The 119,190-nt window shown below is 41.6% G+C and overlaps 1 protein-coding gene across 1 annotated transcript; it reads left to right on the top strand.

The window, feature by feature from the left end:
* The first annotated feature begins 33,598 nt into the window (after positions 1-33,598).
* Positions 33,599-117,759, top strand: UNC119 (unc-119 lipid binding chaperone). The gene is made up of 5 exons (XM_089693615.1): positions 33,599-34,179; positions 96,321-96,434; positions 107,668-107,770; positions 111,473-111,645; positions 113,806-117,759. The coding sequence occupies exons 1-5, from the start codon at positions 33,999-34,001 to the stop codon at positions 113,916-113,918; spliced, it is 684 nt and encodes a 227-aa protein (XP_089549741.1). The 5' UTR covers positions 33,599-33,998; the 3' UTR covers positions 113,919-117,759.
* Positions 117,760-119,190: the final 1,431 nt, after the last annotated feature.

Below are 119,190 nucleotides of genomic sequence, written 5' to 3'. Positions count from 1 at the left end.
CAAGCATCTTGCAGTGTGTGCCTCTCCATTCTTCCGCCATACTCTGGGTCCTTGGTTTCCAAATGAGATGCAAAAGTTGCTCTCATCAGAAAAGAGGACTTTGGACCACTGAGCAACAGACCAGGTCTGTTTTTCTTTAGCCCAGGTAAGACGCTTCTGACGTTGTTTGTTGTTCAGGAACGGCTTCACAAGAGGAATACAACATTTGAAGCCCATGTCCAGGATCCGTCTATGTGTGGTGGCTCTTGATGCACTAACTCCAGCCTCAGTCCACTCCTTGTGAAAGTCCTCAACACTTTTGAATGGCCTTTTCCTGACAATCCTCTCCAGGCTGCGGTCATCCCTGCTGCTTGTGCACCTTTTTCTTCCACACTTTTTTCCCTTCCACATAACTTTCTATTAATGTGCTTTGATACAGCACTTTGGGAACATCCAACTTCTTTTGCAATTACCTTTTGAGGCTTTCCCTCCTTATGGAGGGTGTCGATGGTTTTCTGCACAACTCTCAGGTCAGCAGTCTTTCCCATGATTGTGATTCCTACTGAACCAGACTGAGAGACCATTTAAAGGCTCAGGAACCCTTTGCAGGTGTTATGGCTTAATTAGCTGATTAGAGCGGGACACTTTGAGCCTAGAATATTGCACCTTTTCACAATATTCTAATTTTCTGAGATTGTGGATTTGGGGTTTTCATGAGCTGTAAGCCATAATCATCACAATTATGACAAATCACGGCTTGAACTATCTTGCTTTGCATGTAATGAGTCTCGTATATTAGTTTCACCTTTTAAATTGCATTACTGAAATAAATGAACTTTTGCACGATATTCTAATTTTTCGAGTTTCACCTGTACATCAGCCTGAATACAGAGGTACTGTCTCTCTCCTTTCTGTCAGTGCACTACAGCCAATTCAAATTGCAGTCACAGTCTGCCATCCTAGATACCACCTTCTTTGCGTGTTACCAAGCTCAACCCTGATGTGTTTCATCACAGAAGACTTTGTCAAGGGTGAGTGCAGTTTCAGTTGGTGATTGAGGCATCCATGTGTCTTGGGTGAAAAAGGGACTTTTTTAGGTAACAAAAAATGAACAACATGTGAAATACTTATTGTGGTGGAAGATAAGTGATTCGCATTAATTGTGCGACTGTTGGATTGAAGTTGCGGCACAATTATTTATTTTTGTTATACATGGTTTACTGATAACCTTATGTTAGGGAAGTGGGTGTAATCTAGCACTGCATAATTGATATATTGTTATTTTCACAGTGCAGTTTTAATTTATGTAGCAGCTGATTGGAGGGTCTATGGTTGTTGGGATAGTGTGGAGTGGGATTTGTGTCAGGATGCCATAAAAAAACTGCTGGTTGTGTCCAGGATGGGAGATATTTTTGTCCCAGATTCAGGCAGTATGCAGACTTTTTCTGCTGTGTAGTGAACTTGCTGGGCTGGCTAAGAGGTTTAACGAGCCCAGCTAAAGGAGGTCTTGTCACTCTGGGCTGTATAAAACTCCCAGGGGTCAATTCACTAACTGATAAATTTCGCATGAATTTTTGAGTTAATATAACTCTATCTCAGAAACAAGTAATTCACTAAAAACACGTTTATTACCGCATGTGTTAAGCTTTATATTTAGCTGAGTTTAACGCGTTTTTTTTACACCTTATTTTACTGTAGACAGGACCTCCGGCTGCTGTGGGAAGTGAAACATTTAGCAGCAGTATTCCTGCTGCTGCTAAATGTGACTGTTCCAGCTCATGATGCTGGTTGTCAGGGAGCTGACACCTGCTGGCATCCTAACAACCAGTGACTGGACCCTGCCCTGCTCATTTAAGCTGCCAGCTAGGGATTCCTGGCTGACAGGTGAATGAACACAAAGGATCAAGGACAATGTTTATAAATAATGGCATGGGGTTCCCCCGTAATACAAAGTTGGCCCCTAGGTCTGATGTGCATTTTAAGGGGGACTTAATGCCAAGGAAAAAAAAAATGGTGTGAAATCCCCCAAATGTCATACCAAACCCTTATCCGAGCATGCAGGGGGGGACTAGCGGGTGTCCATCCCTCCCCCTTCATGAACCATGTTGATGAGGAAAGAGCCCTATCCCACAACCCTGGTCTAGTGGCTGTATTGGTCTGCAGGCAGGAGACTTATTGGAATCTGGGGCCCCTTATTGGAATACTGGTCACCCCTGTGTGAATGAAGAAGGGGTACTTAATACCCCTACTCATTGACAAAAAAAATGTACGCTAGAAATAAAAGCACCCTAAAACTCCTTAAAGTAAAAAATGTCCCGTGATGTACATCCAACGTCAAATGTTGTCCAGCAGTGCAGGTCTACGTCAATCCCAATGAACAACAGCAGCCAAGTCACCCAAAGAAAAAAAATGCTCCGTTAGACATGTCTGATTCGGTTGTGCTGAATGACATTTCAGAGTCTCCTCTCCTAAAGTAAAGAAAGGAGTAGGGGCACTTGGGTTACGTCAAATGCAAAATGAGAAGAAAGAAACTGGCTGCTGCATCTTTCTATTTAGCCCAGGGAGGATTTGGGACCGTGCTGGGTTATGAATTATGGATCCGAAAGTAACAGTAATGGTTTCGATAGTTGTTAGGCTCTGCATAGAGTCAAAACAATGATGCCTTACACCTACAGTATCAACACTGGTTCCAACATTGAAAGACCTAAATATAAATAGCCTTCCCAGATTTTACAATAAACCTGCCATATTTGGAATCTAACCTCAATTTCTCTCTGTGCAACCATACTTTTGCCAAAAGTCTTATGATTTGCACTGCATGGGATGGGAAATGAGTTTTTACATTTTCCTGAACTTCAAAGATTTAAATACACACTTTTTTCTAAGAGAATATTACACTTTGCTTGTGCAATATGGGATGCAGCTGCATAGTCTGGTGTCCAGTGTGAACACACTTTGAAAGTATACAAATTAAACATTTGGCCTCCCTTTGACACTGTACTGTTAAAACGCCATGCCTATTCTGAGTTTAGTTCTGACTGGATCATGACAGACTGAGTGAAAAAAAATTATTCAGAATAGCTTTTGGCTGGATCATGACAGTAACATTTATATTTTTATATATTTAAGATTTCTCAACGGAAGCTTTGAACGTCCTTTACAATCATCTGTTTCATGTTTATCACTGGAGATTCTGGCAATTTGTTTGACAACATTATACTTTGTTGCTTTGCTTCAGTGATCGCTGTGTAGACCCAAACTATGTCTCCTATAATTAGGAATAATAGCAAAAAGTGCCTCCAGCCACGATTGTCGCAGGTAATATCTGGCTGTGCAGTCACAAATAACTGCAGCCGACAACAGCCTGTCTTCGCAGTGTATGGGCTCGCTGGCCGCAGCTATCTGCACGCAGTTGTCAATCCCAGCCACAGGAATCTGGATTCTTGCCGCTAGGATATACATCGTGGAGAAACGCATGTGCAAATAGAGCCTTAAACTTAGATGAATATCATTCTCTGAGCTTCTGAAGAGTCCATGAGGGCTGCCTTTTTGCAGGTTTGAGAAGATGTGCAGCCTTTGGGTGGACTTTTTTCTTCAGGCTTGAAAAAATGTAAACTTTTTTTTTTAATTTAGTTTTTGATAATGAAAAAAAACCTTTAATGGGCCATTTGCATTTGCAATATCCGGCGGGTTAATGCACTTGCATTATGATGCTCTATGACTTGTTATATTGTGCATGAACATGCATTCTGTTAAAGCATTAAGGCAGCATATTAAAAACAGCTGCCACTGCACCAAAACACCTCAAATAGCACATTCTGTGGCACAGCAATATGGTGCATGCCAGCAGTGCTTCGGGGTGCTATTCAAAATGGCACTGCAACACCTCATCGCACGTAACATGCATTGTATTAACCCTCGCCTGGCTGCAGGCTGAAGGAAACCAGAAAAAAAAAAAAAATTCCCCCATCCATAGTATACAGTGTGGATGGACAAATCTCTTACTGTGGCTATTGTGTTCTGACAACCAATGGCTGCCCTTATTCAAGATGGCCACATCCAGAAATGCTAGGGGTGTCTTTTCAAAGTTATTTCTCACTAAAATAAAGCATGAAGACATGAATGGATGGGGGGTTTGTGCTGAATATTAAATATGAATTAGAGTTTTTAGTTTGTGGAACTTTGTGGATGCAGCATAGCTCTGCTTTAATTATGCACCTTTAAAGTGGTTGTAAAAGCTCAAGGTTTTTTTACCTTCAGGCATTTTATGCCTGATGGTAAAATACCTTCTGTGGGCAGCAGCCTCCCCTAATATTTACCTGAGCCCCTTCGCGATCCAGCGGTGTGCATGAGAACTTCAGCTGTCCTGGGTCTCTGCCTCTTCCTTGGTTCCCACTGTTGTGAATCATAGCCAGTGAGCCAATGAGGAGACAGAGGGGGAGGAGGCAAACTGCAGCTCTGTGTGTGAATGGACACACGGAACAGTAGCTTGGTAGCTGCTTTCTGTGGGAGAACACAATAGGAAGGAGGAGCCAGGAGCGCTGGCTGAGGAACTGAGAAGAGGAGGATCCAGGCTGCTCTGTGCAAAACTACTGCACACAGCAGGTAAATATGATATGTTTGTTAATAAAAAAAAATACAAAAAAAAACAACTGCATTTGATATATTGGGTGAAATAAAAAAATAACTACCACCATTTTATTCTCCAGGGTCTCTGCTTTTAGAAAATATATAGTGCTTGGGGTGTAGCTTTCATTTCCATCCATATGATATTACCAGTGGCTGTTCCCAAACTGTAACCAGAGCCATGTATTTAAAAGATGTTCCAATGTGCCGCTTGTTTTTAATAGTATTGGATACATGAAACTGGGTGTCACAATAGTGACAACACTATATGATGTTTCCTGCTAAGCAGGTGTCTGTTCATTTTAATCATTACTACGTTTTCTGTATTGATTAATATTTCTGAATTTACTTCTTAATTATTAGAAACATGTAAGAAGTCCATAATTACCCTAAAGACCTTGCTTACACTTGCAGATGGGGACCAGTAAAAATATGTGGTTAAGCCACCTATTTACCACCCCCTAACCACTCCCCCTTAAGCTTCAAATGCAGCAGACAGGAGTGTACACATTTTGGCTACATTTACACCTATTCAATAATATGGCTTGCTTCAACTCTGTTGCGTTTTCCAGCAAAGCAATTCTTTGATCGGAATGAACAATTCATGTAGAACATGCCACAAACTTCCATTTCGATGCTCAGGTAGCTGTACTGTGCATAAAGAGCAGCTTTGATTATACAACACGCTAGCCCAAATGTGCACAGGGCAAGTCTTGCCTAGAAAAATGGTTAAATATTACAAAATTGTTACTAAAGAGCCCACAAGTGGGTTTTATTTAATTTGGAAGGACAGAATTAAAATCCATGACTCACTGGCTCTCTGAGAAACACTTTCTCTTCTTGCAAATGATGAAATTGTTATATTGTCAGCCTAACAGTGGTAGCTATAGTGCTGCACTGTAAGAAGCCAATATATACTGTATGCATAGCCTCATCTAGGACTGTCACCTCCCAGCTACACATGAGATGTTATTGCTTCAGTAACCTGATTGTGTTTAATCAGCAACACATATAAGCTGTGAATGAATTATTAATGATCATTTTAATCCAGTTGATTAATGATCAGCTAATCCCAAATACTGCTATGTGTTAGGGCTTGTTCGCTTTAAGCTTGTGATTTCCTCTTTAATGAGTTTACTTTGCAAAAGACTTTACATTCATCTGTACAGCTGCAGTAAAGGGCTGCCATATGAAAGCTGAAGCAAGATAATAACACAGCTGTTGTATCATGTGGCTCTACTTGTTCTTGCTTATGCAAAACGAAATGTAACATTTTACCTGTGATAACAGCTCCACTTTACCTTGCTGAAGGTTTCATAAAGCTGGCCATACACCGATCACAGTTTGGCTGGTTTCTGATTAACTGGCAGGCATTCGAGCAGTGGGTGGCCATGATGGCACCTACCCGTTTGACATCTTTTGATCCATAATTCTTGGCCGAACGGTGACTGCCAATCAGCTGTAGTCACTGGTTTTCAGCGCTTACTGTATTGTGACAGCCACCAGCACTGACTGTCGAAATACAATAGCTTCAGTGAGCTGTTAGCTTGGATGGAGGAATTTGTTAGTTAAAAAAAAACCTTAAAAACCTACTAGTGTTAGGGCTTTTTTTTTTAGAAAATAGGTGCAGAAACCCATCCGTGACCCCCCAACCCCCCCCCCCCCCCCATACACACCATTCAAACCACATCAACTAGTGGGTGTGGTCAAATTTCACTAACAGTGGGAGGGCCTTAAAGGGGCATTAAATACCAAGAGTACATTACATTACCTACAGAGTACAGAATTCAGGGTTGTGCTACGTACATAGTGCAGAGTTCAGCCTTCTTCCACAACTGCTTACCTCTGCATCCGCCATCCACATTTCACTTTTACCCCTCTTCTCTATTACCTCCCAGCACAATGTAGGTGGCTCCACCTCTCTCACTTGCAGGGAGATCATCCAGGTGGGGGTGTCAGCATCCGCATTGCTCCCCAGGCACCTGCATCTCCCTTGTCCCCAATCTGCACTCACTGAGATCTGCTCAGGAGATTAGATCTGTAGGAGCTTTTGGGAGACAAGCTGTCACTTGTAAACTTAGAAGCCGGATATATGTGTTTACAAGTGATATTGGTGATCAGGGAGTAGTGGGTCTGAGCCAGAGGGGGTAAAACAGAGTTCCACTAGTCCCAGCTGAAAAAATGCCCTAGTGTTAAGCCAGCAGTTTACATGGTTTTTGGTCAGGAAAATGTATTCATTCCTAAATTGAATGTTAAAAGCTAATGGAAATTTTAAGTACTTTCAGACATTTGTCAAGTCATCGAATGTACTGCGAATTTTTGTACAAATGTTCATAATGCAACTATACCACAGCAAACAATACAACTGTTGTTCGACAAAAATTTATGTGGACAGAGGTATAATACATAATCAAGAAAGCAAAATAATTAGCAAAAAACTTAGAATTAAAATTTCTATATAGATTTCCCATTTTAACAGGATGTTGTATGATGTTAATTGTGTCAGTAAGCTAGAGGGTCTAATAAATCAGCTAGTAGAGAACCCTTACCATATTCATGGTCAGAATTGTGCATAGCCAACATGGGACATAGCCTCAGGTAGGTTTGCCAGGGGAGGCACAAATCCTTTTGAGGACAGTAACATTTTCTCAAGCGTAATAAAAATCTCAACACCACCACCCTGCCATTTAGCCAGTGCTGTGCAGCCATATTGTTATTGTTGCTGTATGTGCAATTGTGTTGGTGGAATAGCATACTGTGTAACTTCATCTCTCCCACTCGCACGTTAACTTACTAGCCAGATAACTTTTTAAAAGCAGTATTAAATCCAACAGCAAACATTTATTATATTGCAGCTTGCCAATTGTTAGATGTGGTGGCTGCATTAGTTTTCTTTCTTTTATTTTCACCTGTTTATCTAGCCAATAAGTCGTATTTCAGCTTCCAGACCAATCTGTCCACTAAAAGTGACAGTGTGTTGATACAAACCATTTACCACTGACAAGTGTGCTTAAAATTGCTTTGATTAAGCAAAACTGACAATTGTTTAATTGGGAGGGGGGTCCTGGAAGACAGGCAGTTAGATTGAACGTGCTACACATGTCCTGTGTACAATGATGACCTTTTTTTTGGGTGTGTGTAGCAGACAGGCTAGTCAGGTCCCATAAATATGCTTACATGAGGTGAGTCAGGAATACAAAAAATTGTTTCCTTATACCTAACATAATTTTCCTTTCCTGACTCTTCTTACGTTTGCATATGTATGAGTCAGCTCCACCTTCTAAGCCCATAGGACAACCCCTCAGTAGCCAATAAACCCTCCCATGTGTTACTCAAGATGGATACCAGAGAAGGAAAAATATGCTGACATGAGGGAGAGCCAGGAAAGGAGAATTCTGGTAAGTATAAGAAATTTTGGTATTACTGGCTCACCTCATGTCAGCATAGGTATGGGCCCTTAAGAGCAATGTCAAAGAAAAAAGATGGGAAGTAAAAACAACATATCAAAGGAACATGTTGCAAAACAAGTTTATGGTGGGAAAGAGCAGAAGACAGAACATTGGCCCAAAATGAACATTCTGAACCCAAGGCCACATCTAACTTGTCGAATAAAGGTGTTTGGGGTTCCCCAATTCAGGTTTCCCATATTGCCTCTGCTGACAACTTTGTGAATGCTGTTCAACAGTTGCCACTCCTGTGGTGGAATGCTCCTGGTTTCCTCTGTTGGGGGAAGATCCACTGAGATATGGGCCAAAAGCATTGTTCTGTTGATCCAAGCCATGACTCTGGTGGAAACTGCCATACCCTTTCTCGGATACTAGGTAGAACAAAAAGCCTGTCTTGCCTTTCTGATAGATTTGGTCCTACTCAGCTAAGTTGAGAAAAGGTGTACTAAGTCCAGATTTCCAAATGCACTTTTGCCAAGCATGAAGTAGAGGAATCAAAAGATGGCAGAATAGTCTCCATATTGAAATAAAATTCAGAGATTCCAAAGATGGTCTTAGCACCACTTTATATGAGAAAAACTGAAAGAATGGCTCCTGGCAGGGAAGACTTGGAGTTCAGAACTCCTGCAGGCTGAGGTAATGGCCCTGAGAAATGTCATCAGCAGACAGAAGCCAAAAAGAACAAGAAGTGGCCAGATAATATAGTTCTGCAACAAGGTTTTTCAGCTCCAGGAAGATCCCATTTTTGAAAAACCGGTATGGTAGGAGGCCTACGCTTCATGGCTGTTTGGAGAAATTTCACTAGCTCCGTGGTTGCCTGCCAAAGCTGAAACCTGAACTTTGATGGTGTTCTAGCTCAAATCTACATGCAGGGCTGACTGGAGGAAGACTAAGACATTGGTCTTCAATGCTATCTTTTCTGCTAGGAATAATTATTATATTTATTCCAGATTCTGTGATAGGCTCGGTTTGAGGAGCTGTTCAACTTTCAAACCATCAAACTCAGATGGTTGACACTGGGGTGTTCCTGCCCCTCCTGGCATAGAAGGTCCCTTTCACATGGCAGCAGTATTGATGGATACTCTAACATCTCATGGAGACAAGGAAACCAAGGCCTCTGTGGCCAAAAGCAAAGTATCGCAATTGTTTAAACACATCCCTGCTGAATCTCTGCTGGTGATTAACTGGATCAGTGGAAACTTGTATACTAAGCTGAACTTCAAAGGAAATAAGAGGGCATCCTGGACCAGGACTTTGTGGCAGTATTACCAGGTAAAGAAATTCAACAGGCAGGCATTGGTGGGAGACACTATGTGATCCATATAGGGAGTACCCCTTTGCTGGAAAACCCTCTGGACGTACTTGTTGTTCAATGAGCACTTGCTGTTTTGGGAAAACTGGCAACTCAAGGCATCAATCAAAGTGTTCTCCAGACCTGGAAGTTAGGCAGCTGTTATATGGTCCAAATGGACCTGAGCCTAGGAAGACATTTCTTTTGCAACCTGCATACGTAAACTTCTGGCATCTTCTTGGCAAGACACGTAGGCTACTACCATTCGGTTGTCCATTTGAAGCCTCACACAGCATCTGCTGATGACTGCAGAGAAGTGTTTGAGAGTCTGCAGGGCTGCCTTAAGCTACAGTAGGTTTGATGATAGCCTAGCTCCACCTACCCTGGGTTTAAAAGCCCTGGAAATTGCCATCTGACATAACAGTAATCCATTCTCCAGAGCTAATGGAGGGCATACCCTAGTCCAGGTTGTCCAGAACTGTCCACCAGACCAGACTTTGCCAGATAGGGGTAAGGAAGAAGATCTGCGAAAGAGAAAATCTGTTTTATTGTCAGATAAAGAAGATCTGAAAACTGCACAAGTTCCAGTACACCCCCATAAAAGCTGGGATCAAGAAAGAAAATAGACAGATTAGGCTCATACAATCGTTGTCCAAGAGACTTGACTTTTCATTCTGCCAGTCCTGAACATCACCTCAAACGCCTTGTGGGGGGAGACTGTGGAGAAATATCTTGAATTGCAGAGGGTCGAATAAGATACATAGATACTCCAGTGCTTGGACTTGCTGTAATTGGCTTTTCTGTAAGTTTATGAGCCATCCAAAGAGTCTGAAGTTCTATTTCCCTATGTGATAAATAGGCAGTCTGCTAGGAGCAGTATGTTGTCAAGATGAATAAAACACTCTTATTTCTTTTAAGTGAATGCATGCTATACAGATAGAATTTTGGAGAATATATTTGGGGCTGAGCAGAGGCTGACAGGAAAAACACCTGAACTGGTAATGCTGGTGGAAGACCGCAAACCTCATATACTGCTGATGGATGTACAGTTGTGTTCAAAATAATAGCAGTCAGACATCACTAACCTGATCAATCACTGTTTTAGGTAGAAATGATATTTCTACATGGCAAATAATTTACTAGCAGGTGTAGTAGAGTAATAGAAATCCAACAGACCCAACAGTCATGACATGCATGCTGCTGATTCTGTGTAATTGAATCACTAATTGAAAGGGGCATGTTCAAAATAATAGCAGTGTGGAGTTCTATTAGTGAGGTCATTCATTGTTTGAAAAACAGGTGGCAATTATTGCCCTTATTAAAGGGAGGAAGACAGCAAATGTTGTACATGCTGGTTACAGTGCATTTCTCTCTGAAATTCTGAGGAAAATGGGTAGTTCCAGACATTGTTCAGATGAACAGCGTACCTTGATTAAAAAGTTTATTGGAGAAGAGAAAACATATAAAGAAGTGCAGAAAATGATAGGCTGCTCAGCTAAAATGATCGCAAATGCTTTAAAATGGCAACCAAAACTTGAAAGACATGGAAGAAAGCGAAAAACTATCATTCAAATGGATAGAAGAATAGCCAAAATGGCAAGGACTCAGCCAACAATCAGCTCCAGGAAGATCAAAGAAGGTCTAAAGTTACCTGTGAGTGCTGTTACAATTAGAAGACACCTATGTGAAGCCAAGCTATCTGTAAGAAGCCCCCGCAAAGTCCCACTGTTGAAAAAAAGACATGTGCTGAAGAGGTTACAATTTGCCAAAGAGCACATTGACTGGCCTAAAGAGAAATGGTGCAACATTTCGTGGACTGATGAAAGTAAGATTGTTCTTTTTGGGTCTAGTGGCTGGAGACAGTTTGCCAGACGACCCCCAAACACTGAATTCAAGCCACAGTACACTGTGAAGACAGTGAAGCATGGTTGCGCAAGTATCATGATATGGGGATGTTTCTCATACTATGGTGTTGGGCTTATTTATCGCATACCAGGGATCACGGATCAGTTTTGAATACATCAGAATACTTGAAGAGGTCATGCTGCCTTATGCTGAAGAGCAAATGCCCTTGAAATGGGTGTTCCAACAAGACAACGACCCCAAACACACCAGTAAACGTGCAACATCTTGGTTCCAGACCAACAAGATTGACGTTATGGAGTGGCCAGCCCAATCCCCGGATCTTAATCCAATAGAAAACTTGTGGGGTGACATAAAAAATGCAGTTTCTGAGGCAAAACCAAGAAATAGAGAAGAACTGTGGAATGTAGTCCAATCATCCTGGACTGGAATACCTGTTCACAAGTGCCAGAAGTTGGTTGACTCCATGCAACACAGATGTACAGCAGTTCTCAGAAACAGTGCTTATACAACTAAATATTAATTAAGTGATTCAAAGGAAAGCAAAATCTTCAAACATTTTTCAGTTTATATAGTGAATGTTTGAGTTTGTAAAGAAGAATACACACACTGCTATTTTTTTGAACAGTCTAATATTCACTTTTCTTCAATTTTGTTAGAGGAACAACACAAATTTGATATATTTTTCTTCATGTTTTGATTTGGAATAGAATGTGTAGTGTTCCCAATGCATTTGTGTGTATGGAAATAAAAGCTATTAGAAGGATTTTGAGCTTTATTCGCTTTTTTCAACACACTGCTATTATTTTGAACACAACTGTACATGATGAATACATGAAGATAGGCATCTGCAAGGCCCACAGTCGCCATCCATTCTTGTGGATGTAATACGGAAGCTATAGTGGCCAAAAAATCTATTTTGAAATTACCTTCATGAAAGTATTCAATTTAGTACAATTTAGGACTGGCCTGAGCCTCCCTGAAGACTTGTGAATGAGAAAAATAGGAGAATAAAAACCTTTGCATCTCCCCTCAAAATGAATCAGCACGTTAGCCTCAGCCTGAAGTAATTTTCTGACGTGAGATTCAAGACATTTGCACTTCTCTCCGCGAATAGTTTCCACTACCCAACGATCTGGAATCTTGTCCACCTAATAAAGAGTGCCAACCTGGCCCCCACAAGCCCAGGACAGGGCTACGTTCCCAGTATTTGCCACTCTCTGATGTATTTTTTGATGGATTTAACTTGCTGTGAAGCTTTTGCTCTGCAGACCTTGGAGAAGGTGCTCTGTGATCCCTTCTCTGGACTGATAATGCCCTCTCCTCTGCTGGGGTATTAATCCTGATTTTCCTCCCTCCTGTTACCCTCTTGATAAACTCATCAAGGGTCTTTCCAAATACTGTCTTCCCAGGAAAATGAACTGAGCACAAGTCTTATTTAGATTCCGCATCAGCTGCCCAATGCTGACAGGAAGCTTCACAGTGCCATGGTAATTCATTGAAAACTAAAAGCCAACAGCCGCTAAGGCTGTTGGTGCTTGTAGGCACTCATTCACAGAGCTCTGTGAATGAGTAATGTGGCCATGTGGGTTGCGGCCCATGTGGCCGCACTTTTTTCAAATCTGACAGTACGGGGAGAAGTTTCCTATCTGTCAGAGGAAGGGGGACGGCAGGTGTGGCTGCAGCTATGGGAACATGCTACATGTTCCACCCTAAAAACTGGTGGAACATGTAACATGTTCCAAAGGCGAACTTATCCTTTAAGGAAGCCTATTCATTGGAATGGGCTGCCTAATGCATCACAATGGACCATAAATTGTGCATGCAGCATTTTTGGTAGTGCAGCACATGGTAGTGTGATGGAAAGGAGTGTTGAATTTAATTTCGAATGAATGCTACCATATTATTTGTCTTGCACATCTCTACCTTAGGCATGAAACATGCACATAAGATGTATTTAGCTGATAACCTCCATGCCTGGTGAACTCCATGCCTAAGAGGTTTAAGGCAGTACTGGAAAATAATGGTGGGCACACAAAATATTGACACTTTGGGCCCAATTTGGACATTTTCACTTAGGGGTGTACTCACTTTTGTTGCCAGCGGTTTAGACATCAATGGCTGTGTGTTGAGTTATTTTGAGGGTGCAGCAAATTTACACTCTTTTACAAGTTGTACACTCACTACTTTACATTGTAGAAAAGTGTCATTTCTTCAGTGTTGTCACATGAAAAGATATGATAAAATATTTACAAAAATATGAGGGGTGTACTCACTTCTGTGAGATACTGTATATACACTTCCACCCCTTTGCCAGCTCTTCTGGGAAATGTAGTTGGTTTGCTCCTTGTCTGAGTGCAGAAGTCCTGCTACCAGCATGCAAGTTCAACAAGGCTGTGCTTCAAAAGAATCTGGATATCTAAACTACAGAACACTGCCATCTTGTGTTTAATTAACATCCTGCAACCAGTATTAATACAGTGTGTTACATGTACATTTTATGTTTACACTTATGTCTGGTGTGATTGGTTGATCGTGATCCTAAGGCACAGAGCCACTCTGATTGGCTCTGTGAATTCTGCCTGTGAATTTCACTGTCCAATGACAGCTCAGCCACAGGCATGCAAAGGGCAACTATTTTTTTTTTCTGCATTGCATGTTTTAAACAATGATCCAGATATTTTAGTCCATCTACCTGCCATTTTTTTCACAATGGGTCAGTAGTATGGTGGTTAAAGCTGAACTCGAAGTAAGATCCTAAGGCAGAACTATATTCTCTCAATCAACATTAACCATTTTTAATTCTTATGCTATCAACCTTAATAAAAAAAGGAATGTATATTATATTTACTTGTTTTAAACTTTTTTTTTTTTTTTAATTTTTCAGTTGCTTCTTGTTTTCTGGCCTAGACCAAAGTTATGTCATAAATCTCATGGGTTTCATGGGCATTTTTTTATCATCTGGAGGAGGAGAAGAGGGTCTTTCTCAGCTAAACACACCCTCCTGCCCGTATGGTTGAGCTAAGGGCAGAAGGATTCCAGGAAGTAAATGCTACATGAATAATCTGCTTTTACTCAAGATGTCCAAAATGCTAGGGGAATGTTTTTCAAAGTAATTTTACAAGAAAACAAAGCATGGAAACCTGGATGGATAGGCGAGTTTGCTTTGACGCTTAACCTCCCTAGCGGTTTTCCCAAGTCTGGCTCGGGGTTAAATCTAGCTGCCAAAAGCGGTAACCCAGAGCCATACTCAGGCTCACCACAAACTAATTACCTGGTGCTGATCCGTGTCCCAGGCCCTGCGCTGCCAGCAGCCATCTGCTCCGTCCGTCCCCAGTCTTTTTCCCTGCTTCCCTGGTATCTCACGCTGATCAGTGTGATCAACGTGAGTCTGCCGCGCTGTGCCGTCGGGGGCGGGGCTTGCGGGAGGCGGGAATTATAAAAATAGATCACTGTCAAAATAAAGTGTTACTCTAGTGCATACAGCGAGGAACAGAAGTATTTGAACACGCTGCGATTTTGCAAATTCTCCCACTTAGAAATTATGAAGGGGTCTGAAATTCACATTGTAGGTGCATTCCCACTCTGAGAGACAGAATTAAAAAAAAAATTCAGGAAATCACATTGTATGATTTTTAAAGAATTTATTTGTCTTGCACTGCTGAACATAAGTATTTGAACACCTGAGAAAATCAGTAGTAATATTTGGTACAGAATCCTTTGTTTGCAATTACAGAGGTCAAACGTTTCCTGTAGTTCTTGATCAGGTTTGCACACACTGCAACAGGGATTTTGGCCCACTCCTCCACACAGATCTCCTCTAGATCTGTCAGGTTTTGGGGCTGTCGCTGAGCAACACAGAGTTTCAGCTCCCTCCAAAGATGTTCTATTGGATTTAGGTCTGGAGACTGGCTAGGCCACTCCAGAACCATGATATGCTTCTTACGGAGCCACTCCTTGGTTATCCTGGCTGTGTGCTTCGGGTCGTTGTCATGTTGGAAGACCCAGCCACGACCCATCTTCAATGCTCTGACTGAGGGAAGGAGGTTGTTGCTCAAAATCTCACAATAAAGGCCCCATTCATCCTCTCCTTAATACAGTGCAGTCATCCTGTCCCCTTTACAGAAAAGCACCCCCAAAGCATGATGTTACCACCCCCATGCTTCACAGTAGGGATGGTGTCCTGGGATGCAACTCATCCTTCTTTTTCCTCCAAACACGACGAGTGAAGTTAGACCAAAAAGTTCTACTTTGGTCTCATCTGACCACATGACTTTCTCCCATGCCTCCTCTGGATCATCCAGATGGTCATTGGCAAACTTCAGACGGGCCTGGACATGTGATGACTTGAGCAGGGGAACCTTCCGTTCAATGCATGATTTGAAACCATGACGGCGTAGTGTTCTACCAACAGTGACCTTTGAAACTGTGGTCCCAGCTCTCTTCATGTCATTGACCAGCTCCTCCCTTGTAGTTCTGGGCTGATTCCTCACCTTTCTTATCATCAGTGATACCCCACGAGGTGAGATCTTGCATGGAGTCCCAGTCCAAGGGAGACTGACAGTCGTCTTTAGCCTTTTCCATTTTCTAACAATTGCTCCAACAGTTGATCTATTTTCACCAAACTGCTTGGCAATTGCCCCGTACCCCTTTCTAGCCTTGTGGAGGTCCACAATTTTGTCTCTGGTGTCTTTTGACAGCTCTTTGGTCTTGCCCATGGTTGTAGTTGGCGTCTGACTGACTGTGGAGTGGACAGGTGTCTTTAAAGAGCTCAGACAGGTGCTACTAAGATAGATTAATGAGTGGAGTAGAGGTGGACTTTTTAAAGTCACAGTAACAGGTCTTTGAGAGCCAGAATTCTTGCTGTTTCTTAGGTGTTCAAATACTTATGTTCAGCAGTGCAAGACAAATACATTCTTTAAAAATCATAATATGTGATTTCCTGATTTTTTTTTTTTTAATTCTGTCTCTGAGTGGGAATGCACCTACAATGTGAATTTCAGACCCCTCCATGATTTCTAAGTGGGGAAACTTGCAAAATTGCAGGATGTTCAAATACTTCTGTTCCTCACTGTACATTATAACTTTACCTCAGATATATCCATAGTGCACTTTTTCAGTTTCTGTGACTAAAAACGGTTTTGTGCTCATGGCTTTCAAAAAGCGCCTCACTAGAGCTAAAGTGATTTATGATGAGCTAGCGTACAGCGACAGTGAGGCGCTACTTGAATTGAGCGATAGCGACTCATGTAGTGATTTGTCTTCAGACACCGAAAATGAAGACAGCGGAGAATCTGAGATTGACGTGAGTGATCTGCGCACGTGGTGCACTATTGATTGAGATATGCCAGCGCCGCCAAGATTTCCGTTTACCAGCACACCTGGTATGAAAATCCACGTTGAAGGTGACAACTCCTTGGCGTACTTGGAATTGTTTCTGACTGGTGAGGTTATTGAAATTATCATGACGGAGACAAATAGGTACGCAGCACAACAACTAGCTGCTCCACACAGCCGGTTTTCACAAAGCAGAAAGTGGGAGCTTGTCACCAAAAAGGATATTTGGCTGTTTCCCGGCCTAATTATTCTGCAAGGAGTGGTGGGGAAACCGCTGCAGAAGTGGTACTGGACCACAAACAAAATGCTCTCCATGCCATTCTTTGGCACCGTCATGTCGGAGTATAGGTTTTCCCTCATGAAATTTTTGCACTTTGCAAATAATGAGGATTTTGATGAATCAACTCATCCGACTCCCAAGCTAAAAAAAATTTGGGAAGTCTCCCAAATAACTGTCAGAAATTTCCAGCAGAGCTATGTGCCAGAGAGAGACATCAGCATAGACGAAAGTCTAATGGCCTACAAGGGAAGGCTCAGCTGGATACAGTATATCACATCCAAGAGAGCACGATTTGGCGTCAGATCCTACCTGCTGTGCGAATCCTCTACCGGCTACATCTGGAACAGTCATATACACCGGCAAAGGCACAAAATTTGATCCCAAGTACAGCAACTACGGAATGGCAACATCATCCATCCTGTGACTCATAGAGCCTCTGCTAAACCAAGGCTTCTGTGTAATGATGGACAATTTTTACACCTCTCCAGAACTTTACGAGGTTCTTCTTCAGCACAAAACAGATGCCTATGGAACCGTTCAGGCTAACCAGCGCAACCTGCCATCCATGTTTGCAAAAAACAAACTGAAGTCGGGAGAATTAGTTGCCTGGCAGAAAGGCAAAATGATTGCACTTAGATGGCGGGACAAGAAGGATGTGTCCCTAATGAGTACCATTCACAATGCCTCCACAGTGATGGTACAAACAAAAGGTGGAAAAATCATCCTGAAGCCGCAGGTTGTCATTGACTACAACAGCACCATGGGAGGTGTTGACAGAGCTGACCAAGCTATGACTTTCTAACCGGTGATGAGAAAGCAGCAGAGAAAATACTAAAAGATTTTCCGGCATCTTCTGGAACAGTGTTTGTGGAATGCCTATATTCCGCAAAAACAGTGACAAGCCTGTGGTTCATGCGGACTTTATCTGCAAAGTGGCGGAATCGATTTGCCTCAAGCATCAAACACCATCAGTGTCTGTGGGTAGATCTGGATGACGTGCTGTGGGAGTTGTCAACCCAGAACATCTGACTGGACGTCATTTTATGGACCACATCCCACCAACCCAAAAAAAAGGCAGCACCTACATGGATGTGAGAGGTATGTTGCTCTCGGCGAGATGAGAGTGGAAAAAATATCCGCAAGGAAATGAAATTCCACTGTCCTGATTGTGATGTCGGACTTTGTGCAGTCCTGAATTTCAAAATTTACCACACCTGTGATGTTTTCTAAAACAAAATGCAGTGTCTATATAATATTGTTTGGACAGAGTTCCGTGTGTTTGATTTGATTACAATGTCTAATTTATTAATATATTACTATTTTTTATTATATTATAATTTATGATTTAATTTATTAAACTTTATTGCACCAAGGATGTCTACTAGACTCTTGTTTAAACAGATTTCAGTGAGTTATTCCTAAGAATGACAGGCCTACAATAAAAAAAAAACATATTTCCATTGAAAACCGCTTTTAGCACAGTAAATACTGATATAATCATACCGCTAGGGAGGTTAAAAATGAATGAAATAACGTTTTCAGTTTACGGTTCTCTGATACAGTTAAGTTCTGCTTTAATTGCATAGTTTCATTGGTTCAGCTTGGCACAATGTAAGCATGCATATCTCATATCTGAAGGACTGCTGGGGAAACTAACAATCAGTGCATAGCGGGCACTACTACAATCTTGCTATTTTGCAATCTTGCTATCTTCCAAGTCCTGTGCTGAGCGTCTTACCTTCTGCATATTGACCACAGGGGGTCGCTCTGTACTGCCACCATTGACATTGTACTGTCACCATTGACAGGTATTATTTAACTTTGGTCAAAGCTGCACAGCCTGTTTTTATCTAAAGATGTCCCTAATCTACATAGCCAATTTTTCGGTAAAGGTGAACTATGCCTTGAAAATTTAAAGGCTTTTTTTAAAATTGCAAACAAGTTATACTTAACTGCTCTGTGCAGTTGTTTTGCATAGAGCAGTCCTGATCCTCCTCTGCTCGGGTCTGGCTCCTGTCCTCCAGGCCCTTCCTCCTGTCTAGTGCCCTCATAGCAAGCAACTTGCTATGGGGGAATCGGACCAGGCTCGATCTCGAGCCGCTCCTCTGTATGTCCTTTTTAGACAGAGTGCGCTCAGTTGGCTTAGCCCCCGCCCTCTCCTCACTGGCTGTGACTGACAGTAGCGGGAGCCAATGGCTCCTGCTGCTGTCTCAGCCAATGAGGAGGAAAAGACCCAGAGAGCTCCTGCTCTTGTGCACATCAATGAATCGAGTGGGAGCTCAGGTGAATATTAGGGGGAGGGGGGGCTTGTGCACACTGGTTTTTTACCTTCATGCATAGAATGTCATTGTCAAAGGGTAGCCTGCCGCCATCGCCGTCTGTCTTTGCACGGGAAAGACGCCATTTTGGGACGTCCGGCGCATGCTCAAATCTGGCGCCATAGTCCAGAGGATCACTATCACTGCTTAGATGAAGATCATCATAAGTCTGATCTGACTTACCAAGATGGGAATGTTAATGAATGTTTTAGTGATAAACGAGCGAAGATAGACCCGTTAGAGTTGTACAACATAAAATTTAATAACGGGTACCAATGCAATCTGAATAAGCTTATGTTATAAAGATGGCCGCCATATTATTGTAGCCTCAATCGGTTCTAATATAGACGCCATTTTTCTGTAGCTAAAATAGATTAAAATAAATATATTAATATCAAGATAGGATTACATCTATTATAATACCCAGGATATAGCTACATCATAATAAATGTATCTCTAGCAATCTGTTAGTAATGAAAAATGTGTATGTTCAATAAAAGTAAGCTGGGGAACTACAAATACTCCATTAGAAAGATTAAATGATAAATAAACTTTATTAAATACCAAAAATAAATAAAGATAAAAATAAGGACAGGGTCTGATAAAAATAGGATAGATGTAAACCTATAATAAGACAATAAATCCATAACAAATAAATGATAAAAATAAATAAATACCAAATATTAAAAAAATAATTAATTTTATTGCTAAGATAAAAATTGATTGAATTGAATGACTAAAATCGCCTAAAAAAACGTGATAGTAAAAATCTCAGAGTATTTTCCAAAAAAAGATGTCTATGAAATGATGAATGATCCTCTGTTTACATCATAACCAATTTACTATAAATTAATCAAACAGAGTAAAAACAAATAATACCGAACCATATTATTATGAAAAAGTTTGCAAGACTCGTAAGGAACTAATAAAACCCAGTTGAGCAGATAAAAAGCATGTTGGGGTAAAAAAAGGTCTTAACTATTATCTATAAAGCAATTAATATCAAGCTCAACATTATGTCCCAGTGAGAATAAAGATTTGAGCTCATAAATCCATCTTGTTTCAAGCATCGAAACAGCTCTTCTTTTATTACTTCCTCTCCAACTGTGCTTAATAAGGTCAATACCCACAAATTTAAGGCCTATCGGGTCCCTGTGATGATGATATCTGAAATGTTTAGACAGCGCATGGTCTTTAAATCCTTTCTTGATGTTATACACATGCTCGCGCAATCTTCTTGTTGTTCTGCCAACATATTGCTTTTTACAGGGGCATTCTAACAAGTACACTACATTTGTACTGTTACAAGTAATTAGCTTATCAATCTCATAGTGTTTGGAAGTCACATTGGACTTAAAATGACAAATTTTCTTTTTTCTGGAACTACTACAAGAGCATATCATGCACCTGTTACAAGGATAAAAACCTTTTAATATTCCTGAGAATGAAATCCTAGCCGGTAAATTGACTATATTGGGAGCTATGTGATTCTCCGGAAGGCTATTTCAGGATAATCGGGGAGAATATTGACCAAAATTGGGTCATTTTTAAGGATGTTCCAATTTTCTTCATGATTTTTGAAACATCCTTATATTGTAGTGAAAAATTGGTCACAAAAGGGCAGAACCGCGCTAGCTTGTTATTCCTCGAAATGAGAAGATCATCTCTGTTCATATTCGCCACCTCAGTAATATTTTTATTCAGAGCTACGGTGTTATATCCCTTTTCAATGAATCTATTCTTAAGGAGCTCTGTTTGGGTAAAGTAATCATCCAGATTATTACAATTTCTCCTTATGCGTAGAAACTGTCCCTTAGGGATGTTATTAAGCCAAGAGGGATGGTGGCAACTGTCTGTAGGAATATAGCTATTGTGATCTGTACATTTAAAAAAGCTCTTAGTAATTATTTTGTTACCGGTATTAATAAGAGATAAATCTAAAAAGTTAATGTCAGTGTGACTATACTGGTAGGTGAGATTAATATTGTGACTGTTAAAATTCAAGGTTAAAAAAATTTAAGTAAACTCACTACCCCTCCATAGTAAGAAGATATCATCTATATATCTCCTATAGAACATTAACTCAGGCCAGTCTCTAGCATAGATTATATCTTTCTTCCAATATGACATGAAAAGATTAGCAAGGCTGGGTGCAAATTTTGGCCCATAGCCACTCCAGTGATTTGCAGGTAATAATTGTTGTTGAACCGGAAATAGTTGTGGCGCATTGCAAAGTCTAATAGTTCCAGTATAAAAGACCTTTGTCTCTGTGTAATGTCATCTGCTTTATCTAAATAGAAATCTGCAGTTAACCCATCGCCATGCTTAATGTTACTGTACAGTACAGCGAGGTGACATCCGCCGTTACTAAGTATGTGCAGGTATCAATATTAATATCCTTCAAATCATTTAACAGTTGTTTTGTGTCTTTAAGGTTAGCCGGAGTGTAACAGCGTATACCCAGAGATGGACGCGGTTCAACCATTTTGGCTTCAACCTCCATCTTGGCTTTCTCCCCCTTCCTCTCTGTTCAGCCACAGTGACATCTGGTTGTGAGTCACTGGCAGGCTAGAGCCAGCAGGGAGCCCAGAGCTATAAAACACCACTCTGAGCCTGGGCCTAGCTGTCCAAAGAACCTGTGCAATTTAACACCTTGTATAAGATAAGGCAAGCTTTCCCCAGAGTTCAAAGAACATTCCCAGGAAACACGACCAGATAACCTTTGTTAAAATCCATTTTTCCCCCTACGTCTCATATCTTGGAATATGAGAGACTTACATAAAAACTGGACATATCGTCAGATTGGCCACGAGAAGGCGAACAGTTTGGTAGGTCACTCGCCTTGTCTCGAATACATAGGAAAACCGAAAAATAGATCTCGTGAACCGTTCAGTGTATAATTTCATAATTCATATCTAATCAATCCTCAGACGTGTCTGCTTAACCACTTGCCTACCAGGCACTTATACCCCCTTATTTACCAGGCCAATTTTCAGCTTTCAGCGCTGCCGCACTTTGATTGACAATTGCACGGTCATGCAACATTGTACCCAAATGAAATTTTGATCATTTTTTTCTCACAAATAGAGCTTTCTTTTGGTGGTATTTAATCGCCACTGGGCGCTTTACTTTTTGCGCTATAAATAAAAAAGTGCAAAAAATTTGAAAGAAAAAAAAAAGTTTTTGTTTCTATTATAAAATTTTTCAAACAGTCATTTTTTCTCCTTCACTGATGTGCGTTGATGAGGCAGCACTGATGGGCACTGATAGGCGGCACTGATAGGCAGCACTAAAGGGCACTGATAGGCAGTACTAATGAGGTGGCACGGATAGGCGGCACTGATAGACAGCACTAATGAGGTGTCACGGATAGGCGGCACTAATATGCAGCACTGATAGGCGGCACTGATAGGTGACACTGATGATGGGTACTGATAGACGGCACTGACTGGCATCACTGCTGGGCACTGACTGGCACAACCCCTGGGCACTGACTGGTGGCACTGACTTGCAGCACTGCTGGGCTGCACTGGTGGGTGGCACTGGTGGGCAGCACTGGTGGGTGGGCACAGGTGGGTGGCATAGGTGGGTGGGCACAGGTGGGTGGCACTGCTGGGCACATGTAGGTGGCACTTCTGGGCACAGGTAGGTGGCACTGCAGAGTGGCACAGGTGGGTGCACTGCTGGGCACAGGTGGGTGATCTGCTGGGCACAGGTGGGCGGAGCTAGTGGGCGCACTGCTGGGCACAGGTGGGCGGAACTTGCGGGTGGCACTGCTGGGCACCGATCATCAGGGCACTGATCATCAGTGCCCTGATGATCGGTGCCGATCCCCGCTCTGACAACTGCCGGTTCTCGGCAGTACTTTCCTCACGATCTGACAGCGTGAGGAAAGTGCAGCCGAGAACCGGCACTTGCATTTCCCTCTGATCAGCGTGTCATTGGACACCGCTGATCAGGTGGTAAAAGGCCGCTGTGATTGGCCTTTTACCACATCACGTGATCAGCTGTGTCCGTAGGACACAGCGATCACGGCGATCGCCGGGTGCGCGCCACCTGGGGCGCGCAGGAGAGCGCGTTCTGGGGGGACGTCATATGACGTCCACTCAGAACTGGCCGGCCGCAGTGAAGCCGCCATTCGGCTATCTGCGGTTGGCAGGTAGTTAATAATCTACCCACGGGTGGAATGTCACTTGTGCAGATGGAAAGTTATGGGCCAAAATATGAGTTAGGGGAGATTTTGGCTCTAGTTGAGGTATCTGCCCATACCTACACGCCCTAAACGGGGTATTGGTCCTTGACTTCAGAGACACCCCCTGCTTAGTAAATACAAAATAGGCTGTCAGGCCTAAGAAGAGTAAGTTGAAGACGTCTCCCATTTTAACAGCAGTACCACCTGGGGAGACCTGTGCCCTTTCGCTCTGAAACTTGGATCTGCTAACCCAAGACTTTGGCAAGTACCTTAACCCTTTCACCTCTCTCTGATATCTCTTTGCTGTGCTATTGGTCTCTATATATTTATATATATATCTTAGTTACATCTTTTTCTGTAAATATTTTTATTGCACCCATTTGACCTTTTAGTAATAAATCTTTCCTTCTGAAAGTGTTGAACTGTTTCTATAGTGCTTTATTGCAATTTACGAATTCCTGCCTCTAAAGAGAACGCTACTGTATTTCTTTAACCCTCTGCATAATCGGCCTGCGGTGACCGTATTATGCAGACGATTATCTCAACTATTATAGTGTTTTAGCTGATATCGCTGAGTTTCCTCTTTCTCTGTACAAAAAGGAGGTGGTGGCAGTGTGAAGGCTTAATTGTGTAATTAACCTGACCCAGTAACAATCACTCAGGCTGCCGGTACATCGATTGTGGTCCAATTAGCTGGAAAATTGTTGTGCAGGGTGCAGCTGGGTGTGGCATTGTTACGCACGTGACATCACGGTTTTAGGTCGGCTAGTTCTTCAGTCACGAGTTTGGTGAGAAGGTCTGGGGTCTGACGCCACCATCGTGACATGGAGTACCGATTACCAAAGGTTGAAAAAAGAAATCAATAAATTCACCTACCCGTGAACACAGAGATCTGATTCCACTTACTATAGGCCTACCAGGAGGGTATACAGGATCCTTGTGCACTTTTGGAAGGCAATAAAACACTGGAAGTTTGGGGACATAAAAATTCTCTCTTTTTGGTTAATTAGCCCATTATCATATCCTTTCTTGATTAAGACCTTTTAGAGCCTTTTTTAATTGGTCTAAAGAGTTTTTGGGCAAAATGTTATATGTAGTTTTATCCTCTAGAATGCCCTGTACTTGTTTCATATACATAGACTTATGTAATACGACTACCCCTCCTCCCTTGTCTGCAGGACATATGACAAGGTCCTTGTTTTCTAGTAACGATTTCATACCGTCAGTAATATTATTTTGTCTATGTCAATTTCTCATTCTCAAATTCTCCAAATCTTTAATCACCATATTCTAAAAAATATTAATGTGAGAGTGGGGAGGGGGGTTAACAAGGGATGCATTTTTTAATTACTGTAGCTGCTGACTTTTAATAAACGAACATTTACCTGTCCAGGGATTCAGCGCCGTCCTCACCTGGGCCGCTTCTTTGTCTGTCTTCGGGTCCTTGGTGCCGGCATGTTTACTGTGGGAAGCTGGCTGTGACTCCTTGTGGCTTCACATTGCATGTGCGCAAGTCGCTCTGTGCCTTGTGAATGGTCCAGTAGCCTTCTGGGACCTGTAACGTGTCCCCAGAGGTTATGAAAATGAACGTTTGGAGGGATTGCCTATGGGCAAGCAGGTACCTGCCAAAACTAGGTACCCACTCACCCACTCCAAAAAAAATAAAATGCCAATAATGTTAAAGAAAGGGGGGGGGGGATTCTTTAACCAGTCCGGACACTTTTACCCCCTTCCTGTCTAGGCCAATTTTCAGCTTTCAGTGCTATCACACTTTGAATGACAATTGCGTGGTCATGCAACACTGTGAATGAATTTTTTAGCATTTTTTTGAGACAGATAAAGCTTTATTTTGGTGATATTTATTCACCACTGGGATTTTTATTTTTTTTGCTATGTAAATGAAAAAGTCCAAAAATTTAGAAAAAAGTGTTTTTCTTATAAAATTTTGCAAATAAATAGTATTTCATCATAAATCTTGGCCAAAATTTATTCTGTTATCATTTTAGTAAAAAAAAATAACCCAAATTAGTTTATAACCAAAAATTATAATTTTTAAACATTTTAAAAAAATTTTTTTTTATTAGTTTATATTGTTTTTTTTTGTTTTTTTTACATACTGTCACCCTAGCAGTACAGTGTCACCAGATTTTTTTTTTTTTTTACACTGATTGCTTTTACACCCATAAAGGCTGTAAAAGCAATAATTTCTCCTTTTCTCTAGCTGCATTCTTGCAGCCATTGAGAACTACTGTGTGAGCTGTGATTGGTCACAGCTTGTCACATGGTACAAGGCTGTTGTGAATAGCCTTGTACCATGTGACCTCTGTGATCATTCACAGATTTCACACGTATTAAGCAATGATGTCAGAAGTGACATCTTGCTTACTGCTCTGCATGTGATCACTGATTGGCCACATGGATTGGATCACATGATCGGGACCTCGCACAGATCGGTATTCCACTGTGTCCGGAGGAAACAGCGGGCACTGGATCGCGTTCACCCGACTTGCACTGCCACCGTCCGCCCGTTATATACATGGGCCAGACAGGAAGTGGTTAAAGCAGAACTTTATATTTAGGGTGACTCTCCGCTTTAACGTGGAACTAAACCCATCGGTGTAACGGTTTCAAAAAACAGTTACATTCCTGAATGCCTGGAATGCTAATACCCCATATACATGATGAGAATATTGGACAAATTAAAAATAAATAAGTGATGTAGCGCTGCTAAATAATAGCTACAACAAATAAAAGAGTGAGATAGCTGAATTAAACGTCCATAATGAGTCCATATATGTAAAATCAATCAATTTGTAATAAAGATTCTTCCACAATTCATGTGTTCTTCTTGTGCTGATATCCCAAACACCATCAAGTAAAATAGTGCGCATAACATATAGTGCCACCTCAGTGCTTACAGAACTCTCACCTCATAGCACATGGAAATGCACTTTATGATATCAACTAGACAAAAGGATTCTTCACTTTTTCAATCCACAGCCTTGTGATAGTAATCAAACACCTTTGAGCTTTCAATAGATTGTCAAACCAGAGCCAGGGATTGGTCCCTTTAACCGTTTCAATACCGTGTGATTTTACACCTTCCTGCCCAGGCCATTTTTCAGGTTTCAGCACTCTCACACTTTGAATGACAATTGCGCGGTCATACAACACTGTACCCAAACTAAAATTTTATCATTTTCTTCACACAACTAGAGCTTTCTTTTGGTGGTATTTAATCACCGCTGGGGTTTTTATTTTTTGCTAAATTAACAAAAAAAGACCAAAAATTTTGAAAAAAAACCACATTTTTCTTTGTTTCTGTTATAAAAGTTTACAAATAAATAATTGTTCTTCATAAATTTAGGCCGAGATGTATTCTGCTACATGTCTTTGGTGAAAATAACCCAAATTAGGATGTATTTTTTAGTTTGTAGGAAAGTTATAGAGTTCACAAACTATGGTATAGATCTGAATATTGATCAATCCTGAAGTACTGACAGCCAATCTAATTTCTTGAGGTCCAAGAATGTCAGAATAGTACAGATATCCCCCAAATGACCCCTTTTTGCAGAGTAGACAGTCCGACGTACTTCATAAGAGGCATGGCGAGTTTTTTGAAGTTGTATTTTTTTGTCATAATTTTTCGGAAAATTAAAAAAAATATTTTCACTATTTTTTTTTTTTTACATACTGTCACCAGTGCAGTACAGCGTCTTCATATAACTGGCATGGCGGTGAACAGGGACACTGACTGGTGACAGTATGAAAAAAAATATATATATTTTTTTTATTATATTTAATTATTTATTACATTTTTTTTTATTTTTTTTTTTATTTTTTTTCATATTTTACTATGACCAAAGTAGTACAAACGTTACCATAGTAACATTGTACTACTTTGGGGAAGTGATCAGTATTTTTTTTTTTTTTACACAATTTGCTTATAGCAAAGAATTACTTTGCTATAAGCAAGCATTTAGCTGAATGAAATCGATTCATGTCCTAATCGTGTCCGAGGTGCACGGCCGGTGACAGATCGCGCTGCTGCGCCGCTCTGCATTAGCGCAAACTGCGCATGTGCGGGAGCACGCCAAATGGCGTGCACCCGGAATACAGGAGCGCAGGGAACAAAGGACACTCCCATGGTGCAGTATGTACTATTATAAAAACATTTTTAAGAAGCAGTAATACACTCACATGTAGTAAATGAATAAAATGCCATAAAATCATCAGATGCAGGATTCACTTGTCATCTGAACTCACTATTCATGTCTGCTCATTATTCATGTCTGCTACATCACACCCACGTGACATCATCACACTATTTTTTATTTTCCTTTCTGCTTGTGTGTTTTTTTTTCCCTCTCTCTCATTATTGAGGTAGCGCAGGGGTTTCACTCCTATATCCAATATTGGACGAATGATCATCCGTTTTTTTCCTCTTTTTTACTAGTCTCGTAGCAAAAGTGAAGAGGCTACTACCGGTAACGTTTTGAAAATTCTTGTACGACAGAAAGAAAATTCGGAAGTGATGTATTGTATTTGTGTTCTTTTTCAGACAAAAACTGCACTGACTAAACGAAAATCGTATGATCTGGTATTGTACGAAAAAAATGTTCGTGCTTGTCCCTTCAAATAATTCCAGATGAAAGTTGTGTACTAATGATCAGATTATTGTACAATCGCTTTAAAAGTGTCATTTTCCGTATGATTTTCTGATCATGTGTACAGTATGGGGCATAACTGTCACATTTGCTTGTGCTTTCTACTGAACTGTCAAGCCATCAATTGGCTGGTGTCATAACCGATCACATGTGCAACACCATGGCAGTTGCAGATCAAACAGGAGCTAAGATGGCAGCTTCCTTGGCTGAAAAGGATAGGGAGGTTTGTTTCTTCACACCATGGTGCAGATACTGTACATCAGGTTTTGTGCATGCGTTCTGCAAGGGCACAATAAAATCAACTGTTCTCTGTGAGCCCTGTTTACAGCACACTAGTATCGCATGCAGATTTCCTCTGCTAAAGAATCTGCAATGTGTATAAAACTCATTGAAACATACGTGAAAAGAGATGTCTCTGCAAGTGAAATCTGCCCATCAGTTTTTCTGCATGTATGGTGTGTCTCCCCCCCCCCCCCCCCCCCAAAAAAAAAAGAAAAGTCAGCAAACACTGTAGCTGCCGACTTTTAGAGCTTTTTCACACCATATGTGCATGAAAACTGATGGAACTGACGTACAGATTTCACTTGCAGAGACATCTGTTTACATGTGAGCCTCAATGAGTTATATACAGGTGAAACTCAAAAAAATAGAATATTGTGCAAAAGTTCATTTATTTCAGTAATGCAACTTAAAAGGTGAAACTAATATATGAGATAGACTCATTACATGCAAAGCAATCACTGACAGAGCAGGGCTGCAGTAGCTCTGCTTTCTGTCAGTTCCCTGTCAGCTCCTGACATGCTGAGCCGGAGAGAAGGGTTTCTCTCTCTCCCAATCAGCTGTCCCCCGTGCAGTACACCCCAACCCCCTAGTAAAACACTCCCCTCACACAGTTAACCCTTTCAGTAAATAAAGTTAACCCCTTCCTCCCCAGTGCCATTAGTACAGTGTCAGTGTTTTTTTTTTTTTTTTTGCACTGATCACTGTATTGGTGTCACTGGAGATGTCAGTGACCCCAAGTCAGTTCCCCCCAGTGTCAGAATGTCCGCTGCAGTCGCGCCATAAGTCGCTGATTGCCGCCATAAGTCGCTGTCTGTTAAACTAGCACAGCGCTGTATAGCAAAAAAATGGCGTAAATTGCAGTATCTATACCATAGTTTGTAGACGCTATAACTTTCACACAAACCAATCAATATACACTTATTGGGATTTTTTTTTACCAAAAACATGGAGCAGAATACATTTTGGCCTAAATTTATAACTAACTTTGAGTTTACTATATATTTTTTATAGCTGAAAGTAAAAAATATCGTTTTTCTTCAAAATTTTTGGTCTTTTTTTGTTTATAGCGTGAAAAATAAAAAGCACACAGGTGATCAAATACCACCAAAAGAAAGCTCTATTTGTGTGAAAAAAGGACGTAAATTTCGTTTGGGTGCAGCATTGCATGACCGCGTAATTATCAGTTGAATTAGTGCAGTGCTGAGTAGCAAAAAGAGGCCTGGTCATTAAGGGGGGTAAATGCTCAGGAGGGCAAGTGGTTAAATGTGCAAATAATTCAAAAACATAAAAACAATATGTTGCGCTCCTTCTTTGAATATTAAATCAATACATATTTCCAATAAATATATCAAAAAATCAATATTAATAAACTTTTGAAAAACAGAAAATCATGTGAAATCAAAATGTCATCCCATGCCATTTAAATGTGAGTGCAACTGATACTTAAATAAAGCACTGTTTTTAAAAAAGATAAAGCACTATTTTTGGCAGTTTTCTTTCCACTTAGGGCACCTGCCAAGGAAAGGAAAGCAGGAGATAAGCAGTATAAGAGTAAGATTTCAGCAGGAGTAGGAGACGGGAAGCAGCCTGAGAGGGACCCACCACTCTTCATATGGTGCAACAAACATCAGTCCCATTGAGTGGACAAAAAGCGTTATTAGCCTGTTACAGGCTAATCTGGAGGTGAGCGCACATCTTATACTCACTAAGGAAGTCACCTGGAATTATTGATTTGATTTGAATCACTGGGAAAAGTCACATATATTTTTTTCATTGAAGACTGAATAATTTTTATATATTTTTTTATATTATATATTTTTTTGTATGATGAACATGAGATGACATTTTGATTTCACATGATTTTCTGTTTTTCACAAGTGTAATAATATTGATTTTTTGCTATATTTATTGGAAATATGTATTGATTTAATATTCAAAGAAGGAGCGCAACATATTGTTTTTAAGAATCTGCATGTGATACTAGTGTGGTGGTGTGAACAGGGCACAAAGAGAACAATTGATTTTGTTGTGCCCTTGCAGAACTTGTGCAGAAAAGCTGACATCTCTGAACCATGGTGTAAACGAGGCCTTAATGTAAGGAAAATTACTTGTCTAGGGATCCAGCCATGTCCTCACTAGAGCTGATTCTTCAATCTGCTTTGGGTGCAGGCACAGCATCTTAGGCTAGGTTTACACCTATGCAGTTTGCGTTTGATTGGTTTCTTCAGTGCTTTTTTGTGTTGCATTGTGCTTTTGATGCACATGTGTTTTTTTTCCAACTTGTTGCTGAGCATATTAAAACACAAAATGCATAAAAAATGCGTCCAAAACGCACATGCATTTCTGCAGCTTCTCCACTGAAGTCTATTGAACAAAAAAGGGACCGTTTTATGTTTAAGTCTGGATTCACACTAATGCGGTGCGGCACATCGCATGTGATTCGCACAGGTACCGCATTCCTGTGCAAATCACAAGGGATTTTTTGTGCGGTGCAATTTGAGCCTGCACCACACATGGGTATTCACACCCATGCGATCCAATTCTGCACATCGCACTGCGTTTTGCGAATCAATTTTGGGGTGTTGTTAATTTAACATACACGCCCGCAGAGGTTCACATGAATGGGGTGTGATCATGGTGCGGTGTGGAAAGAGGGAATCAGTGTGAACCCGGGCACAAAAAGTCCTTGACCCTTTCCAAAAAACGTGCCGAGTGAAAATGTGGAGATGTGAACCTGTCCCATAGAAAATCATGTTAAATGGACTGCTGTGCTTTTCTGCAAAATGCAACGGAAAACATATAGTGGTGAACCTAGACTTAGGTAAGGGAAACCAGCAGTAAAGCCTTCCATCTTCACAGCCAGGTTCCTACTCTGTGAGCCACGCTGCACTTTGTGAATGTTCCTGCAGACTACTGGGACCTGTGATGTATCCCAGAAGGCTGCGGGAGGGAAGGAAGAGGGGACGGACTCCTGCACAGACTGCGATCTGACCTGGAAATGGGATTGGATATCTGTCACAACCAGGTACCCGCTCCCCCAAAAAAGTGCCAAATGTGGCAGTGGAAGGGGGGCAGATGCAATCAAGTGGAACTTCCCCTTTTGGGTGAAGTTCTGCTTTAACCCCTTCATGTCTGCGCCTCCTGGGCCTTTGGGGGGTTTCTGATGCTGGGAGGCGGGGTGGGGTTTAGGGTCATGTGACTGCTGTGATTGGCTGTCACATGATTGGAAAGGTCCCGATTGCAAGGAGAGATCAGAACCTTTCCGTGGGATGCTGACACACGTGCTGGGAGCATGCACGCTTCACGTTTACATATGGTACGCAAATATGCGGCCACTTGGCGTCAAGGCCCAGTTGCCGAGAGGCCACATATTTGTGTACTGTCGGTGTGAAGAGATTAAGTACCCCCATGTGAACAGGCCATATGCATTCTTACATCATGCTGAGCCAATACAAGCATTTATTTCAGGTACTTATACAGTGCTGTCAATTTATGCAGCGCTTTACATATATCTATTTTACATTCACATCAGTAACTAACTGTAACATAAATGTAGGATTTGGATAGCTGAGATGTGATCTGTAGAAATATGTAATTGTAAAATTGTAGTTGTAGCCCCTGTGGGATCCCAGAGGAACGCAGAAAATGGTTATATGGCACCTGATTGCGACAGCTGAAAGGTGATTGATACTGTCACGATCGGACTGATGCGCTTGTGTCGGAAATTCTATCCCTGACTTGGTGATTCAAACCGTTCCAGGTCCAATCGACTTTGGGCACTTCAGTACTCAGAACGTCCTGTGGGCTGGTATAGGAACACCCCCCCCCCCGGGTTGATTGGCCACAGGCTAATGTCCAGCCTACGTGCATATTTCAATAAATTGAGGACCCTGAGATATGGACGGTGTGATTCGTACGGAGCCGGTTCTATTTGACTGGTGAATTGCGGACTTTCTCTGACTTGCTCCAGTTGCAGGATAACTCTTGGTAAAAGTTTTATTTCTGTTTTTATTCCCTTTTATTTTATAGTGAATAGCCAATTGTGTGTCTTTTGTATTTTCTGTAACTGTTTTTTCTTTGTATATATTTTATGCACTGCCCACTTTTGGGATATTAAATCATAAAATTAATAAATGACTTCTGGGTACTTAAGCTCAGGCTCAGATCTCCGCAGAGATTGTGTTGTATTGCAGTGTCTATATATGCTCGGTCAAGTTCATTGCCTATCTGTATGCAATTGCACTGCGTGTTAGCAGATTGCATAGTAGCAGATCTTCCAGACGGAGATCTGTGTGTGCGTGGTGGCCCAGCAGACCAGTCTGCAAAAAAACTGTTAGGTGGTGGCAAGCTACCGTTTGTTGCGTTTCTGGTGTGGGGGTGTGTGGACAGTGGAAGAGTGATTAACACTGGGGTTCTAGCTTGTAGGATAGCTGGAGGAATCCTAGAAGGGTGTGCAAATTGCTAGACTGCTCCCCAACCCTTAGAGGGCACTAGATTGTATATAAGATTTGTATCTGCCTGTGTGTGGTCAGCCAGCTGGATTGGAGTCTCCCTCTAGTGGTGGCCAGAGGCAGTGCGGGCTGCAAAAGTGTATCACAGCCAGTCTTATATGTTCAAAGTAAGTCCCCCTTATTCCTTCTTTACCCCAAGTCACGGCGGGACGTGCACGCCTCAGTTAGCTAGTCGCTGTGGGCGTGTGTATGTGGTTTGGATCCTTGACACTAACCCTCAAGGGGTATACAATCTAGGGTCCCTAACCAGGGGTGGACTGACAACTCATGGGGCCCCTGGGCAATAGGGGATCATGGGGCCCCTGTGTCCTTGCCCAAACTCAAAAAAGCCTATGAAAAAGGTACCAGGGGCATCTCATGGGGTCCTCTACTGACCCCAGGCCCTTGGGCAGTGCCGAGTTCCCAAAGGGTCAGTCCGCCCCTGTCCCTAACTTACATTCATACATACTAGGGCCAGTTTAGACAGGATCCAATTAACCTATTGACATGTCTTTGGAGTGTGGGAGGAAACCGGAGTACCTAGAGGAAACACAGGAACAGGGAGAACATGCAAACTCCAGGCAGGTGGTGCCATGGTTGGGATTCGAACCAACAACCCTCGTACTGCCAGGCAAAGTGCTAACCATTTGCCCACATGCAATGAAGAGGATTCCTGGCGTATAGGTTTAACAAGCAGGAATGACATGTCCAGCCTTGCTCCAGCTCCCGATGATGATGATGATGTGGATCGCACACTCTGCCAGCTTCCATTGGCTCCCAGCTCTCAGGCCCTTATCTCTCTCTCTGCAACATCCAGCAGCAGCTTTGCATCATTATCTGTCACAGAAGCACCATTGTTCTGTGTCGTCAGCCAATCAGAGGGCGGCGTGTTATTCCGGCGTTTATAAATAACACAGCTCTCCTCTTCCACCTCCTTCCAGTCTGGAGATCACACACCTCCCCTCCTCGCAGTTACTATGTTATTATCTGCGCTGCCCATTTCCGAGGCGGGCGGGCGCAGGCAGCCATAGACAGCTCCGGCACAGGTGGGCTCCCCCGGCTGCACGGTGACAAGCCTCTCGTTTGATGTCCGTTCTCCGGATTACATCGTGAATCGGGCGGGCAGGTCAGCCGGTCCCACCTCCTTGTCCTCCGTCAGTCCTGCGCTCTTGTCAATCTCCGGCTTGACTTCCTCCCCGGCGCTCTCTCGGTGTTCTCTCCCGGAGAATGAGCTCTTCCTCCCTGGGCACCGACACTCTCCCCGGTAACAGGACGCAGGAGGGCGCAATGAAGGTGAAGCAGAGCGGAGGGCAGGTGGTGGCGGCGGCGGGGAGCACGGAGGAGCAGCTGCTCAGGAAGGCTCACATCACTCCGGACGATGTCCTCCTCCTGCAGAAGATCACCAGCGGTCAGTGCTCTCCTCCTCCAGGCATCATTCTCTGCCTTGGCTTCTGGTGGTCATAGGTCAGGTCCAGGGCTCCACTAAAACCTCTCTGTGGGTTTACCTGTTGAGAGTGGAGACTGAAAACCTGGACTGGATCCACAGGACTCATTAGGAACCTGATCAGTCCATCCACAGCTGGGGGCCTGGACCACCCAACTGGGCACGCGGGGTGACATTTCCCCACTAGAGTTCCCAAATCTGTGAAGTCTCACTCACTCTGCTGCATAATCAATGGAGAGCTTTGTAATGGACGGATCAAGTTGGGTGCAAAGTAGGGCTGCCATCTCATCCCTTTAAAACCGAACACATTAATGACACATTTTCTGAGGCTACTTTAATACAGATAAGGCACTAAATGAGTTTATCACCTTAATCAGCCACAGAACCTGTGTAATTAATGTGTTTGGGTTTAAAGGGTTGAGGTGGCAATCCTAGTGCAAAGCTCTCGTTGATACCCCAACTCAGTTTTGGGTGGACTGATCCTTTAAGATTGAATATGACACTCAAACCATAGGTATGTGCTTATTTCTATGTGTAAGAGTGCAGTTGTTCACAGATTAGTATGAATGGCAGGTTATCCAGCTAAACACTCTTACAGGGCATTTCCGAGAGCCTCCTGATTCGAGACCGGCTTTAGTTGGTTGTGTAAGTTGGTTATGTAAAGACGTATTATTGGATTGCATGATGTCCACCGTGGAATTTCCAAACGTCCTTTTATTTCATGGATACTGGTGTCCTGTGTCATGAACCCAGGTGGGGCCAAAAGTAATTTTTGGAAAGTCCTCAAATTGTTAGGCATGGTAATCTGTGGAGACACCTTTTTAATGTCCCTAAGCAATGGCCTTCAGACAGTTGGGCCCCAGAGTATATTAATGCTTTTTAGAAATTAATAAAGACAACTGATCTAGTATCTTTTCACTATATGCCGGCCTTTCTGTAGCAGGGGACCATGGAATTCTAGGGTTCCTCCTGAGGTTCCTTGAGGAGTTAGCCATGGAGACTTGATCTCCTACCTCCATTGAACACCAATTCAAAGGGGTACTTTTACATTGACCACAAATGCTAGGTAACAATGTCTGCATTTTTTGTCGGTTATTTAATTTCAAGATCCATACTGAAAAATCTTGTTGTAAAGAGCAGTAAGGTGTAAAAAATCTGTCCACTGTATCAAATATGACAAGTAAGCCTATTTATTTGTAGATATAAAATTGTCTAGAATGAAGTAATGCTAATGTACCACAGGCAGTGGTTATAAAAATTTTAACAGGGGGTTCCCCGAGACCTGAGGAATACTTCATAAGTTACCCTGGTGTGAAAAGGTTAAGAAAAGCTGGTGTAGATTGATCATTGTTCTCTTTCTAAACATTATTAGCATTTAGTATAGGTTTGCTAATGTTTAGAGTGATATCTTGATTTCGGGCCTGCTACATTGGACATTTTTAAAATGTATTAGCTGGCTCCTGAACTGTAGAGCAGTTTCTTTGCAGATGGATTCCGAGAATCCAAGGCCTTCTGTTATATAGATTCTAAATAAATAGTTTCCCATTGCCCTGTTAAATTGCTGCTACATTACATAGCCAGCCTCAATGGCCAATGGAGAGGTGAAGGCCAAACTGCCACCAGCAAACTCTGGTGGCAAAACAGCAAACTGGTTGGATTGCGCGGGCTCTGGAATTAAATTGCTGATGTATGGTGCCTCCTATGTAGCCCTGGATTCAGTTTGTTATTAAAGATGGTGCAGGCTTTTGTTAAACATAAGCATGTAAATACAAAAAAAGTTTTCATGAACTTCTAGAACAGATGTGTTCAACCCTTTGTATAGCGAAGGCCACATAAAGTGGAGTTCCACCCAAAAGTGGAAGCTCCGTTTATCTGCCTCCTTCCTTCCTCCGCTGCCACTTTTGGCACCTTTTGGGGGGAAGGAGGAGCGGGCACCTGGTTGTGACAGGTACCCACTACCACTTCTGGCTCAGTTCGCTGCGGAAGTTTGGGGTCCCCCACAGCCCCCTGGGACATTTCACAGGTCCCAGAGGACTGTGGCCCTTTCACAAAGTGCAGCACGCTTCACGCATGCGCAGTAGAAAACCGGCTGTGAAGCCGCAAGGCTTCACTGCCGGTTTCCCTTGGTCAAGATGGTGGCGCCATCACTTGATAGTAGATTGAAAAATTGTCTCAGGGTGAGGACACTGCTGGATGCCTGGACAGGGAAGTGTCCTAATAAGTCAGCAGCTACAGTATTTGTAGCTGCTGGCTTTTAATTTTGTTTTGGTGGTTGGGTGCCCGGAATTCTGCTTTGTGATTTGCTAACCGTTTGTGGGGCACAATGAAATGGTTTGTGGTGCACCAGCCACTTTCCTGTGGGTTAGCTGCGGTTTGCCATAGACTTCTATTATAGCTTGCAGGAGTGGTGAACTTTATGAAAGCACACCAAAATGTCTGCAATCAGGAGTTTTGGTGAGCTTTCAAAAAGTACACAAAACCCATAGACTATAATAGAAGTGTGCCTCCCTGGTTTGAGATCGAGGGCCACATCAGAGGACTCTGAGGACTGCATGGTGAGCATCCCTCTCCTAGATAAACCAGGGGTAGACAAATAAGGGTTGGTAAAATTAATCTAGAATTCAGGAGCCAGTCTGTCCAATCCAGGAACCAGTAAGATTTTTTTTTTTTTTTTTTAGAAGCCAGCTCCATTGACAGAAACTATAGAAAATCTTAAAACTTAGGCCCCAGGTGTCATTTTTTTAGCTACTTGGCTTCTGGTATTTGTCCAGTCCTGAGATAAAGTAATATAAATTTACCGTTTTAGTTCACATTGGCAATTTAACATATATGATCTGAAACATTCGCCTTTATTTTTGGAGTGTATGGAATGATGTGTATCCGCTTTTTCACTTTTAAAGTGTTGCACACATTCTGTAGGGCCAGCTAGACTGCAAACGTTTCATAGGATTCAATAGTGTTTGTACAGCACATGCACTGGCAGCTGCCATGTCTTTCTTATGTTTCCATTATTAGTTGCAACAAGCTTGTGCTCTGCTCCTTCATTATTAGACCCCTTTCACACAGGCCAGATCCAGTTTTGCTCAGCAGGGGATCTGTCTGCTGATCCCCTGCTGAGCTGAGCGGAGTGGCAGGATGACAGGTCCGTTTCTGCTCCATTTATTCAGAGTGGACATGGACACAGTCGCCAGGCTCTATGGGCAATCAGTTGTAAGTGGACATGTCTATTTTTACCCTCTGCCCTCCAATCCAATCCTGCCAGATGGAGATGGATCCCCTTTCATTTTTGTTCCAGATCAGAGGTAGCTGGGTGCAAACAGACTCAAGTTTGTTTACATCCGACGGCTCATAGAGAAGAATGTATAGTCAGATTAAAGCATTACTAACAGTTCACTTTTTTTTTCTTTCGAAAATAACAAACATGCTATACTTACCTGCTCTGTGCAGTGGTTTTGCACAGTCTCAGGCAATATAAATTGGGACTATAAATGTACCTCCAGAGGTATAGCAGCAACCTACAATGTCAATATATAAAAAACGTATAACGGTACAATATATCATGTATCTCAAAAAAATCATAAAATGTAATCTTAAAATGCGAACCTAGTGTCACTTTTGTATAACCATGTATATGTTTCTGAGATCCGATAACCAACACATTTCGCAGGACACCCGCTTCCTCAGGGCCTTGGATCTCGCTATACAAAGACTGGAACAACATATATACAATTATCAAAATCATATAATAGTTATAACACTACAAACAATCGTAACCATCAATTTCATAACACAGAATCTGTTGATATAATTGTCTCCAATTGATAAATACCCACCCTGGATTGCAGAATAAGGTCAGGAATGCCCAGGAAGAGGAGGAAAAAAAATTATTTTTTTCTTTTTATTGTTTAATCAAAATATTTATTACCTTATACTCACTTGTGCGACAATATGCTGGAGGACCACGCCTGCCGGGCCCTTGGGGAGGGATCTGGTTGTAGAGCACCACATTGACAGCAATTTCGACAAACTTCTGCACAACGAATTTAAGAACTAATATAGCCTTTATTATACCTATTGCAGCCACCTCCAATGTTATAAACACATAACTATCCTTGAAACCTTACCTCAAAGTCCAAAGTTCTGTAACTCCCCAAAAAAAAAAAAATGCCCCGAATAGATCATTCTTGGCTCCATATATCCAAAGAATTGCTGAATCTAAGACTTAACCAGGTATTACCCAAAAGGAGACAAAAGATGTCCTCCGCCGTGAGTCTAAAGATTAAAAATTAACAAGATCCAAAGGTAGATAAAAGTGTACAAAGAGAACAAAATATTAGGTAATAAAGTAATATAAATAGTATTGCCATATATATTATACAAAAGTCCTTTCCACTTTCCAATATACCTCCCAGAGCTATCCTGCAGCTCCAGGGAGCATTTACAACGAATGTCAACAATCCAAATACCAGCCATCTTCTTATACAAAACAATAAATATATTATATGATAACCACCTTAAGTCTAAGTTCACACCTTTGCAGGGTGCGTTTGAGCTGTTTCTGCATTGAGTTTTGCGTTTTTACAGTTGCGTTTTTGATGCATTTTGCGTTTTTTTTTTGTGTGTTTCTTGTTGCTAGGCAGATTTAAAACGCATCAAAAAGTGGCAGACGCATCAAAAAGTGGCAGACACAGCAAAAACACAATACATGCTTTTCTGCAGTGTTTCCACTGAAGTCTATAGAATCAAAAACGCACGGTCAAAAAAGTCCTTGACCCTTTCCAAAAACGCAACGGGTGAAACCGCACAGGTGTGAACATGTCCTATAGGAAATCACGTTAAATGGACTGTACTGCGTTTCTGCAAAATTCTGCAGAAAATGCTTAGGTGTGAACCTAGGGTGAGTTTCATATTCCCCTGTATTGTGTTCCAATTGTTAGCTCTTATTCTATATATTGCTATTCCTCCCTAGAAAAATAAGGGGAGAAAAAGGGGGAAGGGGGTTTATGTGCAATGGAGGTAAAATGTTAGATCAGTACCCATGTCTACAAAAAAGGGGCAAAGCGAATTGCCTCATTTAGACCCGGTGGATGGGTTGCCTCTAATTTATAAATCCATTTTTCCTCTTTGTTGAACCTTTCTGTCATAATCACCCCCTCTGGAAAAAGGGTGAATCCTTGCCAGGGCTTGAAATTTGTTTTCAAAAGTGGCGTTTTGTTTTGCCCACATAATAGCTATTGCAGCCACTTGTGAGCAAATATACTGTACAATGCCAGTTGTCTTACAGTTTACAAAATGTGCCTCAAAGGTCTCCCCATTGGTTAGGGTAAAGGATTTGCCTTGTTTAATGAACTGGCAATATGTGCATATCCCATACCTAAAGGTGCCCCTTGGAAGAGAACCACAAAAATCCTTTTTAGGATCTCTAATAAAGTGACTGGTCACAAGTAAATCTCTTAAATATTGAATACATTTAAATATAATATGTGATTCAGGATCTATAAATAGGCCAAGTGTGGGATCATCTTGGAACAAATGCCACATATACTTACCTGCTCTGTGCAGTGGTTTTGCACAGTGCAGCCTAGATCCTCCTTCCTTCTTTCCTCCGGTCCCCTGCTGGCACTCCTGGCTCCTCCTTTGTCAGGTGCCCCCATAGCAAGCAGTTTGCTATGGGTGCACCTGAGCAGGCATGTTCCCAAGCTGATGCTCCATGTGTCCATTCACACACATGGAGCTGTGGCATGGCCTGGCCCCACACTTTTCTCTCATTGGCTGACTAGCTGGGATTGACAGCAGGGGGAGCGAATGGCTCCCACTTGCTGTCTCAGTCAATGAGGCAGAGGACTGGGACAGCTGAAGCTGTTGTGCAGATCGATGGATTGCGATGGGGCACAGGTAAGTATTGAGGGGGATGGGGGCACTGCTGAACGCAGGTTTTTTACCTTCATGCATTGACAGCCACTTTAAGTCCTCCTGAAACAGGCAGGTGGACTTAATCGGACCACTCATGTGAAACGAGCCTAAAAACGTTCACTACAATTTTTTCAGTGCTCTGTCACCTTCAAAGGTACAAAGTATCCCATGTTTCCGTTCCTCTGACTTTAGCTTGCAACCAGGCTTATGGGGGTGGGGGATGTACTACATGTACTTTGTCCCCTGGGGGACAGAACCCCCCCAGAAATGAAGTGAGTTATCCTTTAAATATGGTTCTGATAACAAAACTGATAGTTATCCTTTCACTCTAGCTTACCATTTTCTTGCTACCGTGCCCTGGCAGCTTGCTGTATTAAGTGGTAGGTCACTCCAGGTAATGCAGGCCCATGCTGTTTACCATAGTTCTTCTGGCTGTCTTGCAAGGATGCTTTTAATTTTGAATGTAGATAAAAGGGTAGAAGATTCCGCATTACCCCTGGGGAAATATTGTAGTGAGACCATAGTCAGCGTTTTGTTGTTTATAATGTGCTGCGTCTTATATTCTGTGGTAACTGTTTGTGGTTTTTATTTCCTCTTTTCTTAATTTCCTCTGTAGCCATTTGTGGCTTAAATGGTTAAGTGTTTTCATTTTATTTTGTAGGCTTTCTGTGTACTTGTGTTTTGTCTGAACTCAGGTAATTGAACTCATTTTGAATTCTAGCTGATGCAAGATGGTATTAGTTTAGGCACAGGTAATGGATCTGCCTTGGTGACCGGAGAGTTTAAACTACTGCTTCAGTCAGGATAATGTATTGATGCCATCCACAGGTGGTGTTCCACCTCTATATGGGACAAAATGTCTAGTGCCTGGGAGATTAAGGGATTACCCATTGTAATCTGGTTGAGGGTTCCCATACTACCTCACAGACGACAGAGGAGTTAAAGGATTTTCCTTTTATACACCGTACCTCCTCATGGTTAATGTAGGATACATGTGCTAGTTGAAGAAGCGAGTTCTAATCCCTACAAAAGGATTCTAATAAGGTTTACTAAACTGGTTATTATTTTTATATAACTTGCATGTAATATTTTAAGAAGTTTTGTGCATTTAGGACTCTGTACAAATTGTTGCACGTTATTGTGTAATCGTATTAGAGAGGTGCCAGAATTTCATAATTAAAAGACGAAGGTCGTTTTTTTTTGTTTTTTTTTTTGCTTCCTGGCCGTATTCAAAACTTTTTTCGTGCTGTGTACAGCTTTACTATGGCACATAATGATTCCTTGAAGAGTGTCCACTCATCTAAAGGTAATCCTAAATATGTGTTTTAAATTTATTGCAACACCTTGAAAAGGTATTAAAAGGTTTTCCATGTAGTTCCCAATGCCTTAAGAAGAACTTCATTTGTCTTTTACAAACAAAAGTCAGCAGCTACAAGTACCATAGCTACTGACTTTTAAGAAAGACATACTTATGTCCGTTGGGTCCAGCACTGTCTTGCTAGCACTCGAAGTTGTCAGAATTTTAGATTCCCATGCCGCCATCTTGGATTTGGGAGCAGACTGTCACATCCTGATTCACAGCCAGCACGAGTTTGGCTGTCTGGGGTTGACTGGACCAGTAGCCTTCTGGGATGTGACATGGGGAGGGGATTGCTCTGTGTTTGGGTCTAGGTGAGGAATTGCTTTCAAATGTGTAACTGGGCGGGGGGGGGGGTGTTAGAAGGGAGTTGTGCGGAAATTGTAAGTGAAGGTCCACTTTAATTACCGTTTCAGAACTAAGATACTAAACACTTAGCCCTCCTGCTGCCAGCATCACTGCTGCTTTGTGCAGAGAACTGGTTCACCCCCTCGCCAAAGTCATTGGGAAACCTGACACTTTGAGCGTGGGCCTGCATGGTTCCCTACAGATCTTGCTGGTTCTTCCTGCTGACCACCATGTCATTACTTTTTTCTGCAGTAATATGGCAGTCAGCAGGAGGAAGCAGTGATAGATGTGGAGAACATGCAGGTTGACACGTCTGAAAGAGTTGGTTTCCGAGCTGATTTTAGGAGACCCTTTCGGAGCAGCATTGAGCAAGCAGCTGGAGAGTTGCGTATTCAGTCTCTTCTTTACAGGCATTTTCTTTGAATAAAGGATTTTTTTTATGTGATGGTCTGTTTGCTATCAATACAATAACTATAAGTCAGCACACACATATAATACCCATTAAAGTTGTATCACAATCCTTCCCCTGAAATACCAATATCATATATCAACCGACTTAAAATACATTCAAAGTCCAAATAAATGTCCCAAATCGTGAAAAACTGTGAAAAATTGTCCAAATTACATCCAGATCTTGACAAATAGGTACCCACTCGTATACAGTGAAGATGAATCCCAGATGCTTTTCATATACCTCAAAAAAAGAAAAATCTAGACATAGTGTATTATCTTAGGTCTTAAAGACAGTGCCACACATGCAGCATGCAAACACTATAGTGCCACAGCAATCGTGTAAACATACTCAATATACACCACTGCAAACCATATAGTAAGAATGCATAATTACCCTTAATTCAATATAATCAAACATGTAATCCAAAATTTTAGGCATGGAATATCCTCAGATTGACATCCTCTTCTCCAGACACTTCCCTTAGACCTCACAAACAGACCAGGGATCAGCGTGTGAATCAAATAACATACTAATTTTATTGTAGCCACTTACATTGTAAACTGCTAAAAACAACTTCCTGGTCCTGACGATGTATATACAGCCATATTGTGGTATCAAACAGCTTCCTGATTATAGGTATATACTGTCACAGTACTTCTCAATACTGACACTTCAGCCCTAGAAGGGTGCCAGGAGTGTACTGAGAGTCCCGGGAATACAGACCACCATGCGCTCCAGAATCCAAAATGGCCACCGCCGCACTTCCGGGAACGTCACTACGTCACGTGCCCCGGACGCGTTTCGTCACTTCCGGACTTTGTCAACAAGGCTGTTTGCTATCAAGCTCTTATTCTAGAGTGATCCTAGATTGTAAGCTCGAAAGAGCAGGGCCCTCGAACCCTTCGTATACTGCTTTGTTACTGTATTGTCTCATGTACTGTCCCCCACTACTCTGTACAGTGATGAGCAAACTTTCTGGCGCTATATAAATACTGTATAATAATAATAATAATTTTGCTGTATACTCTGAAGGCTTCCTTTCCAACCTTCCATAGAACCTATGACTTTACATTTTGAGGTGGGACTCCAGCTCCATGTAAGGTCTCTATTCCTAGGTCATGCTCTTTTGTTTTTATCCTCTTGTAGGAAATTTGGCACAATAGTGCTGAAACCATTATCCTATTGTTATAAGTATTTGAATAGGATGTCTAGATTTTTACGGCCGGCAGCTTCTTCACACCAAAGAGCATCCACTTTGTAACTGAAGAAATCTTAAACCGAAATGCCGCACCAAAAGTTATTCATTCAAATATAGGATTTATTTTAAGGTAATAAAAACTTTACACACAAAGCCAACATGTTTTGGGGGTCACAGAACATCCCCTTTAGCAGGGCTTACAGTGAACGGTAATATATACTGGACTTTTTTTACCAAGATGTTAATGAGCAGAATCTGTTATCACCTGGCTATACAGCTGCTGATGGACTCTGCCTTTTAAAATCTTGGTAAAAAAAAACATATTTGCATCACATACACATATTTGCATCAGTCAAGAATATATAACCTTTCATTTCAAGCCCTGATGAAGGGGATGTTCTCTGACCCCGAAACACATCGGCATTGTAAACTTTTTTATTTTTTCTTTGGAATATATCTATATCTGGACGATTACATTTTGGTATGAGGCTTCAGTTTCAGATTCTATGTTTTTATTGCTGGCTGTACGCTCATTGTGAGTATTTATGTTCACTGCCTATCCCAGTGACATCCATGGCATTGTAAACTTAACTTTTTTTGTTTTCCCTTTTTGGAGTGCATTACCCTCATATTTATAAGCCGAATCCACAAGGGAGCCAATGATGATGTGACCATCCATTATTCGATTCTATGAATGATTATTGTATAGGGACAAAGCTCTCCACAGAGAAGAACTATGAAGTCTGGCTTAACATCACTACTAGGATACATAATTACATAAATAAAAACACTTTGAAGTGTTAAAGAATAGTTAGACTTTAACCACTTTCCGACTGCAATAGCCAAAAGATTTTTACCGTGCGACTCTCCAATTCTGACTCCAACATGGGTGCACCCTGGGGCATGCATCAGGCTCGCTCTGTGACAGCTGTGTCCTTTGGACACAGCTGATCACAGATCGCAGTAAAGGGCAAATCACAACTGCCCTTTCCTATGTGATCAGTGGTGTCCAATCACAGCTGATCACAGGTAAACAGACTTGATGGTTATCGGAATTTCTTTTCCTTACACGCTGTCTCTGTGTTGAGGAAAGGAATAACCAGCCAGTCTGACAGTACATTGTTTACCCTGATTATCCGCACACTGATCATTAGTGCCCTGATTTTCAGTGCAGCCTCATAAGCGCACATCAGTCAAGAAGAAAAATTACTTATTTGCAAAATTTTATAACAAACTAAGTAAAAAACATTTTTTATTTTTTTGTATTACTTTCAACATTTTTTTTTTTTTTTTCTTTTTTTCAGCAAAACCTAAAGTGGTGATTACATACCACCAAAAAGCTCTATTTTTATAATAAAGATAAACATTTCATATGGGTACAGAGCTGCATGACCATACAATTGTCATTCAAAGTGTGACAGTGCTGAAAGCTGAAAATTGGCCTGGGCAGGAAGGGGGTGAAAGCGCCCGGTGTTGAAGTGGTTAAAGTTGTATTAAACTCAAAAGAAAACATTTTATTGCCGTTTACTAATTCTTAAATGTGATGGCTGCATTAGTTTTTCTTTTTTACGCTTTCTTTCCTTTTCACCTGGTGATCCTGCCAGTAAATTGTTTTTCAACAGAACTGTTTTCTGCAAATGTATCAGAGGGTTGAGACAAATCATTTACCACTGGCAGCATTGCTTTGAGAAAACCACTTTTATTTATTCATGTAAAACCTTTTATCCCAAAAGAAAAAAAACATTGCTGTAACTGCATGTGTAATTGCAGTGTGTGCTGCAGTTTCGCTTCAATTTGTAGATGTATCGAAGTCTGCTAGTAGCTCTAACACTGCCCTCTCCCCAGATTGACAGTTCTTCTGACTGTTGTGTCAGTGTGCTCCTTCATCCAGAGTGGAGGCACTGTAATACAGGAGATGTGGTACTGACAAGATCACCAAGTAAGAGGGGAAAAAAAAGCCTAAACAAGAGAACTTTTGCAGCTGCCACATCTGTGGATTGGTAAGCTACAATATATTAAATATTTGGTTTTGGCTTTAATACCGCTTTAAAATACAGTGGCAAGAAAATTTGCACCACTTGGGATTGACTGGTTTTCTGTAGTAATTTGCCAAAAAATGTGATCTGATCTTCATCTAAGTCACAGCAATAGACTAACACAATGTGCTTAAGCTAAATATACACCCAATAAACATTTTCAGTGCTGTATGGAAAAGTAAGTGAACCCTTGGAGTTAATATTTGGATTTCCTTTGACAGCAATGATTTCAGCAAGCATTTTCGGTAGCTCTGGATCAGACCTGCACAAAATTCAGGAAAATCTTTTGACCTTTCCTCTTTACAGAACTGCTTCTGCTCAGATACATTTGTGGAATGGCTGGTGAGAATAGCTCTATGAGGTAATTCCACAGCATCTCTATGGGGATAAAGTCTGCGATCTGACTGGGCAGTCCAAAAGGTGCATTTTCTTTTTCGGAAGCCAGCCTGTGGTGGATTTACTTTGATGCTTAGGGTGATTGTCTTGCTGCATCACCCAACTTCTACTAAACTTCAGATTGTGAACGGCCACCCTGATATTGTCCTGTAGGACATTTCGATAAACTTGGGAAGTAATTTTGTCCTCTGGCACGTGGTCCAGGCCCTAAGGCAGCGAAGCAGCCCAAATCATGATGTTCCCTCCACCATACTTCACTGTTGGAAAGATGTTTTGATGTTCATAGGTAGCTTAAGGTGCTGTTTGGCAATCTTCAGGCATGGGCAATGTTTTGTTTGGACAACAATGGCTTCCTTTGTGTTCTGCCATGGACACCTTGCCTGCTCAAAGGTTTGCGTATAGTGGAGGACTCATGGACAGGGATGTTTGCCAGTTCCAGTGATGTCTTCACGCCTTTAGCTGTTAGTCATGGGTTCTTTTTTACCTTTTTGGGGATTCTGTATTGTGCTTTGGGAGTCATTTTGGCTGGGTGACTAAATTGTCTCAATTTATTAACAATTGGCCTAGCTGTTAAATGATTCCTAAACACTGAGATTGCTTTTTACCTCTTTCCAGCCCTATGCAGATCAACTACTCTTGATCGCATGTCTTCAGAGAGCTCCTTTTTGCAAGGCATGATTCACATCAGCTGATGCTTCTCACGGACAGCAAGCCTACAATGTTTGCGTGTCTTATCAGATAAGCTCTAAAACCGGTCATACATGGGTCGAATTCTGAGAATTTTCTTTAAAAAATCAGAAATTTAGTGGGTTTTGAAATCCGATGGTGCCACCATTGATATTGAAATTTGACCGCCCAAGCCTTCAATTTCACCTCCTGTTAAAGAAAAGAAATTTAATGGCTGGGAATAGTTCTTTTCTTTCCAGGTCACAGCTCATGTGCATTTCTTTTTCAGTTATATTTCTTGCACGAATCTGCCCTCATTGATTAGAAATTATTTTTTCAAAATATTTCCAACATGCCCAGTCACTCAAATTCAATGGCTGCACAAAAATCGGCTGTTGCTGCAGCCCACTAATGGTTGATTTTTGGAAGAAAATTCTTTCAGAATTTGACATGTGTATCGCTGGCTTAAACCAGACCTCCAAACACCTTTCATTAATTGGACTGCAGATGTGCGAACTACTGACTCCAGGTAGCTTTTCTTGAAACAATTGGTCTATGCTATGGGTTCACTTATTTTTTTTATTTTTTTTTCCCAACACTGAATTTTTTATGGATGTGTTCAATAGACACAAGAAATTAGCATTGTTTGTTATCAGCTTAAGCACATTGTGTTTGTATATTGCTGTGACTTCGATGAGGATCAGATTACATTTTATAGCAAGTTAGTGCCATACCAAGTGGTTCACATACTTTTTTCTTGCCACTGTAAATGTACCTAGAATACTCCCTGCTTTCTCTCCTCTTCAAACTAATGAGCAGTTTCATGCCTAAGGTGCAGATACACAGATCCCAGTGTTGTAGCAAGGTTTACATCCTTCTGCTTTTACTCTGCCCCCCTGCTCATGCATCGGCTATAGAATATAATGGGATTTCCCTAGAGATGTCATTATATTTTATGACTGGTGCATGTGTGGGATGACAAAGTAAAAAGCCAAGCTGAAGACTGTAAGCATTGCCTGGTTCCTTGCTGGCCATGGCACTAAAATCTGTGTTTCTGCATCTTGGCTCTGATAGGGCCTTTGTTGATGGGCTTTTGTTCACACTAGACGGGGTTTGCATTCAGATACAAGTGTATGGAAATGTAAAACTCTCTTGAAACAGGTCAAATGCAGGTCAGGAGGTAAAGTGTACCCGTCAGTAAATTCTGAATGATCTGAGTCATCCTAAACTGATGCTATTGACACAAATCCTTAAAAGCAGTATTAAACCCAAAAACAAAAATGTAATACACTATATTGCCAATTGGGACACCCCTTCAGATAATTGGTGTCAGGTGTTTCAATCACCTCCATGGCCACAGGTGTATAAAATAAAGTACCTAGGCTTGCAGACGTCTACAAACATTTGTGAAAGAATGGGTCGCTCTCAGAAGCTTAGTGAACTCGGGCATTGTACTGTGATAGGTTGGCACTTGTGCAATAAGTCCATCTGCAAAATTTCCTTGCTACTAAATATTCCACTGTCAACTGTTAGTGGTATTATAACAAAGTGGAAGCAACTGGGAACAGCAACTCAGCCATGAAGTGGTAGGCCATGTAAAATGATAGAGTCAAGTGACGCACACAGTGTGTAGAAGTCGCCAACTATCTGCCGAGTCAATAGTTAAAGATTTCCAAACTTCGCGTGGCCTTCAGATTAGCACAACAGTGCGTAGAGAGTTTCATGGAATGGGTTTCCATGGCCGAGCAGCTACATCCAAGCCTTACATCACCAAGTGCAATGCAAGGTGTCAGATGCAGTGGTGTAAAGCATGCTGCCACTGGACTCTAGAGCAGTGGAGAGGTGTTCTCTGGAGTGACGAATAATGCTTTTCTGTCAGGCAAGCTGATGGACGTGTCTAGATTTAACAGTTGCCAGGAGAACGGTACTTGCCTGACTGCATTGTGCTAAGTGTAAAGTTTGGAAGGGGGGATTATGATGTGGATTGTGTTTCAGGGGTTGGGCTTGGCCCTTCAATTCCAGTGAAGGGAATTCTTAAGACATTGACATACCAAGACATTTTGGACATTTCCATGCTCCCAACTTTGTCGGAACAGTTTGGGGATGATCCCTTCCTGTTCCAACATGACTGCGCACCAGTGCACAAAGCTAGGTCCATAAAGAAATGGATGAGCAGGTTTTAGGGAGGAGGAACGTGACCTCAACCTGATAGAACACCTTTGGGATGAATTGGGGTGGAGACTGCAAGCCAAGCCTTCTCATCAGACATCAGTGCCTGACCTCACAATTGTGCTTCTGGAAGAATGGTCAAACATTCCCATAGACACACTCCTAAACCTTATGACAAGCCTTCCCAGAAGAGTTGAAGCTGTTGTATCTTCAAAGGGTGGGCCAAATCAATATTCAACCCTACGGACGAAGACTGGGATGCCATTAAAGTTCATGTGTGCGTAAATGAGGCATCCCAATACTTTTGGCAATATAGTGTATATTGCAGTTTACCAATCCTTAGATGTGGGGGGCAACATTAGTATTTTTTATTTTATTTCATCTGGTGATTGTGCCAGTAACACACTATCATAGTGTCTGTATTCTGGAGGAAGTAGTTAAGCTGAAAATTTGGACAACAGTATTGTCACTCTGGGGAGAGAGTACAGTTTGACAAACTCAATAAACCTTTTGGGATAAAGAATTGACATAAATAGCTGACTGTTGTAAGCACCCTCTGTGCCAACTTTATTATACTGCAGGTTTTCAATAGGAGTAAGGTTTGGTTTGGATAAGGATATTCGCTATCAGAAATGAGAATCAACCTACAATGCAGCACATGGCTTTTCACCTGGTAATTTGGAGGGATGGATAACTTGGTGTCCATTCTTTAAATTTGTTGGCTCAAAGCAGCCATATTGTCAGTGTGTTGGAGCTGTTGGGAAAAGATGACAATTCTGTGTAATTTTGTTTGGTAATTTTGGCATTGGTACGTACCCAAATATAATGACAATAGTTTGCCTATTAACCCTACAAATGGGCAGAATTGAATAACAAGATGTGCTTCCTATAGACCTCCGTGGGATTTGCAGACTGAGTAAGATTTGCAACACTGTTTACGAACTGAACCAGGCAGATTTGCACATCTATAGTTTGGATTGGAAAGGCTAAGGGGTTGTCCTAATCTGTGGGCATTTATTTAAGTGTCGGTTCATACTGATGCGGTGCAGGAAACCGTATGTGATTCGGACAGGAATTGCACCACATTCTTCTTCAAATCACATACAATTCTGGGAAATGCAATTTGAGCCCATTCATTTTGTATGGAGCAAATGGCACTGCAGCCGTACAAAAAAGGTGTAAACACCCATGCGATCAGATTCAGCCAAATGTACTGTTTTTCGACTTGTTTTTGAGGTGTCATTGTCCTGCAGCGGTTCGTATGAATGGAGTGCAGTTGTGATGGGGTGCGGGAAACGCACAGGAATTGCTGTAAATCTCACACCACATCGGTGTGAACCAGCACTTAGTTGTTGTATGAATCCTGTGTGTGCTGCAGCCCCCCCTAATACTTACCTGAGCCCCATGGCAATTCAGCGATGTGCACGAGAGCATTGGCTTTCCGGGGACTCTCCCTCCTCATTGGCCAAGACAGCTGTGGCAACCTAGTGAGCCAGTGGGTGGGGCCGAGCCATATCTCTGTGTGTTAATGGACACGCAGAGCAGCAGCTCGGGAGCGAGCCTGCTTGGTAGCCCCATACCAAGCTGGGGGGAAGGATGGAGGGGCCAGGAGCGCCGCTGGAGGACCCGAGAAGAGGATTGGGGCTGCACTGTGCAAAACCATTGTACAGCACAGGTAAGTAGAAGATGTTTATTTAAAGTGATATTAAAGGCAATTAGAAATAAAGTTCAAGTCCTTTAGAATTACAGGTGAAACTCGAAAAATTAGAATATCGTGCAAAAGTTCATTTATTTCAGTAATGCAACTTAAAAGGTGAAACTAATATGAGATAGACTCATTACATGCAAAGCAAGATAGTTCAAGCTGTGATTTGTCATAACTGTGATGATTATGGTTTACAGCTCATGAAAAACCCAAATCCACAATCTCAGAAAATTAGAATATTACATGCAATCAATAAAACAAGGATTGTACATAGAACAATATCGGACCTCTGAAAAGTATAAGCATGCATATGTACTGCCCCTTTTGCAGCAATTACTGCCTTAATGCGGTGTTGTATGGAAGCTATCAGACCAGGATGCTTCAATAGCGGCCTTCAGCTCTTCTGCATTGCTTGGTCTCATGTCTCTCATCTTTCTCTTGGCAATGCCCCATAGATTCTCTATAGGGTTCAGGTCAGGCAAGATTGCTGGCCAATCAAGCACAGTAATCCCACGGTCATTGAACCAGGTTTTGGTGCTTTTGGCAGTGTAGGCAGGTGCCAAGTCCTGCTGGAAAATGAAGTCAGCATCCCCATAAAGCTCATCTGTGGAAGGAAACCTGAAGTGCTCCCAAATCTCCTGGCAGACGGCTGCGTTGACCCTGGACTTAATGAAGCACAGTGGACCAACACCAGCAGATGACATGGCTCCCCAAATCAGCAGACTGTGGAAACTTCACACTGGACTTCAAGCATCTTGCAGTGTGTGCCTCTCCATTCTTCCTCCATACTATGGGTCCTTGGTTTCCAAATGAGATGCAAAAGTTGCTCTCATCAGGAAAGAGGACTTTGGACCACTGAGCAACAGACCAGGTCTGTTTTTCTTTAGCCCAGGTAAGACGCTTCTGACGTTGTTGTTCAGGAGCGGCTTGACAAGAGGAATATGACATTTGAAGCCCATGTCCAGGATCCGTCTGTGTGTGGTGGCTCTTGATGCACTGACTCCAGCCTCAGTCCACTCCTTGTGAAAGTCCCCAACACTTTTGAATGGCCTTTTCCTGACATTCCTCTCCAGGCTGCGGTCATCCCTGCTGCTTGTGCGCCTTTTTCTTCCACACTTTTCCCTTCCTCATAACATTCTATTAATGTGCTTTGATACAGCACTTTGGGAACATCCATCTTCTTTTGCAATTACCTTTTGAGGCTTTCCCTCCTTATGGAGGGTGTCAATGATGGTTTTCTGCACAACTGTCAGGTCAGCAGTTTTTCCCATGATTGTAATTCCTACTGAACCAGCGTGAGAGACCATTTAAAGGCTCAGGAACCCTTTGCAGGTGTTATGGCTTAATTAGCTAATTAGAGTGGGACACTTTGAGCCTAGAATATTGCACCTTTTCACAATTTTCTAATTTTCTGAGATTGTGGATTTGGGGTTTTCATGAGCTGTAAGCCATAATCATCACAATTATGACAAATCACAGCTTGATCTGGCTTTGCATGTAATGAGTCTATCTCATATATTAGTTTCACCTTTTAAGTTGCATTACTGAAGTAAATGATACGATATTCTAATTTTTCGAGTTTCACCTGTAGTATATCTTAAATATGCTATATAAATAAGCTAATGTGTAATTTGAACACAAAAACTAAAACTTCTTGCTAGTGTTATTTTTACATTATAGTCTGTTTTCCACCAAACTGTCCATAAAAAAGAAGCCTTTGTAGGCATCTCAGATTTGGTGCAGTTGGCATCTATGATGTGTTGATGTAGAGAGCTCACAGCTAGAATGTAAACTATAGTGCGAAGTCAACAAGCTGTGTCAATAACCGACGTCTGCTGCAGTTTCCTTAAGACGAAAGAAGAACTCCAGTTTAACAAACAGCAAGATATGGTTTTAAATTGATGAGCTGTTAAACTGGGTAAATACAGCCAGTTAACGCTTTCACCTCTTCCCATTGCTATAAGAGGGAACCTAATATGCAGTCTATGGCCTTCAAGAACTGTACCACTGTACCCACCTACCTTCAAAAAGAGTTGGAAATCTGTTTTGATTGCTGGGGAATAAAATAGGCCCCATTCACATGGCCTAGCCAATATTCAGACCTAAATCCTATAGAAAATTTTATGGAGGGAGCTGAAACTTCCAGTTGCCAAGCGACAGCCAAGAAACCTTAGACTTAGGAGGGATTTTGGTCCACTCTTCTTTACAGCTCTTCTCTGAGATGTGTGCAAACCTGGTAACCAACAAGGGTTTTTTCACCAAGTACTAAGTGATGTTTTGCTTGGGGATCAAATACTTATTTTACTCACTGAACCGCAAATCTGTTTATAACATTTGTATCATGTTTTTTTTCTGGATTTTTGGTTGATATTCCGTCTGTTATTTAAAATACACCTATGATAAAAATGATAGACCCTTTTCTTGTAAGTGGGCAAACTTACAAAATCTACAGGGGATCAAATACTTTTCCCCATTTTAGATCTGGGCACATTGATTCTAGCATAGCAAGACAAAACTAGACTCCATGGTCTAGTAGTGTTGTATTGTGTTTTTTTTTTTTTCTTTCATTTGAGAACTGGGGCATGTGTCAGATTTTTTTCTTTTGGTGGAAGGGTGGATAGGTAGTTAGTGTCTCTTTAATCCTTTTACCTTTTTGTTACAGCTGCAGTCACATAACTTACCTGTCATAAAGTATGTCCCACATCCTGTAGGTTGGTTCCTGTAGCCTACATACTGCTTCTGTCAGTACAGGTGTCTTTAAAGTGTGTGTAAACTCAGCAATGCATATTTTTTTGCTCCCTTTTTGTTTTGTTAAATTTACATTTGAAAGTATTTAACAAGTGCAAAAAAAAAAACAGCTGTTCATCCAGAGATCCTGTGGGCTTTATGGCTCTGGACTGTTATCAGCATTTTTCTCTGCTACTTTCGTAGACTATGGAACATCTCCCCCTGTTTGTGGTGAAGAGAGGGCAGTGTTAAGTAGTCCTAACACACCCTGTCCTAAGGTGACAACGCTGCTCATTTCAGTTGTCATTCTAGGACAGCATACATGTTAGTGGCAGGGTTACCAAGTTATAAAGGAAAACTAAATGGGAGAGAACAACTAATGCAGCTACCAAAAGGACAGGAAATATGCAGTACTATCGGTTTTTATATTTTGGTCCTAGATGTGCTTTAGGAGTGGACCAGGCAAGCTAGTGAATGATTACTTTTGTTGTTAAAATCCAAAACTCTTTGCTGGTAAAGCAGTTTTTTTTTTTTTTGTCTACATTTTAGATTTAAAGCGGAACTCCAGGCAGATCGGTTTTATAATATGTGGTATGTACAATGGTTATCTGTATTGATGCATATCCTACATCTGGTTTGCTGCTGTATAGTGTTAAAATCCATTTGTTATGCCAGAATGTACAGCTAGCACTGTACTGCAGGTATGAGAGCTTCAGCTCCTACAGTGAAGTGATCCTGTTGTGTACACTCACTTTTTTCTCCCCTTGTTCATTTACAAAACTCCTTGTATTTTGTTCAGAATACAAGGTGATCTGTGAATAGACTAGGGGAGAGGATGGGAGGGCAAGCAACAGGATCCCTTTGCTGTATGGTGACATCCCTTCAATGGCATGAATAAATGATTTTTACACTACAAAGCAGCAATCCAGGTTGCACACACCACATCACAAAACCATTTCTGCCACAAGGTCTACATTGAATGATGGGCTTTCCATATAGTGATTAAAAGAGAGAGCTGGGACTTGGATCATTTCTTGGGGATGTGCATAACTAGACCTATTTAATTCAATTAGAGTCAGGTGGGTGGAGATGGGAGTAAAGCTTGCCATAGACGGAGCAATTTTCTTTTCTGCAACTACAGGTTACAAAATTGTGTTTTCCTGGCGAGGGGGGAGGGGGAAGTAGAGCTGTTGGGAGAACACAGTGATTGCTGATCGCAAAAATCGCATATAAATCCAACAGGCTGGTTGTACACAAGTTGATCAATCGATCAGCTTGGGTACATTCAGCCTTGCCTATATATGGTTTGAATCATGGCTGAGATTCCAACCATCTATGGCTGGCTTAAAGTGGAGTTCCACTCACTCCGTAAAAAAAAAATAAAAGCCGCAGCCCATTTCATCGGCCGTCCTGTATTCCAGGAAGCCGGCATCTTCAGTGTGGGCACCCGGCTGTGACGGCTTGCAGCTTCACAGCTGGGTGCCCACTGCGCATGCACGAGTAGTGCTGCGCTTCCTGAATGACCCTGTCTTCTGGGACCTGTTATGTGCCCCACAAGACTTCAGGGAGGGAGGGTAGGAGGACAACTTCCGTTTCCGATCGCCTAGGCGATTGCAGCAGAAGTGGGAGCAGGTACCAGTCAAATTCGGGTACCCGTTCCCCGCTTCCCAAAGGTGCCAATCCTTAATGGGGAGCGGAGGACCAGTCTTTAAAGTGGAACTTCCCCTTTTGGGTGGAACTCAGCTATAACTGGCCTGCAAAATTGTAGGCCTGGCATTCGATTTTTCCAGTGACTGGAGAATTTTGCAGGTTGGGCTGTTACATGATAATCATACATTCCTGGGCAGATAACATGTTGCGTGTATGTATGCCATACTTTTTTTTTTTCTTCTTTAACTAGCTGCCGACCGCAGATAGCCGAATGACGGCTGCACTGCGGCCGGCCAGTTCTGAGTGGACGTCATATGACGTCCTCCCAGAACGCGCTCTCGCGCACCCGGCGATCTCTGTGATCGCTGTGTCCTACGGACCAGCTGATCACGTGATGTGGTAAAAGGCCAATCACAGCGGCCTTTTACCACGTGATCAGCGGTGTCCAATGACACGCTGATCAGAGGGAAATGCAAGTGCCGGTTCTCGGCTGCACTTTCCTCACGCTGTCAGATCGTGAGGAAAGTACTGCCGAGAACCGGCAGTTGTAAGAGCGGGGATCGGCACTGATGATCAGTGCCCTGATGATCGGTGCCCAGCAGTGCCACCCGCAAGTTCCGCCCACCTGTGCCCAGCAGTGCGCCCACTAGCTCCGCCCACCTGTGCCCAGCAGTGCACCCACCTGTGCCACTCTGCAGTGCCACCTACCTGTGCCCAGAAGTGCCACCTACCTGTGCCCACCCACCTATGCCCACCAGTGCCACCCACCTGTGCCCACCCACCAGTGCTGCCCACCAGTGCAGCCCAGCAGTGCTGCCAGTCAGTGCCCAGGGGTTGTGCCAGTCAGTGCCCAGCAGTGATGCCAGTCAGTGCCATCTATCAGTACCCATAATCAGTGTCACCTATCAGTGCCGCATATTAGTGCCGCCTATCCGTGACACCTCATTAGTGCTGTCTATCAGTGCCGCCTATCCGTGCCACCTCATTAGTACTGCCTATCAGTGCCCTTTAGTGCTGCCTATCAGTACCGCCTATCAGTGCCCATCAGTGCTGCCTCATCAACGCACATCAGTGAAGGAGAAAAAATACCTGTTTGAAAAATTTTATAAAAGAAACAAAGAAACTTTTTTTTTTTTTTCAAATTTTTTGCACATTTTTTATTTATAGCGCAAAAACTAAAGAGCCCAGTGGCGATTAAATACCACCAAAAGAAAGCTCTATTTGTGAGAAAAAAATGATCAAAATTTCATATGGGTACAATGTTGCATGACCGCGCAATTGTCAATCAAAGTGCGGCAGCGCTGAAAGCTGAAAATTGGCCTGGTAAGGAAGGGGGTATAAGTGCCTGGTAGGCAAGTGGTTAAATTGAGGTTGTATTGTACCTTTTATACTCGGAGTGTGTTCATTGCTCTGTGGGGGCTATAAAAGGAGTACTTAGTGCTTATTTCAAAAGTGCTCTATGTACGCCTCTGCCCAAACGGTGTATTAAGTCAGATGGGTCTACACAAAACCACTGAGGAAGAAAGGTACGTGAAGTATATGAGCACCTGTTACTGTTGGTATCCCCCTTATGCAGAAAGATTGGGGGGCATGCAGACCATTAAAGGAAGCAATTATATTGGTGTAAAAACAAGGCAAAAAGCACAAGTTCAGTGTTAGAGTTGGGTGCACACTGCGGGCACTCGTGTGTACTCAGCCTCGTTCTATAAACAGGGCCATGTAGTTTTTACTTGACTACACCTCTTGTAAACTGGATTTCAGAGCGACTGAACCAGGTTTTATTATTGCCTTAGGTCTTTGATAACATATCAGTTAGAGGATCCGGCTGCGCACAACACACCAATTCTGCCAATGCCAGTTCTTTTGGCAACCAGACTGCAAATTACGGGATTAGCACAAATCTTATAAGAACACTCAGTAAAAGCTTGATGAATAGAATTTATATGTTCCTATTCTGAGCTACTCTGGTTAACTGGCTTGGCTTTTTCTTTTAAAGCAGTATTGAACCCAACACCAAAAATGTCATATATTTCAGCTTACCAATCATTTGGTTCTTTTTTTAGGCTTTTTTTCCCCCTCTGCTTATACCTGGTGACCTGACTAGTAACACACTTCCTGTATTAGGGCTCATTCACACGTCTGATTAGGAAGAAAGAAGCAATCCTCATTAATGCTCCTATGACATTTATGATATGTTTATAAAGTGTTTTCGCTGTGTTTATAAAACGTTTGAAAAAGTTTCAAGAATGTTCTAAAGCCCATGGAAGCGTTGCTTTTCTAGTGGGAAGTAATGTAGAAGAAAAGATTTAACTTGATATGTTGATTTAAGATGTATTACAATTATTTTATTAAAATGAAAAATGTCAGCCATGTAATCATACTCACTATTGCTCTCTTGCTCCCTGGAGGACAGTTTTTCTCAGTCTATGGATAATACCCGCTTGATGACTTGTTGGCAGATCTTTTTTATGTATATGTCACAATAGCTCGGGATACTTGGGTTGTATAATTCCCAGGGCTGTTCCTCCTCTTCTATGAGTACATATACATGACACTGGCTGATGTGGTTTTTTGCTGACACAAAAAGCTTTGACAATAAGGCTGTGCCTCTGCTCCTACCTGACACTGTTAGTATTGCTGGTTGATGCTTTTGCCCGCACACAGAAGCAAACTGTTACCACGCGGCTGCTCTGTACAACCAGGAAGTGATTGGAGCGGTTCTGTCCCAGTTCTCTAATTTTCCAGTGTATCCTGGGATACAGGAACCTCCACTGTCTCTCCCCCAGTGCCCAGCTAACACTTTATAAAAGCTTTATAAAAGCTTCACTAGCCCACCATAAATGCGCTAGGTGAGGTTAAATTGTGGCTACAAAACTTTACCATTGAAATAAGTGAAAGCGGTTGATGTGTCGATGCTGCATGAAAGTGACATGCTTCTTAATTTTTAACAGGACACAACACTACCACTGTGTGGGCCCATTGTAATAATCATGGCAGGTGTTGATGGGCAGTTATGAGGTGTTAAAAATGCAGACTAAATGTTGCATAAACACATACTGACACACATATGAAGAAACCCTTAGTCCAAAGAGCTGAACTAGTTAAAGATAAAAGGCATAGATTAACCATTTGCCAACTGCGCTATTGCCAAATGACAGCTACAGCTTGTGGTTGTCCAGTTCTGGGAGGGTGTCAATCTTACAGAGAAGTCAAAGAAATGTCTCAACCTAACCATGCTTCAAAGCAGATAATTTCCTCTACATCACTTCCCCTTTAAGCACTTTCCTCTAGACCAGCGGTCTCCAAAATTTCTAAACAAAGGGACAGTTTATTGCCCTTCCAACTTTAGGGGGGCCGGGTCAACAGAAATTGCAAATATCCTGGTGTCAGTGGAAGTAAACCATACCCCATGTTTGATATTAGAGGGAAGAATAGTGCCCCATCATTAGTGTCAGTGGGAGGATTGGTGTCAGTGGAAGGAATAGTGCCCCATCTTTAGTGTCAGTGGGAGGAATAGTGCCCCCATCGTTGGTGTCAGCTAGAGCAATAGTGCCCCCATAGTTGGTGTCAGCTAGCGCAATAGTGCCCCCATCGTTGGTGTCAGCTAGCGCAATAGTGCCCCCATCGTTGGTGTCAGCTAGCGCAATAGTGCCCCCATCGTTGGTGTCAGCTAGAGCAATAGTGCCCCCATCGTTGGTGTCAGCTAGCGCAATAGTGCCCCCATCGTTGGTGTCAGCTAGCGCAATAGTGCCCCCATCGTTGGTGTCAGCTAGCGCAATAGTGCCCCCATCGTTGGTGTCAGCTAGCGCAATAGTGCCCCCATCGTTGGTGTCAGCTAGCACAATAGTGCCCCTGACCTGGCCACTACTGCATACAACGACTCACTGTCAGCTGCCCTTGACTCCCTGGCACCCCTAACCACACGTAGCATTAGACCCCAACCGCTTCAAACCTGGCAAAACAACCATACAAAATGTCTCAAACGACGCAGTCGTGCGCTGGAGCGCTTATGGTGCAAAACCAGATCCCCTCGCGCGTTCTCCCTCTATAAAGCCGCCTACACCACCTCCCTCCACGCCGCCAAGCAAGCCTATTTCATAAACCTTATCAACACCCTCTCCACCTGTCCTCGTCGGCTCTTCTCCACTTTCAAATCCCTGCTCTCTCCCCACCTCCACCCAGCACCTCACTCACCGCCCACGAGATTGCCAATCACTTCCAAAACAAGATTGACGCAATCCGTAAGGACGTTGTCAACTCACAATCCACCTCTCCACCCAGCCTCCCGCCCTCCTTCAACCCTCCCCTCCCCCGACCTCATAGCCGCACTACCCCCCACTATACCTAATGCCCCACACGCCATCACCTCCCCAACACTCTGCTCCTTCAGCCCAACTACCCCTGAGAAGGTCTCTAAGGTCTTCACTGAAGCCCGCCTCACCACCTGCCCCCTGGACCATATCCCCTCACAGCTCCTCCAGTCCCCCCCCTCTTCCATCATTCACTCCCTCACCCACAATTTCAATCTCTCCCTCTCCACCGGCACCTTCCCCTCCCCTCTAAAGCACGCACACATCACCCCCATACTCAAAAAACCCTCCCTTAACCCCACTAAGTTTAACAACCTTAGACCCAAATCCCTGCTGCCTTTCACTTCCAATCTCCTTGAGCGCCTGGCCTACAATCGCCTAAGCGCCCACCTCACTGATAACAACCTCCTTGACCCCCTACAGTCTGGCTTCCATCCCCTGCACTCCACCAAAACCGCCCTACTTAAAATCACCGACGACCTGCTAACCGCCAAAGCCATTGGCCACTATTCTATCCTCCTGCTCCTTGACCTCTCCGCGGCCTTCGATACTGTTGACCATCCTCTCCTCCTTGCCAAACTGCACTCCCTTGGCATCAGGGACACTGCTCTCTCCTGGTTCTCCTCCTACCTTTCCCAACGCTCATTCCGCGTCCCCTACAACCCTGCCACCTCCCCCTCTCTGTCGGGGTCTCCCAAGGCTCTGTCCTCGGACCCCTCCTCTTCTCCATCTGTACCTCCTCCCTTGGCAAACTTATTCACTCCCACGGCTTCAATTACCACCTCTATGCCGACGACACCCAAATTTACCACTCCACCCCCCACCTCACCCCCTCACTCTCCGCCCACCTCCTAAACGACATATCAGACTGGATGTCGCTCCATTTCCTCAAACTTAACCTATCCGAAACCGAGCTCCTGGTCTCCCCCCCCCCCCCCCCCATCCTCTCCATCACTACTAACAACGCCACCATCACTCCCACCCCACACGCCAAAGTCCTGGGTGTCGCCCTGGACTCCCACCTCTCCTTCCTACCCCACATCCAACTGCTATCTAGATCTTGCAGGCTCCACCTCCGCAACATCTCCAAGATACGCACATTCCTCGCCCCAGACACCACCAAACAACTCGTACACTCCATCATCTCACGCCTGGACTATTGCAATTCCCTTCTCACTGGCCTACCCAAACGAACGCTATCCCCACTCCAGTCGATCCTGAACTCAGCAGCTAGACTCATCCACCTCACCAACTGCTACACATTTGCCTCCCCCCTCTGCCAATCAATTCACTGGCTCCCGATTGCCCAAACGCATCAAATTCAAACTGCTAACTCTGACCTACAAAGCCATTCACAACGCCGGCCCCAAACTACATAACCGACCTGATACCCAAATACTACCCTACCCGTGCCCTCCGCTCCTCACAGGACCTCCTACTCTCTAGCTCCCTGGTCTCCTCTTCCCACGCCTGATTGCAGGACTTCTCTAGGACTTCCCCCATCCTCTGGAACTCCCTACCCCAATCCATCAGACTGTCACCTACCCTCCTCACCTTCAGGCGCACCATGAAAACCCTCCTCTCCAGGGAAGCCTACCCCAACCTCACCTAACACCCGACCTCACCTAACAACTAACCTCCTCCACCCCTCCCTCCTAGATTGTAAGCTCGAAAGAGCAGGGCCCTCGAACCCCTCGTGTATTGTATTGTTACTGTCTTGTCTCATGTTCTGTCCCCCTTGCTACTGTACAGCGCTGAGCATACCCTTTGGCGCTATATAAATACTGTATAATAATAATCATTGGTGTCAGCTAGCGCAATAGTGCCCCCATCATTGGTGTCAGCTAGAGGAATAGTGCCCCCATCATTGGTGTCAGCTAGAGGAATAGTGCCCCCATCATTGGTGTCAGCTAGAGGAATAGTGCCCCCATTGGTGTCAGCTAGAGGAATAGTGCCCCCGTCATTGGTGTCAGCTAGAGGAATAGTGCCCCCGTCATTGGTGTCAGCTAGAGGAATAGTGCCCCCGTCATTGGTGTCAGCTAGAGGAATAGTGCCCCCGTCATTGGTGTCAGCTAGAGGAATAGTGCCCCCGTCATTGGTGTCCGCTAGAGGAATAGTGCCCCCGTCATTGGTGTCAGCTAGAGGAATAGTGCCCCCCGTCATTGGTGTCTTTGGGAGGAATGGTGCCCCCCCGTCATTGGTGTCCGCTAGAGGAATAGTGCCCCCGTCATTGGTGTCAGCTAGAGGAATAGTGCCCCCCGTCATTGGTGTCTTTGGGAGGAATGGTGCCCCCCGTCATTTGTGTCTGTGGGAGGAATGGTGCCCCCGTCATTGGTGTCAGTGGCAGGAACTATGCCCCTAGGGCCGGATAAAAGCAAGCGAAGGGCCACCGGGCCGCAGTTTGGAGACCCCTGCTCTAGAAAACCAACATTGTCATGAGTATTTATCAAGCATTCTTGAAGCTTTCATTGCTTCATAAACACAACAAAACGTTGTCATAAACAAGTCATAAATGCTATGGGCGCATTAATGAGCCTATGTTCTTCATAATCAACACATGTGTAAACAAGCCATAAAAAGTATTTAGCGCACTTGGATTCTAGTAACCGTGACATTTTTATGTCTATATGATCCTACAGATATATTCACCCAGCTTAGTTTCACCTTACAGCTGCTTTAAGTGACCTTTTTCCCTTTGCCCTGCCCTGGCTCACTGTCAGTGCACATTATCATCACTGCTTTCTGCCCTGACTGTTTTGAACTGTCATCCTCTTTGATTATCCTTTTTTATAACTGACCTGCACATCTATTTTTCAATGTTCATTGATAGACAAGAACAGGTAGTTAAATGTATACTAGAGATACCACTCAGAGAACAAAAACAATTTGGCAAAAAGTTTCTATTCAGGCAGATCTACAAAATGAATACTGGTCTGTTTTGCGCTACTAGGCGGTGCGATGGCTGCAGAGTTTCCAAAAATGTATGGTGTTACTGTCCTGCTCTGTGTATGGACAGTAACATGAAAACCCATTCTGAGCACATTGAACTAATTAGAAGTAAAATCATTGCTTGCTTTTCAAAGCTTAACGAACTGAGGCTTGTTAATTGCCTGTGGAGTGCTAAGAAGATAGAAATGAAATCTATACATTAGGGAACATGAAGAAAAAGTCTTAAACAGCATTTTGGGCATTTTACGCATTGCCGGAAAACTGAACTTGATATTGTGTTTTTAATAGCAAAATAATTTGAGGAGGCTCATTTATTGGGTCCATTCTTACAGCTGCATGTGGGTACAGTTGAAATCCATGGTTGTTTGGTAGCTGCTTGGGAACTGATTGAATGTGATGGCAGATGTGGTCAAACCACTTGCAGGAGACTCTTTATGGAGTTTATATGTTTGTGGATTTCTGCTAATAAGCATGACAAATACTGATAGGATTTTGTGACTCCAGAAGGAAGAGGCAAGACAGTTGGTGCCTTGATGTGAGCCGTCCATAGATGGAACGACTTTTGCAGGAAAGAAACTCGCTTGATTTCCCCATCAACACAGTCAGGCAGGGGGAAGGGTGGAGTTATCCCCGTCAGGAAAACAGTGATTACAGCTAGTGGCTACATATAGCAATAATCTCATGTAAAATCTGGCAGGCTGGTTGTAACCAAGTTGATGGATCAATCTACTTGGCTACATTCAGCCTGCCCTTACTTGGTTGGAATTGCGGCTGGTTCAGCAGGAACCGGCCGAAAGTTTGTAGTTTCTCATAACTGAGGTCCTCCTGCCCCCTTTATAGCTTTGTTGCCATTCTCTGGACTCTTTCAAGTTCAAGGACATCCTCCTTGGGCATTGGTGACCAGAACTGGATGGCATCCTTGAGGTTTGACTGAAGCAGACTTTTGTAAAATGGTAGAATTCGTTTTATTTCTTTAAATATCCTTTTTAATGCACCCCAGTAGTCTGCTGGCTTTGCTTGTTGCAGCTTAGCATTGCATGCTATTGCTGAGTCTGTGATCTACTAGGACCCCCAGATCCTTTCCTATCCTTGATTCCCCCAGAGGTTCTCCCCTTAACTTGCATGCATATTTTTAGCTCCCAAGTGCATTACTTTTAATTTTCCTACATTGAACCTCATCTGCCATATAGCTACCTTCCCCTCTATTTTAACTTTGTGGTCTTGTAAAGTTTTGTATCCTGGTGTGAAGTTATTGCCCTACATAGTTTTGTATCGTCAGCAAACACTGAGATTGAGCTATGCATTCCATCCTCCATTTATGACAAGATAAACAGATTCGAGCAAAGGACAGAGCCCTGGGGCACTCCACTCACAACTCCAGACCATTCAGAAAATATGCCATTAATCACTAATCTCTCTAGATTTGCTCTAGCAAGCAGTTTTCTATCCAGGTATATACCCTGTCATTATATCCAAAAGACATACATTTGTAAATTGATAGTTTGTGGGGTACTGCATTAAATGCTTTAGTGAAATCTAAATTAATTACGTCTGTAAGCCTTCCTGTATTTATTATTTCAGGTACTTGTATAGCGCCGTCAATTTACGCAGCACTTTACATGTATATTGGACATTCACATCAGCCCCTAACCCTCAAGGGGCGTACAATCTAAAGTCCCTAACTTACAGTACATTCATACATACACATGCTAGGGCCAATTTAGACAGGATCCATTTAACCTACCAGCATGTATTTCCAAAATTATAGCTAACCTCCCAATGTAATGTTAAAAGGTTGGTCCAGCAAGAATGGCTCTTCATAAAACCATGTTGGTTGCTACGAATTATTTTTATCAGCAGATTCTTGGATATCGTCCCTAGTGGTGCACCGAAATGAAATTTCTGGTGCCGAAACTGAAAACGTAAATTCAAAATGCATTGGGCCGAAAACCAATATGCTCAGTTTTTAAAAATTAATATTTTTAACACTAATTTAAAAAAAAAAATAATAAAATAAAAAAATATATATATATATATATGTATATGTGTATATGTATATATGTGTATATATATATATATATATATATAGAGAGAGAGAGAGAGAGAGAGAGAGAGAGAGAGAGAGAGAGAGAGAGAGAGAGAGAGAGAGAGAGAGAGAGAGAGAGAGAGAGAGAGAGAGAGAGCGCTCTCTATCTATATATATATATATATATACACAGAGAAACAGATGCAGTGATGACATCACTGGATCTAAAGTGAGGCATGCAAACAAAAAAGAAAAAAGAGAAATTAATTAGCATGTGGGTAGGGGGGGGGGGTGGAAACCAGGGAAGACAAAATATAAGCATATTAAAATATGGCTTTAGAAGGCTATTGGAGTAAGCAGCTGGGAATTATTAAATTAATGAGTTTTCTGTAACTACAGTAATGCTTAATTTTGTTGAAACTGTGCTTCCAAACTAATATATTTAAAACCATACATAAAATAATAGTATTTTAAAATGTTAGCCTTTATTATTATATTCTGCATAGTTGCCAGGACTAGCATTTGTTTGTAGGTTTGTGTAGCCTGAACAGAATGTTATGCATGCATTTGGAGAAGAACAGTGCTCATGATTAGCCGGATTTAATGCACACACCTCAAGTCTTTGCCTACCCACAAACACCTCCTTGAGAGTTATACAACTGGATTAAATTGGGGATTACTTTGAACAAATTGTAGCTCATTTTATCTTAATTAATCTTTGGCATTAGCAGACCATGGCATTGGATTTTAATGACGATGAGGCTGGCTTTACCATATTAAAATACCAAAATAGTGCTAATTTTGTTCTTAAAGGATAAGCCCACCCAAAGCTGATATTTAAATTATGGATGCACTGAATAACCTACTAGCTTGTTCAGTGTCTTGGGGGGCCTCAGTAGCAAGGTCTCCTTGCCAGACATGTGCTACCAGCTTCACCAGATGATGGAGTCAGACTGATCTAGATCTTTTTACATAATGCAATGTAAATGAATGCAGCTGGTAGAATAAGATCACCTCAATTGCTGCAGAAGCAGTGACCTGGGATCCTGATATTTGAGCCCATGATATAGGAAGCCAGTGATGATTCAAACCTTTAGCATCCACCATGACTTTATGCAGGGCCTATTCTTAACGTTTCTACCTTTTTGCTAGCTGTTGTGCTCAAAAGAATTGATATGCAGGACCAGCTTGTTCACAATATAACAGAATTTGTATGTGCAATTTTTACAGAAAACATGAATGCGCTGGCAAAACAAATTTTTTTTATTTCTTATGGGTATCATATTCAACTGTAGGTCATAACAGAATGGCACAATCACAAAACATAGCAACAAGTAAACAAATGACCCCTGTTCAAAGATTGCATACCCTTAGTTCTTAATACTGTGTATTGCCCACTTCAGCATCAATGACAGCGTGCAGTCTTGTAATAGTCTGAAGCCCTGAATTCTTGCAGTTAGTATAGCTGCCCATTTGTCTTGGCAAAATGCCTCCAGGTCATGCAGAATCGTTTGGTTCTTTTGCATGAGCCGCACCTTTTCCTGCAGTAACCACTGGAGGGTCAACTTGGACTTGTGCTTAGGGTCATTGCCATGCTGGAAAGTCCACGTGCGTCCCATGCACAGCTTTTGTGCAGAAGAATGCAAATTGTATACCAGTATTTTTCTAATATGCTGCATTCCTCCTGCCATCGATTTTTTTTTTTTTCACAAGATTCTCTGTGCCTTTTTAAAGCTCATACCCCTGCAAAGCATCAGTGAGCCACCACCATGCTTCACAGTGGGGATGGTGTTCTTGTCGCTATAGGCCTTGTTGATCCCTCTCCAAACATATCACTTATGATATAAATCAAAAAGTACTGTGCTATAAAACAATCTATACAAATGTGTCTACTTTGGAACCGAATAGCAAATAATCTCTAAAAAAAAAAAATATGCCAATGATATCAATAAACATAAATATCGTGTGTATAAAAAATCAATAGCTTCCAGGGTCAGTGCAAAAAATAAAACAAATGGTAAAAAGCAAGTGCACAGTGAAAATAGTGACTGTACAAACAGTCCGTTTGAACTAAAAGTGAAGCCACATTCAACTGTGAAAAGGTCATCCGTGAAATCCTTCACCAATATGCACTCACCAGAACTAAGATTAGATCAGCTTCAAAAAATGACACTCTAAGCCATTCAATACTCTTCCTCTTGGGGCTGGTTAGGAGCCATCAGAGACATACCATGTGCACAATGTCCATGCCATCAATTTGATTCTCCTCCAATTGAGGAGCGTCGAATTGATGGCATGGACATCTTCTCCAAATACTCAGCAGGTTGAGCTCTAGCCACTTCTAGTCTGATCACTGGAGGAGAGCAGGTTGAGTTTCCACCATAGCTAGAGAACTGACCACTGTATGTTGCCCTGATACTTTTTTAATAGGAAAGCAGGAACTGATAGAAACACCAAGGAGTTCACACGAAGGAAGCATACAAGTACATGGCACAGCAGGCACATATCAGGAATATGAAATGTTGGCTCACATTCTTCAAAACTAAACCATTTCTTTGCCTTAAATGGGCAAAGCAGAGATTTTCTTTATAAAAACAGTGTCTCCAAACCATTTATTTTAAAGATGTCAATTTGGTTTATTCTATGCATGCTACTTGCCTATAAAGGTCTTCTGTTGACATTCAAAAACCTTGAAACTGTTGTTGGATGTTGCCATCTTGGTTGTGATGTCAGCAGACTCAAGGCTGTCATCAACCACTTTTACATCCACCCTATAGCAGTTTTATTGCTACAGGGCAGATTTCCTGTGCAAAATCACACCTGTGATTTTGCACTTCTGCCTCATGGAGGTGCACACACGCCACCGGTGGATCGCTTCCGCTGTGAACTGTCACAGCAGAAGTCGATCTGTGGGTCCCGGGGAATGGATATTCGCCAGAACCCGCAGATCGCCGAGCAGGGAGGAAAAACAGAGCTATGGCTATGTTTACATAGGCTCAGCTCTGTTGTGACAGGGAAAAGTGATGAATCGTGTCCCTGCAGAGCTGGGAACCCAATCCATCACTTCCTTTTTGTACCAGCACCACCTGCAGTACAACAAGCACATAGCTAGGTATGCTCTTAACTCATTCATCACCCCAGATGTTAATGTTCCTAAACCCAGGACCCTGCATTCATTATATCTGGTCTCCCACAGTACACAACATGGAAATGCAATTATTTTAGTAAATATAAACTTCTAAATGCCTTTTCTCATCAGCAGTATATAGCAATCTTGTGATTTCTATCAGTGTCCAGCCGAGCACTGGTTAAAGCTTGGAGGAGGAGTTTTTATTCTTCTTTAGGAGGATGCAAAACCCCTGACCTCTGGCAAATGCTGATATACAGACTGATTTTACTGTTGTGGGTTTAGTAACACTTTAACCCCTTCCCAACCAGTGTCATTAGTACAACAATCGGTGTATATTTTTTTTTTTTTTTTTTTTTTTTTTGCGCTGACCACTGTATTAGTGTCACTGGTTCCCATAAAGTGTCGGTTAATGTGAAGATGTCTCCCGCAATATTGCTGTCCCGCTATAAGTTGCTGGTCTCTGCCATTACTAGTATAAAATAAGTTTTTAAAAGTTGCAGTATATGTTGCATAGTTTGTAGACTCTAACGTTTGCAAAAACCAATCAATGTACGCATATTGGGGGTTTTTTTTTTTACCAAAAATATGTAGCAGAACACATTTTGGCCTGAATTTTATGAAGACATTTGATTTAATTTTTTTTTTTTAATTGGATGTTTTATAGTATAAAATAAACATGTTTCAAATTCAGTCTTTTTTTGTTTAACACAAAAAGTAAAAACCGAAGAGGTGATGAAATACCAGCAAAAGAAAGCTCTATTTGTGGGAAAAGACATACATTTCATTTGGGCACAGTGTTTCATGACCACGCAATTGTCACTTAAAGTAATGTAGCGCCGTATCGCAAAAAATGGCCCAGTCAGGAAGGGTGGTAAATCTTCCGGAGCTGAACCTGCTTCTCCCCCAGCAGCTACATAAAAGCATATGTAAGGAGGTGAAGGGCAGAGAAGCTGGGCCAGCATGGACGCCAGTTAGCCACTTCCAGAAAGCTAGGGTTTGCAAAGAGGGAGGGGGCTGTGCTTGGGATGGGGGGGGGGGGGGAGGGCTATTCACAAAAAGAAAAGATGGCATTTCAGATATTTGAATTCTCTTCTGAAATACACAAGGATTAACCGTAGCATAAAGATTATGCCTACAAGCATTGAATATATTTAAATTTTATTCTAATGAGCCTAACTCTGGATCACAAATCTGGGTAGACGAAGCCGCTTCCTTCAGGGCTGTTTTTGTGCTCTGATGTTTTGGTAGCTTAGTTCATTTTACATGTTGAGGTTGGGAAGAACACTTGTACTGTATACTGGTGAGGAAAAAAGGAGCCTCAGATTGTTTGATAATGTCTTGTATTTATGTAGTATTGGCCTATTATGCAATTTTATCCAGAATGTATAGTCACCATCCATGTAAGTCCCGGCTTCAGGGGAGCTTACAATCTTTCTTTAGCACAGTTCCACCAGCAGGAACAAAAAGGCAGATTTTAACAGAACCAGTCAGGAACGGGCATTTGTGAATGTGTCCGTTCACATATGCAGATTTGATGAGGTTTGAACCGCATCCAATCTGAATGACATGCACGGCCAGTGCGGTTTAAAAATGTCATGTACAATTTCTGAGCAGTGCGGTCGGGTTCAGGTGCGGATTGCAGGCTATTGACTTCTATGGGAACCACTTCTAAAACTGACATGCGAGCAGGATAAAATCCTGAACTGGTCCTGTCCTGATCCTGAACCACATCCAGTCTGCATGACATGTGTCGTAACATTGCTTCCTGTAGTGCTTGTTCATATGTCCAGTGCACTGGCAATGCGGATTCAGTGCAGATTGAAAGTCATGTATGATTTCTGAGCAGCTTCAGGTGTGGATTATAGGCTATTGAATTCTATGGGAACCGTTTCTAAATTGCACATCATCCGTTGTGAACAGGATAAAATCCTGTCCCGAACCTGGTTTACGCCTGTCCCGAACCTGGTTTACGCCTGTCCCGAACCTGGTTTACGCCCGAACTTCTGAACAACTACTCTATCAGTTAGCTGTGAAAGCTGAGCTTCAATCCAAAACTCACATGTGTCAATCAGTCTCCAGTGATGTGTAACTATGACAGAGCAGCCTTACTCTTGGAGTAGATTTCTTTAGTAGCATTCTCTTCCAGCAGAATTGTCAGGTCATTATTAGGTTATATGATCCCCATGGAGGTTGACCTGCCTCTGTGAGAGCTCAAGGCTTATAAATGATATTCTGCCTGTTCTAAGCTCTGAGCTTGGACATCAAATAGGAAAGTGTTCCAACCCAACACTTCTCTTGTGTCAGGGAGAGAGTACAACTAAACAAACAAAATTCCTGAGGAAGGCTTCATTCACTCTGGGTGTTATAGCTGCTGTTTTGGGTACCAGTTTTTTTTTTTTTTTTCTAGAACGTGTTCATGCGCACACAGGCTTTTATCAGCATCTTTGACAGGGGCGTTTTCAGCCTAGAACCCCCCCCCCCCCCCGAACTAATCCATTTGAAGAGAAATTTTCCTGCTGTAAAAACACTCTAACACTGCAAAACGTAGCTCTCTGGAGCTTTTGTGGGAGTATCGTTTTGCTAAAAACCGCTAATTTATTTATTTCAGGTACTCATATAGCGCCGTCAATTTACGCAGTACTTTACATGTATATTGTACATTCACATCAGTCCCTAACCCTCAAGGGGCGTACAATCTAAGGTCCCTAACTCACATTCATACATATATACTAGGGCCAATTTAGACAGGATCCAATTTACCTACCAGCATGTCTTTGGAGTGTGGGAGGAAACCGGAGTTCCTGCAGGAAACATGGGCACAGGGAGAACATGCAAACTCCAGGCAGGTGGTGCCGTGGTTGGGATTCGAACCCACGACCCTAGTACTGCCAGGCGGAAGCTAATGCAAAAATGCTAACAAGCGACAAAATGTGCGATTTTACGCGGTATTCTACAAAGGACGCTCCTGGCATATCTCTAACATCCAGTCCGGCCAAAAGGCTGCACTATTGTAGCAGTGTGGAGCTTCAGGTTGTCTACAAGTTACTGGTTCTCTTTAAAAAGGACTTTGCAAGGTGCATGCAAATACAACTGTGCAGTACAAAGGCTTACAGGGCACTGAGGAAGTGAGAGCAATAACAGACAAATGGCAATTACTTGTACATCAGTGCAAACACATAATAAATGCACTCTTTTGGTATTTACTTAGACAGGCAGGTATTAGGAATTTTCCATGGTACCCCCAATATGAAATGTATCTACGGAGTGAATGAAATCAGGGGCACTGGTGATCCTAACTAGTATTCGATCACTATAAATTACTGATTAGATTATAGTTTTACTAAATATGCCAGTAGAAAAGCTGTTAACATAATGTAGTACTTTTGAAAGTTCTGATCTTCATTTCCTTTTCCACCAGAAAACTGCAGATAATAAAATCAAAGTGGAGAGAAGTATTTAGTGCTGGAGTACCAGTTGTCTGAAGCTTAAAGGGTGACTCTGCTTTCGTGAGAAAATATATAGCATATACTGTACAATTGAGACACAAGTCATATTGTAATTGAATGTTAAGACAAATTACCATTCAGTCTGCAGCACCGTAAAATACAGTGCAATATGCCTACCTGGAGGTGTTCTTTACACAGAATGTGTACATGGACACAGACACAGACAAAACTCACTTCACAATAACAAACGGTAGGAATCCAACAACGTTTGTTAAACTTCGTGCAATGTACATACCAGGGGCGGACTGACAACTCATGGGGCCCCCGGGCAATAAGGGATCATGGGGCCCCTGTATCCTTGCCCAAACTCAAAAAAGCCTATGAAAAAGGTACCAGGGGTATCTCATGGGGCCCCCTACTGACCCCAGGCCCTCGGGCAGTGCTCGAGGTTCCGAATGGTCTGTCTGCCCCTGGTACATACAGTAGATCACCCAGAGGAGAATATGTGTGTTCTTTTTAAAAAAGAAAAAAAAAAAAAGAGTTGCTCTTTAAATTTCTAGTTTTTTGTTTTAATTAGCCTTCAATATTCTGTTAGAAAAAATATTTTTTTTTCCTGCAACCATGGCAACTGTATTAGGTTTGTAGATTGGATATAAGTGTCTGTACAGTACATAAAGCCAAATTCTAGGAAGTCCTGACCATGTACTGCAGAGTTAAGATTTGTTTAATGCTGGTTATAATTATGCGTTGTGCAGCTTATGTTGCCACAATGCATGGCAAAGCACCTGCTCTGTGTGCAGTGTATTGTGATACCATTCATTGTGAATGGCATTCCAGCTTATTGTACAATGGAGCGCAGAGCTTCCCAGCACAACACAATGCATAAACTGTTTGAAAGAGGGTCGTGTGCTTGTTTTCCTACATTTGGGTGCTTGGCAGCCAATTCATTAAGCATAGGCTGCCTTTCCCTAACACAAGTTAACATGTGCATAAATGCACTGCAACTGAATGCTTTATTTTGGGCACAAAATAGAAATACTATATTGAAAAGAAGGTGTTTGATGACCAACCGAACTTTCAGTTTAAGGGCGTTTCTTGATGGGCTTTGGGTTTGTGTTGATGGCATCAGTTTGACACCAATCACAATTCATTAACGTGTGCATTCAACCTGCATCTGACCTTATGACTTGCTTTTGAATCCCGTAGACGTGTATAGGAATGCAAACATGGTGTGAACATTGTAGGTCAGTACTGATCCTACATGGACTAAATACATTCCTGGTGAAGCAAAATGAGCCATGTTAAGTCTTACAGATTACTTTCTTTTGGAAGAAGCCACAGCTGAAGTAGGAAAGCCTGTCCCCATTCAACATGCTGTACAGAAGGACCCTTGTTATGTGCACAAGCGGTCTCTTCAGAGGTCTGAGATGCTCACCAGTCAACATGAAGTAAGAACTTCACTAATTACAGGGCTAACGTTTTGACTCGGCATGGAGCATGTCAGACCTCTGCAGAAAGACCATGACTTCTAAACAGAGCAAGGGTCCTTCTCTGCCGACTTTTCTAAAATAAACCATCCATAAGACATTTGCACATTGTTTTGATGAATCTGGAATGTATTTAGTTGATTTAAGCTGAAATTTTAATTGGTCTTTTCAAAACTTACCTGTCCCACTGCCCTTACCACCATTCTCTGCTTTCACTAGATGGCACTAGCTGAAGATTCTTCAGAGTGCTTCACACTTCCTGGAGTGTTGAATACCCTTTGGAGTCTCCCGTGCTCTGTGGATCCTTTTGCTGGCCCCAACATCACGAATGTGTCCTGTCACTATGTAGGATTGGGAAGATGGAGCCACAGTGTGCCGAGGGAGGCCAGTCCTCTGACACTTCACTATGTGTTTTTGATGCTGAAGGATCTTCACTCGGTGGTACTTTGTGAAAATCTTGTGAGGACAGTGGTGTGGGCAGCAGGACAGGCAAGCCTTAAAAGACCTATTTTCCAGACAACGCTACAAATGCTGATTGTCATTATAATAGGCCAGCTCCCCTACTTTGCACTTTTGTAGAAAGTGCAGTGGAATGGTCTATCTTACTATTAAAGAGAAAATCCAGGTAAGAAACCACAATGAATGCTGCTAAACATTTTACTGTTCGTGACCTAGAGGTGAGTATTGCCCTCAACACTGTCATTTGGCTTTAGCAGCATCCTTTAGCATCCAGTTGTGGTATTTAATATTTCATTTGAGTTTTCTGACTGTCTGGAGAGCAAACATTCCTTACATTCTTTGTCAGGTACATGAGAATAGCCTTTACAGCAGCAGCTTCTCTGAGTAGGTTTTGGAATTTCCAAGATAGAACCTTTTTATGCATGGATCAGAAACTGAACAAATAGGTGGCTTATTATATGATAAGGTCAACAAAGCACATGCTTTTATAAGTCGTGCCTTTCTGTTTAAATCTACTTTCACTAGCAAACTGACCCTTGGCCAAACTAATATACCTCTGTTATAAGCTGGCTCTTGCTTGTGCTTTGCCTACTTTGGTGGCATTGTTTCAAGAATGCCTTGAACAATTTCTCTTTTGTGTAGACTTGATCTATCTTTCAGAATTGGATGCGGGGTCTACCAAGAACCAGTGAATCATTATTTTACTAGCTGAGCTGGTTTTAATCAAATAAAGAGCCTGTATTCTAGAGGGCAGCCAAAATTCCATTGCAGATGTTTGACAGCACTGTCTTGGTGGTTTCACTAGGAGATTTTTGGAATGCAAATTGTGATCTGAGAGATGCCTGATTTGCTGGTATAGTGGGTGGCATTTTTTTTTTCAAATGGAGGCCCTGGATTGCTGGGTGTAGTAAATTACTCCATTACATTCATATATCTACTCTAGAAAGGGCTGTTGTCTTCATCTAACACCTGGCAGGCAACGCTAGAATCCGCTTTATGTCCAGCAAATGTTTTTTCCCATGACTATGACCACTAGTGAAATTGTGTACTCCCTTTATTATTAAAGATCACTTTGCCAGTTTAGGTCACAGTGGCATGGTTAAAGTGTTAAACCCCAACAGTAAAATCAGTCTGTATATGCAATAAAGCATACTTTTTTATTTTTATACTCACTGTGGAACCGAAGTGGTAATCCTCCATTGTCAAAAAAGGCTGTTTGATCCTGTCTTCTACTGGGTCAGGAGTTACTGTTTGTGTATGTGTGTGTGTGTGTGTATATGTGTGTATGTATATATATATATATATATGCTTCCCGCCCGGTCCATACTAATACAACGGCAGAGCAGGAGAGCTGCCATCCTGGGTGGACGTTATATGACATCCTCCCAAATTTTTATTTTTTTTTTTTTGTTAAAACTAACATTTTTACTAATTTCACTTAAATTAAGCTCTCCTCTGTGTTGAGCTAAAAAATGTCTAAGACTATGGGGTTGATTTACTAAAACTGCAGATGCACATGTAGTGGTGGCAGTTTTCAGGGGGGCGGCGCCACCCCCCAGAAGGGGCACGAGTGACAGGGATGGGGACCTGGTCAGCTCCACCATGATACTCGAGGAAGTGCATGCTGCTGGAGGGTGCGGCGGTGGCTGGCTGCTTCTTTCATTCCAGAGGTTAAGGGTAGTGCATAATTTTGGGTGGTCGGAATGGGTGGGGGGCGATGGGGGATGTATGTTCAGTGGTGGCGGGGGGGATGGGGGTGATTGCGGTAATGGGCTGTGGTGGCAAGGGGGGGGGGGGGGGAAGGTTGGTGGGTGGAATGGGGGCGCACGATTTTACTGTCGCCTAGGGCAGCACATGAACTAAATACACCATTGTGCTCATGGTAGCCAATCGGCTTATAACTTCAGCTTGTTCAATTCAAGTGTTACTAAACCCAGGACCCTGCATTCACTATATCTGGTCTCCCACAGTACATACAACATGGAAGTGCAACTATTCTAGTAAATATAAACTGCTAAATACCTTTTTCTCATCACCGGTTAGAGCAGTCTTGTGACTTCGATCAGTGGCCAGCAGAACACATGTTAAAGCTTGCTGGAGGAGTTTTAATTTTGCTCTAGAAGGATGCAGAACCCCTGACCTGTGTGGACAGCGCTGTTTGGCCCTGTGCTGATCACATGTACTCTCCCAGGTAAAAAAAAAAACCTAGCAATAAACACCAAACTGAGCATGTGCAGAGTGACTCCACATGTCTTAGCAGGAGATAAGAGTGGGACACTGGAAGAAGGGGAGGATCAGAGAAGACAGGATCAAACAGCGTTTTTCCACAACGCAGAGGATTAACCCCTTAGATTCCACAGTGAGTATAACAAGCATGCTTTACTGCATATACAGACTGATTTTACTGTTGTGAGTTTAGTAACACATTCAGCTTTGACAAAATGGAAGCTGATTAGTTTCTTTGCAGAGCTCCACCAGACTTTTCACTCTCCAGTTTTCGTAAATCAACCCCTATATATTTTTTTAGATTCCTACCACTGATAACCAAAGGCGATGATCGGAGGTATGCATTTCAGCAGAGCTGTAGCCCAATTGGCCATTGTTGTGTAAAGTAAATATTCTACCTCTGTTAGAACACTATGGTATGAAATGTGAGCGTTTTGACAGGTGTGCCTTTATGACGTCATCACACCCTAGGCAGTATGATCAGTGAACACCTCTCTAAACCTACATAGGAAGGCTGGAACAAACCCTTGCAGATCGGAATACACCAGCTGGAGGGTACAACATTCCCGATGTGTTTACTGTACTCTGCAAAATTAGGGCCAATTACAATTCTGATCAAACGGGTGACGCTCTTTGAGATAGTCTAAATAAAAACCAACAAACAAATCCATGAAGGAGATGATGAATTCATATGTATTTTTTGTACCTCACATGTTTTCCATCTTATTACACTGAATGTGCTTTTCCCCAGAGATGTCTTCCTGAGGGGGAAGGCTACATGCCTGGGCTGTGTATTGAGGAGGAGCAGCCTATCTTTTCCATTCTGTGATGCACTAACACTGTTGCTATGGCAATAAATGCTGCCTGGGTAGGGGACTGAGCTGTTGCTATGGTGCAAGCAGAGGAGAATTTCTGTAGGAAAACATTTAATAATTAACCTGGTCACAAGTAAACATGAGACCGTTATTCTGGGGTGGTTTAAGGCCTCTAATGACTGCACACAAATATAACCTAGCTCGAGATGTTCCCGTGTCGCTGCCATTTCTCTTTTAGCTGACTGTGACAAAATGACAGCTTAGGCCCTGTGCTAGGATTACCCTGCCTTATGCTAGCTGATCCAGGCTGAAAGCTACAGTTTCTGAACCGGCAATGGCAGTAAACTGGTGATGAGGGTAGCTGACAGCCATACATTTCTGGAGACACCAAGGCACCCGCACCCAGCATGGGCTTAATACACCGACATAAGCTTTAATAAGAAGTGATCTTATCAGACCCCATCCTCCCCGCTCCTTTGTGACTTTAAATCGGATTATGACACTTCTTGAAAGCTTGGCAGCTGAACAGAAATCTCCTTATCTTACCCCTTCCTTCATGTACAGATACAGGAATATGCCCACACTTGGAGACTCGGTGAATGGCAAATGAACTGTTCTAAACCCTTAGTCCTCACTAGAAAGGAACACCTGTAAAGGATTGCAGTGTTTGAAACTAACAATACTAAGTACAGGTACCTATAAGGCTACTTTCACACTGATCCGCCGCAAAAACGCATAGGCATTTGTGCCACGCTTTCTGGGCATTTTTTAAAGGGCACATGACTTAAAAACTGCACCAAAAACACTTCTCAGAGGTGTTTTTCAGGCGTTTTCCATTAATTTCAAAAGAGGCATTTTTGGGGGTGTTTTTAACCATGCTGCAAGCAGGAGTTTACACCACACCGCAAGTGCAACGCCTCCGTGTGAAAATATACATTCACATACACAGGGAAGCCGTTTTCTTGAGCTTTTCAGATTTTTTTTTTCCGCAAAAACGCGTGAAAGCAACCTAACTGTCTGCAAGAACTTTTTTATATTGAATCTCCTGAAGCTTCTTGTCTGAGCCCACTGTATCCAGGGAAAACCAAGTGCTCAGGTCACTAGGCAAAAAAGGCATTTGCATAGGGCGGCATTTTTCAGGGGGGACAGCACTGCCCCATGGGCATTTTTTAAAGGACACGTGATTTAAAAACTGCACCAAAGACCCTTCTCAGGTGGTGTTCAGGCATTTCCATTAATTTTAATGGGAAGAGTCATTTTTGGGGGTGTTTAACTCCCCAAAGATGCAAGCCGGAGTTTACGCCACACCGCAAGTGCAACGCCTCCATGTGAAAATATACATTCACATATACAGGGAAGCCGTTTTCTTGAGCTTTTCAGACACTTTGTTTTACGCAAAAACGCATGAAAGCAGCCTAACTGTCTGCAAGACCTTTTTTATATTGAATCTCCTGAAGCTTCTTGTCTGAGCCCACTGTATCCAGGGAAAGTGCTCAGGTCACCTCCATCATGGAGCACTGACATGTCCTCTGCCATAACACACACATTGGAGCACTGTTCCCAGGGGTTTATTTGCCACAAGGCAAACAAGGCATTTGCCTTAGGAGGCAATTTTCGGGGGGGGGGGGGGCGCAGCACTGCCCCTTGGAAGAAAGGACGTAAGAAGGGATACACGCAGCATGGGGACCTGGTGGGTTCCGAGAGATGTTGTGGGTTTCATGACTGTGTATGCACAGCCCGACTCATTCTTGGGGATGTCCAGAGCTGTGAAGGTGTGTGTCTTTCTCTTTCTCGACATGGGGGATGGTGGCTGGTGTATGGGGGGCAGTGGTAGTGGAAGACTTGGGTGGAGGGCAGGGATGTTCTCGGTCAATGTCAGGCTCTTTCTGTGGGGGGGGGGGCGCCAATTTTTGTTTTGCCTAGGCCAGCACAAAACCTAAATACACCACTGACTGTTACCATCTATCCAATGTAAAGTGGCATTGCTTCCTTTCATTATCAGTCATGCAAATTTTCAAAGTTTTGTATGTTCCTATACCCACAACCATAAAATCAGCATGTAGATGCAGTAAATCATGCTTGTTGTATGCACTGTGGGATCAAAGGGATTAATCCTCTACATTGTGTAAAAAGGCTGTTTGATCCTGTCTTCCGCAGTCCATCTGCTGATAGAGCAGACCCTTGGGGGCAAGATGCACATGCTCAGTTTGGTGTATATTGCTAAAGGATTTTTTTTTTCTTTGGCTCTGTGCTGATCACATGCACCCTCCCAATCCGCACTGTCCAGTGCGAATGGTTATGCAGCCTCATAGGACAGTCGGGGCAGAATGAAAACTCTTCCTACAAGCTTTAACCAGTGATCAGCTGGACACTGATAGAAATGACAAGGCTGCCATATACTGCTGAGGAGAAAACGTATTTAGCAGTTTATATTTTAAAAAACGAATTGCATTTCCATGTTTGTACTGTGGGAGACCAGCTATAGTGAATACAGGGTCCTGGGTTTAGTAACAGTTTAAGCCACTATATGCTGTTGTGGCATGTTGAAGTATAATTGGGCTTTCATAGACTTCCCCTACATCTACCTTGACAGACATGATGCACAAAGGCAGTTAAAGGGGGAAGTGGGGGTTGGCATGATGTAACACCCTGCATTTTTATCTTTAAAGGAGGAATATGAGTTTGAAAAAGCATCCATTCTCCCCTCTGTTGCAGCATTGGTGTGATGCTGCAACTGTCCCATGTTGACTCTAAGCCTAAGAACTGAGTGATCACATGACCACTGATTGCTCAGTTCTTGATTATAGAGAGTACTAACTGTCAGTCACCACTCTCTGCTCCTCCAGCGCTCACTGGAGATCTGGGCAGGGGAGAGGGTGGGCACAGCTGGCCCCAACTCTCAACTACACGCTGTGTGGTGGAGCCAGTGGTCAGCGGTAGCTGGGTAGATACAGTCAGAATATTGGGCTACTTCCAGAGCTTGGAGGGGCTCTGCCATGTCGGTTTACTCTGGGTTACAGGAGAGTAAGTGCACAAGAGATGTATGGCCAAAAAAGCTTTGGCCATACTTTTTTTTTTTTTTTTCCCCCCAGCCTGAACCGGCTCTGAAGTCCTGAAGCTGAAGCCCACTGTCGGCTGATGCGGCTCATAGGAGTGCAAAACCAACTGCACGCCTGTGACCCACAGTAGAAGTACAGCTAAACAAGCTTTGTCTGTACTTCTCCTTTTAAATGTCCCCCTATGCAGCTTGGCTGCAATATGTAGGTGGGACTTTGTGTAGGCATGGATTGTGTGGGTAGGGACACAAGGGGCCCCATGATCTCCAACTGCCCAGGGGCCCCATGAGTTGTCAGTCCACCTCTTGAAGTTAAGTCATTCTGGACGGCAGTTATAATGCAATTCCCACAGAATTCCATCTTCTTTCGCCCAATTGTGGGTTACAAATTTTAAAACCGTGTGGAATGTTTTGGTTTTTTTTGGCACGGAAATACTCCTGATAATATGCAACCAGATATAGACTGACTCTGCATCAAGGGTCATGGAGTGGGACACATTAGAGGGATGCCATGATGGATATATAATAAATACAGGAATGCCCTAATCCCCAAAAGTACACAAATTCCTCAACCCCAAAAGGCCGTCAGGGTGCTTGGCAAACAATGGCACCTTGCTTATCTGTATACCAAGTAATTGCTAGCATGTCAGGTTCGATTATGAGGATATTTAGGAGTTCCAAAATGATCACAAACCAAAGTAATGTTTTGGAGACACAAAGATCTCCTTTCTCAAGGTAAATATGGAACCAGGTAAGATAAGAAACTTTATGTAACGATAATATTGAACCCCAGCCCATTTGGCATTGAAAAATTTTTGTCTGGGGCAGATTAGGACATCATAGGTTTGAAAATGAGTAATATGGATAAAATAAAGATAGTTATTCTTGTTTTAAAGCTTTGTAAATTGAGCCTTATGTGCAGTTTCTTTTGTGGAACTGGATTTTTGCACATTTTTGAATGTAGGGTCTTTTGATGGCAGATAATTTTAGAAGTCTTCTATGAAAAAAAGGAGCTGCATGAAGGTAAAAAAAAAGATTGAGCCTTTGCAACCACTTTAAGCAAGGCAAGGATTCCCCAAGACCTGAAAATTCATTCCTAGCCTTTTAACCCCAGAGGAAATCTTATCTCTTTTCAAGGCGGATTGGAAACAAACGCATTCATAATCTTACAAATACAGTTTTCCCTGGGGGAATTCACCTCTCTGGTAACCATTGTCACTGGCACAAAATATTCAACGTTTCATGTGCGTCACCAGAAGAGGTGAAGGGAAATCTTCTAAATGTGTAAGAAGGGATTTCCCCTCACTACTTGTTGTGCCTTTTGGGATAAGAACTGAAGGGGTTTTAAAGGGGGAAGTATAGTCAAAGCTCGTTTGGCTGAACTTCTCCTGTGGATTACAGGAATGCAGTTCATTCTGCACTCCTGTGACCCATTTTCAGCTGACAGCCGGCTAAAGTCCTCTGCCAAACGCCCCTGAGCCAGTTTGGTCAGGATCCACCCAGGAGCCTGGACTGGCACCTGGTTCAGCCTCTCCACCAATCCGCTAGGAGCCTAATTAAGCCGCTCCTGCCCCTACCACAGCAGTGAGTGGGGCAGGCAGACAGCATGACTGACAGCCACCGCTCTCTGCTCAGAGCAGCAGGAAGAACTGAGCAATCAGCGGTGTCTGATTGCTCAGTTCTCAACCTTAGAGCCAGTGGGGGACTGATGTAGGATCGGATAGATGCTGCATCCACCAAGTTAAGTATCATTTAAAAAAATAAACAAAATTCCCAAACTTCTTTTCTAACGATTACCCACTATATCCAAAACACACAGTTTTGGCTTTGGATTCACTTAAAACTGTTGCAAATATATATGTACAAGTTGCCCTATATGCTCAGAAATGCAAATATTTGATATCTTAAATCATTCTAATGTTATGTTTTTTGCATGCATCTTTTACTGCAGATTGGTCAGTCTGTTTGGCATTATTATACCAGTATACCTGTATGTCCATTCCACATACCTACTTGTGAAGTGTTCGGCCTTATGGACAATTTTGCAGTGATTGTAAAAGGTCTGCTCTAGTACGTCACTAGAAAATGCAGTGTGCAATTATACAGAAATAGATTTCACCCTTCATAAGTTTACAATAGCCAGATAATAAAGCACAGTTGTTAATTAGTACACTTTACTGTTCTGTCATTAAATAACAACCAATGTGTTATTTCATGACCTAAGGAGCACAGTGCAGTCATTCACAGAAACTGGTAAAATGTGTTGTTTTTTTTTTTCCCCTTTTTAAAGCTGAAATCTGGGGAAAGAGGTTTTGCCATGTAAAAATAGATTAGTCTCGGTTCCAATACACTGATCATAGTAGGTTGCTTGCGTTACGCTGCTTCCATTCACAAAACATCTTGCATCTTTTTCACAGAATGCAGGAAATTCTGTGATTCAAAGAGGATAATTGTGGCATTCATCCTCACCTCCATTCATTCACAAATGGCCTTGTATTAATTTTGTGAGTGGACAAGGTATACAGTGAGCAACCCACAATCAGTGTAATAGAGTCAAAACTGTAAGATTTTGCACTGGACATTTGGCAGTTAGTGCTCTGGGCTGAATGAAAGTAAAAGTTTTAACAAATGCAGTAGCAACTAATGTTTTTGCATGGCAGGAAAACAAAAAACTCCCCTGGGTTCAGCTTTAGGCTTCATGTACACTGGGCGTTTTAATAACGCTGGCAACGTTAGCTGTGTAAAGTCATGTTAAAAACGTGGGTTTTTTTAGCATTTTTGCATTAGCGTTTAGCGTCATTTTGCTGTGTTTTTTCACGTTTGCTTTTTTTGGTCAAAAGAACACTAAAAAAAACCGCTGTTTTGCCGTGTTTTACTGTGTTTTTCAGCTTTAGAGCATTTTTACAACTAAAAAACTTCTCTAGAAACCCACTAGTTCTGGGTTTTTTTTTTCCAGCCCAAAAATGCCCCTGCCAAAACACTGATTAGTCTGTGTGCATTGACACATAGGGTAACATGCGGGGGAGTTTACTGGCTGTAAAAAAAAAAGCCAAAAACCGCAGCTGTAAAAACGTCCAGTGTGCATGAGGACTTAAAGTGGTTCTAAAGTCTGGACATTTTTACCTTCATGCATTCTCTGCATTAAGGTAAAAATGTCCCATTAGTTGTATTGCCCTCTTGCCTCCCTTTATACTTCCCTCAATCCTATCTTGATCCAGGCCTATGCCCGTGTGCACAGACGCTGGTCTCTTTCCTTACAGGCTCAGAGCTATTTGCTCCCGATGCTGTCAATCAAATCAGTGGGGGTGGAGCAAAACCACACTGTCAGTGAATGCACTTGGCCTGGCTCAGGAGCGAGCCTGCAGGTGTGCCACCATAGAAAAAGGCTTCCTATGGTGGAACATAGAGAAGAGGAGAAACCAAGAGTTTTGGCAGGGGACCCCAGAAGAGGAGGTTCTAGGCTGCTCTTTGCAACCATTGCACAGGGCAGGTAAGTATAACCTGTTTTATTTTAATTACAAAAAAACACTTTACAACCACTTTACTATAGCCAAACAATAATGGTTTATTTTAAACGGGTAGATATACAGGACTTTGCTGAACATGATTTTATTCCACTCTAAATACTGTATATTCACATAAATCTGTGTATAGCAGAAGCTGGTAAACTACCGGGCAGAGTGAAAGAATTATCTTGTTAGGTAAACTTGCAAAGAGGGACTTCAGATCCCCAAGTCATGCTTGGGATTGCCTTCCAGACCTCAGTATTGGTCATTTAGGCTATCAAATCTGGCTAGTAATTTACCAGTGTTAAACTGTATACAGGTTTGTTTTAAATTTACATTTTTAAAAAAACTAAGAATACATATTTAACATGAAAAAGCCTTCACCTTTTGTGTTGAACCATGTCACTTTCTTGATCTGTATGCTCGTTGAAAATAGAGAATTTAAAAAATAAAACAAAACCCTTGATGTAATCCCTTCTATATCCAGCAGTGTGTCCAGCAATTACTCCCACAGTTAATGTCTTAGAGCACCCCTTTCTTGAGAAGGGTACCCTTTAAGGTCCCCATTAATTGACTAATAATTTCATGAATGCTGTATACTGCTTTAGGGTGGCTAACACTTATTTTTTTCCTTTTTTTTTTTTTTTTTTTTAAATCTGAAATAAATTGCCAAGAATGGTGGCATTTGTCAACTTTGGATAAGGGTGACCACATTTACTGTCACTTTCAGCATCCCTTTATTAAATTATAATGTGTGGTTGTGCAGTTTTCATCTCCTGAGCTACATACAGATTGGAAGGTAATAACATTTTTGGAGGATAGGCATAACAACCAGGTAATCCGCAGTAACTAGTGGAGGTCAGTAATGGCAGGTTACACTTCTGTATTTCTGCAGGTTTCCAATAAAAGTTCTAAATCTGGCTACTCTAGCTTTTGTAAGGTTTAAATTAGGTTAAATAACCGTGTTCTGTGATCCTGCAATAATTAAGTTTCGCGAGTAGCATTAGTAGTTTTTCTGATAGATTTTAGAAGTAGCTGAAGTTTTCCTTTTTTTATAGCTAAAAAGGATCATTGTTACCAAATTTTGTGTTTTTAGATTTTTGCTTGTATGATGCAATAGAAAAAAACTTTTAAGCAAACACATCTTTTTGTATGATGCGAATGGCATATGACTCTCAGTGGAACAGTGCTTTAAACAGACTGAAGTTTACCTCCCAGTAGTCTTGTGTCTTTACCACTGATGATTCCTTAAAAATAGTACATTGTCAGGGGATATGATGTGTAACATTTTTTTTAGCCCTGTCTTCTGAGATTTGCTGAGGTAGTACTTGGAAAGTATTGCTCTTCTACTAACCATTGCAGCTCTTCGCAGATTAATCTGAGACGCATCATTAAATTATCAATAGTGAATTCCCGTCAGTAATCTTCCTTTCTTGGAGTCACAAGGTATAACATATGAAACATCTGCAGCGCTTCCTCCTGGATATGATAGACAAGCATATGTACAGTATATACAACAATATCAGTCTTAACATTATGACCACCCACCTTTACTCTTCCAGACATGGACTCCACTAGATCTCTGAAGGTATGCTGTGGTACATTATGTGGCACCAAGCTGCCAGTAGCAGCTCCTTTTAAGTCCTGTAAGTTGCAAAATGGGACTCCATTGATCAGAAATTTTTTTCCAGCACATCTCACAGATGCTCAACTACATTCAGAGCTGGAGAATAAGGTCAACCAAGACAACACATCAAATATGTTGTGTTCCTCACACTATTATATTCATTAGACCAGGCCACCTTCTTCCATTGCTCTGTGGTCTACTTCTGATGCTCATGTGCCCATTATACAGTGGATATAAAAGGTCTACACACCCCTGTTAGAATGTAAAGTTTCTGTGATGTAAAAAAGAGACAAGGATGCATAATTTCAGAACTTTTATCATGACCTATAAACTGTACAACTCAATTGAAAAACAAACCATTTTGTTTGGGGGGGGGGGAGAGTAAACCTAAAGTAAAACAATGTGGTTGCATAAGTGTGCACACCCTATTATAACTGGGGATATAGTGGTGTTCAAAATTAAGCAATCATGTTAAATAGGTGTCAGTACAAGCCTGCTATCATTGAAAGTGCCTCTAATTAACCCCAAATAAAGTTCAGCTGTTCTAGTAGTTCTTTCCAGACATTTTCTTAGTCGCATCCTACAGCAAAAGCCATGGTCCGCAGAGCACTTCCAAAGCATCAGAGGGATCTCATTGTTAAAAGGTATCATTCGGGAGAAGGGTACAGAAGAATTTCCAAGGCATTAGATATACCATGAAACGCAGTGAAGACACCCATCAAGTGGAGAAAATATGGTGCAACAGTGACATTACCAAGAACTGGATGTCCCTCCAAAATTGATGAAAAGACGAGAAGAAAACTGGTCTGGGAGGTTGCTAAGAAGCCTACAGCAACATTTAAAGGAGCTACACGAATATCTGGCAAGTGCTGTTGGTATATGTGACAACAATCTCCTGTATTCTTCATATGTCTGGGCTGTGGGGTAGAGTGGCAAGATGGAAGCCTTTTCTTAAAAAGAAAAACATCCAAGCCCGGTTAAATTTTGCAAAAACACATGAAATCTCCTAAAAGCATGTGGGAAAATGTGTTATGGTCTGATGAAACCAAGGTTGAACTTTTTGGCCATAATTCCAAAAGATATGTTTTGGAAAACGCCGCACATCACCAAAAGGACACCATACCCACAGTGAAGCATGGTGGTGGCAGCATTGTACTTTGGGGACTCATACCCAAAATACTGAGTGCTGTAATAAAATCAAAAGGTGCTTCAACAAAGTATTAGTTTAAGGGTGTGTACCCTTATGCAACCATATTATTATTTTAGTTTTTCTATTTTTACTTCCCTCCACCTAAAAGACTTCAGTTTGTCGTTCAACTGAGTTTTACAGTTTATAGGTCACATTAAAGGTGGAAAAAGTTCTGAAATGATTCATCTTTGTCATTTTTTTACATCTGAGACCTGACATTTTAACAGGGGTGTGTATACTTTTTTTATATTCACTGTAGGTGCTTTTGGCTGTGGATACGGATCAGCGAGGGCACCCTGACCTGGCTGCAGCTATGCAGCCTCATACACAACAAATTGCAATGCACTGTGTGATCTGACACCTTTCTATCTGAACAAGCAATAGTCTTCAGCAATATGAGCATGTACCAGCACAAATAAAGTGCATTGTATATAAAGAGAAAAAACAATCAATTTGCATGATTCTGTCAAAATCCTTTTATTGCGAAATTTCTTAGATAATATTAATACCTCCACACCCAAAATAAAACTGACAATGCTGTCAAAAGATCCCAAAAAGCATTCTAGCCTCACCTATCACCCACTCAATCTAGATAGTGGGTATATACATGTGCAAAAATATTGATTTATATTTGAAAAAAAGCTACAAACTTCTGCCAAGAATAGCAATTCACTTATGTCTGCAGGTTAAAGTATAACAATGGACAAAACTTTTTTTTTTTTTTTTTCCGTTTTGGATAGCTTGGAAACCCGACAGACTTTCTCTCAACGACTGTGTCCCATCGTGCAGATTTCACTTTCTGTCCCATAACCAAAGTGAGAGGAAATCCCTGCAAATTAAAGGAATTTCTTGTGGACCCCCGGATCACCAGAATTAATGTCCCCATTGGAAGAATTCCCCTCTGTTCCCAAAATTTGGGATTTTCTTTTACGTTCACTTTCAATATTGGTAAACCGGATAAATGGAGAGGGTGAATCCCCTTAATGGGGACAATCGGCAATAAAAAATTAAAAAGCTTTCTAATCCTTCTCCACTAAATCCGAAGCACAAAAAAAAAACTTTTGGCTTTTAGTTATACTTTAACTTCCCACAACGGTTTAATGCTGGAAAAGGTAACCTTTAATGCAAATATAAGGTGTTTTGATGCGAGTCAAACTGTAATTATTTATGAATTGGATGTTCCACCCTTAACTGAACATATAACAAATCCACTAATATGTCCATTTGTTGAAAGCAATAACTTTGAACATGTCCTAAAATTCAGAACGTATCTGTTGAAGAATTGGCCTATACAGTATGTAGCAGTGCAAAATCCCCCATGGCTGAAGATTCATCAACAGAATAGTACAGTGCATGTGCAAGCTTTTGTATGGCTTGAAAGATATTTGGGGAAAATCTTATCTTCCAGCAGCCTCAGGGTCAAAGGAAGTGGTGGATGCAGACCACCTCCTGTGTTGGGTTGTGTAGATTAGATATTTAGGGATCAATATAAAAAAAAATCTGACTAATATTCCCTTAAACGTAATGCTCTAATGGCTTCCCTAAAACACAATTTAGCTTGGAAACCCCTAACTTTTATTCTTCATTGGTCGGATCAGCATCCTTCCAATGAAGATGCTACCAGTGTTTCTCTGTCCAAAGGAATTCTTCAGTTAATGTCTATTCTAAGAAAGTTAATAAACGTTTTAGCTCCTTGAAACCATGGCTCCAAGTTGACCTAGCTCTCCCTAATCTGCACAAATATTATTTGGATGGTCAAATGGTATTTATGTGCAGATGACTGCTTCAGGATGAACTGCAGGTGCCGTAATGCTCACCTTCTTAGATAGCAGTGTGTCCTCCGGTATAAACGAATATGGGTTACTGTGCACTACTACTGTAGTAATTGCTTGCTCCGAATTGCGTCGTGATATCAAAAGCTCCTCCCGATGTGTTTCTTCGCTTGTCACGTGACTTTCTCAAGGGGAACACGATTCATCAATCATGTTCCCCTTGAAAAAATGTCATGTGACGAAACTTGTTGGGGAGGAGCTTTGGATGACGTCACGACTCAATATGGAGCCGGCAATTACTACGGCGGTAGTGCACATTGACCCATATTCGTTTATACTGGAGCACACATTATCTAAGCCGGTGAGCATTAAGGCACCTACGGTTTATTTCACATATGGAAGGATGATTGTATCTGAGGACACACTGCTGCTGTTTTATTATAGCTGACTGCTCACGGCACAGTTTCTCCAGATTGCAGAGCAATAATAGAGGCTCTTTACATTTGGTGTGGTCAGGCACCTTTATATATGTGAGTGTGCATTTGAATATATTTTCTGGCAATAAAAAGTTTAAAGTTTTACGCACTATGACGTTTCTTATTTATGAGGTGAATTGGTGGTGAGAGTTGTACTCTGAACGAGTATCCATATGTGAGGTCACACTGCTGGAGGTGAGCAGACATCTGGTGGTGGAATTATGCACTCTTGTGTTTAAAGCACTTGGTGATCACAGGAGGAAGGGAGCACCATAAAGAAGAAATGTTTGGACTTTTTATTTCAATGTATTACATTTTTCTTTAACACATTTGGATTTAGGTCGGGTTTGGTTTGTAGCACTGCACTGGTTTCACTTTATCTAGAGGTGCCTTCTGAATGTTAGAGATGTATGATGTACTCATTCCACTGCCACTTTTATGCATATATTATGGAACTGTGCTGTGATCCAGAGGTCCTGGTCAAGAATCACTGTTTATTAGGTTTCTGCTTTAAATGTACCATTCCAAATCTGTGTGCCTCCTGACACTGGTGGGGAGTTTGACTCCAAAGAATAGTACTCTCCTTAGTATTCAATTCACAGCTTGAAAGGCTATTGTACTCCTTTGGAAAAAATGAATGGCATTTTGGAAGACCTTGGTTAATTAAACCTTTTTTCTTTTATAAAGCCAAGTTTGTGTAATGAATTTTGCAAGAGTTTGGAACTGCTAACTCTGCAGAGTAATCTTCACACCTAACTCTGTAATTGACCACAGTAAAGCCAGCCACAGATGGTTCGAATCTCGGCCAGTTCAGCAGGGACTGGCCGAGATTCGAACCATCTATATGCAGGCTGAATATACCCAATTTGAGTGTTGTACTTGAGTTAAACCAACATGTTGAATTTTTTTGCATGCAATTTTAGCCACTAGGAATAGTCACTGTTCTCCTGGCAGGGACAGCTCCCCATTGTTGGAGGAAAGAAAATCGTATCATCTATGGCCTGCTTTATTTCCTTTCTTTTGCCTGGGTGTTGCTGGACTACCCTCCATTCCCTGAGCATATTACAGCTTTGTTGTGCCCAAGAGGTGTATGGGGGATTCTAGTTGCCTACAGAATGGAATGGGGATTGACACAAGTTGGAGTTGTATATTAAACTCTGGCCTTGAGGTTGGGTATGGCTGGCCATACCTGATGTACCTGTATGTACCATGTTCCATTATTCTTGCCTCGGCTTCCTGCAACTGTATTTTGCTGGTGGTTGATATGCAGTATGAACAGTTGTTTATTACTATGCAATTATTTTTCTACCTGTATTTTTCTACCTTTTTTATAAACTTTTAGTAAAATCATACAAGAGTGATATACTCTCTCCCCACAAAGCAAATACTGGGTCCCTAGTGTAATCATGAGTGGGACCTATGCCATGCGTTTTCACCCTCTGCAAGGGTAATATGTAGTTCAGAGTTGACTTTAAAAATGGTGCAGGAGCGCCTTTTAAGTACCGCACTTTAGAAAAAAAGGTATCCTCCATAAATTACATCAATAATTGTACAACTGAATCGGCCAAGTTTTGATCCATGCATGGCCGGCTTTACCTTAGAGAATATCGAACGGTCCTATGGCACATACACTGAACAACAAGAAAAACCATCAGCACAATTTGAAATAGACTCTGCTGGTCGCAGGAAAGGCAGGTAGAGAAATCTGCCTTTAGCTTGGTCTCAGCTATGTCATTATGTTGTGGTTTTTTTTTTTTTTTTTTTTACTAGTGCACTTATCCTTTAAGGACAATATAGAATAAACACTAATTTAGAGGAAGAACTTGACATCATCCCCACTGAGTATTTAATGCATGTTGTGGCTTAGGATGACATGACCTACACCCATTAGGATGACTGCTTCCCCCATTAGTAAAGCTTTATGGTGTATGATAGGAATTCCTACTCAGCAAGTCAAGAGCTATAGAAACAGCCTCTCGTAAAACACAAATGGAGTACATTATTTATAGACTATGCAGATGAAAGGAGTGATTTGTATTTGATAAGTGTGTGAAGAGCTGGCCAACCACAAAATACCTTAAAGGAAACCTGTACTGAACGATTACTGACGGCCTTCTAAAAATCCTAGTTGCAAGCTTCCTTATATGGGTCAATGTGAACGGGACCTGAATGTTAATTATGACCCAATTGGCAAGATATTGCCCTGACATTATCTAAAATTTCCATCAATACCACCCTAATTGATGCAAATTATAAAACATTATTACGATGGTACTTGGTCCCAACTCGGACTGCAAGGATGCATCCATCAGCCTCACCGATGTGCTTTCGGCATTGCGGCCAGATGCGCTCTATGTATCACGTCTGGTGGCAATGTCCGATGGCAACCAGATTTTGGATCCGCATGTTTAATTTCATCTATACAGTGACTGGTGAATATTCGCAGACTGCCCTTTCATAAATTTCCAAATACCATTCCAAAAAAATCCCTTAAATGCTGTTGGCAGCGAGAATTACTATTGCTAGACATTGGAAGAAATCAATTATCCCGCTTGACTATGTTAAGAATAAATTGAATTGGATTATGATTGACACTCACTTGTATTCTACACAATACTAAAAAATTTGATAAAACGTGGGATCCATGGATTTAATATATTTCCATGCCTTAATGTCTCCCAACTTGACCCTCTCCTTTTTTGCTTTTCTTTTCTACTTTTTCTTTACTTTTTTACTATCCCCCTTTTTTTTTTTTTTTTTTTTTTGTTCAACGGGGTTAGTTGAGACTAGTCCCTATTTGTTCTAAAACATTTATTGTGCGTCAAACAACTCGTTCTGTGTGTATTCTTAGCTTTGCAAATAGTGGTTCTCTCCCTTCCCCTTCCACTATGTCCCCTGACTCCCCCTTTTTCCTGCCCCTTTCCAGCCTGTCTCAATCCTCCCTTACCCCACCACTACCTTCGTCATCTATATATGGTTGGATAAATGATGGGGACTCGCTATTTGAATTATTCAATTGCCTTTCTACTGAGTCTTTGGTTTCCTAATGTATGTCTTAAGTTAGATAAACCATGCTCTGTGTTGACTGAAACCTACTTCTTATGACACGTACCTGTCTATTTGCACGATTTGTTATTTGAAAACAAATAGTTTCATAAAAATTCGAATTTGTTTCATAAAAATTATTGGAATGTAAAAATCCTAGTTGCCTGGCTGTATATGTTGAGTAGCTGCTCTGAACAAAGCATACAACTGTTGAAGTTAGAGCTCCTGATCTGCATACTTGTAATGAATCAGCGGTCTAGATAGTGTTGATACATTTGCATCAGCATCAAAGCCAAGAAACTAGCATTTTTACAAACATAGTGCAGCTATAACAGTCTGTTTTTTTTTTTTTTTTTCTTAGTATAAGTAATTTTCAAATTGTATCTAAAGGCAAACTTTTTTCTTTGTAATATATTTTGGATAACCCTGGGTTCACACTAGCCCGCAGGCTGCATGTGCAGGAATCGCACCTGTTTCCGTACCCACAACCATGTGCAGTTGAGTCACACTGCTCTTACGAGAAACGCAGGGCTGCCATTCTTTCTGAATGGCACCGCCCTCAGCCTGCCGCGCGATCGTGGGTACAGGAACCGCAGGGTCAAAAAGACCATGCATTTTTCATGCGGATGCGTTTTTGAAAAGGTGCATGCACCTTTTTTGTGCAGGATACACAGCAGTCCATTCAAATGAATGAACTGCGATGCCCTAATAGCAGTCCTCATGTCCCGCACTAGTGTTAACCAGGCCTAAAGAAGGGAGGCGTAATCTTTTAGATTTTTATTGTTGTCCGAGTCCCCTGTTGGGGATATTCACCCTTTGTCCTAGTTACTATTGCCACAGGGACTGAAAGCAATAGGAAAATGCTAAATTTTGAGTTGTCACCACACCAGAAATAGGAGATCTTGCGATAGGGACACTTGTTCTTGGGATAACTAAAGCTGGCCATGCACTTCTGGCATTTTCCCACCCAACATCCTTTTGCCAACAATTTTACATCTGGCTACTTACATTTTTTTATGAAAACAAAGGCTGCATCCAATCAGATGTTTTTGTATTTTGACAGCTGTCAGTTTTACGCCAACACGGTTTAGCATAGATGGGGCACTCAAGTGATGAACGAGGGAAATCCTGGGCTGATTGAGAGAATTGGTGTATGGCATCTTAGAGCTGAACTCCAGCAATTCAGCCACTTTCTAAAATGTACTGTATTACTATGTGTTAAGTCCAATGAGGGGCATGCCACCTCATGAGCTTATCTTCAATTTATGTTTTTACTGAGAATGGCTATCACTAGTGCTCTGATGCTGGACCTTCCTATCTGAGCTGCAGGTGCATGTAGCTGCTTTGTTGCCCCTTCCCTTCTCCTGACCATCAGAGGGCTTTTGTATTATGTGAACCTATTAATAAAATACAAAGCTTTCTGTAAAAGGGCAGTGATGGGGAGGGGTGAGCAGAAGAGAGAATAGAGATAACTGTACTCCAGGTACTCCAGTAAAACTGTCAGCTGTAAATAAAAGTCCCCAAGGTGGCATGCAAGTTGTTGGACATAGTGGAACTTAACTCGCCTAAACAAACTCTCCTTACTTTGTTCCTCCCTATTTCAGTAATGCAAAAAAAAATTCTATTTTTCAGTTTTGCTTATATTTGTGTTGCAAGGCAATACTTCTGTTGTCTCCTGGCATTGCTACGTCACAGCTTTTCCAAGGAGGCAGTTTATTACCAAGCTGAAAGCATCTGCGGTGGCGAATGTCTGCGCATGCACACAAGTGCCAGAGGGCACTGAAGCTGCCAGCATTTATTTGCATGTGCGCTAATCCGTCGCCTGTCACTGCCGACTCCTAAAGGCCTGGGGGAGACTGGCAGCGCATATGTGCCATGGAACACGGGTGGGTGGGGAGTTAATTTAGGAGTGGTTAGATTCTACTTTAACTCCTAGTAAGCGAGCACATTTTAGAAAGTGTCCGACATTCTGGAGTTCTGCTTTGTAGATTTCCTTCACTTTAAAAATATTTTCCCTTTTTTTTTTTTTTTTGGTTGTCTCCAGAACAGGAAGTGAAGGAAATTCTTCCCAATGGGACACCAGAAAAAAAAAAACCTGACATCTAAAATATATACTGTGTACCTGAAACCTTGTTATACCTTGGTGTATAGTTTTGATTACGATTTACAAACTGCTGTAACACTGATACACAATGTTCCCTCGATATCCTTTCTTTCAGCATGCTGATAATGACACACACAGGGATTAATCTCATGTGTCTCTGCCTTCCTGTGTTATTTCCATGTAGAATGACTGATGGCTGTAACCGTACCTGCCAGTGTAATCAGTATCCAGCTCTAGCGGTGAGCTAGGTAGGATGGAGCCAAGGTACCTCTGTGTTTATGGAAGACGAGCTGACAGACCATTATGGAGCCGTGGCAACTCTTAATCTGTTTCTATTTCAGGAATGCCGACTTAATGAGGTTGCAAAGCGGCTTAAGAGTTGTATGGTTTTAGTCAATCAGCATTTACAAATAATGCACTGTGCAGCCAGCTGTAATATTTGTGACACTTATTAATGCAAACTGCTGCTGACGTCGGTTTAAAGAGCATCTATGGGCAACAAGTGAAATCTGCGAACTGCTAATGTTATCAAGAAATATAGTAGCTGTGCTAACGTTTAAAAGAAAAAGTCCTATTTTGTTATTGGCATTTATAGATCTTTATATATAATCCTTCATTTCAGGATTGAGCTGGAAGATTGGACTGTAGCCTCTTGCCAGTCATTCTGGTCTGCGTATGTAGTTTTTGCTTCACCAGTTTCACTTTCTTGCATGTTGAACATAATGTATTGTGTGGATCTACCGAACAGAATTTTTCAGAATTTTCTACATAGTGTTGCTTTGTGGTGTGCTGTTCATCCAAACATGCATGGACAATTTTTGGTCCATTGTGGTGCATTGTAATGCATGACACAATGCACATAATTGCGTGCTGCTGCAAAGGAGCCCTAATAGTTCATTTTCTGAAAGACAGCCTAATAATAAAATCTGTCCCTAGCATGATGTAGTGAAGGACCCTTGGCCCCTCTGTAGAAACAGTGGTCTGCCTGCAGAGGTCTGACATGCCACCTGCTGAGTAAGAGCTAGTGCTCTTCAATCGGCAGAGAGCTTAGGTTTTTGTGATTGCACAACTATAGGTCTGACCAAGGTGGATTTGATTTAAATCACTGGTGAAAAGGCTTGATTTAAATCATCATTTTTAAAGAGCAACGATCATCTCCTCCTATGACCCACTGTTGACTCACCAACAGTCCCATTCACTTTAATGGGACGACTGGTGATGCAGCAGTGACACGACAAGGTGAGGGACGTGGCGGCAGCAGGTGAGTGGATGCCTGCTAATAGATGCTGCCATGATGGATCTAAAATGACAGGTGCTCTTTAAATGTAAGGACTCCGACTCATTTTTGCTGGTAGTTAGATTCTTTTATATTTACAAACCAAATCAAGGTTTCCTTTTTAGAATAAGCTGAAAACAGCGATATCAGAACCGATTTTAGGTTAATAGGTTAATCACACATAGCTGGAGAACTACTCTAATTCTTTTGTTTCATGTTTTTTTTCTCATGGTTACTGTGAAATTGTGTGAATGCACCAATGCAGTGCAGGTTACCTCAGCTTTAATTCATTGAATGAGTTTACCAAAAATTTAAATATTGCAGAATATACAGCCTCATGCTACATAACTAAGCTCCATTTCATACTGAATAAACTAAATTATTAATGTACCTTAAATGGAAAATTATATTTAGATAGTTTTTTTTTTATTTTTATCAAATTTATTTTAATAAAATCTTATTTAAAAAAACAAAAATTGATTTTTATCTACCCTGGGCTGACTCAGCAAGAGGTGTTTTTTGTACCTCTGCATAGGGTCCACTGCTTCCACACAAAGAGCATTAGTTTTGGCTGCACTTTTCTGGATCTTAGAAGAGGCATTGTCACAAACAGGACTTCAACAGGTAAATCCTGTAACCAATTTTGACAGCCTAGACTTTTTCCAGATTTTCTGCATCAGAGCATGGGTAGGATAGCTTGTTAGATTTCTCAAGTCTTTGAGCCTCCAATGCTGCAGGGATGTCAACCATATTCAAAGTATATCAAAGACTATACTTTTCAAAATAGATCCTTATCTGTTTGCCGTCCTGGCTAATAGACTGTTCCCCCAACTCAGAGCTCCATTTATAAAAAAAAAAAAAAAAAAAAAGTGCCCACCCTCATCTGACAATACTTGGGCCTAGTGACTGACTACTTATTCACTGATTACTACATTGTGGAAGGCTGGGGAGAATTGTGTACTTGGATCCTATACTCAGTTTTATTGCATTTTTGGGGCTGGTGCAGGCATTTTTAATACCATAAATCGTGCTCCTTTTTTTTTTTTTGTAATACATACACAGTAACTGCTGGTAAAATATCTTGGTTTACAGTAAATAACCAAAATAGCCCCAGGTATTTTATTTAATTGTTAGCAACTGGTGAAATATATACAGCAGATGTGACCTGAAGGCTTCTTCCCAGTATGTCCCTCTTTAACTTCAGCTTTTTCATTTGCCTTCAACTTTTAATCCTGTCGGTGTGTGGATTAATTTTGGCATGGATTTAGAGGTGTATAGTGTAGAATTTGTTTCCTTTTATACATTGTGATTTAAGAAGCTGTATGATGGGATAATCTGAAAGGGTGAAAAATGTTCCCTGGGAGGTGGCTGGTGGTCCAGTGCCGTAAACTGTATCTATAGAAGTAAAACTGAGTGTTGTTTAACTACATTAGCAGTCTTTTTTTTAAAATATGCAATCAGTGTATTCTTCTATACCTGCCCTAGCCTTATGACCTTATGAGAACCTAAATGCTTCACAAGACGTTAGCATTTGGTGAGTACATTGTATAGGTTTGTTTATGTCCACCTAATGCAGGGGTTTAGAATCTTTAGGATGACAGATCCCCAATAGTTTTGCCCAATCTGTTCCTATATCCTCAATAAAAAAAAAAAGGTGAGCTCTCAGAGGTGAGAGCTAGCATAAAATGACAGACAAACCTCCTAATAAAGATGGCTCCAAAAAAGTGCAACGCATCAATAATAAATCAGACATAAAATCTCAATAAGTAAATATAGACATTAAAGTGCCTTTACATGTAGTGATACAAACCGACAGTAAAAATCTTATATGCAAAAAAAAGTTTGTTCTCTTCCAAAACCAAAAGTCTGACAGTCCAATAAATCGTATGAGGAATCTAATCAAAAGGCTTTTTGGTGATAGTGACTCCCAATGTTGCAATTGATGAACTGTGTAACCAAAGTGTTTGTGATCCTTCACCCTTATGCACTCACCAGATAGCTAATGGGCGTTCGCATATAATACCAGCCGTTCATACAGGCACATGGGGGTTTATTTACTAAAGCTGGAGAGTCCAAAATCAGACTCCCTTCTGCATAGAAACCAATCAGCTTCCAGGTTTCATTGCCAAGCTTCATTGAACAAGCTGAGGTTAGAAGCTGATTGGTTTCTATGCAGAAGGGAGTCTGATTTTGGACTCTCCAGCTTTAGTAAATAAACCCCATGGAGTCAACTCTCAGATCTCTACTCCAGATCATTTCCGTCCAGCAAGGGCCTAAGATGGCCACTGACTTGGAAACTGCTGCATGATGTCAACACTTAAGGCCTCACCCAACTCGTTTCGCTCGCACACACATCTTCAGGGGACATGCAACTTTGGTTGCACAGTGAATTAATTGCAACACTGGGAGTCACTATCACTAAAAAAAACCTTTTAAGTGGATTCCTTCTGATTTATGGGACTTTCATTGGACTTTTGGTTTTTGAAGAGCACTAGCACTTTACTGCTATCCTTAGACTTCTTTTTCAATCTGTTCTTAGAGTAAGGATTTATTCCTGAAATCTAACCATCCATTTGCTCTTTTCACAGATTATTTATGCACCCCAGAAGAAAATATTTACAAGATAGACTTCACAAGATTTAAAATCCGAGACATGGAGTCAGGAACTGTTCTATTTGAAATCACAAAGCCACCAGCATCAGGTGAGGTTACTTTATTAACCACTTGAGTACTAGCCTGTATTACCCCTTCATTACCAAGCCATTTTCCAGTCTCCAGTGCTGTGATACTTTGACAATTAATCATGCAACATTGTGCCCAAATTTTATGTCCTTTTTTTTTTTTTAGAGACAAATAGTACTGTTTTCTTATTTTCTGTTAGAATAAAAATGCCATGGCCGTGCAAACACCTCAAAATGGCCCCTTTTTTGGGAAGTAGAGACCCCAGTATGGTATAATTTTGTGCCACAATGGAGATTGGATATATAGGAGAGGAGGGGAGGATAAAGGGGTTAAATGCTTTACTTGCAGCAGTTGCTGCCTTCATTGTACTTAGGAACTAATGAATGAATAACTGGATGGAGTCATTCATTATTTCCAATTTCCTCCCCTTCCTCCATGTTATAAGGCCCCATTCACATGGAGTGATTACTTGTGTGCCCCATGCTATCCTGTGTTTTGCTGGCAAGGGGCAGGCAGTACCATAGATGTCTTTTGGGACACATGGCTGCATGGACACAGCCATTGTGTCCACATGTGCCATCTGTGCGGGAGCACAGTCCTGAATCCACCCAAGGTGAGTTTGTGGACATGCAGCCGCATCCATACAGATGTCATATTGGGACAAAGAGGCTCTGTCCGTGCAGCTACGTGTCCCAGTTGACATCTAATGGGACTGCCAGTATGGGGATGAACAAAAAAACCAAGAGGAAGGGGAGGGGGGTTCACAGATGTAAACATACTGTTTACATCATGTGATAGTGGTAATTGGTCTCTTTATGGTCTATCACAGTGATCTGAACGTACAGAGCTGCTCAGAATGGTTTTGTAAAGAGATTTACTTCTATACAGAGTGTTCCAGACACTAACAAGTGCAACATTATGAAAATAAGATTTAACAAGTAACATTTTATTTATTGTATATAGCTAGGGTGGGAAAGCACTGTGTACTCATAATTTTTTGTTTCGTTTTTGTTTTTTTTTAACTTTGTGATAATTTTGTACAGCTATACAGTCATTAAGCCTAGAGCACTGTGGGTTTTAAGAGGTTTTTTATTGATGCACAGGAATTTGAAATCATCAGGCTTATTCCAATGAGGTAATGCAAAGCTTGGCTATAGACCTGTATGTGTCAGATGCATACATAGTAAGACATCAGTCCTCTCTATCATTTCTGGAGCATCAAGATCAGGGTTGAATCTGGGGGGGTATGCCCCCCAGATTTTTGTCGCGTCCTCCCAGGTCTCAGAGTGTATGCACTGAGCTATGAGTCAGTCTGATTGGGAGCAATTGATATAAAGGTGCTCTCTAATGTGATGCAGACAGTTGATGTAAGAAGGCTCACTGATTGGGACAATCCATTTCAGGGGTCACAGTGATGGGGACACCTGATGGAGGGGGGCACCCTGATAGGGACCTTGATGTAAGGGGGCACCATGATAGGGATCCTGATGTAAAGGAGGTTGCTGATGACTTCATGATGTCAAGTGGAACTCTGATGAGGACACCTGATATAAGAAGGCATAGGTTCTGTTTAATCACCCTAATCTAATGACAGCCTAATACTAGTGTTTCCCAGGTCGTGATACTGTATGACAGACTGACATTGTGCCCCCTGACTTTTTTTTTTTTTACTGCGCCCCCAGATCAGTGAGGCTAAATCTGGCCCTGATTGGGAGTATCTCTAGCATTTTTGGAGGATCGAGATCCACATCAATCTTTTCCTAAACTCAACTCTACACTGCACAGTAGTTGCTAATTGCAAACATGGAATTCTATTTTAAACCTTGTAAGCATCAATGGTAGTGTTTAAAATTATTCTAACTTTTTGCTTTTTCTGCACATAAGGATGAAGGAAAGTATAGACAAAAACCCATTAAAAGATTGTGTTGTATGTATACACACAAGCACGGACACACACGTACAGTGTACATTTTTCCTTTTGGAAGATTGACTGTTTGTAGCAAGAGGTAATAATATGTAACTAGGTAAACAAACTGAAAAGGGGAAAAACTGCTTGCAGAACACTTGAAGATAAGGAGCATATCACAAGAACAGCAGCATCAGTTTATACAGCAAATGCACAGAGGAAATGCAACGATTCCTGTTTGGCAAGTTTTTCATTCTAAATTTATCAGTTTTTTATTATGGACTAGTACTGTGTTCCGGAGGAAAAAGAATAAGTAAAACCTCAATATTTCATAATATAGTAACTTTCTTTCTGTACAGCTTTAGTGGGTGCATTCACTTTATTTCTCCGGTGTAAGACTTCACTGTGGTCATGTCTAGGGTTATTACAATATTGAAATAGAAATGTCTTAATCATTCATGGGGCATAGACTTTCTTCTTATTCAGGACCAGGGCCTTGGGTAAGGGGGTACCACCAGTCCTCCTCTGAGGCCCAGGCCAGCAGGGGGGCTCAGGCAGCTGGGTGAATTAGAGGTGGGCAGGGAGGGTGATCAGCATGGCAGGAGGACAATTACTGGAACCAATCTCCTGTATGGCTCTCTGCAGCAGCTGAAATCTGGCTTCTTCTCTCCCTCTTGCTGACTTTCAGCTGCTGCAGAGCGAGCCATAGAGGGGATCAGTTCCAGTAATTGCGCCCCCCGCACCAATCACCTCCCTGTGCACCTTATATTTCCCCCTGCTACCCAGGTCCCCCTGTGTGCCCCCACCCCCCACAGAGCTGTCAGCTTCCCTCCTCTCCTTCCCACAGGCAGCTGCAAGAACACAGTAGGATAGAAAGTGGGGGAAGGGTCCGGTAAATATGTCACATTTACCAGCCCTTTCCTGAATGAACACAATGAATGATCAGTATCACTCACTGTGTTCATTCATACCTGGAGCATAGCAAACTTCGTTTTTTTTTGGGGGGGAGAGGGGCCCTGTCAGGTAGGCTGTATAGGGCACCATGGTTTCTAACAGCAGCTCTGTTCATGACCACTTGGAATATGCAGCCACCTAAAAGTGAATGGACACTGGTCAAAAATAGGAAGGCTTCCCTGTCCAGCACAGCTCCAGCTTTGTGCTAGTGTCCTTATGCAGGTGAAACTTGAAAAATTAGAATATCTTGCAAAAGTTCATTTATTTCAGTAATGCAACTTAAAAGGTGAAACTAATATATGAGATAGACTCAATACATGCAAAGCAAGATAGTTCAAGCCGTGATTTGTCATAATTGTGATGATTATGGCTTACAGCTCATGAAAACCCCAAATCCACAATCTCAGAAAATTAGAATATTGTGAAAAGGTGCAATATTCTAGGCTCAAAGTGTCCCGCTCTAATCAGATAATTAAGCCATAACACCTGCAAAGGGTTCCTGAGCCTTTAAATGGTCTCTCAGTCTGGTTCAGTAGTAATCACAATCATGGGAAAGACTGCTGACCTGACAGTTGTGCAGAAAACCATCATTGACACCCTCCATAAGGAGGGAAAGACTCAAAAGGTAATTGCAAAAGAAGTTGGATGTTCCCAAAGTGCTGTATCAAAGCACATTAATAGAAAGTTATGTGGAAGGGAAAAGTGTGGAAGAAAAAGGCGCACAAGCAGCAGGGATGACCGCAGCCTGGATAGGATTGTCAGGAAAAGGCCATTCAAAAGTGTTGGACTTTCACAAGGAGTGGACTGGGGCTGGAGTCAGTGCATCAAGAGCCACCACACACAGACGGATCCTGGACATGGGCTTCAAATGTCGTATTCCTCTTGTCAAGCCGCTCCTGAACAACAAACAACATCAGAAGCGTCTTACCTGGGCTAAAGAAAAACAGACCTGGTCTGTTGCTCAGTGGTCCAAAGTCCTCTTTTCTGATGAGAGCAACTTTGCGTCTCATTTGGAAACCAAGGACCCATAGTATGGAGGAAGAATGGAGAGGCACACACTGCAAGATGCTTGAAGTCCAGTGTGAAGTTTCCACAGTCTGTGTTGATTTGGGGAGCCATGTCATCTTCTGGTGTTGGTCCACTGTGCTTCATTAAGTCCAGGGTCAACGCAGCCATCTACCAGGAGATTTTGGAGCACTTCATGCTTCCTTCCACAGACGAGCTTTATGGGGATGCTGACTTCATTTTCTAGCAGGACTTGGAACCTGCCCACACTGCCAAAAGCACCAAAACCTGGTTAAATGACTGTGGGATTACTATGCTTGATTGGCCAGCAAACTCGCCTGACCTGAACCCCATAGAGCGTCTATGGGGCATTGCCAAGAGAAAGATAAGAGACATGAGACTGAACAATGCAGAAGAGCTGAAGGCCGCTATTGAAGCATCCTGGTCTTCCATAACACCTCAGCTGTGCCACAGGCTGATAGCTTCCATGCCACGACGCATTGAGGCAGTAATTGCTGCAAAAGGGGCCCAAACCAAGTACTGAGTACATATGCATGCTTATACTTTTCAGAGGTACGATTCTGTTTTATGTACAATTGTTTTATTGATTGCATGTAATATTCTCATTTTCTGAGATTGTGGATTTGGGGTTTTCATGAGCTGTAAGCCATAATAATCACAATTATGACAAATCAGGGCTTGAACTATCTTGCGTTGCATGTAATGAGTCTATCTCATATATTAGTTTCACCTTTTAAGTTGCATTATTGAAATAAATTAACTTTTGCACGATATTGTAATTTTTCGAGTTTCACCTGTATACTAATGTGCCTTGGCAGGCTCTCTGGAGACTTCTTTCCATGGATTTTACTGCTTGTTCCATACATGCTTACTGGGGAAAAGGAAGGGCTTTATGCAGGTCAGCTTTAGATCTATAGCTTTGGGCCCAGGTGGTTAGTACCAAGATTCCACTGTGAAGGTCAAGGCTCTCAAAGCGTGTTTGCCTGTTGGATGTCCACTGACATTGTGCAGGGACATGATGTATTGTGGACTGGATGATTCTGGTTTCCTTACATGATGAGCCTTTGTTTTATTTGTCCTTTTTATATGATGAGCCTTTGTTTTATTCATCCTTTTATATGATGAGCCTTTGTTTTGTTCGTCCTTTGTGAGTATAATATTTACCACCTTTATTTAAATTGTTGGATAATGTACTAGACCAGTGTGCCCTTTTTTTAGCTCTTTAGAAGATCAGGGATAAGGTTTCTGGTTAGTACTGGCAGTGCTGGTCTGAGTACTTGGCATCCTGAACTGATGCTGGCAGGATTTCCTACAGGGTCCAGGGTGGTGATCCCCTAAGGAGTTATGTCCTGAAAGTCCCTTTGCAGCATTCTGCTGTGACAGGTGAAGATTGGTTGTGTCCCATATGGCAGGATCTTGTTTGTGCTGTTATGGAAGGGGCAGACACTGAGCTGCCTATGTTTGTTACTATGCCTTTTGGCAGTAGTTTGTTCTCTACTATTATGTGGCAGTGGAGGAATGCAGTGTGTCCAGCTGCCTCGCTATCATGCAGTGATGTTGGACACATTGGTGCATTCAAGGCTGCAATTATGAATTACCGGGGCTTTCTTACACATGTTGAACAGCTCCTACAGCCGGACACAGCAGAGCTGCACAGACCGAGCGGTTGCTCTCCTCACCCAGGGACTCTCCCTGCAAGTATTGTAGTGCTGTCTGCTGGGCATTCCTAAGCTACTAGGTGTTTTTAGCTGTGGCAACATACTCCGAACAGCTGAGTGGCCATATAATTTCGCTTCTGGGGTGAAGCTTTATATCCCAAAAAAAGGCCATGACAGAATGCAGGCAGAGAGATGGTGGGATAGACAAAGGGGTGGGCTCTCAAATTCTAAGAGTAAAGCAGCCCCCACATATAGCTGCATTCATGGTCAGCTAAATTCTAAATCCCTGCCCTTATTTGGTCTTTTCACCTTTTTCAGGTGCAAGTTCCTCCAATTTCTTTGTCTATGGAGGAATTTTTGGCAGCCTCAACAGGCTTGTGTGAAGAGCTTTCAGGGGCTCCCTTCGGTTGGAATGTAAATGTGGGCTCTTTGTTGCAAGAAGGTGTTGGAAGATTATTCTTTGGATGAGAATCTGGAAAAAGAGGTAGTGGTAAGATTCAGGAGTCCGCTTTTGAAGAGTCCTCTCAGATATGCAGATGTGGTCAGGATTATTTTAAAGCTGCCACTTCCAGAATCTACATCTCCGAAGATCACGGAGTTTGGGTCTTTGCGGTCACCAACATACTCAGATCTTTTCCTGTGCACCCAGACTTGTAAGATGTCTGCTGATTGGACTCATCTGGAGAAGTGGTTTTCACCTCCAAAATGGTTATGCAGCAGTACCCTATTGACGAGGAGGTCTCTAAAAAAAAAAAAAAAAAAAAAGTTCTCCAGCCATGGACTCACTTCATACCTGAACCAGGCCCCGATAGTCCCAGTGCATGAGGTTCTGGTTTTTAAGGACACTGCAGATAAGAGTGGAAGCCTGCTTTGTGGTATCCTTCTCTTTGCTAGGTGCGACTGTAATACACTCATCACAGCCGCTGCAAGTACTCATTCAGTCCAGACACAAGGATCATGTTGTTGGACAGTACATGCAGGAGTTGCCACTTATTATTCTTTGTGTCTATATGGACTTGGAACATTGTAGACAAATGGGTTCACAGTGTGGTGTCGGGAGGTTTAAAAAGCTCCTCATCCATGCTTTATACACTTAAATGTGTCTTTGGAGCCTCAAAAAAAGAGCAAGTCTCTTTGCAGCTCTAGAAAGGTTGCTGTCTGCAGGTGCAGTCCCACCCATATTGGAAGGGGAGAAATTTCATGCTTCTGTTTGAACCTTAAGATTCAAAGCCATACTGAGATGTCCTGCCTATTCTGGACTTCAAAGGTCTCAACACATTCTTTTAAGTGCGAAATTCAGAATGAAGCCTGCCTACTCAGTGATTGGTCCAAGGTGCTGTATGCAGGCAGCCTATTGAAATCTATTAGGATGCAGAGGTAGCAAATACACAGCTACTCATCCTCGTGTGTAGCTGTGGGTGAGTGGTGCCAAATGCTGACCGTGTATTCGGGTCAACTCATCTGCACCTGCATGCCTGTTACAAGAAAAACTAAAAAAACTTCAATGGGCTGCTGGAAATTAGAGACACTGCAAAAATATGGCTCACTCACAATATACAGGCATCATCGCCTGTGTGAACAAAGCCTAATGCAGCTTTCTGTGATGGTGTGGCAATGATACTACACTGATCTGAAATTCAGCACAGTGTTGCCATTGTCATGTAGATTGTGCTTGATTGCACATCAATGGGATAAAAATAAAATGTTGCAGGGAGTGGGAGTATTGGCATTATTGCTGCTGATTCACAAACCTATAGCTTTTCAAATGGCACCCTGCCAACTTAGTCCTTCCCACTGCTTTCTAGATTGACAGCACTGCTTCTGTTGCTGAAACCCTCCCAATGTAAGATGCAGTGCCTGGCAAGGGTAACATATGAGGCCTAAATAAAGGAGGATATGGTAAAGTCAGGGAAGAATTACTTAACCACTTCAGCGCTTTGGAAATACCTAGTACGCCCAATGAGTGAAGGGTTCCCCACAAGCTCATGGCTGAAGAAACTAGCTTGTAGCTGCTACTACAGTCATCTCCCGGCTGTAACCTTGGTGATCCCATCGCTTTCACAGGCTGGGCGGTGCGGCCACCACCAACATGCCCCATCCATGGGTAGTGGGCTCTCCTTTACAGTGAATGAAGTTGGAATTCTTTACATGGCCAAGTCCTACATTTGGCCTACATAGTATCAGTCCCATTCAACCGGACGTGGTTTGTAAAAGAGGTTTCAGCTACTTGGATGAACAGTGAAATGTCTTCAACATTAAAGAACACATCCAGTTGAAATGACTACTACTAGCTATACCATGACCTGGATACATGTGAACATCTACATACATACATTTAACCTACTTAAACCTCACCCTGACAGATAATCATGCCAGTATTTATGACAGATCATTCCTATTTTTAGGCTCCATCTTTTTTTACACCTGTGAGCCTTGATTATAATGGTGACTGGAACATAATCCTGGTGACCAGCATACCCTGGCAATTCTATTCAAGTGGATACACTATCAAGATGATACGTGCTTGATAATAAGTTGTGTATTTTTAGTAAGTGCAATTATTGTGCCGTTTTTCCTACAGTGAAATTTTTATGATTTTCTAATTTTGATGCAAGCTTGCTGTTCCATATTTTTTAATAAAGAGAGTTGTATTAGCCACTTGATGATGCTGTCAATGGCTCACTGCAATTACGTGTCTGACATAAGCCATCTATTGGAAGAAATATGGGTGATGCCATTGCTGCCCCAATTCTGACAATGCTAACTGCTTGATTGTCTATTGCTTGGACATCTGGAATCACTGAAAAGAAAAGACCGTGGAACAACCACAATCAGAACTTATCTATGTGCTTGTTGCAAACAATTGATCGGCATAAAAATAGACTGCTTCAATACTGGAAATCAATGGAAAAAAAGGTTAAACATCCTTCATTTGCGATAACCTACAGAAACCAATCAATTTTTGGTTTATTGATGCCAGATTACTGAATGATGACTTTTATAGGAACCTCATGTTGTATATTGGTCTATGCTTGAGTTAAGCATTATTAAGGAATATTATAAGCAATAGAACAGTGCCACCTAGTGACCAAAGAGTATAATGCACAGGATCTATTTTGTAATACTCCTTAGGCCTGGTTCACACCTATACAGTTTGTTTTTCGATCGGTTTTTGCAGTGCATTTTGCACACACTTTTTTTTATGCATTTTAACAAGAAAAAAAGAAACCTAAACCAAATTCAAAAGGGGGATGGTTTTTGTTATTGGGCAGAGTAAAAAAATTCTGCATAAACAAAAATATCAAAAATGCACTACACTCTTTTCTGCAGTATGTCAGCTGAAGTCTATTGAACCAAAAATGTACTGTTGTGTTTAAAAAAAAGTCCCTAACCCTTTCCAAAAATGCAGCGGCTGAAAAATGCATAGATGCGAACATGTCCCTTAGGAAACCATGTTAAATGGACTGTAGTGCATTTCTGCAAAATACGCTAAAAATGTATAGGTGTGAACCAGGCCTACTGGCTGACTACACATTGATGAAATAGTGAGTTTGGAGATCATTTTGAATTCAATAGCAAGATAACATAATTGTACTGATTTGCAGAGCAGAGTTGTTTTTTTAGATATGCATTTTTGTCTGTCAGTATACCAAAAGAGAATCTTGCTATTTAATCATGTTAAAGACTTTCACATTTCAAACTTTCCTAACAAGATTGTTATTGCTATTTTTAACTTGATTTAATCCTTCTAATGTAAATGTATTCTAGCAAATTTGCATATCAACAGACTATATAGAAAGTGCCCTGAGTACAACTGGTGAGATTTCAGACCCACAGAAAGCTGGGTTTATTGGCAATACTGTCCTATCAGTTCAATTTTTTTTTCAGTGCAAAGTAAAGCTCTTTCCACCCAACCATACACAGCTGTTTTAAAAACTCTAACTTGGCTTACAAAAGCTGAGTTGGCAGATTTTGGTTATAATGTCACTTATGTTTTTATACAAGATCTGCCCGAAGGACTTTCCATAAAATACTACTTGGTGCATATAAAGAAAATATCTCCTAAATATAAAAGACAAAAACTGCACCAACTCAATAAAAAAACAAATCTGTCAAAGTAAAATCACAAAGCATTCTTATTTCTTATAGTTGGCATTATATGAAAACAGTGAGCCCAAAAATATTTTTAAACAGTCAATGTGTATGTGTTTTTGTTGTGCATATGTGTATGTTTGCAGCTGTGGTATGTGTATGTGGTTTTTTTGTTTTGTTTTTTTTGCCTTTTTTACTTTATTTTTTTTCGCCTTTTGTTCACATTCTTTTTAATGAAATAAATTCCATTGTAAGTGAACCTGTATCAAAGTAAGAGATTCACATAACGGCTGTCAGAATAGATACGTTTCCTGTGCTTGCCTGTCTGCCACCACTTGCTCCAAAGCTGGAGCTCACTAATGGCACTTACTGGTAAAGGGGAATGCATGAATCTTCTTTGACATCCCCAAGTTTAACATTGGATACAGTCCAATACACTATCATGGCTTCTGTGATGACATCATGACTATCATGGTTTCCATTATCAAATTCATTGAGGGTCAGTTAGGAAAATGTCCCTTATATTTGTCAGTGGTAAGACTGCCACCATTACAGGCAACTAAAAAGATCATTGGTGTCATGCAGCTGGCTCTGCCACGTGGTGTTTGCCCTGGAACTGTGCAGGCATCATCAAATGGGAGGTCAATTAGCCACTGCTCAAGGAACCCTAGCAAACCTGTGGAGGAACCTGAGGATTCTATGAATATTTGGTTGGGAATGGCTGATGTAGAATGAGTGAGGAGGGGAACTAAAGGCTTCATCCTCATGCAGAGAAACAAATATCTTGGTCTGTTGGCATAACTAGCTTATTTACATCTCAAAGAAATGCTCAGGGCCACTTGTATGTAGACATGACCACAGGAGAAAAAGCTGGCTATACACCAAGAAAATTCAGTGTGGTGTAAAAATGCATTGTTTTTGACAGAAGCACAGGGTTAAAGTGTGAATTCCCCTTTTCACAAAAAAATGAAAAGGTGAACTAATGCTGTACACCCTTCCAATCCACTCCTTCTTCCCAGGTTCTGTTGAACTTACCCCTGTAGATGAAGCAGCCAGTGTAGGGGTCCTGTGGCATGAAAGCTGCGGTAGTCTTCCAGGATCAGTGAGCAATTCTAATTGGTCATGTGCTGGCATGTGACCACCTTGGCCAATCAGAATCAGAGTGAGGATGTGTGGTGTTCACATTTAATTTCTTGTGATTAGGTGAACTTGCATTTTAAAAACCTGTCTTTGGGTGAAATGCATCAGAAGGGAGGTCCTAAGAAGGGCTATCATGTACTTCTGTCTGAAACAATGTTTTATATCATGCTAGATTTTCGTGGTTAATGTCTGTCAGTATGAGCCAGTGCACTTGAATTGCATATTGTCACTTGTTTAATGTGTGCGCTTTGTAATGCGAAGTACATTGCAGTGTGTGTGATGAGTTTCTAGTCATATCAATGCAACACACATTTTCCAAAGTGTATAAGTGTGGTTCCAGCTTGAAATTTTCTGTTTTTCTTTTTTTTTTTTTTTTTACCCCCTTCCATTTTGCTGGAGCTGCCCTTCCTTCTGATTTACTTTGTGTTCAGATATTGCCAATACATAAATTAGTTTTTTTGTTTAAACTGTTTTTAGAGCGAGAACATGGTGACAAGAAGGATGTGGATCCCAACGCAGGTAGATTTGTCAGGTACCAGTTCACACCCGCTTTCCTCAGACTGCGCCAAGTTGGGGCAACGTAAGTAAATGTAATCTCAATTAGGTCTTGTAATCCAGGGATATATAAACACATTATTACCATTATTTATTCATTAAAATTTTTTTATATATTTTTGAGTGGATCTAGTAAAACTTACTGAATCGTAACATTTTGTAATCCCCTGTACTACTCATACTGATATGGAGAGAGGAAGAAACATCAGTGAATAGATGGCTGACCTCATTCATGTGCTCCTGCTCCTTCAGTGTCCATTCAGCTGTTGATCACATTGCTGTGTTGCAGTGGAGGCCAAGAACCTTGCTGTGTTACCTGGCATGTGCTCCTGGACCACAAAATTGGTTGTGCACAATTATAAGCAAATTAATTATAACTCAGGGATGTTGAATTCCTATCGCCTGATGCCTGGGACATGTAGTTCCGGGCACCAGGCGGGTAGTTTATTTTTCTTCCCTTCAGCCCTGCGAGCAGCAGGGCTCACCTATCAGGTGGAAGCATTCGCTGCCGCCCGAATGCTTGCTCGTAGTGTCAGCCTCTGTTACACCCCCCCAGTGTAAAGCTCCCTCCGCCCACTTTCTCACGGGCTCCGCTTGCTTATCTGTGGGCCCGGGACCGGTTCACGCCGGCGGCTAGATGGGAGGGAGGAGACGTCCGCTCCCCTTCCCTTCTGGTCCTGACCTGGAAGTGACGTTATGATATCCCTTCCGGGTCCCCATTGAGAGATTCCCGGCAATTGAGGCCGGGAAAGAATCTAATACATTGTGATTGTGCATGTGATTTGTTCTTTAAAGTAGTAAAAAAGTAGTAATGTCCTAAATGCATCTACCAATCAATTTTAGTTCACTGTAGTCATATCCTTGAAACAGGACCAATCAGTTGTTCTGTATTGTTGCTTTTTACCTTTTTCCTTGTTGAATGTGGTTGTTTGGTTGCAACTCCTATTCATGTTTAATAATCCAGCATGACAGCGAAGTGGTACTGATTGCCATCTGATCAGCTCAGGATTGGACGTCATCATGTATTTACTGTTGCTCTGGTATCTGTAAGAGTCAATGGGAAATTAAGCTATAAATAGATTAAAATGTAATATTAAACACAATAGGCCATATATGCACAAAAACCTATATTAAAGCCAAACTCTAGGCAAACCATTAAAGACACAGATATAATACATACACTATATTGTCAAAAGTATTAGGACGTCTGCCTTTACACACACATGAACTTTAATGGCATCCCAGTCTTAGTCCGTAGGGTTCAATATTGAGTTGGCCCACCCTTTGCAGCTATAACAGCTTCACCTCTTCTGGGACGGCTGTCCACAAGGTTTAGGAGTGTATCTATGGGAATGTTTGCCTATTCTTCCAGAAGCGTATTTGTGAGGTCAGGCACTGATGTCGAATGAGAAGGCCTGGCTCACAGTATCCGACCAATTTCCTCCACCCCAAACTTGCTCATCCCTGTCTTTGTGGACCTTGCTTTATGCACTGGTGCACAATCCTGTTGGAACAGGAAGGGGCCATCCCCAAACTGTTCCCACAAAGTTGGGAGCATGAAATTGTCTCTTCACTGGAAACTAAGGGGCCAAGCCTAACCCCTGAAAAACAACCCCACACCATTGCATTGCACTTGGTGATGTAAGGCTTGGATGCAGCTGCTCGGCCATGGAAACCCATTCCATTAAGCTGTCTATGCACTGTTGTGCTAATATGAAGGCCACACGAAGTTTGGAGGTCTTTAGCTATTGACTCTGCATAGTTGACGCTTTCTGCGCACTGTGCACTTCAGCATGCTCTGACCCCGCTCTGTCATTTTACCTGGCCTACCACTTCGTGGTTCCCAGTTGCTTCCACTTTGTCATAATACCACTAACAATTGACAGTGGAATATTTAGTAGCAAGGACATTTCATGGATGGACTTATTGCACAGGTGGCAACTAATCACAGTACCACACTTGAATTCACTGAGCTCCTGAGTGACCCATTCTTTCACAAATGTTTGTAAAATGAGTCTGCATGCCTAGGTGCTTAATCTTATACACTTGTGGCCATGATGGTGATGGACACCTGAATCCAATGATTTGGAGGGGTGTCCCAATGCATTTGGCAATATAGTGTATATGTAATACAGAAATGCAACACTAAAGAACTAATAAAGTGAGAAAAAAGGTGCAGGCACTAAAAAGCGCTAAAAGTGATATATCATACAGTGGTATCGTCTAATTATGACGTATCAGTATGGTGTACATATACGTAAAGTGAAAAACGAAATAAAGTGACTTTAGTGATTCATAAATCACATAATGAAGTGATGATAAATATTGGTGAATTTCGTGACTGAGTGGCTGGAAGCTGATGTATACTTTTGCACTAACCAGAAGCGCACTATAAGGGCGCATTTGTATAGAATTATCCCGTCATGGTCATCTCGATGGGGATGTTAAGAATCATCTGGCACACGTCAGCATACAAGGTGACCAGCAGACCTCACACACAGAATCCAGAGACATCACGTCCGATATCGTTGACCAATTGGATGGGAACACAGTGGGTATATTGCAGGACTCCACCTTGGGGGATCTGGCAAAAACACATAAGAAATATGGCCACCGACCTTCCTCGCGGCGTGACATCAGCAGCTGGGCTCTTAACGTGCTCGTTTTCAAAGGGGACTTTAGCTCTGCATTTCTGTATTACATGTTTATTTAGAGGGTCAGAGGTTTCACCTTAATGCAAGTGGCTTGTTACCTAGCGCTCGTATTTTTAGTTTTTTATAATATAGTGTATATGGAAGCTATTTTACCTGCCAGACACTGACAGTTCTTGCTGCTCCTCCAGCCTGTACCTGGACAGTGTAAGGAGAAACAGCAGACTGATGAGCCCATAACTCAGTCAGTCATGCTGAGAGCATAGTGACAGACTCCTTGCACTGCTTCTCCTTATCCTAGTCTGAGCTCTGCTGTACAGGGGATTGCAGGAGGTTTCCAATAAGTCACAGTAAGGTGCTTACAATGCTTGCATTAAAAAACAAAAACTAAAAAAACCCCATAAAATGATGTAATACTGAAAACAGAGCTGCTGTAATTTGGTGGGGATTTACTATAACTGAAACATGCATAATCTGTTGAAGCTCTGCACAGAAACCAATTGGCTTCCAGATTTTAATGTCAAAGCTTAATTTAACAAGCTGATTGGCTACCATGCACGAGTGCACCAGTTTAGGTAAATCTCGCTTTTTGCGTCTTTTATATCTTCCTGGTGTTGGGCAGTAAAAATACATAGACATATATTTTGGCTACCTTCTCATGCTTCAAAATGATAAACTACAAGTTTTGAGGCCCCTTTAGGATCATAACCCACCAGGATTCATCAGCAGACATTCCTAGCCATTGGCTCCAGGAAAAGTGGTGTTTTTTTTTTTTTGTTTTTTTTTTAAGGGTTGTGTTCTTTCGATTGCTGTTTCCCTTGAAATAAGGTAACTTTGATGTCCTGTTATGCTACACAGTTATTAGTATACATGCTTGGGTGATATTTGCATATACGAATGTCAAAATTCTTAAATGTCATTTGAACGTCTTATGATGGCTACATATCTGTCCCCATTCTATAGCTTGCCTAAGATCTTTAGATTCAAGAAGATATAAACTATAGAGTCAAATGTGATTGCATGTGATATAATGTAGCAAGAGGTTTCTAATAAAAAATGCTATTACAATTTTCCAGGGTTGAATTTACAGTTGGTGACAAGCCCATTAATAACTTCCGAATGATTGAGAGACATTACTTTCGTGACCAGCTTTTGAAGAGCTTCGACTTTGAGTTCGGCTTCTGTATCCCCAGCAGTAAAAACACATGTGAACATATTTATGAATTCCCACAGCTTTCAGAGGATCTTAGTAAGTGTTTTTTCCTCCTTCGTGATAAAGATTGATGAATGTGTTTCCCTGATTGTTTATAGTCATTACCACAGAAGGACTTAAAGCCCTTATACTGTTGTGAGAGAGACTTTGGAAATCTTGGAAATTTCTGTGTAAATAACACCCTAAATGTGATTGGATCTTCATCCAAGTCATTATAATAGAGACTTCTCCAAAGCAGAAAAATGGAAACTTTTTATATAGATATAGATCTATAGATATGTCTATATATATATATATATATATATATATATATATATATATATATATATATATATATATATATATATCCATATCCTGAAGTTGCAAATTAAAAATGGTACATGCATGCTTATTTATAATACTGTGGATCTAGTTATAAATAATAATCATTTGCACAGCTGTCACAAATCTTCCCGATAATTTGCCTAATGTTTATTTAGTCGGGTGGTCACTGCTATCTAGTGGCAAGAATGCAGCATTTTCCTGATTTGAGGGATCTATGAAATATACTTTGTTGTGGCCACTAGATGTTGACAATGCTAGGAAAAATATATATTTGGCAAATTATGGGGGAAGATTTGTAACACCTGTGTAATAATTGTATTTAAAGCCAAAGCTTTTTTTTTTTTTTTTTGAGTAGGGAAGGGTTAACATCCTCTTTTGAGTAGAATTTCTTTTGCTTCCTGTTCTGTAGACTCAACAGGAAGTAAAAGGGAATTCCCTATTAGACATTTAGATATTTTGTCCAAAACTTTGTAAAAACAGAGTTGGCTTCTGATACACCTTTAAAGTGTCAGTAAAGACAAAATGTGTTTTTTTTGTTTTGTTTTGTTTTGTTTTTTTGTTTTGTTTTGTTTTTTGCTTTGGATAGTGTAGAGTTTTGCCTTTAGCGACTCTTAACTCCCCAAACAATGAAGCAGAGATATGGACCGTAGATAAATAACATGCCAGGTTCTCTTTAAAGCAGTCTTCGTATTAAAGGGAAGCTGTCAGGGTGCAATTATGGAAGATAGCATTGCTGAATTTTTAGAGTTTAGAGCACACTTCCTGTCACCTTTTTACAGAGATGGACAAGATCACAAACATTTCAGTCCAATATTTTTGGACTATGGGACATGTCTACCAGATATCTAGGTGAGTCCCCAGGTATGCACAGCCAAAAAAGCATAATGGGGAGTAGTTTGGTACATATTTAGCTATGTGTGCTGGAACTGGGTATCATTGGGTCAACACCTTATAATTTGCCTCCTGCGTGAATATATTTTGCAAAGCTGGTTTAGTCCATGACCAAATATCTGTGCAATCCTCCTCCCCTAGAGTGTCCCCAAGGTCAGCCTCCCAATGTTTTGCGTAAGAAGGTGTACCTGTAGTAGGTTAAGATGCTAGGGGGTAGATTTACTAAAACTGGAGCACTCAGAAGCTGATTGGCTACCATACACAGCTGCACCAGATTCTAACTTCAGCTTGTGCAAGTAAGCTTTGGTAATAAAACCTGGAAGCTAATTGATTTCTATGCAGAGCTGCATCAAATTATGCATTCTACAGTTATAGTAAATAACCAGCTAGACATCACTATGATTTTGGTTATTTGCCTTGGGGACTGAAGATCGCACATTTTTTTCAAACACGGTCGTCTGAGATCCACAGGAAATCGAAGAAATGTTTGATTTGGAAATAAAATATTTCACAACTGGGCAACTTGTGTTGGTGGTGTAAAGTGGTGAAGGATTGCAGAGCAGTAGATGCAGCCAGGTGATGTAATTGCGTTTAATCATAATCTAGTTCAAATATGAAACAACTTGGTTGCAAAAAATGCTTTGTAAAATGACTCATTTTTAAGGAAGAAGAGTAGTGGTATGAGGATGGACCAATCCATAGTGATGTCTGTTTAGATTTGGCACCTCTAAACAAGCCAGTGCAGGTTATTTATAGGAAAGGAGGCTTTTCTGAACTTGCATTGGGGTTTTCTTATATGGCAAATTTTCCTGCAAAAGGCACTTGGTGAAAATGAAACCATGCTACATCGTAGCACCAATGCTGGCTTTCTGCTCCGATTAGAACTCACACATTTAATTACTACATTTTAAAGCATTAGACAGAATCATGTGTTATTATTTTAGGTTTCTCTGCCTTAATTCTTCTTTTCTTGTCCTGCAGTTCGGGAAATGATCATCCATCCCTATGAGACACAATCAGACAGTTTCTACTTTGTGGACAACAAGCTAGTGATGCACAACAAGGCAGATTATTCATATAGTGGAGGCCCTTGATCCTATTGTAGGAGGGAACCAACCAAGGAGCATTGAAAACAATCCCCTTTCCCATAGCAGTTATACAAGGGATTGCGCCCAACTTCCTGTAGGAGAATCCATCCGGGATCCAATATTCTGTTTGCTAGTAGGAGTTCTAAGACTGAGCCTAAATCTGCCCCGACCTGCCCTAGAGCCTTTTTAGCACATCAGAACGGTGCAAGAATCTTCATAGGTCTTCACGTGTTGGCAAGGATGCCTTTGAAATTATCTGAGTCCTCTAAATGAGAACATGGTGTACCAGAACGTCTGAGAAATGCCACTAGCTTAATAACCATCAGTGTCACATTCAGCTTAACAAATGTTTTTCTGGAAGGACTGGTGTGAAATATTTACTTCTTTTTAGGACCAACGTTGCTGATATCTCATGGGCCATTTGTTTTAGGAACAGCCATTCTCATAACTTGGACCAAATCATCTTAGGAACAGGTTTTCTTGTATACTTAGGGCCACACCAGGCCTCTTCTGTCAAGCACCAACCGCACATGGAGATGAAAAAGGTTTGTAAGCTTGGACCAGACCATAGTAAAGGGAATCCAAGCCAAGATCTAATCGGTTCTTCCTTAGTAGCTTCTTAACAATCTGTTTAATTGTGATACTAGGGTTTTTTTGGTCAGGCGTTTCTCTACTGATTTAACAGAAGTGTAAACTAGGCATTTTGAAGCGTATATAGTGATGCAAAAAATTATGAATAAAGTGGGAAACTGTCCATTTTTTTTTTTTTATTAAAGAAAAAGGTCAACTGTATTATTTCAAAGGTATAATTTGCTTCAGTGGTGTATTTTGAAAGGGCAACACAGCCAAACCGCTAGATACACTGTTGCAACATATATGTAGAGACTATTATACCTGCCAAATGATTTGTAAAGTAATGAGTATACACTGTGCTACCTGACTGCTTAACATAAGGAGCCACTGTCCTGCCTGCTGTGTGGACAAGTGACGGCTGGTAATGCTCTTGTTGAAAGCCAATGTAAGCACAACTCCTACTGTAGAACTAATTTTAATTTACAGTTACATTTTTGCAGCTTAATGTAAGGAGAGATTTTACATAATCACTCCAGCTGAGTTAAAGAATAATCATAGAACATAGAATACACATATTAACTAATAGGTATTCTATTCCCTGGAGATGCCCTTTGATACTGCAGACTATAGCCCACATCAGCCTATCTGCGATTACCTTTTTTTTTTTTTTTTTTTTTTTTTTTTTAATGTTTACTAATGAAAGCTGGAACTTAAATTGCTATGGGGTTGATGTACTAATACTGGAGAGTGTAAAATTGGGTGCAGCTCTGCATGATAGACAATTGGCTTCTAACTTCAGCTGGTTCAATTAAGCTTTGACCCCAAAAAAAAAACAAAAAACTTGAAAGCTGATTGACTACTATGCACAGCTGCATCAAATTTTGCACTCTCCAGTTTTAGTAAATCAGTCCCTGTGAGTTACTGCCTCACTGCTCTTTAAATAAAGTCTAAATACAAACTAAAAAGTAAAATGTAATAAAATTGGTCCTTCAAAATGTTCAAATATCAAATTATGACTAAACAATACAGAGTGTAAAAAATATATACATTTTAATTTTAAAAACAAAACCACTTTGACAGATGCATACATAAAAGTTTTCAAACTTCTCAGGAATATTATAAAATGCCATAGAATATTTCCAATTGTCTGTCAATTAAAATTCGCAGCTGAGGGTCTCTGCAAAGTTTGTGTTCATTTACCTATAAAGAAGAGCAGGATGTCTGTTTTAATTGATGATTCCGTTTTAACACATGTCTAAAATGTCGTCAGAAAAAAAACAATTGCAGGATCATGAGTTTTGTTTCTTTGTTACTTAATGGACATTAGCTGCAAAAGATGGGTTGAAAATGGGAATTAGAAGGGCCTCAATGTGTCTGCTTCCTACAGACTTGTTAAAAATATGGAAACCAGCAGGATATAGTTTTAAAGCAGACTTACATTCAAGTGTATTTGTTTTGTTAAGTACTTGTATGTAATGTGTAAACCTAGTACAGTACAGTACTCTTCTTGACAATGCCACATCTTCATTTTTCTCTCTAGATGTATGATGTCATTTTTGTTAAGGCATCAGCCAGAACCACCATCTCCTCTGGGGCCTTAATTACTGGCCCATGGATAAATAATCATGCAGCAGTCTTTGAGCTTGTGCAGACACATGCGTTTTTGTTTTTTTTTTTAGTATTTTCTGCGAGTTTAAATCGCCCTTCTAGAAAATAAAAATCTGCTGACCTGAGTTTGAATTGTGGATGACAGATCTGAGGCTTGTTCTTTTAGCCAAATTGAGATGTTTTTGTGTTACAGGCAGAGCAAGGCAAATACTTCCTATTTCTGTGCTTTGTATTCTAAAGCATGCATTTAAAGTTCGCCATGTTTTATACATTGCCTGTCTACATGAGCCATTAATGTTGATTTTGTTTATGCATGTTGTCTTGCACAGTTCACCCCCCTTGTTGCTTCCTCACTCTATGACCAGGCAATGTAAAAATAAAGTACACCTTGTCATGCCTCTAACCATATGACCTGCTAGTGTAGAAATCGGTCATAGTCTTACATGGGTCAGCCCTCTGCTGTCTTTCTTATGATCTGATAGTGTTAATAGCTATCACAACTACACGGCTCAGTCTTTCTTTTGCCTCTCAACCCATGGCAAGTGCAAAAATCCATCTCTGTCTCACTCAGATCAACCCACCCTGCTATCTTTAAACCTTTGACTTAGCAGAAAGTTACAAATAACAGTCCCTGTGACTGAACATTTAACTTGTTTAGGGGGTGGCGGGGACTGAAGTTGCTGATTGCAGCAGACTTAGATGACCATTCTCCAAGCATCTGTCTTGCTTAGGCACAGTCCTTGACTGAAGTTCAGGGATTCCTTTTTGCTACTACTAAGAAGTAGTATATAAATATTTATACATATTTTTGGGGGAAAATACTACTGCTTTTGTATATTGTGAAATGTTAGGAGTTTAGACTTTTAAGTTACTGATAGGTTTGCGTAACATCAAAGAAACGTGGAAAAACGGGCAATGAAAAAAGGATCAAAATTGAAGTACAAAATGCCTTTGTCCTTGCTCTTATACATAACCACAAAGTTACCTAGATGGCATACATTCCATTTTCAATGCAGATATAGTACCTTCTACATACAGAGTTGTGAATGTCATTTGTGGCTCTCTTGATGTAGCTTTTTTGTTTCAGATCTACCAATTTACCAGTTCTTTAAACATGAGTTGTGCTATAACGTAGGATACAAGTTGATACAAAACATCTTAGCTATATAACTACACATAAGTTGTCTTTTTAAAAAATAAATGGTAAATGTACACACCGTGGAGCAACTATATTTTAGGCTGGACCAAAATTTATCATGTGAGATTATCAACCATTAAGCTCATTTATTATTTACAGTGCAGCCAGCAACATGGCTTTCCCAACTTGGAGTTCTTTGTTAATGGACAGTCAGCATACACTGTGTATGCAATGAATACTTGTCTATGTGTAATACGGTGTAGATATCTTGAGTTGTATAAGAAATTTCCAATAAGTTGCTGAATCTGAGGTATGCCAACCTTTCTAATACTTGACTACTGTCTGTATATTGTATGTGTTCTGTTTGATTAATGACATTTTACACTTGTTCTTTGGCTAGGCCATCTTAGGATGCTTGTGTTACTAAATGAATCCAGTTTCTCAATAGATTGTTGGGTATCACTGTGTGGTACAATATCACTAATAAAATATGGACAGTGTCACATGAATAATGTGACTATCTTGTGATGATCGGAGTTGTTACTTTTGTTTCAAGCGTTCTATTTTATTGTAAATTTTTTTGCCACTGCAGAGAAATGTTAGCAATAAATAAAACCTTAAAAGTGGTTCTTTGTACCTGTTAAGGAGAGGTCCTCTAATTTTTTTTTTTTCTTCCTGGTGAGGAAGTGCCTCCCCAGTAGGCACCAATAAAAATTGTATATATAGTACAGTGGGGAAAGATTAGAGCCATTGTCAATTTTTTTTATCTTTATTGCAGTCTCTGACCTTATTGGAGAATTTGTCATTTTTCTTTCTGTGACCACCATTGTTTACACAGAAAGTAAGCAAGTGTCTCCACAATACAGACAACAATACAACTCTTGATAAATTCTTTCCCCAAGCAGGGGTTAAAAAAACACTTGGTTGCAACACTTGCCTCCTCTCCAGTGCTGTTCTTTGCAGTACTTTCATTCTTTTACTAGATGGTCCTTTTACAGGTTGCGTTATCTCAAGTGTCCTTTACCTCAGAAGACTTAGGACATACTGTGAGTATCAGGCCTAGAGGGGGTGTCACCACAATATGCCCACTGCCTGAAGACCTGAGGAAAGAGGGGAAAAATAGCACTGGACCCGTATGGTTATCTTATTGATGTAAATATATGGTTCCCAGGCAGGTGGTTGCTAGACCCCAGAAGGTGTCCATGGTTTCCTTGGCTTGTAATGTTCCAAAAATTGGGAATTGAAGAGGTCCAGTTTCAACTTTATTCTGATAAGTCAGGGGGACAATCCAAAGAGTATCCTTTGTGTTTCAGGAGTCCAAAAATGCCCCCTTCTTCAGGCCTAGCCTTGATTGTGGTTTACATTTAACTATTGTAAGAGTAGTCAAGCATCAAATATACTGTAACGCCGGTATTTATCCTAATGTGCTTTCAGACACAATTAGCCTTTAATAGTGTGGATGTATATATATATTTTCCCATTCCCTAAACTACTCTTGAATTTGCAAAGTCCATTGATCTAAATTTCAACCTGAGTGTGACATCCATACTAACTGTTAGAATCTGCTGCTCATTGCATAACTGATTCTTTTTTACAAACAGAAATATTTATGTTTAACATTTCTTTTGTCACCAATAAAAAAAGTTTATTTTATTACATAAATGGATAATTTTTAAATGAATTTCTTTCTTATCAGGACTTTATCTAGAAACATAAATATTTTAAAAAAGGTTTCTGTTTAATATGAATATTATGTAGTCCTTTTATCCAGGCAACCGGTGCCAATCTTTTCACCTGGTCTCTATTTTTTCCTGTTGGGAAAAAAGATTTTTTTTTTTTTTTTACAGAGCTCAATAACTGAACCTGACATTATACACAGTCAAATGAATAACTCTTACTGAAGTTTTAAATCAAACAGAATGTTTCAGGGCAATCCACTTATCTTTATTTGTAAAACAA

This window comes from Staurois parvus, unplaced genomic scaffold (assembly GCF_062004578.1).
Source record: "Staurois parvus isolate SC_StPar_1 unplaced genomic scaffold, SC_StPar_1.0 ptg000635l, whole genome shotgun sequence".
NCBI lineage: Eukaryota > Metazoa > Chordata > Amphibia > Anura > Ranidae > Staurois > Staurois parvus.
This window is presented reverse-complemented; position numbering and strand designations above follow the sequence as displayed.

Excerpts from the sequence above, each read along its gene's own strand:
- UNC119 (XM_089693615.1), top strand. The coding sequence starts at position 33,999 with ATGAGCTCTTCCTCCCTGGGCACCGACACTCTCCCCGGTAACAGGACG. Across the intron at positions 96,435-107,667 it reads CACAAAGCCACCAGCATCAG|AGCGAGAACATGGTGACAAG; the intron begins GTGAGGTTACTT and ends AACTGTTTTTAG. Across the intron at positions 107,771-111,472 it reads CTGCGCCAAGTTGGGGCAAC|GGTTGAATTTACAGTTGGTG; the intron begins GTAAGTAAATGT and ends ACAATTTTCCAG.